Here is a 144179-nt window from a genome sequence, read left to right on the forward strand (position 1 = left end):
ATCAGATCAATTCAAATGTTACAGTCAAGTGGTTTATTGCTTCTGAAACTTCTGTCACACCAGGACCAACAAATTAGAAGCTGATAACGCCGCTTCGTTCTTCTTCCTTCCTTTTGCCTTCTCTGCTGGGGTTAGTTCTTCCAATACATTAATCTCTCCAACCAGCTAAAGTCAGATCTTTTGTTAAATAAAAGTGGCCTGAACCATGTACAGAGCCTTTTCAGGTTTACATCCATACCAGGTTCTATTAATATTGAAGAGAGAGTTTCCATACGAAATTCCATAAGAATTTTTCTTAAGGAGAATGATCTTTAAAATCTTCCCAGTTTCTTTGGGAGTGATGAGATGTTGGGTTTAATAGTGCAAATTCCTTCTTGGCAGTGTATTGGTGGTTGTTTTTGTTTTTTCAGTCATGTCCAACTCTTCATAGCCCTGTGGATTATAGGTCAATGCGGTCCATAGGGTTTTCTTGGCAAAGAAACTGGAGCAGTTTATCATTTTCTTCTCTGGTGGATTAAGGCAAACAGAGGTTAAATAACTTGCCCAGAGTCACACAAGTAGTAAGTGTCTGAACTCAGGTCTTCCTAACTCCAGATACAGCACTCTATTCATTGAGCCACCTAGCTGTCTCCCAAGGTAATGGGAGAACTGGCTAATGATAGTGGCTAGCATTTATATAGCATTTAAAAGTTTGCAAAGTACCTTCCAAATATTATCTCATTTTTAATCCTCAAAATAACCCTGGGAAATAGGCACTATTATCACTCCTATTTTATAGACAAGGAAACTGAAGCAGATAGAAGATTAATTAACTTACTCAGGATCACACAGTTAGCCTCTGAGATTAGACTTGAAATCATATTTTTTTAACTGGAAATCCTGTGCTCTATTCATTGCACCACCTAGCTACCATGTAAAATACGATCTATCTAATACCAGCCCATGTGGAGGCTTGATGAACCTGCTTCTGGAAACACATAATGGAAGTGATGGGGTGCTTGGGTATATGTGCTTAGACCCCAATTCTAAAATCACATTTCTCCCTAAAAATCACATTTCTCCCCAGCCTCAAAATGCTATCCCAGACAGTTTCTCCTCAGCCCAAGGATATAGTCTGCCCAGCAAAACTTTTATCTCTTTTCCTGATACAGTAGCCAGCTGCATCTACAGAATTTTTAGTCTGAACCAGCTGTATACTGGCTGAACAGGCTGCGTACTAGGTCATAATGACATTTACTACTCATTGACCAATCATATGTATCCTAGACTTAGATATACATATCCTCCCTTATGTTAATCTTGTCTAACAAGACATTGATGAGAGCAGCCTGGTATTAGTCAGTCCTGACTGTTAGTTGACTTAGTGATGTTTCAGGTCTAAAACCACACATCCATGTAGTCCCCTCTTGGGCTATTTTCCAATGAACTCTGGGTAAAATACCTGTATAGTAAATACTAAAAGTGCATGTTCCTTTAAGAACTAGCCACTCCCTAATCCTGTCCTGAATCACTTAGCATATTTGGCACATATTTTACTATAGAATATCCTATATAAACTTTACCTGTACCCCTCTAAGGTTGCAAGTTCCCTAAGAACTCTTACCTGCCGAAAACTGTAAAAATCTTAACCACCGTGACCTCAAGAATGAAGTCCTCAAATTCATTTCAAGAGACCTGCCCTTGTACTCCAAGCTTTGAGGGATTTCAGAATTTCATCCATCCCATCCCCCTTTCCTGGCCTTATCATATTTCATGTGCCCAATGTGGGGCATAGTCTGAAGTCTGAGGTCTCAGGCATTCTTCAAGTCAAGGTAAGCTTCCTTGACTTCAACCACCTTGACTTCAACAAAACTTGAGTCCAAGAATTCATTCCAGGATACCTGCCCCTGGTACTCCAGTCTTTGCAGACATCTCATCCCCCTCTTCCAACTCTCATCCCTTTCTGATTCAGAGCATGAGCAAGTACCTTGTATCTGTTTTCTGTCCCTTTACAGCATAGTGATGAAAAGCCTTTTGATGGCCATCTGAACCAGAATGCATAGTGCACACAAAAGGACTTGAATAAAGGAGCTCTCTTTCTCTCTCTCTCGTTCCCCCACCCCATCCCTCTGTCTTGTCTGTCTCTCTTTTTTCCTCCTTTTCTCCCGCTCTTTTCTTCTCTGCTCTCTCTGTCTCTGTCTGGAAGCAATGTTGTAAGGGGAGGAAGAAATAACAACCTCCTAAGTGTCAGCAGACTGCTACAGGCTGCCTTACCTCCTCACCTGGACACCAAGTGTCTGGGAAATTAAGGTGCTTCTATTTATTTCTGCTGTGTTTCCTTCCTTGTTTTAGGTGAAGGAGTATAAGGAGATGGAATGGGCCAAGTTATGACCTTGTGAGCTTCAAGGAGCCATCAAGGGTCAGTCTCCTCTGAAACAAGAGCCAAGACTGGGTTGACCCAACTGTGAAATGAATCAACCTGGAAGTCAAGACACTAAGTCCTACAAGTGAGGGGACAAATCAACCCTCAGTTATGCTACTCCCAGAAGTGAAGGGAGTGGGATGTTTTCTAGGTTTGAGCCTACTCTCTGAAAAACCATGGTGATGGAAGAAAGTGCGCTTCTGGCTTGGGAAATTGTCATCCTTGGATGACAGTAAGCACTCCTTTGCAAAAGCTTATTCTTCCAAAATGAATATTTTTTTAATTAAAAAAAAGGAAGATGAATCTGGCTGCACCTGGAAAAATGCAGGAAGGAACTTTTCATTTTTGTCTAGCTCGAATGCTTAGCATCATGCCTGAAAAATGCTAGGCAATCAGTGAAAGTTTATTGAATCACATGTTATCGATTAGTAATAAAAAGTATTTCTTGAAGTAAAAAAAAACATTCCTATTTATTGGTTGAATGATATTGTGGCGATTTATTGCCTGTTGATTGGCATTGGGTGGGGGATACTAGATCATTAATGAGAGTTCTAATACTGACAGTCCCCTCCTCACAGGCCCTCAGACTTGCTTCTAGAACCCTGAGGGAAGCAGTAGATAACCTTGCTGTACTTGTTAGTCCAAGTGTGGGTTGGCAGAATGATCCCAGAGTACATGCTACAAAACGAGATAATAGCTATTGGTTTGGTTTTGTCTTGATCCAAAAGCCCACTTTGCTTTTCTCTTTTTTCTTTTTCTTTTTTTGGTTGTTTCCTCTATCTCCAATCTCCAGAGCGGAATGTCAAGTGGGAAACCGAGATTAAATAGTCTCTCCTATTGTTGATCATATTCTGAAGGCAGGACGCTGAATTTCCTTGGTAATAAACATGTTTCAGCTCAATTCCACACATTTTTAAAAACATCTTTTTTTTTTTTTTTTTAGGGTTGGGAAAGGTGGGAGGGAATAGCATGGTATGGTAGTGGTGTAGTGGATGGATAGCTTGCTTCTCAACCAGAAGACCTAGGTTCATAACATAACCTTGACACATAACGGTTATGTGAGCCTGAGTAAATCATTTGACTTCTCAAAGCTCTAGGCCACAAGTGTCCAATATGGTGCTGAGGTAAATATGCATGCCCACAACACTCCCGACTGCTGCCAACCCAGATTAAAATGCAACTGGGAAATATACAAAATAAATAAAGATATAATAAAAATAAATAATATTAACATCTGACTTTGTAAATCTTCTTCCTAAGTTCAAATCCAGCCTTAGATGCTTACTAGCTGTGTGACCCCGGGCAAGTCACGTAACCCTATTTGCCTCAGTTTCCTCATCTGATAAAAAATGCTGGAGAAGGAAATGGCAAACCACTCCAGAATCTTTGCCAAGAAAACCCCAAATGGCTTCAGGAAGAGTTGGACATAAGTGAGAAACAACCAAACAGCAAGAATAACCCATAGTTAAGTATATTTCAAGAAAGTACAAGGAAAGGGATTTTCAAGAGAAAATTTGAATTTGGAGGAGAATTGAGAGCAAGATGACTTAAATGGAGGTGGAGGAAGACTTCACAGAGGAGGTGGCACCAGAATCAGACCCCCTCCTCCAGAAGCTTCCCTCCCCCCAAACCCCCAGAGCTGCACAGGGACATCTTTAGGGATCTCTTTAGGCGACCTTTGCTATTTATTCATCAAGTTGTTATCTTATATTTGTTCCTCTTAGACCGGAGACTGTTGCGTTTGACTGCTCCTTTTAATCTTATTTTGCAGAGGTGTGAGAGGTTACAGGGATGGTGAAAATGGGAGATGATGTCTAGTTCTTCACCTTGGTCACATCGGATATGTTTTGTACCCAAACAGAATGTAAATTCTTGGAAGGCAGCTGTTTCATTTCTGTCTTTGTATCCCCAATGCCCAGCACATAGTAGGTATTTAATGAGTACTTTCTGTTAATGGGGGGGAGGGTATTGGATTTGGCAAATAAGAAGGTCATTAGTGAGTTTCCCAAGGGTTAACTCTTTCATAGGAATTACTGCATTGTCCCACCCCACCACCTAATTAATTAATTACTTTTTATGAAGACAGACTTGAAAAGGGATCTGGTGAAATCTCCCTAGTTGGCCCCGTAATGGGGGCTTCTCCAGGGGCTAAAAGCTTGCTAAGTGTTGTTTCCATTTCACTGCAGCACAAAGGAAGGGTCAGTTGTCTGTACCAGCATCAGCAACTGGCCACATTACCCGGGCAACATGACACAGAGCTGGCTGGCTTGGTACTCCCTTGGGCCAGGCTGCCAGTTTCCATGGCAACATGACACTTAGCCTCCCAAGGCAGGCAGAATCTGGGCTTGCTTTCTAGATTGCCTTAATGGGAAGGAAGGTCAGGCAGCTGCAAGGGCTGAAATGCAGTAGGGGATGGGCTAAATGCAATGAAGGGATATTGGGAAGAGAGAAGTCACTGGGCACTTTTGGGGAGAGGGGAGGGAGCAGAGGTGGGAGTCCAGAGAGAAAAGGAATCCAAAAGAAGAGAAAGAATTATATGTTGAAGAGAAATTGATTTGTATGTTATCTGGAACCTGAGTTAACTGAGATTTTGTTTTATACGCTGCAGTTCCAAGGGGAATATTCTGGTAACTCTCCTGTTTAAAATCTTCAATGACTCCCTGTTTTCTCCTGGATAAGGTACCTGATAATCACTGGCCTTAATATAGTGCTTTAAAGTTTGTAAAGGGTTTTACATGCATTATTTTATTTGAGCCTGACAATAATTAACCCCTGAATATAAAGTTCATATATATATAGTTTATATAATTATATAACTATAGTATATAGTTACTGTTTCCCTTATTTAATAGATGAGGAAACTGAGGTTCAAAGAGCTTTCATAGAGACATGTCTCACCACACAACTGATAAGAATCAGAACTAAGTCTTCCCAGCTCCCAGTCTTGAATTCCTGTTATTCCAGGTTACCTTTCATCCATCTTAGCATCTTGCACTTCACTGAACTGAACTAAATAAGAAAGGAACAGAGAGAGAGAGAGAGAGAGAGAGAGAGAGAGAGAGAGAGAGAGAGAGAAAGGAAAGAAGGGAGGGGAAGGAAGAAGAAAGGAAGAAAAATAAGGTACAAATAAATAAAAAGAAGAGATAGGAAAAATGATTTAGTCAAGCATTAGATATGGATGAGAGTGTTTGCAGGAAGAAAAGTCAGCAAGAGGCAGCAATTGAGTGGAAAGAGGGCTAGGTTTGAAAAAGAGGGCTGGATTTCAAATCAGAAAACTTGGGTTCAAATCCTGACTTGCTATTTAACTACTTGTGTATTCCAGCAAGTCATCACTTAACCTCTTTGACATTTAATTTCCTCATCTGTAAAAAGCAGATAGACTTAAATTTCCTCTCCAACTCTAAATCTATAATCTTACAGCAAGTCTGAACCCCAAGACCTCACTATGGAGAAGCCAGGCAAAAACTGTAACAACTCATCCCCAGTAGATTGGAGAAAGAAGGTGGGAGTCTCAGCTGACCAGGGAACCTTGGAAAAAGGGAAGTCTTGAACAAAGCTCGGATTGTGTTTGAAACTAAACTTTGCTAACATTGTTATGTGGCCAAGGAGGATAAGGAGACTAAAAATTTATGTCAAAAGATACACTGAAAGGCAAAGCTTTTTACATAGCTTGAAATTAGAATAATGGAATCATATTTTCACCCTTTTTACCATGCATAATAACAAATTTTATTTAAAGGTACATTGGCACTAGCCAATGCAAGTTTTACTAAAAAAAGATACAAGTGAGAAAATTATGAAAAATTGTTTTACTTTCAGAAAAATATTGAGAAACAGGGGGAGATATTTGATTCTTCAGATTGTCTTGGTTTCATTAAATCTGCCCTTTGAGGCAATATTGCCTGTAATTTTTTTCAGTACTCAGCTCAGTTACCACTTCCTTCTACAGTGACCCTTTTCTGACCCTCCTTATTGTAGAACTCTCCCTTCTAAAATTATTTTATATTTACTTACCTCTTTACACATATCCCCCCAATAGGATGTAAGCATCTTGAGGGCAAGACTGTCTTTCTGCTTTTGTCCTGTATAGCCAGTGCCTTGAACATAGAAAAAAGGGTTTAATAAATGCTTATGCAATTGGACTGATTATGGACTGGAAATTCTGGTATTTTTTAGTGATCACCCATCCTTTTAGGTGATTGAAAAAGAATTCAGGAGATAATCAAGAAATCAGTAGGCCCTACAAACTTACAAATATGACTACTTAGAATATATAGGATGATGGAGAGTTGGCAGTTAGTGTGACCCATTGCATCCACACGATATCAAGAAGTGAGAGAAGTAAAGCACCCAGTACTTCTGGTAGGATCTATTGGAAAACAGGGACAAGAGTTGTCCCAGATAATAGTGCATGGACACCTTTCTCACCTGCACCACTGGGGAGAGTATATACGTGAAGGAGATCACAGATACATCCAAGTACTTAGAATACAAGTGGTGAGGTTCATCAAACAGTCATTCCAATAGAAACCTCAGCTGACCCAGAAGGTCTTCCCTCCATATCACATAGGGTCACATTGAAAGAACTCCAGAGAAAAGTAGAGTCAGCTTTGGACTAAGTGACAATTAGTATTTTACTTGAGTAGAAATGGATTTCCTTTTTTAAAAAAAGTCAGAAAATTAAGTTCATTTTTAAAATATATCTGTTTTAATACCACAGTAATTTCTTGTATACTCTTATTCTCCGTCTCCAAAACTAGAACTCCCTCTCCCTTCTTCTTATGTTGTTTGAATGAACAAAAGGCTGACCTTTCCATTAATCAGAATTCTCAAGTCACAAATAGATTTGTCTTTATGATATTGTTGTTGCTATTGTATGAATTAGAACTCTCCCTTGTACAAAAGAAAAATAGGCAGTGGAGTCAATATGGTGGAGTAGAAGGACAGACCTGTAGAAGCTTCCCCATATAGCCCATATAATACCTATAAAAATAACTCTAAACAAATTCTAGAGCAGCAGAAGCAACAAAACAACAGAGTGAAAGAGATTTCCAGCCCAAGACAACCTGGAAGGCCAACAGAAAAGCTCCATCGCACCTAGTATGGAGCAGAGCGTAGTCCAGCCACAAGGCACAGTAGGGACAGGACCTGGAACAGGTTTCAGGGAGCCAACGGCAGCAGCAGTTCCCATATTGCTCAACCCACAAATGCCACAGACAACTTCAAAGGTCAGTGAGAAAGCCTTTTCATCCAAGTGAGAAGGGAACATGGTCTGGCCCCACCAGCAGCAGCTGCTGCAGTGGCAGCATCCATTTTTGGAGCCCTCAGCCTAAAGCTTCTGGGGGAATTGAGCGGCAGATCTGATTCTCAGCCTTGAGCCCGGCCCTGGGGTGAGGAAGAGTGTTGGCAGTGGAGTTGGAGATGATTGTGGAGAGGGAATTCTACTCACAGATTCTGGGCAGAAAAGTTTTTGATTGCTCCCAGACCAGTACGCAGGCCAGGAGAGGAATAAATTCCTCTCCCTTGACTGTGCCACCTTGGAGGAACTGAGAACTTACAGGTCCCTAGAGTATACCCTCTTCTTGATAAAGGACACAAAAATCAAGTAACTGTCTGGGAAAATGCCCCCAAAAGGGAAAAATAAGACTGTAGAAGGTTACTTTCTTGGTGAACAGGTATTTCCTTCCATCCTTTTGGATGAGGAAGAACAAAGCATAATATCAGAAGAAGTCAAGGATCCTGCATCCAAAACCTCCAAAATAAATATCCAGTGGTCTCAGGCCATAGAAGAGCTCAAAAAGGATTTTGAAAATCAAATAAGAGAGGTGGAGGAAAAGTTGGAAAGAGAAATGAGAGTGATGCAAGAAAATCATGAAAAGTGAGTTAACAGCTTGCTAAAGGAGACCCATCAAAATGCTGAAGAAAATAACACCTTTAAAAATAGGCTAACTTAATTGGCTAAAGAGGTTCAAAAAGTCAATAAGGAGAAGAATGCTTTAAAAAGCAGAATTAGTCAAATGGAAAAGTAGGTTCAAAAGCTCACTGCAGAAAATAGTTCTTTAAAAATTAGAATGGAGCAGATGGCGGCTAATGACTTTATGAGAAACCAAGACATTATAAAACAGAACCAAAAGAATGAAAAAATTAAAAATAATGTGAAATATCTCATTGGAAAAACAACTGACCTGGAAAATAGATCCATGAGAGACAATTTAAAAATTATGGGACTACCTGAAAGCCATGATAAAAAAAAGAGCCTAGACATCATCTCTCATGAAATTATCAAGGAAAACTGCCCTGAGATTCTAGAACCAGGGAGCAAAATAATCCACCGATCCCCTCCTCAAAGAGGTCCTAAAAGAGAAACTTCTAGGAATATTGTAGCCAAATTCCAGAGTTCCCAGGTCAACCAGAAAATACTGCAAGCAGCTAGAAAGAAATAATTTGAGTATTATGGAAATACAATCAGGATAACACAAGATCTAGCAACTTCTAAGTTAAGGGATCAAAAGGCTTGGAATATGATATTCCAGAAGTCAAAGGAACTAGGATTAAAACCAAGAATCACTTACCCAGCAAAACTGAGTATAACACTTCAGGGGAAAAAATGGTCTTTCAATGAAAGATGACTTTCAAGCATTCTTGATGAAAAGACCAGAACTAAATAGAAAATTTGACTTTCAAACACAAGAATCAAGAGAATCATGAAAAGGTAAACAGTAAAGAGAAATCATAAGGGACTTTCTAAAGCTGAACTGTTTACATTTCTACATGGAAAGATAATATTTGTAATCCTCGAGACTTTTCTCAGTATTTGGGTAGTTGGAAGGATTATACACATACATACACACACAAAGAGAGAACACAGAGTGAGTTGAATAAGAAGGGATGATATCTAAAAAAATAGAGGTTGAGAGAGGGATATTTCGGGAGGAAAAAGGGAGAAATGGAATGGGGCAAATTATCTCTCATAAAAGAGCCAAGAAAAAGCTTTTTCAATGGAATAGAAAAGGGAGGAGGTGAGAGGGAAAAAGTGAAGCTTACTCTCTTCATATTTGGCTTAAAGAGGGAATAACATGCTCACTCAATTTGGTATGAAAATCTATCTTACACTATAGAAAAGTAGGGGAGAAGGGGACAAGTGGGGTCAGGGGGATAACAAAAGGGAGGGCAAATGGGAGAAGGGAGTAATTAGAAGTAAACACTTATGGGGAGGGATAAGGTCAAAAGAGAGAAAAGACTAAATGGGGGGCAGAATAGGATGGAGGGAAACATAGTTAGTCTTACACCATATGACTATTATGGAAGTCTTTTGCAAAACTACACATATATAGCCTATGTTGAATTGCTTGCCTTCTCAGTGGGGATGGGTAGGGAGGAGGGAAAGGAGAAAAGTTGGAACTCAAAGTTTTGGGAACGAATGCTGAGAATTGTTTTTGCATACAACTGGGAAATAAGAAATAAAGGTAATGGGGTATAGAAATCTATCTTGCCCTACAAGAAAAGAGAGAAGATGGGGATAAGGGAAGGGAGGGGTGAGATAGAAGGGAGGGTATATTAAGGGAAGGAGTAATCAGAATGCAAGGTGTTATGGGATGGGGGAGGGGAGAGAAGGGTAAATAATTTGGAACTCAAAATTTTGTGAAAATGGATGTTAAAAACTAAAAATAAATAAATAATTAAAATAATAATAATGACAACAATAAAAAGTCATGAATAAAAGTTAAAAATAGACTATAAAAAAAGAAATGGAATGTCCTTGAGAGAAAAGATGGGGGGACAGCCTGAAGGGGGGCAGTTGGTTGTTACTGTAGTCCCAAAGACTGGCAGAATGCCCTGTACACAGAGGAACTTTGCCAGGCCTAGAGGCCTGAGGGCTACCCGAGTCTTACCTTACCTGTCCCAGGTCTTCGGTTGGCCAAACCGGATAAATGTATGAGAGAAGAGACTTTCCAGAGTCGAACAAGGGTTAGGCTTTATTCAGGGTCCTGGTTACATGTGCAGGGGGAGCTCTTCCTTAGGAGGGTGAGAGAAATCTCCCAAGGTGGCAAAGATCTTACAGTAAGAGATTGGAAGCAGAAGTGTAAGTGGGGAGAGAGGGGGAGGGGAGAGCGAAGAGAGAAGGAAGAGGGGCCTTCTGTCCTGTCAGGGCCCCTCAGCGCTAAGAGCGCCTTCAGGCTTTCCTGACCCTAATTAAGCTCTCCGGCCGTGTAGTTTGCACCTGAATACCGTGCCTGTTAGATAACAATAGGTGTGCCCAGATCCGGGACAGTCTCGAGGGCGGGGATGCTCCTCCCATCACGTTTCTCACGGGAAGAAGCGGAAATACACGAGATAGCTCGGTCTCACTCCTCGATTCCCTGGTGTTTCATGGGGGGCCTCATGAGAACTCTAAGATTTAGAAGTTCCCACCTTTACCCGCCCGAGACTGTCCACATGGAATTGAGCTTCCATCCCCAACAGAACTTAATAAAGTTTTATTTTTAATCGAAAAAAAGCAAAGAAAAATAGTCAAGAATACCAATTAATATAGCAACTATCTTGCCATCTACCACATTTGCCATCTATATTCGTTTGATGTCTAGATTAAAAATGGGTCTTTACATTGATTTTGTGTTCAGTTGTATTTTTGTGTTGTTTCTATTTACATTAGTGTAGTCATCACATACATTGTTCTCCTGGTTCTGCTTACTTCAGTCTACACTGATTTATGAAATATTTTTCTGAATTCTTCATTTGTCACAGGGCAAAAAATATTCCATTATGCTCCCATGCCATGGTTTGTCAAATTATTTTCCAATCCATGGATGTAAATTCATTTTCTAATGAGCTGAATGAAAAGTAAACTCATCCTGTATATTCCTTCCAGAGCAAAATCAATAGTATTGTTTGCAAAATCATGAACCAATACAAATAAATTCTTCTAGCCAGATTGGATGTATTAGGAAAGTCATTAGCCACATGTGAACCTACTAAAGAGCTCTGTTGAATCTCATTGACCAGAATTTAAAGACATTACCTTTAAATCCCTCTAGGACTTATAGAAGTTCAGGGCTAATTAAAGGGAGATGAAGTTGGTGCCTTTCTTTAAACATACTCTATAAATGTCCTTACAAGATGCTACCAGAAATTGTGCAGTGACCATACAATGGCAGGCATTTAGGAATGTAGAGGTATCCTTGCCTCCCAGAAATCACTCTCCCAATAGTCAATATGTAATTGAATAAAAACTGTTTCTGGGGATTGGTATAAAAGACAGAAGGGAAAAAAGCACTAGTTTGGGGATCAGAAGAGCTAGGATAGGGATGGGAAACCTGGAAGACCTCAAGGCCACATGTGTCCCTCTAGGTCCTCAAGTGCAGCCATTTGACTGAATCCAAGCTCCACAGAACAAATCCCCTTAATAAAAAGATTTGTTCTGTAAAGCTTGGACTCAGTCAAAAGGCCGTACCTGAGGACCTAGAGGGACACATGTGGCCTCGAGGCCGCAGGCTCCCCATCCTTGATTTTGGCTTTAATCCTATGTGTGATAGTTACAAAGATTTAGAACTGGAAGGTATCTCACAGATCATCTAGTTCAACCCTTTATTTTAGTGATGAGGAAACTGAAGCACAGAGACATTCAGCGATTTACCCATGATCACATAGGTAGTAAGAAAATCAGAATTTGAGTTCAGTTCCTCTGACTATGAAACTATCATTCTACAAACAGGCATGAGCAATGCCAGTCTTACCTTCCTCTTAAGGCTGTTGGAAGGAAAGAGCTCTGAAATACTCTTATGTAAATGGTGGCTTTTATTACAGTACTTAAAACTGGAGCCAGATATTTTCAAGAAATAAAATCAATTATTTCCTTCTTAAGTGGTGCTTAGACATTACTAAAATGGTATAACAAAGCTGATTTGATTTTATCAAAAGCGTTCTTTCTCACATTATTATTAAAGACAGCATGGTGTCCTGGAAAGGGCACTGGTCCGGGAATAAAGAGATCTGAATCCTATGAAGCAAGCAATAAACATTCATTAAATGTGTGCCATGTGCCAGCCACTGGTGATTCAGACACCAGTTAAACAGTTTCTACTGTCAAGAATGTAACATCTATTGGGGGAGAGAATATATACGTATATTGCATATACAAAATGCAAAATACAAAATAAAAGCAAGAAACTTCTGCTATGGGGACCAGAAAAGCTTCTTATAAATGGTGGTGCCCCAGCTCTGCCAATAACTGCCTGTTGAAGTCCTTTTTTCTTTTTCTTTTACTGTCTCAAGGGTGCCACTTTGTCACTCAGCTGTCTGTGTGATCCTCATTCTCACCATTCTTTTTTAAATATGGCGGATTAGATGGTTACTGAGGTCTCTTCCTTCTCTAGAATTTTATGGTTCTGCAGCTACACAGCTGTTCTATCTCCTTTCTTATCCTCTAAAATGCTTTAATTACATCACTTTTTGTGTGTGTTAGTGATCACTGGTAAAGTGCTGTAATCAACCTACACCCTTATAATGTTTAATATAAAATTTCGGAATAATCTCTTTGTTCTCTCTGAAGCAAACCCAGAGAATGCCTCTTCCTATGTCAACAAAGCCAGCCAAGGCTGACTCTACATTTCTTAGGAGACCTTTAACCTAAGACACTATCTTGAATAATGGGACTTTCCTTTATATCTTATTATCTATAGACATATACTATGTTATGGCTTATTAATGGTAAAGAAAATATAGACATCTTAGGTTGTAATTTCTATTGAACTTTGTCTACCCTTTCCTATGTCAGTTATCTGTTTAGGGCAGGAAGCCTGCCACTCACTAGTGGTGGGATTTCTTTCCTTGTCACCAAGACATATGTTTACACAGCCTGGAATCGCAAGGCCCAACCGACATTACTTTGTTGATTGTCTTGTCTTACTGAATTTATGATTTGTTCAACTAGGAGAGTTCCTTCCTCACGGCAAAATGTATATAAGCCAGAAGATTTCTGCACTGGGTAGCCAGAACATTTCTGGCTCCATAATGCATTATGTTACCGTTTTCTTTAATAGGGAATTGATCAATTAATTAATTAAATCATAAAATGTATGCATTTAGCCTGTTGCCTTTTCTTTAACCAAGTTTTCAGGTCAACAACCCACAATGCATCTTTTCCCTGCTCTATGAGTTATTCCAAATGCCCAATCCTGTTACTGGCAGTCCTCAGGTAGAGTCCAACCTTTTGATTACATTGATGTCTAGTTGATGGTCTGTGTTTTATAAGCCCAGCTAAGTCTAGTTCTTCAGATTCACCCCCAGACTGGCTGGAGGGTGATGATTAAAAAATCATTACCAAAAGGTCACAGCAATTGTCAAAGACCCCTCATTAAAGCTTTAGAGGAGCTGCAATCTGCACCTAGCAGGGGAGTGTTCACACTGACAAAACCAGATCCCTGAAATATTGAAAGTATTTTTGAAATTTCCTGCATTCTAAAAATCTCTAAAAATACTATTCACATGGACTATGCCTTTAACCATGTATAATTTCTAGTATTAGTTGAAAGCATTTTTTATTTCAAAGATCTTAGTCTATAAAAATTTTTAAAAGTTTCTAAAATGCATACACTTTACAAACTGCAGTGAACAGTGCTGCCTAATATTTTTGTTAGTACTTTAGCAACACCTAATGGGCAATTGACATTATTACATGTGCAAATCAAAATTTTCCCATATCATTAGGACATTCCAAAATTAAAAGAGCAAAATAGATATTCTTTGACCAGATCACACTGACCTGGACCCTTCATTATTTTGAAAGTTATTTTAATTTATAAATTCATTACCTAAAAATTCATTAACTATTTAAAAATATACTTGGGTGTACTATACACTCAAGTATATTTTTAGAATTCATTCATTTTAGGATCAACTATAGAAATTGAAAATATAATCAGAATTGTGTCTATATAAGATTGTACTAATGGTTTATTGGGCTAGATAAGGTGAAAATTTTTAATAATTTAACTTTTTAAAGTACAGTAACCATTTTACTATTGTAGGTAGTGCAGATAAAGCACTGTATCAGGGCTCAGGAAGACCTGACTTCAAATCCCACCTCAGACACTTAATAGCTGTGTGACTCTGGGCAAGTCACTTAACCCTGTTTGCCTCAGTTACCTCATTTGTAAAATGAACCACAAAAGGAAATGCAAACCACTCCAGTATCTTCTCCAAGAAAACCCTAAATGGGGTCATGACTGCAATAACAATTTCTATTCCAACTATCTACTCCAGTTCTGGCTCTTAGCACCTCTCCTCTGAACTCATATGAATTTCCTAATTTCTCTTTCTTTCTCTATTTCTTGCCTCTCTGCATTTCATCCATCCTATTTTCCTATTATAATCCTCTTCAGTGGCTCCTCCTTGCAAAGGAATTAAAGTAAAAACTTATGATCTCAACATTCAAAATGATCTAACCTGGCCATCCTTTATTAAAAAAAAATGCAATGCTAACCATAAGATTAAGAAAGTCTGACATTATATGACATGTTCCACTCTCCTTATCCCCCACCTTTACCAGGAAGGTGGAAGGAGGTTCCTTCTCACCAAGCTACCTTTCAAGACCCAGCTGAAACCCTACTTCCTTTATGAAGTCTTCCCTACCTGGGGAGTGTTTTCAGTAGTGAATAAAGCATAACCTTGAGTGAGTCACTTCCTTTCTCTAGGCCTGTTTTCTCATCTGTGAAATAAGAGACGAATCACGGAAAATGCTATCCTCATTCAGAGGAAGACCCATGGAGTCTGGATGCAGATGGAAGCATACTGTTCTTTTGTTTGTTTGTTTATCATGGTTTTTCCCTTTTGCTTGATTATTCATTCACAATGTGACCAATGTGGAAATGTGTTTAATATTATCATACATGTAAAGCTTATATCATATTGCACACTGTCTTGGGGAAGAAGAGGAGGGAAGGGAGAGAAATTTTGAACTCAAAATCTTATAAAAGTGAATGCTGAAAACTAAAACTAAATAGATAAATTTTAAAAAATAGGGGACTTAACCCTGTAGACATTTTCAGCTCTAAATTTAATCTGCACTCATTTCTCCCTGAATTCCTTCCTCTTTCAGGTTTAAAATGTGAAGGGTAAACTAAATGAACTTGAGAGTCCTTTTCAGTTGGGAATCATGTAGTCCTTATTGACTATTTTATTCTACCAAATACTGCCTCACATCCTGGAAAGCTTAGAGTGAAATATTCCTTTATTAAAAAATCTCCTGGGAATGAAACTCCTTTATATGGAGCAGAACATTTTGTCATGTGCAGCCACATTAGAAAAGAAATCCCGTAGGTACCCAAAGCTCCAGATCTATCGTCTCCTTCCCCCACCCCACCCATGCAAAATAGCAAAGATATTTTACATTTTGCCTGAAATTTGTAGAATAATAATGGTTTTATAGCTATATCTATCTATCTATCTATCTATCTATCTATCTATCTATCTATCTATCTATCTATCTATTCAATCTACTTGTATATGTGTATGCATATACATTTTTATACCAGGGGTATAATCCAATAAGGTTCTGTAAAGTTTGGATTCATTTATACATAGGGCTGCACTTGAGGACCTAGAGGGCTACACTTGAGGACCTAGAGGGCTACATGCGGCCTAGAGGCTGCAGATTCCACACCCCTGCTTTATATTTTGCAAAATACTTCCCTAACAATAATCCTTTGAGATGGCTAGTGCAAACATTGTTAGTCCCAATTTACAGATGAAGAAACTGAGGTGCCAGAGGTTAAATGACTTGCCCATGACATCACCCAGGTTGTGTTTGCGGAAGGATTCAAACACTATCCATTGTGGTTTGAGGTCTTTACATCAGGCCTATACAACACGCAGCCTGTGAGTTGCTTGTGCCCGCCAAAGAATTTTGGGAGGCCCTGGAAAAATGTAGGGTCGCCACTGCACATGCTCTTGTTTGTCACGTGACCCGTAGCAACCATCCATTGTCAGTATGTTTCCAGTGATTAGAAATTTAACCTCTTTTAATTTTGGCCCTTACCTACTGCCAAGTTGTACAGATCTGCTTTACATTAAAGCAGGCTGGTATAACCTGTGGCTCCTGTGCTGCTTGTGGTACACCAAAGGATTTGTGGCTGCTGGATGGTGAAAAAAGTAGAAGAAAACATTCTTTACCTTTTTTTGCAAGACTCCTGAAATCCTTTGTAGTGCCCAAGGGCTGCAGGTCACAGGTTGTGCAGGCTTACACTAAAATTCCACCATTAGAAACTTGTAGTTTGGTTCTTTGAACTCTGTGAAATCAATACCTCCCGTTTTTCATAGATCATCAATTCAGAGATGGAAGGGACTTTAGAGATCATCATGTCCAACCTTCTCATTTTATGGATGAGGAATCTGAAACCAGACGTTAAGTGATTGCCCAGTTGAGTGTCTAAGAGGAATGGGGTGGGGTGTGATCCCAGGATCATAGAATTAGGGTTAGAAAAGTTCTTGGAGGCCCCTCATTTTAGCTCAGTGTATAGAATGCTGAGCTTGGAAACAGGAAGGCTCATCTTCCTGAGTCCAAATCTGGCCTCAGACACTTACTAGCTGTATGCCCCATGGCAAGTGATTTCACCCTGTTTGCCTCAGTTTCCTCATCTGTAAAATGACCTGGAGAAGGAAATGGCAAACCCCTTCAGTAATTTTGCCAAGAAAATTCCAAATGGGGTCATGAAGACTTAGACTCAACTGAAACAACTGAACATACACTATCAATATTATTATTAATAATAGTTGGAATGCTGGGCTAAGTTAGGCATCCTACTTGAATTGCTGTCAAACTATTGGTAAAATCCTATTGTAACGTGCTAGGTCAAAGAAGGATTTCTTAATAACAAGTGTTGACCTATTTTAAACAATGCTTTTTTGTGAATACTCCTGTAAATAATAAAGCTTTTCGATAAGTAGACACAACAAGTAGTTATTATTACAAAAATAACAGCCTATCTTAATAGAAGGAAAGAGTATGACTGCTAAACCTTATATGGTAGGAAGGGGGAACACCCTTCATATTGATCTCTAATTCTTTCATTGAACCATGAAGCAGCATTTATCCATCCATTCCTCTATTCAACCCTGCTTCACATTTACTAAAAATTACTCAAATTCCCCAAATTCCAACTGACAAAAAAAGTATACAAAAATAGCCAGATGTCCAAAGTAAGAAAAGGATTGTGAAGTGGAGGTTGTAATATTCTCCCTTCCTCAATCCGTCCAAGATTTTTTTCAAGTAATTATGGGGACTGAACATTAGCAATTTCTTCCCTAGTTCCCACAGCCCAGAATTTCACTCCACTTCATATGTGCTGCTCTGCCTGGTTTCAATAACATGGAGCAAGATCCCTTACACCATGGTGTTCCCCCCTTTCTCACCTTTTGTGTGGTCTTCCCCTTTAGATTATAAGCTCCCTGAGGACAAGGGCTATCTTTTTATTAATTGGAATCCTAGGGCTTAGCACAGTGCTTGGCACTGTTTAAACGTTTATTGGATTGGATTAGACTGAATTCATGGCAGCAAAATATAACCAAAGATCTAATGCTGGTTTCCATTTGCACTTTCTGAAATTCTGGTCTCTTCTCTTCACCCACATAATGAAGAAGTAGCTTTGTACCTGCCCTGCCCACCACATAAGGATTACTGTGTGTTTTGAATGAGATCATCAGAAAGATAATACTAAAAATAAAGTGTAAATTATAAGGTTCTACAAGGTACTTCATATATCTCATTTAATCTTCACAATGACCTGTGATGTAGACGGTATCTGCGAAAGTGCTTGAGAATTATAAATAATTATGTAAGTGCAAACTATCATTATTGTTAAAACCAAACCTCAAAAAAAAAACAACAGAAAAAAAATAAACCAACCCATCAAATCTGTAAAAAAGACATAAAGTCCTGCTCCTATCATTAACTACTTTCTTGACCATGGACATATAAGTAAAGTTCTCTGTCAGTTTCCTCACATGTAAAATTAAAGAAATTGCTGACATCTGTTCCAGCTCAATCATTCTAAAATTTTATAATTCTGCAGTGAGAATTTTTTTTAGCTTGCCATTTTTTGGAATTACCAATAAAGTCAGTACATGGACAAAAAGGAGAAATGCAGACTAAAATGATCACAAACAAAATGAATAAGACCCATGAAAAATATATGACTCCTGGATAAAAGAACAGTATTCTGATTTGTGACAAGTCAGCATCACCAAAATACTTTTTGCTCTAGACTTTACTAGTGTAGGGAATTTTGAAGCAGGAGCTCTTTTCTTTTCCTTTTTTTAATTACTGAAACTTACAAACACAGTAAGAAAAAAAAAGAAACATAAACTTAAATTTTAACTTTAAGTTAAATTAATTATAAAATGAAATATTGAAATATAAAATTATAAAATATTATAAATATAAACATAAAATTATTAACTATAAATATAAAATTAAATATTAAAACTTAAATACAAAATAAGAAAAGTATGTCATATGTACAGCAGAATCTGAGAGGATTCAAAATATATAGCAATAGAAGTTGTTTTTTACAAATGCACATCCTCAACTCTTTTCTCCCTTCCCCCATACGTTCAATCAGTTGTCAGATCTTGTCATTCCTACTGCTACATCTGTCACAACTGTCCCTTTTTCTCCACTTATCCTAATTCAGGCCCTGCTCAGCTAGACTAGTAAATTAGCCTCCTAATTAATCTCTCAGCCTCAAGTCTTGCTCCACTCCAATGCTTTCTCCAAGTTGCCAAAATAATTTTCCTAGAGTTTCAAGTCTGACCATATCCTTCCCCTAACTAACAAATTCCAATGACTATTACCTTTAGGATCAAATGTAAACTCCTTTGGCCTCAACTGACCTTTCCTGGCTTGTTATATACTACGTCCTTTCATGCTCATCAGGGTCCAGACAAACTGCTTACCTTACAGCTCCTCTGACATGTCACTATTTCCCAGCTCCAGGCCATCATTCTAACTGTCCTTCATGCCTGGAAAGCCCAGCATTCTTTCTTCTGCCTCTAAGAGTCCTTAGTTTCCTTCAAGGCTCAATTCAAGTGTCACCTTCCACATGAAATTTTTCCTGATCTTCCTAACTGTTCATGCCTTCTTTCCAAAATTACCTTCTATTTTGCAGAATTTTATATGAATAAAATGAAATAAAAGAACATTTATTAAGTGTCTGCTGTGTACCAAGCACCACACTAAGCTCTTGGATAAAAAACCACAATCACACACATATATATATAGGACCTACTACCCAGTAGCATAAAAATACTTAATTGATTGAATTTGTAACTTATAGTAAAAGAGAACTGCAGCTAAGGCACTAAGAAATTAAATGGTTAAATCAGGGACACAGCCAGAATATATAAGAAATAGGACTTGAATAGGAATTTGGCTGGACTTGAAGAAATACAGAAAAGCAAGGAGGCAGAGGTGAGGTTTATAGTGGAGTACACTGAGTAGGAAGGGGTGACATGGTCTAATTTGTGTTTTAGGAAAATCTCTTTGGCTACGAAGTGGAGAATGGGATGAGAGTGGGAACAGATTTGCGGAGAACTGACTGACCCACCCAGCGGGCTGTTGCAATAGACTAGGCACAAGGAGATGAGGGCCAGAACTAGTGTGGCAGCAGAGTTCATGGACTTCATTATTGGGTGACAGCAAAATCAAGAGTATGGACATCTTGGTGTTGGCCTGAGGTTCGGTGTGTGAAAGGAATTATGACTTTTGTAATAATTAATATGATATATATGTGTATATAAAGTTAATATACTAATAAATTAGATTTTTCAGAATTGTCTTTTCTAGCTTGTGTTAAGAAACTCACAATGCAGCTTGAAATGATCAGTCAAACCTTGACAATGCTCACAATCATTGCCTGAATACCTTAAGTGAAGCGAATCAAAAGACTACGGAACCCATTCCCATCGCAAAACTCTGGTCCTGTGACCCACTAAGTCATCATGACCCCAAAGACTGGACTCCAGAATTGTATTGTCTTCCATTTGTGGGTTTGTCCTCAAGCCCAGGGAATGATTGTAATCCACCTTTCCCCCTCCCTTTCCATTATGATTTTTGTATATAATCTCTGTCTTCATTTCAGCAAGGTGGAATTCGGATCAGAATTCCCAATCTGCATATCTGTCCCTCATGAGGAAACTAATTAATTCAACAGCTACCTGATTACTGGCACTTTGGTCTGCTGTTTTGTCATTCTCAGGCTTAGAAACAATACTGTTAACAGATATAAGTGTAGGTCATGGCAAATGTATAGGCCGAAAAACTGTGATGTTAGAATATTAGAGGATCATATATATATGCTGAAGTCCCTTAGTGTGGGGGCAAGAATTGGAGAGGAGAGAAAGATAGTGGAGTACTGAATTCATTGAGGAAAAAAGAATTGTCCTGAAAGTTTGCAGAGATAGAACAGCCAATAGGACTTTGTCTGGGTGGTAAACATGGATTGCATGAACCTCAAAGGAGAGGTTACTGAGTGATTATTGTAGGAGAATCTGGAATTAGAAATGGGTAACAAGTACTGCAATTACCCCAAATTAACTTGCGAAAGTGCAACCAGTGCTAGAAAGGGTGGCCAAGGAGGCTGGATGTTACCAGGAAGCCAGGCCTCAATGTGAAGCAGATGCTAAGAGTGGGAAAGGAATAAGATGAAAGAATTTGTTGACTATGGAAGAAGTATTCCAGAAGGGACAGTGTTGGGTAGATTTTTGTTTTGAGACTTTGAGAGAAAGAGGATTTGAAGAGGATGGGAGAAGGAATCAGCAGTGGGAAATGGGGTTTGGATGATGACCTGCAGGGATTCAGAATCACTGCAATAGGGAAGGTATGAACAGGTAAGCATTGTTAATCAGTAAGTGAAAAGTTTAGAAAGATTTTCAAAGTCAATAGTATCACAATCTCAGGTGGGCAGTTTGGGAGGAACAAGAACTTGGAGTAGGAGTGGTAATAATTCTCCTTCCTTGAGGAAGACCAGGCTAAAAATTGAATGAAATGGCCCGCTCTCCTTTCACCTCAGGGGCAGGAGGGAATCAAGCAGAAGACAGGCATGATGGGATACACCTGCCTCTTTCCTTCTGTACAAGACATTCTTACTAGGAGCTGGTATCCAAGCCTCAGCCTAGGAATCGAGTTGGTGGTTTGTTCCTTAGTGATTACGCAGGGTATTGCTGAAAGAACACTTGGTTTGTATGCAGAGGACCTGTGGTTGAATTCTACTCCTGCAAGCTGTGTAACCTTGAGCACAAGTCACTTTCCCTCTGGCCTTCACTTTCCTCATATTAAATATGAATTCCGAATATGGTAAGTTACTAGAAACCATAGATACTGTGGGAGGAACAGCAAATAGATCAATGTGCCTGCCATTTACATAAGACTTTAAGGTCCGAAAAATGTTTTGCATGTTGTCTCATTTAATCTTCACTACAACCCTGTGAGGTGGATGCCACTTCTCCCATTTTACAGATAAGGAAACTAAGGCTAGAAGGTTAAATGATTTTAACTCAGTGGCTGAGACAGGAATCAAATTTAGGTCGTCCTGAAAATAAGTCAAGCACTTCAATCGCTGTGCCATCTAGTTCAAACCCTACAGCTAGACCACAGAGTGCAGGCAGTTGAGTATTTTGTAAGAAATGTGCAAAAATAAGAGAAAACCAGGCTACGAAGAGCTTTAAATGCGACAGGAGTTTACAGTTGATCCTAGAGCTGATAGGGAAGCCCAAGATATTGAGTGGGGATGGAGGAGACGTAATCAGGTCTGCTCCTTAGTAAAGGTCACTTTGACAGCTGTGCAGAGGATGGCTCAAAATAAGGAGAGACGAGGTAGGGAGACTACTTAGGAGATGGCTGTTGCAATAACCCAGGTTAGAGGTGATGAGGGCTTGGTGTGGCTGTGAGTGAAAGGGATATAGCTATATCTCTATCTATCTGAGCAATGATGTGGAGAAGGATGTGACAAAATCTGGCAACCAACTTGCTATGTGGGGGGAATGACAGTGAAAAGTCAAAGATGACACCCCAGTGTCAATCAACAAGCATTTATTAACTCCCTATGTACAAGGCAGTGGGCTAGGTGTGCTGGGGTTACAACGACAAGTGAAAGTTCCTGCTCTCCAAGAGCTCACATTCTGCAGAGAGAGAGGGAGAGGACATGACAAGTACACATATAAGTACATACAAAAACATGCAAAATAAGTACATGATTTTTGGGGGGAGAATGCATTGGCAATGGGGTGACCAGGAAAAGTCTTAGAGAAGGTGAATTTTAAGATGAATTAAGATGAATTTTCAAGGAAATCAGGGATTGTTAGGTGCAGAGGTGAAGAGCAAAATGCGTTCCAGGGATGAGGGAGACAACCTGTGCAAAGATGTGGAGATGGGAAATGGAGCGTTGTGTGTAACAGTAGCAAGTGTGCAAAGGGGAGTGATAAGTGTAATAAAGTCTGGGAGGCGGGCTGGAACCAGAAAAGATGGTGGACCACCAGGTGATAACTTTTTCAGCCACAGAATCTCTCGAGTGGCTGGTTGTAAAATTTATTTATAGGTGAAAGGAGTACTCAATGCAATTACATATATTTTGAAGTATTAGCACATACATCTATGTCCTTCCTAGGACTAATATTTTTCTGTATAAAACATATTTAAAATACAAAATTTATTCTTCATAAAGATGTTTTCACTTAGCCATCACTATATATACACATTTTATAGTAAATACAAATAATGGCAGCAATTCCATTGTCATTCATAAATACAAAATTTTATTTGGACTTCATTAGTTTAGAAAGACCACAATGCTTTTTCAATGCCACGACATTCAAGACACTAGAAGTTATTCAAATATGTTACTACTTATTTACTTTAACTAAACAAAGTGCAGCTTAATAAAAGATATACCAAAGATAGAGTTCACAAATTCATTATCAGACTCATTCCCACCCCCATCCACCCCAACAAAAAATAGAATACAGTATATGCTGGACAGAACATAAGCTTCACTTTTTCTTTTTTTAAAAAAAAAGGTTTTTGTTTGTTTTACCATTAAAAAGGATCAAGATATCAGGCAAATACATATATGTTCCTTGATATAGGAAAGGTATCTTCAAAAAATTCCTTTAAACAGGATTTGCTTAGGACAACAGCGTTATTTTAACATCTGTAATAGTTTCAAATACATCTCTTTTACTTGATCTCTGTGGTTCTTAGAAGTATAGTGTACAGTCTGTTCATTAGGAAACTGTGACAGCAATATTGCCTTCTTAGGTCTAAGTCAAGCCCAATATCTCTAACTCTAGTGATATGCTATAATTATTAACATACTATTAATAAATATTTTTTGAAGGATGGAAATAAAATGGATTTTTGCTTTGCTGCAGAACCACTCCAATGCTACAAAGATGCTACAGCTGAAAAACTCTTTTGAATAAAGAAAAAAACAAACAAACCATGACATATGGAAGCTTTATTCAAAAAATTCTTCAGTTTTACAAATTTATCTTTAAAATAGTTAGCAAAGCACCAAATACTCTCTTCATACCAGAATAATTTCTGCCATTTTAATATAATTGACAAGAACTATTAAAACATTTATTTGAAGTATTATAGATTTCATTTCTCCCACTCCTTTGTATCAGGAGTACTGCAGTTTCCCCAGTGCCTACACAATATTTATAACACTGAGATAATGAAGGAAATATACAAATGTGTGTGTGTGGGAAATGTGTAACTTAGTTAAATCCTACATAGGATTAAATATCTGCATATTTACAGGTTAGTGTGTAGCTCTGACTTGGATAACAAAGTGCGACACGAAATTGTCAAAATGATTGTAGTGCAGAGTTGGACAGACACTCTTCCCCCTTCCCAGGAATCATTTTTACTGTGTTCCTACGGAGCAAATCAACAGCAACGGACATGTGGTCTTGGCGGAGGCAGTTCTGGTGGTATTTCTGGTTCTGGTTGTAAGGAAAGGATGCTGTTGGATAATTCATTTCTTAAAACATCCAGAGGCATCTTTAAGATGAGAAGGAGAGAATTTGTTTAAGTATTTAACAAAGTTACCTTTATACACAGTTTTTCAAACAGTAAAAATTAAACGGAAGTGAAAATCCCACTAATTCCCAAATAAACAATACCTGAATAAATAATATATATAAATATATATATGTATATAATAAATAATACCTCAAACAAGGGCTGTTACTCCCATTTTTATTGTCCTGTAGGGTTTACAAAGTCTTTTAAAAAAATGACTCTGTGAGAAATTTAGCTTCACATCAAATCAAAGCTCTTTTGGTCCATTACTTTAGTGGAAAAAAGTTCAGAGCAATGCTTCAGATACTTTTTGGATTAACTGAAATGTTTTCTAAAAAACCATAATTTGGCACATCGGTAAAGAAAGAAACTGCATCTCACTGGTAGAGCATCTCCACTGTCACCTCCCTGTGGAATGAAAGTCACTCTAGGGTCTTGTAGGCTATCCCAGTAACAGCTCCTTAGAATCACTGTTGAGTCTGAGCAACAATCCTGGTCTGTATTCTGAGTAGTTCTGAGTCTAGTGAAGCAGGGACAGCCTCATTACCAGGATGTTGCCCACAAGATGCTCAATGTTGAATGTAACACATGAAAAAATATGGCCCAGTTCAATGTTGTCCTCTTGCACGTCCACCATGATGCTGATGGAGTATTCGAAAAAAAGCAGAGGAGCTAAGAAACACAAATTATTCAGGATAAAAAGGAGTGGGATTGGCTGTAGCTTATATAAGTGGAAAGAAAAGCCACACCAATGAGGTTATATTCCACTGAAGAATATTACAATAAGTATAATTGCCTTTTGAGACCAATAAATATGTTCAAAAATTCTGAAATTATGTTTGAACCCAGAAGATTTCACATAAATTACAATACTGGTTAAACATTTAAGTTTAAAAAAAATGTTTAAATATTTTTAGTACAGGCATAATCAACATGTACAAAAATGATCTATAACTTTTTGGTTGATTGTGTCAAGTGCCTCCATGCTGCGTAATATTCTTTATTTATTTTATTTTTTTTTTTCAATAGTAATTTTATTTATTTTTAGTGTTCTACAATCACTACCATAAAACGTAGACTTTTTCCCCCTACCTATCCCCCACCTCCCCCCTCCCTCCTCGAGATGGCATACAATTCTACATAGGATCAACACATACATTCCTATTGAATACATTTTCCTTATAGTCATGCTGTGTAGAAGAACCAAAATGAATGAAAGAAATCATATAACAAATCAAAACATAATACACATACAAAAAAATGATCTGCTACATTCTGCAATTGAATTCCATAGTTCTTTCTCTGGATGTGGAAGGCATTTTGCCTTAGAAGACCATTGGGAATTTTTTTTTTAAGTCCTTGCATTGCCATGAAGTTCCAAGTCTACCAGAAAAAAGCCCTTGCACGCTGTGGTCATTGCTGTGCACAAAGTTCTCCTGGTTCTGCTCCTTTCGCTCAGCATCAGACCATATAAGTCTTTCCAGGCCTCTCTGAAGTCCTCTTGTTCATCATTTCTTATAGTGCAAAAGTATTACATTCATACACCATAGTCTATTTGCCCATTCCCCAACTGATGGGCATCCCCTTGATTTCCAGTTTTTGGCCACCACAAAGAGTTGCTGCTATAAATAATTTTGAACATATGGGACCCTTTCCCATTTTTATGATCTCTTGGGGGTACAATCCTAAAAGCGATATTGCTGGGTCAAAGGGTATGCACATTTTTGTAGCCCTTTGGGCAGTTCCAAATTGCTCTCCAGAATGGTTGGATCAGCTCACAGCTCCACCAATAATGAATTAGTGTTCCAACTCTCCCACATCCTCTCCAGCATTTATCATTTTCTTGTTCTGTCATGTTTGCCAATCTAACAGGTGTGATGTGGTACCTCAGAGTTGTTTTGATTTGCATCTCTCTAATCAAAAGTGATTTAGAGCATTTTTTCACATGATTATAGATATCTTTAATTTCTTCCTCTGAAAAACTGCCTGTTCATATCCTTTGACCATCTATTAACTGGGGAATGAGTTGTATTGTTGTACATTTGACTCAGTTCTCTATATATTCTAGAAATAATATTCTTTAAAAAGAAAATCAGAAATGATGGAAAGCTAAGTATCATTTTCAAGAGTATTCAGCACTCAAGAGGTACACAGATCATGCTTTACTGAATGGATTTACAGAATCCATTTCAAGTAAAGGAAAAAAAGACCGAATGGAATCTGGTTAACAGAGCATGTTCCTTTTATCACATCTGGTTATTCTATTAAAACCTCAACATTTAAGGACTTAAAGAAAAGTGTTTCATGTTAGCTCTGATCTGCATTGCAAATTCTTATATGGCCTAAGTGGCCCAAGACTACATCTTCAGTTATATGATGACATAATTTAATATTATATCTGGTTCTGCTCATTCAAAAGAACTAAGGAAATTTTAATTTCCATTATGAAAGTCTTTAAATGAAGTCATAGCAAAGGATAAAAGTTCAAGGTTTCACATCCTGTTATGAATAACAAAAAGAATCTTACCTTTTTTAGAATATCATCAACAAGTTTTAGAAATATTTCATCCACATTGAAATTATCCTTGGCACTTGCTTCACAGAATCTCATCCCAGTTATTTGTTGTGCAAACTAATGGAAAGAGATTTAAAAAAAAATTAAAAACCAAAACTCTTAATTGTTGGCAGCAGCATGATGTAATTATGTTTCAGCACTAGCTCAGCTACTACTTAGTTGTATAACCATGGATACATAACTCATTTACAGTTTCGGTATCTTAGTTCCTTATCTATAAAATGAGGCTAAACGTCTTCTAAAATTCTGTAAATTTCATAAAACTAACAAGAATGTATTACATGCTAAGTAAATATAAGCTCATATTCTAAGAGTACAGATTTTCCTTAAATCAAACTAGTTAAAAAATTTGGTAGGCTTGAAATGATGAAATTAGAATATGATTTTGTCTATTTATACTGAAGCTCTTAGTGAAAGCCTGCATAGCTTAGAACGTTAGAAAAGATGCCTAAGAAAGAATGACCAAAGTAAAATTGCTTTAAAATAAAATAATGACATACGAAAATATTTTAAATGAAAGGCCAAACAATGTAAAACCAGTATTACAAATATTCTGCATGCTAAAGCATCTCTTTCTTCATATTTAGATGAATTAAGTGACCAGACGTCAAGGAAAATCAATTATAAAAGCTGAATATAATACTGCTATATTAGAGCCCCTGTTCATTTTAGGCCCATTCAGTCCATGCCCCTGAGCACTCTGCCCATCCCCTCTTACCTTTTCACCCTGCTGTCTAGTGATTTCTCTGTCAGTTTCACAGTCCAACTTATTCCCAACTAACAAAAGTTCTGCGTCTTCTGAGGCATACTGTGGAATTAAAACAGGATAACTTTCTGTACTCTGGAGATAGAAGACTTTTCTTCCAACAATGGTTAGAATCTTGTAATTAAGATTCTAGAAATTTGAAAATGCACTTTTTTTTTTGTAGAGAAAAAGACTTAGGCATAAAAAGGTAAACAGGAAAGAGAAACCATAAGGGACTTATTAAGTTGAACTGTTTACATTCCTACATGGAAAGATATATTTGAAGCTTTTACAAAGGAGGGGAAGGTGAGTGTGAATAACTGAACCTTCCTTTCCTCGGATATGGCTTCAGGACGGAATAACATACACACTCAATTGGGTATGGAAGTTTATCTTACCCTGCAGGAAAGCAGGGGGAAAGGGGATAAGAGAGGGGGGATAACAGAAGAGATGGCATATTGGGGGAAGGGATAATGGGAAGCAAAACACTTTTGCAGAGGGACAAGTCAAAGGACCAAACTGAATAAGTGGAGGACAGGACAAGACAGAGGGAAATATAGTTAGTTTTACACAACATCACTGTTATGGAAGTGTTTCTCAGGATTACACATGTATAATCTATATCAAATTGCTAGCCTTCTCAATGAGGGTAGGGGGAAGGAAGAGAATGTGGAACTCAAAGCTTTAAAAATAAATGTTAGAGGTTGTTTTTACATGTAACTAGGAAAAAAGATATATAAGCAAAGGGGTGCAGAAATCTATCTTACCCTAGAGGAAAACAGAAGGGAAGGGGATAAGGGGGGTTATGATAGAAGGGAGGGCAGAATGGAGGAAAGGGCAACCAGAATATATGCTGTCCTGGGGTAGGAGTAAGGGGGAGATGGGGAGAAAATCTGAAATTCAAAATTCTGTGGAAGTGAATGTTGAAAACTGAAAAAAAATTTATATATATTACAAAAAGATAGGCTCTCAATGGAAGTCTATGGATTTAAGTCTCTTATTAAGAGATATTTTGGGTCTAAAAATTCCAAATAATACAGGGCATTTTCACATCTTGTTTTGATTATAATGATGTGTGGCTAAGGAACTCTTCCTCTGAGAGTATGCTGTGGCTCTACCACAAAACAAAAGTAGCCAGTGAAGTGGATGCACACTGGTCTCCCAATGTAATATCTTGATCCTAACTGCCAAAGTATGTCTAAAATGACATTACAGTCTTTTGCTACAGAGAAGTGGGGATAATCAGCCATTGCTGTTGGAGACAACAGGAGAATAAAATGCATGTGTGGTTTTTTTTAGAAAGCACATATAGTATGCTCACTAAAATGAGCAGGACATGTGTTTTCTGACTACATTATACATGTGTGTAAAGCATGTAGGATGAATGGCAAGGTGGCCTTAGCAGGATCAGGAAGATGTCCAAGTACTACATCAGTGACTGTGGGAAAATTTTGTAACCTCTCAGTATTCAATGCAACTCTCTAATCCTGCATAGAAGTCTGTTGATCCACAATGGTAGAGTAAGTACTCACAAAGAGAACTATCCATACTGGTGAAATCACAGGTTTGGACTCCCCAAACTCCAACTATATTTAGAACACATAATTGTAGTTCACTGTTTAAGGAACTCTAAACACATTTTTTTTTTTGGTGGGGTGGTGGTGATTAAAGGAAACAAGGTAAATAACCAAACCTTATTTTATTCTTAAACATGTTAATTTTTAGAAAACTAGAGTTTCTTTTTTGGAGGATGGGGGTTATTACAATTTAAAACCTTTTTATCTTTAAAGAACAAAGCTAAATAATTATATTATTTTATGAGAGATATGCAAAACCTACCTTATCAATCATTTTCATCCATTTTGGCAGATCATCAAATGTTTCTTTCTTTGTAATATCGTACACTAATATGATTCCCTTGGCACTTCTGTAATAAGCTGAGGTAATGCTGTTGAATCTCTCCTGACCTGCTGTGTCCCTAGGAAGGAATAACAGACATTGGCACAAGGACTCCATCAACTCATAAGGTATGAACAAAACAAGATGCTCCCTATTTTGTGTAAATTCTATATACTGAAATCTATGTAGTGGGAGGGTAATTACATGTGTAACATTTCTTTTTAATAGTCATGGTCAACAAAAAGAGCAGAAGAAACCTCAAAAATGGATATTTCCTTGATAGAGGACTATTAATGAAAAGAGAAAAGGGCACATTTAATTGTAAGAAGGATACTTAGAATGGGGATGGCTTATGAACAAGGAAGGAGCAACAATATGTTCAGAGTGAGTTTTTTCCTCTTAAAGGCATAAAAAGCAGTCACAGTGATGCTATATCACACTGAAATATGTGAACACAGGACTTCAGGGAGAAGGCAACCACTTAATATCAAAAAGAAAAAAAATTTTAAATGGAATCTTCATAAAGTACATAGAAAATAAATAATAACAAAAATCCAAACACACAGCTTAGAGGCGATGTAAAGGTAATAGTATAAATAATTGAAAACACTCTAATTTGATCACATACAAGGAAGGCAGGTATTTACAAACAAAGGTTAATTTCACTGAGGACAATGAACATTCCATTTTTGTCCTGATATCTCCAGTGTCCAACACATAACAGAAACATCATAAATGCTTGTTGACTGGTTATTAATTTTCTTTTTGTTTTCTGGGGGTCTTCAAAAATTGTTCTAAGATATTGGATGCAGCACCAAAAAGCAGAGTTCTTCAAAACAATATCATAGTTACTATAAAGACAAGTTGCAATTCCAATTTATTTGAAACTGATGTCAGAATAATGTATCTTGTCCATTTCTTTCTTGGCTTTTGTGCTAATACTTAAATGCATATCAATCATCATGGACCATAATCACAACAGCAGCCTTTCTAATTAAGTTTTCTTAAAAATACACTCCCTGCCAGTTACCTAATTGGTAATTTTACAATGTTGTTGTTTAAGGGCCCCTCAAAACAAGGACTGGTTTGTGGTTTCTATGACCTTTCTTAGGAGGTTCTTTGAGGTTACTTTTACTTTCTAAAATTTCTGTAATTTTAAGTGTCATCCATTCTTGGTTGAAGAAGTATACAAGGATGGATTGGTTTCTATAGAATATACTCATGTATTTATAACTTATCCTTAACTATTTTAATATTTGAGACCTATTTTTCCTTATCATGGCTTTTGTGTATTGGAAAGTTATTCCCCTCAGCCCTATGGAATCTCAGGACCTGGAAGTGAAATCCTAAGGGAAAAAGCTATCAGTACTTCAATCAGAGGGACTTTGAACCTCACTTGAAAGAACAGCCTAATAACCATTCTTTTGGCAATGGCCAGGTAATCTGGAGGCAGAACTCCCTGGGAATACTCATAACCCACAGTAATCAGTTACTATCCTATAAATTTATGTAGTTTTAATTGTATCTTGGTTTTTTCCAAAAACTAACTGAAGTTTCTTCTTGATCCCCCAATTACAACTTCATATGTAAGTGTTCACCTGGGCCCAAATGGCACCACAGCACCTGGGATCATAGATAAGATTCCCTCACACATCCTTTGTTAGCATACCTTAACTAGAGGGGTAAGCATTACAATTCTCTAATTTTCATCCTACTCAACCAGTTATAGTATTCTAAATGTCCCAAAGTATAGGAAAGGACTTGATTACTACCAGTCATTTCTGGCATCCCTAAGAAGGAAAGAGCATTATCCCTAATATATGACAGAAAAACAACTGAAAAGTTGGGCAGTCATCTTGGCAGCTGTCATATCCCCTTCCCAATTTGAATGCAGTTGTGGAGGAATATAGTCTGTCCAGTTCCCCTGCTTCTCACCACCTCCAGACTCAAGGCCTCAGTTGCCTATTACAGAACATCCTTTAATAAATTTCATTTGAACACCTAAGTCTTGTGCATTTTCTTCTTTTTCTCTCCTTAGTGCAGTCCTTCCCAAAGTCTCTTTGCTGCCAAAAGAAGGAATCGAAATGAATAAGAGAAACTGATCAGGTTTCCCGATTTTTAAATTCCTTAAACACAGTGAGAGCTCATTTGAAGTGCTGCAGTGAGTTATCCTAACTTAAATGTCTTTTGACTCTTGCTATGAAAATGCAAAATGATAGTGTAACATTCTACTCCTATAGCTAATGACTCAGTTCATATAAAGAGATGCCTAAATGTTTTGTCCATGGGATCATAAACTTTTCTCTAGAAGGCACAAAGTTAGTGACTCACTGCTCTGAAGCAGACATGTACAGAAGGATGATGAGGAAATAGCCAAGATGATCAAGCTGGTGAGCTTGGCATCAAATATTTTTTTCTTTAAACCTTAACATTAAGCAATCTTTTATTTATATAAATGAGAGTGCAATGATGAAGCAAATTGGCTGTGCTTCCTTGTTTTCTCAAAGGTATCTGCTCACATAAATAAAAACTGATTTGTTAATGTACCTTCTCAGAAGAGAAATGGCAGAGATCCATCTGTGCTGAACAGGTTAAAGGTTGGGTGGGCTAGACAAATTATTCTAGGGATTTCAATTATCTAGGCTAACACAGTCCTTTGTTGTCAGGGAAACTGTGCTATGGGAGATGCTAGTTATTTTTCTCTTATGCTCAAAACAGAAATGGGAAAAAAGGGAAAAAAAAAAAGAAGCACAAATTTAAGAACATAAAAAAAACCAGATACCACAGGTTGAAATTTACCAATTTCAGTATTTGCAATACTTGTGGGGGAAAAAAAAGAGCAAATTAACAAGGTAAGAAATATTATAAGGCCCTATTTTTCTTTTCCTAAGAATCCCACCTTTGACACAATGGCTATGTGACTTTGTTCAAGTCACTTAACTTCAGTACACTGGGTAACTAAGCAGACTCTAAGTTGCAGAGATATTTCTGACCTGCATTGGTAGATGGTGTTCCCTAGAACAATAGAATCAAGCCTATCCCTGTCCTAAGAAAACAGGCTACCACTAAGGACTAACAAACTGTTTCATTCAAATGAGGCTTATCCATTAATTAAGAGTAAGGACTAATACACTGAAAAGGGTTATAATTACTGTACACTTAAAAGAAGAAACAAAGCGGCCAGTCTTTTTAATATATCCTGCAATTCATACTTTTCGCTAACTCAGACAAACTGGATGAAAATGAACATTCTTTTCTTCTTGACTATGTCCTGAGCTAGTCCTTCAGGCAAGTGAAAAGCTGTTCAGTCATTTCAGTTGTGTCTGACTCTCTGTGATCCCATCTGGGATTTTCTTAGCTTTTCCTTCTCCAGCTCATTTTCCAGATGAGGAACTGAGCAAACAGGGTTAAGTGACTTGGCCAGGGTCACAAAGCTAGTAAGTGTCTGAGGCAGGATTTCAACTCCGAAAAATGAGTCTTTCTGACTCCAAGGCCGGGTACACTATCCACTGTGCCACCTGGTTGTCCCAAGTGAAAAGTAGATGCAAATTAGGTATACATTAGCTGGAGAACACCTGTACTCAGGTATTATAAAAATCACCTAGTATATGAAAGAAGACACTAGGAGTAAGTTTTAATTAAAGCTGCAATGGACTTTAATTTCTGATGAGGAACTGCCCAAATTTTGACACACACACACTGGAAAAGTCGTTGCTAGCTCGTCAGAAGTGCTCGCTGTGTTCTGGAGTTGGGAGATAATGTGTGTGTGTGTGTGTGTGTGTGTGTCTGTGTGTGTCTGTGTCTGTGTGTGTGTGTGTGTCTGTGTGTGTCTCTGTCTGTCTGTCTGTCTCTCCCAGGGAGGTAAGGACTAATATTAGGAATATTTTGATGGACTTCTAAGGGACTTAGGAAACTTAAGTGCAATAAACTAATCTTCTACTCCTTGGATTTGAAATATCCTATTAATTACTACTAACATGAAAGATGTCAATTTTTTAATAACAGTGAAATATCTGTCATTAAATTCCTATTATTTTTATTTGGTAAACTAGTGATCTGAGTTCATATACATGTTAATGAACCTAGCTTACCTTTATTACAAAGCATCTTATTCACTATTTATAGAATATAATTTATCTTATTAATAGAATATAATAACAGATTCATGAATTCTAAGCTCAAAAGGGATAGAAGAGATAATTCAGTCCAATACCCTAATTTTGCAGCTGAGACACCTGAGACCCAGAGAGATGAAGACCCAGTGACTGAAGATCATAATGTTAGCCAATGACAGAGCCAGGATTCAAACATAGAACTTCCAACCATCTCAGTGATCTTCTCACTAAAGGTAGGGTTTGTTCTTGACCTCCAAAGAATCTATGGACAGATTTTAATCCTATGAATTTCAGTGAGCAGAAAAAATTATATCTTTATTTCAATATAATTGTTTTCCTTTGCAATTCTATGCATTTTATTTTATGTATTTAAAAATGTTATTCTGAAGAGGGGGTCCACAGACTCTATCAAATTGCTAAAGAGGTCTATAACACAAAAAAGGTCAAGAAAACCTATACTATGGAATACTAAAAAAATAAAAACCAAAAAGATGAACTTTCTCATTCTTTTGGTAGCTTCTGTATATACATACCAATGGTTAAATTATATTAATCTTTTCTGTAATAAAAATCAGTCAGGAAAGAACTGGTAAAGTACTATATTCTGCCCTGAATACCTGATGAAGTACCTTCTCATGGAAGAATATATTAATAAAAATATTTGTAATAATAAAATATTTTCTTAGTATTTCAAAAGCTTCTTTTCCTGAATTTTTCCTTTATATAGAATATTCACTGCTATCATATGTAGTCTGAAAATTAGGAAATATAGCTAATGTCTATAACTTCTGTAAGTCTTTTCCAATTCCTTGTTACTAACTCATCTTTCATAATTTCTAATATATAATTTTAGACTTACACTCAAAGAAGTGACACTTGACACTGTTAGATCAAATGATTTTAACTTTTCATGTACTCTTAAGTATATATAAAAACATACAGAAAGCAATATATATTAAAGTGTATGAGATGTGGGGAAGATCTTTTTCTGATTATATATGTATGCATATTATGTACAAAACATGGAATGAAGGAATGTGAGAGTGACTAATCTTAAAATAAAAATCACTTCCACGCACACCCCTGGGCCTTTTCCCTCTCTTCTTGTAAGCATTTGGGGGAATGGAAAAGCAGTTGTGCACCAGGTTTGCTCTAACTCCAAATCTTCAGAAAACACTAGTTGTTATTTCTTTAGTAAAACAAAATATCCAGTGTTTTAACTAGATTACAGAGCAAAGCTATTCCCACTAGGGAACCAGAATACAATCAATAAACATTTATTAACTACCCACTACATATATAGTACTAAACTAAATGCTCAATATACAAAAAAAGACAAGTCCTTGTCCTCAGAGAGCTTATATTATACCAGGCATAATAGAACACACACACACACACACACACACACACACACACACACACACACACACACACACACGCAAACATCAAGTACGTTGCCGTTCGCTTGTTTCAGTCGTGTCTGACTCTTTATGACCCTATTTGGGGTTTTCTTGCCAAAGATACTGGAGAGATTTGCCATTTCCTTCTCTAGCTCATATTATAGATGAGGAAACTGAGGCAAACACGGTTAAGTGACTTGCTGAGAGTCACACAGCTAGTAAGTGTCTGAAGCCAGATATGAACTCAGGAAAACTCATCTTCTTGACTCCAGGCCCTGACACTCTATCCATTGCATCACCTAGCTGCCACTGAATATGTATTCAAAACAATTTCAAAAGGGAGCAAATAATAAAAATTGAAGGTGAAAGAGGAGGAGAAAGGGATTGAAGTCACAACAAGCTTCGTATAGGTGTGCTCTGAAGGAAGCCCAGAATTCTGGGAGGCAGAGGAGAGGAAGGAGTGCATGCCAGAAATGGGGATCAGCCTAAGCAAAGGCAGACCAGTCTCCCTGGAATGGAGAGTACCTGTTGGGGAGTGGTAAGAAATAAGACTGGAAAGGCAGTCAGTTTATTAAGTGCCTACTCTGTGCTGGGCACAGTACTAAATTATGGAACACAAAGGAAGACAAAAGACAGTCCCTCCTCTCAATGAGCTTACCATCTAATGGGGGAGACAATATGAAAACAACTATATACAAACAAGAGATATAAAGGATAAACTGGAGATAATCAATAGAGGGGAGGCACAAGCATTTGAGGGATCTTGTAGAAGATGGAATTTTCATGGGGATTGAAGGATGTCAGGGAAGCAAAGTGGCGGAGATGAGAAGGGAGAGAACTTCAGACATGGGGAACTTCCAGTGAAAATGCAAAGTACCCATTTCAGTCAAAAGGAGGAATGTTTTATTTGAGGAATAGCAAAATGGCTGTTGTCACTGAATTGCAGATTATACGGCAATGGGGGAGGGACTGAGGCAAAAAAAAGAAAGATAGGAAGCGGTCAGATTAGAAAGCACTTTGAATGCCAGAGGATTTTTTTAAAGGTGGGTGGAAGCCAGACAGTAGAGGGCTTAAGAAGAGACTAGAGGTCAAAGTGCAGATAAAGAACAGGTTCAGGAATGGGAGGCAGAAGCAGAGATAGAAGAACAGGCATTTTGGAGTTCAGGATCATGGAGATGGTGAGATAAAGCGTATTCCTATGTGTATGAGACAGATGAATAAAAAGCTCATCTGAAGCAAGGAAGACTTGAGTTCAGATAGTTATTATCAGTGTGATCCTGGGCAGCTCACTTAAGACTCTGTGTCTGCGTTAGTTTCCTCATCTATAAAATGGGGATAATAACAGCACTTACCTCCCAGGGTTGTTATGAGGATCAAATAAGACAACGTTTGCAAAATGCTTTGCACACATTGAAGTTCTAAGCTATTATCATTATTATTATTATCATCACCGTTAAGATGGAGGTCATAGGAAATGAAGAGGTCAATGAGCTGGAAGAATAAACTACACAAGGGCTCATCACCATACAGACTGAAGGCAGAAACTAGGGTGGGAGGAGTCTGGGAGTCAGGCACTGAACTCCCTGAGAAAGGGGAGACTGGGAGAGACGCCCATCTGATGTTGTACCAGCACTGTTTTCAAACTACATTTCTGTATTGATTGAGGTTCGGACTGAGGCATCACATCAACACACCCTTGAAGTCAGAGTGAAATAAAATATCCAGGGAACAATTAATTACAATAGCATGAGGGATTATATCAGTTGTTTGAAATAAAACAAATAAAAAAAAATGTGGCTTTAATTGCAAAAGAGTGAAAAATTAAGTCGTACAATTTTCCTCATGATTTTTCTACATAGTCAATACAAGAACAATAAGTAAAAATAATTTTTAAAAATATTAACTGTATTTCTCCGTGTTTGCATCAGAAGGCAGGAAAGGTACAGCATAAATATTAAGTGCCTACTGTGTGCCAGGCACTATGCCAATCACTTAACAAATATGATCTCATTTGAAATTAAGTGGCATGCTTAATGCTCATGCCCAGGAGCTGACAACTCTATGCACAAACAATATATGAAATAAATAAGAACAAATACAAATTTAAACTGAATCTCAGAACAAGTGGTATCATTAAATCATTCCATGAATGATTAGTCTGATTTTTTTTTAATTCAACACCAAGAATTTTGAAAATGTGAGCAACTTAAGGCAGGCGAGTGAAGAATTAAAGGAAATGGCAGTGAAAGACAACTGTCTCAAAAGAAATGTTTTTCAATTAAAAAGAAAGTTTCTATTTCGTGAATGAGCCTATAATAGTAGTGTCTTAAATATCAGTATACACAACAGGCCTTTATTCTAAAACTACTTATCTCCCATAAAATTAAATTCAGTATAAAGGTCATCTCAGTCTCTAGCCAGAGTTGTTTTTACTTAGTAAAATACCAAAAGATAATCCTTATAAAGCAGTTTTACAGAGTTAAGTGTGATTACAATGATGCCTTAGTATACTAATTTAAGGGATCTGAATATTATCTGCTACTAATTTTTTTCTTTACAACATCAAGCACATCGTGCAAGACAAATATCTTTTTAGATAGACTACCAGCACCAAAGTAAGGAAATGTCTACAATGATTAATCGTATCAACCTTTAAAAGATTGTTATATGAATTATAAGACTCAAAAGACTTCTTCACAAAACTCAAATTCACCCATATCATCAAGAATACCTAAGGTATCCATCTGGGCATTATATTTTTGTGGTTGCTATATAAAATAAGTTTAAAAAATGCAATTTTTACTTCGGAGGTACTTATAGAAACAATAGCTTATACAGGAAATTTTTCACTGTTTTGGGGTTCTATCATTAAAAGGCTGCCAATTTAAATCTTTCCTAGTTTTCCCTCTTAAGTTGCTTTTAAAAAATATGCTACACAATTTTCATATTTTTTTAAAGGGTCATGATTTACAAATCAAAATTTGTTGCCATTTTAGACATGACCTTATTCCATTAAGATATTTTAAATAAAAATTTGAGGTTTCATAATTAAAAAACAAAAACTAAAGTGAGCTAAAAATGACTTAAAAAAAAAAAGGTATTACCTCAGACAACTCCAGGAGGCCACTGACAAGCAATGTTGGTTCTGCAGTAGCTATGTCCCAAACAGGGACACAGATGAAGAATGAAGACATGCCACTAACATTCAAGCATTAGGTGACCGGTGATGCCAAAGATGAAGCAGCAATTAACGCAGATGGAAGCAAACAAACACATGGTGTGACAAACAGAGTTGAGGTTGACCTGCCAAGAGGAGTTAGTAAGCTGAGTATACTGCATCTAAGTCATTAAAAACAAAATGGCATAATAGAAAATCTCAATGGTGTCATTTTAAAATCACCACTAGATTTCATTTCCTTTTTTTTTCCACAGAAGAACTTTTAGCACTAGATGTAGTTTCTAATGCCATCTGTGCATTAAGCAATGTTAACAGTTAAAGAAAAGCTAGCTTGCAGCTTAAAAGGTAGCTAACAAGAGAGCTGGTTTATTTTCTCATTATAATTGTAATTTAAATTATACTAAAATACTATCAAAGAATATACTATTAAAGCTGAAGAGTAAAAAGCTTTCCTAAAACTGGATTCTAGACATCTAATCTGCATAAATGGGATTTTAAACACAATGGAGCAACATCAAAATTATGGTTAGAAGGGTTACTTACATATGACTCACTGCAAACACTCATGCTAATTTATTCAAAGGTGCCTTTACTTCCTAGGGACAATTTTCATTTTCTTTTTTTTTTTAACTGACCCAATATGGCTTTGAATATTGGGATTTTCTTTAGATACACTTACAAAATTCCATATAAACACAAATAACATTTTAAAGATTAACATTTGATCTATTTTACTGACGTCATTTTTATGATTCATGTCAAAGAAATAAAATTAGGAACTAACAAAATGCTATCTCTTTATTATAGTAATTTTCACCTTCCTGAAATGCCTTATTTGTAAGGAATGGCAAAACTGGTGAACACTGTGTTCTCTGACTAAATTATTTTTCCCCCCAAAGGTCATGTGTCATTTTACACTACTACTACTACTCCCAATACTGATAATAACTCCTTATTTTGCATGACATTTTACAGTTTAAAAGTATTTAGCAGAATTCCGTTAAAGAAACTAAATCAAACACTGCCTCAAGTCACATGATTAATAACTGAATAGAACCAGAAGTAGAAGGCTTGTCCCCAACTCCCAAGGCCAGGGCTTTCTCACTACAGTGCTGTATCCTTACTCTCTGTTTATTTTCTATATTCTCACATTTAAAATATGCTAGACAACTTCTGAAGTGCAATTACATTATTGCTTCTTATGCTTCAGAGGAAGTAAGAAGCAATCTAAGTTCAATGTTTTGGAATGAGGGAAGAGGAAGAAAATGGAAATACAGAAAATCAGCTTAGGAACAGTTGATTTTATTAGACAAGCATATGGATCCATGTTAAGAAAAAACACACAAACACACACAGACAAACACACACTGCTGGATGCAAAGGTACGTACTGTTTTACTTACCAGATCTGTAATCTAATCTTCTTTCCCCTTAACTCTACTGTTTTGATTTTAAAATCAACACCTATGGATGAAACAGAGTAAAGAGGAGAAATAAGAAGATAAAACAATGAAAATAACAAAAACATCATTTCTCTATTTTACACGTACATTCCCACTGACAGAGAAAATATACAAGTCCAACAGTCATATCACCATGAGCCATTAAAGAGAGGCAGAGGAGTACTGCTGGCCTATAAACCTAATTTGTTTTCCAACTTTTGTACAAAATTCAGTTCTGAAATTCACCATGCTTGATATTTTATGAATTATTTAGCATTTACTTTTCTAAAATACATAATTTCCTAGTAACAAAGATGTTGCTTCATTAAAAAATACATATTATATATACATATCTAAATTATACATATATATGTATATATGTATAAGTTATAGTCTTATGAAGTATACTACAGACAAATATTAACATATGAAAATATTTTCCTCAAGGAACACACTATCAGCACTTGCCCCCATCTAATGTTAACTGGCTCTTTGAAATTACATAATCATGTAAAAGTGATAGTTCCTTATAAAGGGTAGGGACCAGTCTTTATTGGTATAGAGAGTTCCTGGTAGAATAATGCGGCACAACAGATAGAGCACTGGACCTGAAGTAAGGAAAATCTGATTTCAAATCCAGAATAAGATACTTAGTAGCTGTGTGATCCTTACTTTTTTCTGCCTCAGTTTCCTCAACTATAAAATGGGGATTCATAATAGTACCTACCTCCCAGGGTTGTTGTGAGGATCAGATGAGAGATATGTAAAGCACTTAGCACAACGTCTGGCACACAGAAGGTGTTTAATAAATGTTTATTCCCTCTTCTCTCTTCTGGAGAGGTACTCCCTCTACTGAAGTAGGTAGGTCTGCATCTTCTCTGCAACTTAGTCTCAGTTGCTTAGAGTGCTGGAATGTTAAGTGACTTGACCAGAGTCACAATATATGTTAGAGGGTCTTGCACTCAGGCCTTCCTGGCTCCGAGGCCAGTTTTCTATCCACTATACTACACTGCCTTTCACACACAGGTAACTATAAAAATGTGTGATACTAAGGTAACAGTATTTGGAAATGATGGTGGTAAAGGCAAAATCATGCAGAATAAGACATTTTTAGTGATTTTTAACAGCTTTAGATTAAATATAAAAGAAATTTAAATTTAAAAAAAATTTGCACTCATTAAAAAACACAGGGAAATATCAACTTAGCCTCTTCATTGTTTCACTGAGTGTGAATAGCACTATGGGCAGAATTTAGAAAAAAATTCCTGTTTTATAAACAAGGCATTACTTCTAGTGCCTCAGTCACTGTGCATGCAGTAAACTGTACACCTGGAATAACCAAATTGCTTTTTGGCTACTAGGAAATAGTACTATCAAGTGAATTTAAAATGTCCCCTAATTTCTAAGGGTGTTTAAAAGTTACAGGAAAGTTAACCAGAAATTAGAAAGCATTTCCCCATAAAAAGCTATGTTATAGAGCTTAGCTTTCCAGGCCAGTGCAGATATGATGCTTGAAAAATAATTCTGTACAAAACAACAATGATTTAAAATGACTTTGAGCTCTAGAAGATGCCAGAGACATATGTCTCTTTTACACTGTAGCTCCAGAAGTATGAGGGTATTTCTACAGTGGCAAAGGTGAGAAGGTAGAAAGGTAAGAACAGAAAGAAGAAAGAGGGATGTGTATGAAGATGTTAGGGGGCTTGAGAAATCTAGAATGGGGAATAACAGATGAAGTGAGAACGCTGATACCAGTAGGAAGATGAGGAGGAGCTACGGACAAGATAACATTCACAGGACTGGGGTTTCCCCTTACACCAGCTTCAGGAAAGTGCTGAAATTGCAGTATGGGATTCATGGAGTTCTTATTCATACGTAACGTACGTATGAAAGTCAGATATATTTAAGTTAGGGGCTCCTTCTATAGGAGAAATGCTCATCTCCAGTATCCTGGAAGTCTACTATCACCAGTAGTGACCATGGTCACTACCGGTATGGACAAATAAGTGTCTTATTTGAGCCTCACAACAGTGCTGTGGGGTCAATACTATATGTATTACAAGCTCTGTTTTACAAATGAAGAAACTGAGGCTCAGAGAAATTAAATGGCTTTCCCATCATCACCTTGCTAGGAAGTGGCAAAAATCTAGCCATAGTGCTAAGTCCTGTCCATTGTTGCTATTAGGGAAAGGAGTTCTAAATTCCAAATAACTTGCCTTGGAAACATTAAATCTCATCAGAAGAAATTAACCAAGTAGAGAGAATACTGGGACTTGGGAGTCAGCAAGAGCCACATTTAAAATTCTAACACTTACCAGCTCTGTAACTTTGGGAAAATCATGTGATCTCTGATCCTAGACCAGTGGTATGAGATCCCTGACATACTGACATTCCTCTCATGTATGTGGTGTGTCTGTCAGGCCACTTTGGAGAGTCATTTGTCTGCTACAACATCCTGGGTTTCCTCACTTCCCTTTGTTATTTTTTTTCTAACAATGGACATCTTTTAGGGGGAAAATTAATAGCAATAAATGCAGTCACTTTACTTTAGACTGTCTTTTTTAAAGTCAACTTCCCAAATACAAAATGGAGAAGTGGCTGGGGAATTTATCTGGAAAAAAAATCTGGGTGTTTACCAGACTGTGATATGGTAATCAAGAAAGTGGATGCAACCTTGGGCTGAATTCAGAGAGAAAGAGTGTGCATGAGCAGAGAGTCAAAGTCCTGGTTCCATCACATCTGGAGTACTGTGTTGTTTCTTTTAGGAAGGACATTTATAAGCTGGAGAGAATACAGAGAAAGGATACCAGAATGGTGAAAGGCCTCCAAGGGAAAAGAGAATATTTAGCTTTAAGAAGACATGGCAACTGTCTTCAAACAAAGACTTACTCTACTTGTCCCCAGAATGCATAAAGAGGGAAGATGGGTAGATGTCAGAGAGCTAATTTAGGCTTATTATTAACCAAAGATTTCTGAAAATTAGACTGTCCAAAGTTGATACGCTCACCATTGTACCTTATCATAGATTTTTAGATAAAGCCTACATGATTATTTGTTGGGTGTGCTGTAGAATGCTGTCTTATTAAGGTATAGGGATGGACTCTGAAGTTCTATCCAATTCTGAGATTCTGATTGTGTGTGTGTGTGTGTGTGTGTGTGTGTGTCTAGACAAGTTCAAAGGAATGTGTAATCAAAAAAGGTTGGGAAATATTACTTTAGAAGCCTAGAGAAAGGACTTTACCTCTCTAACAGTACAACTCAATGTCTAACGGAATAACAGCTCGGGGATAGATTTGGCTCAATTCATATTAAGTTCACTAATTTCATCATCCTAGTTTGTTAAATGAGAAGAAAAAAAGGATTTATCAGTTCAAATTAAATGGTTTTATATGAAAAAAATCTCTTAAAAGAAAACAAGCTTAATTTTTGAGATATTTAAAAATTAACCTCTATAGTTTATAGACTCAAATATTTATAAAATAAGTATGCAATTTAAAAAATTAAACTTTTTCCAAAATTCTTCAAACGTCAGTTTTCTTTTTTTTGAAACTAGTCTTCCTCTCACTCCGACTATAAGTTCAGTGGCCACTTACAGACCTGATCCCAACACCAATAGGAAGCCTGGAAGTTATAACTGGATCATTTCCCTAACCTGAGTGGTTTTGTCCATCCCTAGCCTGGCAGTCTTTTGATCCTAGGACTCACTGCACTGAAGCTGGGCACAGTTTGGATACTCAGTAGGTTTTAGCTGCAGGTTGGAATACCCAAACTTAATCAAGCAACCAACATCTCTGGCAGCAAGGATTATATGTATGTGCCACCAAACCTAACTAAACTCCATTTTGCTAACCATCTTAATTTTTAAAACTCTGGTAGCTGTTATCTACTGACTCTCAAGACATTCTCCTTCTTTCTTTAATGCTGGGTTCAGGCTCTTTCCACCCCCAACTCGACCCTCAATACTAGGGAACTCCAATATGATACTCTTTCAAATAATCTCAATTCGCAGTTCCTCAGTCAGTACTGTTAGCCATAACCTACTCCTAAACTCTATCTTAGCTACAAAAAGAGATGGTCCTGCCCAGATCCACAATTTTTCCTTCTCCATGTTCTTGAAATTCCTTTATCTGATCATAATCACTCAATCCCGATAACCCTCATTCCTTGTCTTCATCTTCACCATTACCTCCCCTCCCCCTCTCCCCCCAATACCTTTCTTCCTCAATTCTTTCTCAGGCTATCATCCCTGTACAGCCTACACAATGCTCCCTTTCTCTATCTTGACCCCCTGGTGAATCAATTAAACTCTATACTATCCACTACACTCATATTCCTTGCTTCCTTATCTTACCATCCATCATGTCCTGCCAAACCCAAACCATGACCATAGATTATTCTTACCATCTGCTGCCTTTGTTCTCTTTCACGCTATGAATGAAGCTGGGAAAGTCTATGAAACTGGGCTAAATGGATCCCACACAATTTTGGGTTACATAATTCCAAGTAAGCCTTCAATGCAACAAAGCAGCACTTTTGTACCTCCCTGCTATTCCAACCTTTTTATCCTTCTCAAGCTTCCCATGATCAACCACCACACCCTCTACACTCTCAGGTGAGAACCTGCCTCATATTCTGATGAAAAAATTAAGGCCACTCTCCAAGAACTTCCTCCCTCCTCCACTCACATCACATAAACATCTTTTGTCACTATCTACTGCATCCCGGTCTCATATGAAGAGATGGTCTTTTTTCTTCCCAAGGTCAACCTCTCTCACATACACATGTATGCCTTCTTCAGAAGATTTTCTCCTCTATCATCTCCACTCTTTCACAAATCTTCAATCTCTCCGTCTATTGGCTGCTTCCCTATTGCCTACAAACACTCCGATGTCTCTCATCCTTTAAAAAAAAAAAATCCTTCACTTGATCTGCCCATAACCACTAGCTACATCTCTCTCCTTTTAATGGCTAAACCCCTTAAGAAAGTCACCTATAACTGATACCTCCTTTTCTCCTCTACACTCTCAGCTGTCTGGCTTCAGAACTTACTAAAAAACTGCTCAGAAACTTCTCTCTCTAAAGTCACCAATGATTTCTTAATTACCAAATCTAATAGACTTTTCTTAGTTCTCATCCTTTCTGACCTCTCTGCTACCTCTGAAACTGCTGATCATCCTCTTCTCCTTGATACTCTCTTCTCTTTGGATTTTTGTGACACTGCTCTTTCCTGGTTCTCTTCCTACCTGTCTGACCACTCCTTCCCAGGCTCTTTGCTGGATCTTCATCCAGGTCATGCCTGCTAATCATGGGTGTCCCTCAAGGCTCTGTCCTGGTTCCTCTTGTCTTCTCCCTAAACACTATCGCACTTGGTGATCTCATCGCTTCACATGGATTCAATTATTATCTCTATTCAAAGAGAGTTAGTATGTAAGTTACTTTTGGGAAATCAGGAAGCACTTTCCTCTAAAAATAATGTAAAAAGCAGTTAGGTTTGTTTGACAGTCCATTACTCTAAATGGGTCAGAAGCAAAGTAATATAGTAAACATAAGTACAGCAAATTTAAGTATAAGAGTAGAGAATCTAACCACCATGTAAAATGAAGATTCTGTAGTAAAATGCACTGTGATCCAACTTAGGATGCCAGAAAGTTATCTTTTGCCTCCTCTCTAAACCAGATGGGGTGGGGGTGGGGGACTGAGTCAATAAACATGTACTAAGTACCTATTACATGCCAGGCACTATACTAAATGTAAAGGCTAGAAAAAAAAGTAAAGGAGTTCTTGATTTTGAGCTTACCATATAATGGAGGAGACAACATGTGAACCATTATGCACAAACAAGATATATACTGAATAAACTGAAAATAATCAAGAGGGAAGGCAATAGGAATAAGGGGAATTGGGAAAGGATTACTACAAAAGGAGAGATTTTAGCTGGGCCCTGAAGGAAGCCAGGAGGCAGAAATGAAGGAGGGCATTCCAGGCATAAGGGACAGCCAATTGGAGCTGGGAGGTAGAATATCTTGTTTAAGGAAAAGCAAAGAGGCCAGCATCGCTGAACGGAAGAGTATATATGGGGTGGGTGAGTGAGTGTATGTGTATGAGTATATGCATATGTATATGGTATAAGAAAACTAAAAGGTGGGAGGGGAAGTTTATGAAGGGATTTCAATACCAAACAGATGGTTTTATATTTGATCATGGAAATAAGAGGGAGCTAGTAGAGTTTATTGAAGAGGGGAGATGCCATGATCAGTAAGATCTTTCTGCTCTTCAATTCAGTAAGATCAATTTGACAGCTAAGTGGAAGATGGACTGCAAGTGGAGAAAGGTAGACCAACCAGCAGAAGTATGTAATAATCTAGATCTAGGTGACTGGGGCCTGCACCAGGATGATGGCAATGACAAAGAACAGAAAGAGCTGTATTTGTGAGATGTTATGAATGCAGAAATGACAGGATTTGACAACATACTAGATATGGGGGATGAGAAAGATGAATAAAGCATGATACCTAGGTTGTATAAGCCTGGGTAATTAGAAGGATAGTGATACCCTTAATAATAATAGGGAAGTTAGGGAGAGGAAAGAGCTTGGTGGATAAGATAATAGGGTTCAGTTTTGCACATGTTGAGTTAAAGATGTCTGTGGAACATCTAGTTTGAGATAATCAATAGGCAGTTGGAGATTAGAGTCTAGAGGTACAGAAAGAAGTTAAACCATTAGCATAGAAATGATAATCGAATCCAAGGGTGATAATGAGATTGTTAAGTGAAATGTTACATAGCAAGAAGAGAAAAGGGCCCAGGATAGGCCCTATGGCACACTTTCACCTAGCAGATGGGACCTTGATGAACATTCAGCAAATCAGACTGAGAAGAAATGTAGGAGGAGAACCCACACGGAGAAGTTAGTAGGAGAACCAGAAGAGTGGTGCACAAAAATCTAGCGAAGAGGGTAATCTGTAATAACAAAGGCTGCAGAAAAGGTCAAGAAGGATAAGGATTAAAAAAACAGATTTGGCAATAAAGAGATCATTACTAACTTTGGAGAAAGTACTTTAGGTAAATGATAACTTTACAGTCTCCCTGTAAAGTTAAGGAGAGAATGAGAGGAAAGGAAGTAGAGGCATCTACTTAGTAGATAGCTTTATAGAAGGTATTAGAAGAGAGAAGATCTGCTCATTTCATCCCAATGAAGAAGCAACTGGATAGAAAGTGGTATTGAAATCAGAGCTGAGTTACTGCCTATTCCCCACCCACCCACACACCCTCCCCCAAGCCTTGATGGATACTAATGGATTTTTTGGGTGTGCCAAAGGCCTTCCCTTTATCTCCTTTGCAGGATCAACATATATCTCTTGCCCAGTCCCAATTTTCTCTTCATGAATTCTCTCTTAGTGATCTCATTAGCTCTCAAGGTTTCAACTAGCCCCAAATGCCCAGACCATGCTTTACCCTATGTAGACACTTTACCAGTATACCATAGCCTAGCTAGTGAGGGCTTCTTATCATTAACCCTATTGTTAACAACCAAAACTACACATCCAGTCCTTGGCTCTCTCCTTAGTTGCACTTCTACATTTCCAACTGCCTGCTGGGTATCACACGCACAATTCGTAGGCATTTCAAAATTAGTAGGTCCCAACAGAAATCCCTGAAAACCACCTTCCCTCCTAATTTCTTTTACATCTACCCCCATTCTCTCTATCCATACCACAACCATCCCAAGGTCAGGTCCTTGTTACCTTTGGCCTGGCTTTCAGCAGTAACTTCCTAACTGGTTTCTCTTCCCTCACTGACTAGCTCATCCTCAAATAGTAGCCAAATGTTTATTCTTAAAGCCTGAGTGTGACCATTTTACTCCTCTGATCAAGAAGCTTCATTGGCATGGTTTCCTAAATAAAACAGGAACCACTCCTTGGCATTGAAAACCCTCTACAATCTGTCCTCATCTCATCTTTCCAGACCAATAGATAACTAGAGGGACTGCCTTCCATGAACTCTACATTCTAGGATGCAAAATAATTGTATGGCCATTGAACCTTGACCTCCACTCTGCTTGAAAATTACAATAAATGCCATATTTATGTTACTAATCAAGATCCATTCCATGTTCTTTTGATATAATACATATTTAGCTATTTATATGATATTCATGGAACTAAATATTTCTTGTTAAAAAGATCCAGTTTGGTTTGAAAGTGATTTGTATTCAAGAATATTCTGTTTCTTCAGGTATAGTTATGTTAGAGTATCTTTTGAATCTGAAAAGCAAATCAGATTATTAAACTAAAAACGGAATAAAATATAAAACAAAAATTCTATATTTGCTACTAAGATAGTAAGGGTCATAACAATTTATAAACCCATAAATGTATGCTTTTGTTATAGAAATGATAATTCCATGTGAATTATAGAAATATAGCATGTTTTTTACATCTTAAACAAAGTGAGTATCCACTACTGAATAAACTGTGGTGCATGGATGTAATGGAATATCATTGTTCAATAAGAAATGACAAAAGATGCAGAAAAATATGAGAAGATATTTAATACACATATACATCCATATATACACAGACACATATAATGACACGATAAGGAAGCAAAATAAAACTAGGAAAACAATATATACAATTATTTTGCCAATGGTGTTAAAGAAAAAAATCATTAAAGCCAAACTCTGAATAACAGTAATAACTAATTACAATTGCTAGAGAATAGATAATGAAAAATTCATCCCACCTCTAGCAGGGAGGTGGGGATTATAGGGCAGGAATGTAGCACAAACTGTCAGATGAAATCAATTTATAAGTTATTTTGGCTGAACTATTTTTCTTTTATACAAACGTGAGTTCATTATAAAAGTGAGGTAGGGGATAGGATTCAGGTGAAAATGACTTGATGAAATAACAAAAGGCATAAATATATCTTTTTAAAAGTGAGTTAAAAATTTGTGTTTAAGTTATACCTAGTCAGCTTTAGTAACACTTGATTTGAAAACTTGAACATTTTGAAAACCTGAATTTGTTACAATGCAATCAATGCTTTAGGGAACAGTCTGAGGATAATTAGAATTTATTATTTACTTCTGTTCCATTTCATCCTCAAGAAATAGGGAGATCCCAGAAAGTTAGTACTACTTCACAATAACTCACAAGCTGCAACTATTTCCCCACCATTCTGTCCCAGTCGGAGGACGACTTCAACAGACAGACTGGGAAAGGGGGAAGAGGAGTCACCAACATACGCTGGGCCTATGGGAAAATGAGATGCCTGGCTTAAACTTCTGTGCTTGTTGGTGGTTGGGGCGTGATTTTCTTCTTCAACCTGGGATGAGGTAAGAGCTACTGGGGCAAAAGGGAGGAGGAATGAGTGGAGAGAGCTCTGCTTCAATCCCCACCACTGTAGAGCAAGTCCCAACAGGTAGAAGTATGGGGTTTCCCAACTGATCAAGTTCAGGGCCCATTTCCATATGCAGAAATCATTTCTTTTTCAGGGTGAAGTATCACATTTATTGTATATTTTCTGGTGCAGTATGAGTTGTAGGTAGAAGAGGGCTGGTTGGCACCTATTCTACAACTTTCCCATGTTGGCAGCCTTGCCCTGGGATCCAGGGTTCAGGCTGAACAGCAGCCTGAAGCCAAGAGTGTTTCTACTATTTATGTGTAATTACGTATTTCTTAACCATTTAACATGTATAAAAACTATGCTACCATTTTTTTAAGCTTTTGAAACTTGTGCCCTTAACTCTATTTTTTCTTATAAGCCCTGCGGTTTTCATTGCTTGATTTTGCATAGAGGTGATTTTTAGGAAAGTATATGTAAAGTTATAAAAGAACTGACTGCAACTTAGAACAGCATTTCTCAAACTGTTAGCTCTATTAATCAGTCCAAATGGAACTGCATACATACTTACACCCCTACCCTCCCATATGTATGTGCATGTGTATAAATGCACATGCACAAACACGCATTTTACTCTCAATGTCAGTTATACACAAGGTGTGCATTCAATCAATGCAGAGAACAATTGTGGATTGGTCAAAAACAAATCATATGAGTGAAAAAATTGGCTTCTTTTTCATCTAGAATCATTTACAGAATGGGCCGAATAAGTATATAATTAGTTGATTACTGAATATATGTCCATCTTGGCAGAATGTGGGTAAAATAATCACTGTCCATTAGTCTTATTTTCTTTACTATAAATACTTTTCCCAAAGTTTAAAGGAGACAATGAAACAAAGTACAAACTTAGTATGAAAATCAAATCCCCAAAAAGAGAACTATATATGTCAATCACTACATCCAAAATCTTGTATGTTTACTTCGAGTGATATTGATATGTTTCCCAATAGGTACAGTGTCTATCCCCACCCAACCCCCAGAAATTCATTCCACTTTGGGATTTTCCCAACACAGACCTATTAGTTGGAAAGCAAGTTAATGGTCCAACTCAGCCTCCTATCACTAACTTGCCTAAGCAGTGCTTCATTCCATATATCTATCCACAGGGACAGTTTTTCATCTCTGCCTGCTGCCATTGCAAACCATTCCCCACCCTTTGTTCTTTCCATTGTACAAGACCAATGAAGGTTTATGTAAGACCAGTTTCAGTAACCCCTCCCATATAAACTATGGATACTGTTACTGTATTTTTAAGAGAGAAAAGAATCTTTGAGAAAGTAGGAGTATAACTGTCATCATAAGATTCTATTTCCTCTTATTGGTACAATAATAATACTGCCTTTGTGGAAGGGCTAATAAAGCTGGAAATTCATTTAAAGTACATTAGATTAAAAAATATTTTGTGGTGTTTAAGTCATTACTTAACAGTAAAAAAAGAAAAAAAAAAGTACACAAGGAAAAAAAATCAAGTGAAGATCTATAAGTAACCAGAGCAGTTCCACTTCCTTTACCTTTGTCCCTTTTCCCCTTATGGCCCTCTCCTCCACGTTGGCTCATTCTACATCCTCAGATCACAGGACTGTACATGTTAGAGTTCAAAGAACCAAGGATTTAGAGCTCAAAGCATCAAATCCAACAGACTTTTTAAAAAACAGATGGAAGAATCTGAAGCCCAGGAAGTTAAATGACTTGACCAACACATGCTCAAAAGGTGGGATGGAATCTAGGCCCTCAGACTCCAGAACAGTGTGTTTCTTATTCCATGCACATACTGCTTGCCTCTCTAGGTTTCATACAATCCCTTCTTTTAGAAAGATCACTGTTTCTGTTTTCAAAACTTTGTCAGGCTCATCTGCACTGCTGCTCCACACTTGGCCTCACCTGGATCTTAAATCACTTGTGACTTAAGCCACCCCTTTACTGACTTTAGTTCTTCCCAACTTCCTGTCATATAACCCAACCTTAGTCATCCTCTCTTCTTCCCTCCAACACAGACTTGGATATTACGACTGTCTTTAGGAAGGAACAGCATTAAAAAAAGGAACATCATCTTGGAGAGTAGCACTTTAACTTTCATTCTGGGCACAGAGAGGCCACTGAAGAACTGAGAGAAAGGAGGAAGAAAACTTCTTTTCTGACAGACTTAAGAGACTGTTTGTGCTCATTTTGGCCTAACAATTAACACCAAGAAAATAAAGGTGCTCCATCAGTCACCACCACACTATCCATACATGGAACTATCGGGGACAATAAATGGAGAGGACCTGCATTTAACTATTGTTTTGTAAAGACATTATGAAGAAAATTACCATTCTAACTGAATTACTTTTCTATAACTCAAGGAGCTGGTATTGTTGAGAACACTCCACTCTTTTTCCTGCTTTTGAAGAGCACAGAAGTGACTCTGGGGGTGAATTTTCCTCATTGTCTACTATAAACATTTATGTCTTTGTATTATTTGTTACTGTAAAAATTGTATGGACAATAACACTGATGTTTATCCAAGTCTATGAGACCAGTGTTTGAAAATGAGAGACAGATGAGTAAAAGCTTATGAAAAAAAAAGATTTGTCTAGTTTATTTATAAATTAGGATGGGAGTTCAGCCCTAATTCATAGGAGGGAGATTGTACATTTCTCTCAATTTATAAGGAACAATCAAGACATTCTCTCTTTACTGCCTTAGAAGTCATAAGAATAAATAAACAAGTTAGTAGCAATAAATAAACAGATGTGAAAGTTGGTGTGATTACTACAGCACACACTTAACATCCACCTAGATTACACAAAAAGTCAATGTACCTCTAAAATCTCTTACATTAGCTTTAGTTATGTATCTTTTTAGGATGTAGGTGGCTCAACAGGCAATTAAGAGTTCTAAGTTTTCATATCTGAGTTCATCCTGGTAACACCTATCTTTCCTTTTTTATTAGATGATATAAATTTCCTAATTTCTTCTAAGACTGGCAAAATAGTACTGTATCAGTTTTTATATTTGCAGAGCCTCATTCATGGTCCATGTATTTAAATAGAAACAGAACATTCTTTTCTTACTATTATGATTTTCAATATGGAACATAAAACTTAAAACTGACTTCTTTAAACTATCAATCAACTTTTATATTGACTGAAATAATGTTACATGAAATTAAACATAGCTATAAAGCAGAAAAAAATGACCACTGCAGCAGCACGGAGTAGGCAAGTATGTGAGTCATGGGGGACCTAAGTTTGATGCTGGTTTTGGCACATTCTTTTACCTTAATAAAACAATTTATTTTAGGACATTAAATGTTTAAAGATCAGACAACCCATCTTCAATCAAAAAAACATTAATGCATCAAGAATCAATCTGTGAGTTGATCATCAACTCAACTGCTATATCTTGGACAACTGATTAACGCTTAAAGAGAATGTTGCTTACTGAGGATCAAAGTGCTATTAAACGTCAGAGGTGGAATTTGAAATAGGGTCTTCCACCTCCAAGTACAACAGCCCAGCCATAACAGCAAGATTTCTTTTCACTTGCTACATTATATTTAAAAACTGAATAACAGTAAAAACAAATCATTCATTACCTGATCCTAAAAGTGGGCTAAATTATGAAATACACAAAATGTTCTTATGTAGAATGTATTGTTTGAGAAAAAGACAGAGTAATTTTAAGGTGTTTGCCTAGTTTAGGATTTTAGACTTAAAAAAAGCATTACAAGTCAAAAAGAACATATAAGTTGTTAGGGCACTGAATGTTTTACGCAAAATGTTCCATGTAGATGACTATCAGATCTATATAGGACCATAAGACTTAGAGCTGAAAGGTAAGTCCAATCTCATCAGTCACAGACATAGAAAAGTTAAGTAATTTGTCCAAAGTCAGTGTTATCTCCAGCCCTTACCTTCTTCGGAAGTTCTGGACTCACACATCACATGCTTTTATAAGGAAATCTTCAATGAATTTTCCTAAACTAAAACTCAGCATTTTCCAAGTGAACCTCATTGTTTGCTCAAAATCTGCTCTTCTTTTTGATTTCAGTGCTTCTATCAATGGCATCATTTAGGTTCTTCTTTCTCCTTCACAACTAATCAGTTATTTCCTATTGCTTTTTACCAGGAGAAATGCCAGGGGCAGAATAGAGGTCTGTACATATTTGTAGATCTCACCAAGGCTTTTGATACTGTCAGTCATAAGGGCTTATGAAGAATGTCAAAATTTGCTTGCCCGGAGAAGTTCATTAGTATTATATGTCAATTTTGTGTACTTGCTCCCATGCTATTTTTTTTCTCCCATGCTTTTTTTTAGCACGATGTTTTCAGCTGTGTTGTCAAATGCCTTCAGTGAGGATGAACATGGCATCAAGGTCAACTACCTCGCTGGTGGTTAAAGCCTTCAACTTGAAAAGGCTATAAGCCAAAACCAAAGTGGAGGGAGTGTTGGTGCAAGATTTTCTGTTTGCAGATGATTGTGCACTCAATGCAGCCCCTGAGGCTGAGATGAGACAAAGATCTGCTGCTTGTGCTAATTCTGGTCTAATAATTAACACCAAGAAAATAAAGGTGCTCCATCAGCCACCACCACACTATCCATACATGGAACCATCGGGTACAATAAATGGAGAAGTTTTGAATGCTGTGGATAAATTCATTTACCTTGGTAGTATACTTTCCAGGGATGTACACATTGATGAGGTTGATGCACACATTGCCAGAGCCAGCTCAGTGTCAGGAAGGCTCCAAAGGAAAGTGTGGGAGAGAAGAGGTATTAGACTGACTACCAAATTGAAATATGGAGCTGTTGTGCTGACCTCATTGTTGTATGCCTATGAAACCTGGATAGGATAAAGGTGCCATGCCAGGAAACTGAATCACTTCCATTTGAAATGTCTTAGGAAGATTCTGAAGATCACCTGGCAGCATAAGATACCAGGCATTGAGGTCCTTTCTTGAACTAAACTGCCAAGCATTCAAACTCTGCTTCAAAGAGCATAACTCTGATGGGCTGGCCACACTGCTTGAAAGCAAAATATATGCTTGTCAAAAAAATTATCTTACAGAGACCTCACAAAGAGCAAATGCTCACATGGAGGTCAGAAGAAGTGATACAAGGACACTCTCCAGGTCTCTCTAAAGAACTTTGGAATTGATTGTATGATATGGAAGATGCTGGCACAGGACCACCCAGCATGGTGTACCCTTATCAGAGGTGCTGCGCTCTATGAGCAAAGGAGAATTGAAGCAATTCAAAAGAAACGTGAGATGCGCAAATATAGAGAACCTACCCACAAGGACTATTTTTACCTGATCTGTAGTAGAACATTCTGAGCTTAAATTGGTCTGATCACAGTGGCTTTATTGTAGCATAGTGATGTCACTTTCATCTTCTTCGAGAATGAAGGACAACAACCAACCAACCAACCCTACTGCTTTTACCTTTTCAATCTCCTTCCTTACTTTGTACTTCTATTGCCACTTCTCAAGTATGGGTCTTCCTTATCAACCTCCTGAACAATTTGTCCTAAGTGGCCTGCCCAATTCCATTCTCTTCATGATCCAATTTATCTTTCGCACTGCTGTCAGATTAATATTTCCCTATGGATAGATCTAGTCTTGTGACTCCTCTGCTCAAAACCACTTGATAGCCTGTTACTTACCAATTAGGGTTCAAACTCCTGAGATTACTATCTTAACTATCTTACACTATCCCATTTTTTCAGTCTCATGCTATTTTCTTCCTCATACTCTCTAGTCATCTAGACTACAAGGTGTCTCCCATAGACAACTAATACTTTTCTACGTTCATGCCTTAGCTCAAATTTTATATACCCTAGGCCCCATGCTTTACTGAACCTGCTAGATTCTTACCCATCTTTTAAATTCTCAATGCCATCTCTTCCACGGAGCCTTCCTTGACCTCCTGTTTGATATTATCCTAACTTTCTCCCACCCTTTGGACTTAACACAGTCCTGTTTATGCCTTCATGAATTTATGTATTAATCCTATGCTCCAGTTGGGCTGAGTTGTGCTGGAGGTTTTTTTTGGGGGGTGTGTGTCATATTCCGTTAAACTTGTGATAAGCTCTATGAAGGCAGGAATCTTATCTGAATTTTACATCTCCCACAGGATCCAGTAGATAAAATTAACAGAATATATTTCAAATAAGAGAGAGATTATCAAGAACACAAAGGAACTGAGGACTTGACAATTCTTCAGACATGATATTTTGAATGATTTCAGAATGGTTGAATGTTCTGATTTTAAGACTACAGTGAATCATTCATAGGAGATGTCTTTTTAATCAATTAACTGTAAGAAATGTGCTAAGAATTTCAGAAAATTATGCTAAAGTTTTTTTTCTAACTTCTATCATTTCTAAGAAGTATCACACCAAACTATACTTGTTCTCTTGGTAGACTGGAAAGGTCATAAGAGGAAGCATTAGTGTGCAGAAATATTATATATAAATGTTATTTTTTGTATGGAACAGTAATGCTACTAATAGAATGGAAAAAATAAGTAGAGTAGGAATCAGGCAACTACAATTCTTGTCCTTATTTTACTACTTACTGGCTATATATCTGAGGCGCGGGTTTTTATTCTGTAAAATGCAGATGACACATCTCCCTTTTAACCTTACAGAATATTTGCTACAAATTTTTTTTCCTGGGGGCGGAGGTAGGTCTGACTCAGGCCAGCCTCCTGTTAGTTTTGATTCTATGCTAAAACAAAATTAAACACTCATAAGTCATCCAACAGTTAACAAAAGATTTGCTAAGTCATCACAGAACAACATTCAATAAGGATGGGTACTGAGTTGCTATTCCAAAAAGATATAAATCCTCCATTTCATATATCAGAATAAAACTCCCTTGCTTAGAATTCTTCATGGCTATTTTATTCTTGGGCAACTGGGAAGTGATGTTAACACCTTGGGCCTTCCATTGATCTGAGCCAACAAAGTCTTTAGGACGGTATCAATGATACTATTCTAACTTGCATAGGTGCAGGAACAAAGACTTTGCTCCTAGCACATGGAGTGTATGATATGATATTGGGTTGTTAAGATGCTGGCAAAAGGCAAGTTCTGTCACAGTGTACCATATTGGAAAGCTTTCAAGCACAAATCTCACCATCAGACTACTTTCCAAGGACTATCCTACCTAAATATGAAGAGTCCCATCACTAGCAGAAGGGTCACTTGGTGACAAAGCAACACACAAAACAAAGACAAAGTAAACAAAGAAAATGGCCCTCAGTGATGTATACCTCAGCTTTCACCCCTGAGGCGGTGACAGAGTGGCAGGAAAAAGGTACACAAAATAGAGAAACAAATAAACAAACCTCCAAACAAAACCTGATAGAGTCCTCATATTGGCTATGAACGTTAACTTGGCTATCAGCATTTTAAATGTGAATGGAAGAAGTAGGTCATATTCTTTATACTAGCATTTAAAAAGGAAAAATGCAGCTAAATGACAGGTTGGCCTGGAGGAGCTCCTTGGAAAACCAATAATGGGTAAGGAAGATATTGGTTTTATTGCATATCCAGAGGTCATAAGAAATGATGCTTCACTGGACACTTGGTTATCTTAGAGTACTTATGATAAGTATTTGTCAAGTGAGCACCATGAACACCAAACATTTTAAGGACTTTTAAGTCTATGCCAGAGCATAAGGAGAAATTCGAGGAAGAAATTAGGATCAGAGATGTAGACCTGTCAATTGCCAAAGCCATCTACTCCAATCTCTTCATTTTACAGAAGAGAAAACTTAGTGACTTTCCCTAGCTCACACAGGCATAAATAGCATTAGAGGCAGGGTCTGAACCCTGGTTCTCTGACTTTTAAGTCAGTACTTTTTCCTGCTATTACACTGTTTCTTCCAAATTAAATCAATGTGTATTTTAATAATAATTAACTTCAATGTAAGTCTATAAGATATCATCAAAGAGATATGTGACTAGAATTGGAAGCTTGTTAGTCCTTCCAGGAGAGCTGCAGATTAGCCATAGGTAGAATACATACTCCATTGCAATGTAAAAAGTAAAAAAGGCCTGATGGCACTGGAAGTATGCCTGTAGAGACTTGACAAGAGAACATGGAAAAGAACGGCACAAGATGAAAAGGCAGTGGTAAGAGTATGTACATGGATGAGATCACAGAGCCATTAAAATGTCAAATAAAATATTTCTGTGAAGGAACAGGAATATCTTTCTCAAAATTACATATGGATAGAAGACCAGAAATTAAGGCATTTCTCAAGGCTATACAGAATCAAGCAAATTTTTAAAAAATCAAACAAAACAAAGTAACAGAATCAAGAAAAGATTATAAATTAAGTCATCCAAATGTTGGTCCAGCATGATGTCTTTGACTAAATTCCAATTAGTAACAAGGTCCCATACTACTCTAGAAAGAACATACTATCTAAAAGGAAAGAATCCCAGATTACAAACTAATAAATTTTTCTTCCTTCCTTCCCTCCCTCCCTCCTTTCTTCCTTCCTTCCTTCCTTCATTTCACTGTGTACCTAGGGACAGCCCTCATAAAATAGTTATAATAACAAAACACTGCATTTTTGGCTTGTAATGTCTAGTTTGATAAATGTTTTCAAAAAGTCAAAGATGTCTAATAAAGATAAATACAAAAATGTTTTCCTTACAAAAGTAAACAAATGTTTAATCAAATCTAAGATTCTGCAAAGGGTGTATGGGAAATGGAATCTCTAAAAAGTCTGGTCAATTCAAAGTTTTATAATTGTAAAGAGACATTAAATATTTGTGCGGTTGGCCAGGTTTTAAATAGATTTTAATTCTACCTAAAAAACCTGAACAATCTGTAACATGAAAAATATTATTCTTTGAAAGATGATTTTATCTTGTTTTATTAAAATTAGTTTGCACATTAGTTTGTGTAATCCATTAAAGTCAACTACACATTTCATAACATATGCCTACATGAAAACTCAAATGTTAGCCAAGCAACAGAAGTTTCTAATTCACATTTGCCTGAGTCATCATATTACATCATCTTGGCAATATAATCTTTATACACACTCCTAGATGGAAGAACGTGGAACTGCAAGGTTCTGGGCTTTCTGAGTAAAAATTATGGACAGCTTTCATTCATTCTTTAAGCACACAAAACAAGAGCTGAGAGACTGCATATAAACACATAAAGATCAAGAAAAAATAAACAATTGGATTTACCTCCCAATATCAAATGCTTATTTATCTTGGTTTTGGAGGGAGGGGAGGGAAAGCTAAAACTTACTCTCAGAACAAAGAAATTAGATTTTCCCTTTTTTTTCTGCTACCTATTAGGGCTAAATATCTGTCACTTACATTGCTTCTAGATCATCTTTTGAGAATGATAGGTGTGGGCCCCATGGCCACCATGAAGTCTTGTCAACACATATTCATTCTTTCTACCCCTACCCCCAGTTCCTTTAAGCATTACCTATCCTAATTATTTCCTATACAGAAATTTGTTCAGAGACTATGACAAAGAGCCTAAAGCCAAAGTTGCAATAAACCTACTATTAGTGAACAGTATGACCTAATGTGATTTATAACTATACTCAACTCTTATTTTATATTTAATGTCTACTTCATAGAATCCATGGCAAATGTAAGTAATATATGCCACAAATGACCACCCAGCTTCAACCTAAATACTTCAAATATTAGGCATTCTGAGAGCTGTTTTAATTATATGAAGTCCACTTAAACTTCCTTGTAAATTCCAGCTAAAACTAATTCTACACTAGAAGGCAAGGCAAAAAATGTCTAATTCCCCTTCCACATGACAACCCTTCAAGTACCTGACAACACCTTTTCTCTAAATCCAATTCAACAAGCATTTATTATGTATATATGATATATAAGGTCATTTTAAGGAACTGATACAAAGACAAAACCCCAAGTAGTTCTTGCTCTTAAAATCAGATACAACATTTACACCGATTTACAATATAATTAGCTAGGAGGAACACAAAGCATTAATTTCCCTATGAGTAGGCACCTGAAACAGCTCAGGATCCTCAAAGGCAGAGATGAAGAGGGAATAAATTCCAGGCAAAGGGGATAAGCTATAAAAAATCAGGGAGATGAGATATGAAATGGGATGCTGAATATAGGAAATTGCAAGCAAGCCAGTTTGGCTAGAACATAGAATCTGTGAAGGAGAGTAATGTGAAATAAATTTGGAAAGGCAAGCTAGAGTTATGCTATGAAAGATTTGATTCCAAGCAAAACAGTTGTACTTGAACCTAGACTCAAGAGGGTACCACAGAAGCAAAATGAGAAGACATTCAAACCTGTGTTTTAGGAATATCAATTTGGCAGCTATGTCAAAGGACAGATCCTATAGGATAAAAGACAGGAAGCAAAAATAATAGAAAAGTTATTGAAATTGTCCAAGTAAGAGGTGATAAGGGCCTACACTAGGGACTGTGGAGGTAAGGGGAGAAAGGGGAAGGAAAGAAAACTGAAGGATAACTCAAAGGCTGTAAATCTGGGCAACTAAAAAGATGATGTTGCTCTGAGGGAAATAGGGAAGCTTAGAGGAAGGTCAATACAGGGCTGGGGAGGGGAAATAATGAGTTCTATTTTTGACATATTGATTTATCTGGCACTTATCACATCTGGCACAGAGCAGGCACTTGATAAATATTTATTGATTTTGAAGTGCCCACTGGATAGTCACATGGACACGTCCAGAAGATAGTGACACAGGACAGGAGCTCTGGAGAGAGATTTGGGCTGGGTATATATACACAGAGTTCAGCTGCATCTTTACAGAGATAATAATGGAAACTATGATAGCTGAAATCACTAAGGGATGGTATAAAAAGAAAAGATGACCCAGGCCAGAGTCTTGAGAGACAGTCACATTTTAATGGGCAAGAGATCTGAAACTGAGAATGGGTCAGGCAAATAAACAGGAGAAGGAATGGTGGTGTCATGAAAGAAGAAAGAAGTATGCAGAAGAGAGGGTGATCAACAGTATCAAAAGCTCTAGTCCTTTTGATCAATTCTCACATGATAAGTTTGGCAAAACCATTCTGGTCACTTTTTGTCCAATATCGATTAATGAATATTGGCCTAAAATTAAAAGGTTTATAGAAGTCTTTTCCATACATCCATTTAATTAAGTCACAGAACAAATTATGCTACAAAGAGTAAAGGAAGGTTGATTTAATTGGTTTGTAACCTAGTTGCTTTAAAACAAAGTTTGAACTAATCAATTTGTCTGAAAGCTAGCAGGTGAAGCTTATTTTAAATGATTCTTCCCCCAAGAAATAACACACAAGTGATTCATATTTCAAAATTCATATTTAAAAGGTCATTCTAAGACTACCCTATTTGCTGATGACACAATGGCTTCCTTAGAATATCCTAGGGAATCAGAAAAGAAACTGAAACAATAGATTCAGGAAAGCTGGAGGAAACTAAAATGAAACAAAAAAAAAAATCAACATTTCTATATAGCAAAAAGAAAATCCACAAGGAAAATTCAGAACGGAAATATCCCATTCAAAATAATCACACAACTTACAAGGAACTGAAAACTAAGACAGCACCCATTGATGGGAAATGACTAACCAAATTCTGGTATATGAGAAATATTATTATGCTATAAGAAATGAAGAAGGGGATAGTTTCAGAGAAATCTGGGAAGGCCAATATGTTCAAACTAATGAGTGAGGTGAGCAAAACCAGGAGAACAATGATACTGTAAAAACACTGTAAAATGAATAACTTCGAAAGATTTATGAATTCTGATCAACATAATGATCAAATAGGACTCCAGAATACCAATGATAATGAATGCCACCCACTTCCTGACAGAGAGGTGATGAACTAAAAATTCAGAATAACACCTACTTTTTTTTTTTAACATGGCCAATAGGGCAATCTGTTTTGCTTATGTATTATTTGCTACAAGGGTTTTCTTTCTTTTTTGTCCTAGAGGGGGAAAGTGGGAGAAAATACTTAAATGAAAAAATTTAATTTAATTTTAAGACCCCCAAATAACCTCAAAATACATAAAATATCTAGGACTCAATCTACCAAAGCATACTCAATAGTTAGGTGGCACTGTGTATAGACTGCCAGACCTGGAGTCAGGAATATTCATTTTCATGAGTCCAAAACTGACCTCAGACACTTAATAGCTGCATGACCCTGGTTGCCTCAGTTTCCTCATCTGTAAAATGAGCTGGAGAAGACAATGGGAAATCACTTTAGTATCCTTGACAAGAAAACCGAAAATGGGTCACAAAGAGTCACATGTGACTGAAAAACAAATCCTCACAAAAATCCTGTGAAAGATTATCATTTTACAGACACAAAAATTGTGATCCACAGAAATGAACAGGGTTGCTGAAGTAAACACATCTAATAAATAGCACAGCCAGGCTTCAAATCCAGGTCTGACTGGTGTTCTTTCCAATACATGATTCAAGCAATTAAGAAAATCAGTAAGTCCACATAGTAATTCTTATACACAATTTGCTTCAATGGGCATGCAACAGACTGGTCCTTTTTAGTTTTAAAGGCAAAAAAAATTAGCGTGAATATAAAATGCACATTAGGTCAATCCTTCACATGCTTATTTCATCTAAAGTTCATTCACCTGCTTCTTCTCTTGAGAACTTTTCTAAGCCAACAGAACAAAGGGAAGCTAAAAAACACCAAGAGTCCAAAAATGCGTAGGAATTGACAAGGCAGAATGGGGTTTCCGTAGCATCCTTTCCACTCATTAAATGAGGCAAAGGCCTAAGCAGGCTACCCAAAGTCACAGGAAAGTTCACCATACAGGTTAAAGGACAGTAGAGGCATATAAGAAAAGCAGTGGTCAAAGCATGTTCCTTTGCAAGGCAGACTGTCTTTTCCACATCCAATTTCAAACTTGAAAAGCTGCCACTGTACTTTCTACATAACATTTTTTAAACTGTCAAAAACACTATAGTGAAATTTTACTAAGTAATCAACATTATGATTATTTTAAAAATTCTATCCTTAAACATCTTACACAAAGGCAGTTTCCATTACATTTAAGCTTTTATTTTTAACTCATATTTAGCCCCTGTACTGAATAGTGGAATCAGGCAATGTTTTGTTTACTTAAAAATACTACAAAAAGGTTTCTTACCTCATCCCAAATAAAAAAAAAAGGATTTCTATAATCTTATAAAGAAAGTTCAAATTATTCTAGAGACAGTTTAATATCAAAATATTTTAATATTTTCCTTTTGATATTTTTAATGTTTCTTTTTAATTACAAAGCACCCAATACTGACCCACCAGTAGTAGGGCATATACTATGAGTTATTCTTCCTAGAATGAATCCATACTCTTGAACAGTTGCATTTGTTACCAAAAGCAAACATTTATAAGAATGGTGGTAAAACTGGGGGTTAAAATCTTGTCATCCATGGAATAATCTGTCCTCTGTGTGAAGCCAGACGGAGCAGAAATGGATCAAATTTCCAACACTAGCTTTAACTGAGATAAATACCTTAAACTGTATGTATACACATCAGGTAACTATAAAATATTGTGGTACCCAAGGAATTCCAGGAATAATTTGATCTTTACAACATTCTCAGGAAGATAAATGCAGCAACTACTATCACTTCTATTACACAGTGTGTATCTTAGTCTTAGTGTAGTTTCAATAGTATAATATTAATCTTTAATAGCTTAAAACTTCCAAGACCTTGGGTATATCCTTTATAGAAACAGAAATGGAAATAAAGAAACTTAAAAAGAATTCGTTTAGTCCCTTAACTCTTAGGTTTTTATTATTTCCTCTTAATCCCTATCTATCATTACCCTGTCATTATTTATTCCCATTTATAATCATACTGGCACAATGGCCCTTTAATCCTCAGCTTAAAACAATATTCCATAAAAACTTCCCAGACCACTCCAACTGGAATCGATCTCGGCAGACACAAACTTTTATGACTATGCTCCGTACATCTGCATCATTCAACTGCAACTTTACTTACCTTATGTTCATGGAGTTTCCCCACCAACGCCTGCCACATAGCAGACACTTAGTGTTTACTGACTGTCAATAGCAGGCAAACTCCTTTAGGGTAAGGGCTATTTCTTTTTTGTCTTAGTATTCCCAGTGCCTGGAATGTATTAGACACTTAATAAATATTTGTTAAATGATCATTTCATGTATTGTCTTCCTACCAATAGTTAGGAAGGCAATGTGGTACAGCTGATAGAGGGGGCTGTCCTTGGAGTCAGAAAGACCTTGATTCAAGTGTCTGATACAAATGAAGGGTATGATCAAGGGCAAGTCAGGGCTCCAATTCTCTAAGGCTATTACATGTTACAGATGAGTTGCTAATCTGTCTTGGTAGATTTTCCACATTTAAGTTCCGCACACAAATGAAAGGGATGGATCATTATTTATCTTACCATTTACATATGGCTAATTCAGTTCAAAATATCTGAAACTGAACTCATCTTTCCCCTTAAATCCACTAACTTCTGCATCCCCTTATTTATTTCTACCTAACTCAGAGTTGTTATGAAGTGTTTTACAAAACTTAAAACTTGATAAAATTAGTTATTATTCTGTCAATCATTCTTCCAGGTATCCTGTCATAAAACATTAAAGTCAATCTTGGAGCCTGTCTGGTTCAACTTAAATCCTGGCATGTTACCCCTGGATTCAATAAACTCCTTATCACCTCCAAGATTCATATAAAATCTTGGTGTTCAAAGCCTTCATAACTTGCCCCCTCCATTTTCAATCTTGTTACACTTTATACTCTCTCCCCTTTTACTTTGCCATCAAATGACATTGGCTCCCTTGCTGATCCTTGAACAACACACTACAAAACTCTTAACTTCTTTACTTTAATGAGGTTGTCCCTCATGCCTGGAATGCCCTCCGTCCTCACCTCAGACTCTTGGCTTCCCTGTTTTCCTTCAAGTCAGCTAAAATACTACCTTCTTCAGCAGAGGTGTCAAACTCACAGCCACAACTGGTAGAGAAACTGCCAAGTGAAGCCAGAACCAAATTAAAAACAAATAGAAAATGTTTAATAAAATAAAATTACAGTATGATGTTTATTTGTGGTTTTCTAAATCAACATGCAGACTGCAGGCATCCTTTTCTAGCTGAATTTAACATTATTGTTCTACTGGGAGCCTTTTCTAACCCCCCTTAATTATAGTGCTTACATTTTGTTGAATATTTCCAATTTATCTAGTATATAGCTTGTATATAACCTGTATATAGTTGTTTTCATGTTGTCCCTGCCATTCAACTGTGAGCTCCTTGAGAGCAGAAACTGTCATTTATCTTTCTTTGTATCCTCATCCTTTAGCACTATACCTGTCCCATAGTAGGTATTTAATAAATTTTTTTTGACTAGCAATTCTTTTGTAATTTCTCTCATGTATCTTCTTTTCAATTTCCACTACTTTGCCCCTAATAGAATTAAGGTAAATTTCCTAATTGGTCTTCCAAATGCTATTAACTTTCCTAACATACCATTTTGAAGATCCATTGCTCAAAAACTTTTAACGACTCCTTAATGCCCACATGATAAACTCCCAATGCCTTACTCTAACATACAAAACACTACAATCTGACCTAACAACTCCTTTATGGGAGCCCAACAATGTAGCCAAAGTGATCTACTTGTAGTGACTCCTGCTTTACTATGCTTTCTCTACACCAAAATCTATCCTTATCTTGCTTTGTCTAAGTCAAACTCTTCCAACAAAGCCCAGTTCAAATCCTGACTCTTCCACAAGTGGTCCCACCCATCTTTCCCTCTGACCTCTAACCGGTCTGGTTTGTTGGATACCATTATGGTATATTAGCTTTCCTTCTTGTAAGCCCTTTGAGGTCAAAGTGTCCTAAGATGTTTCTGTATACTTAGCAAAGGAACTAGATCAAGGTAGGCCTGAATTAATCACACAATGTCATACTTTTGGGTAACCCTAACTCAGGCCTTTGTAGTAAAGCAGTAGCATCAGGGTTCATTGATCTAAATGTGGAATTCAATGACTTACTAATATTGTTCTGTCTTTATCCCAGTGCACACAAATGTAAATTTAAGGACACAATTATAGGTACTATACCCTCTTATGTATTTAAAGATGACTCTTAAAATTAAGAAAGATAAATCTGCAAACTTGTCATTGTTTACCTAGCCTAAAAATAAAAGAATAAACCTCATTAATTTTTTTTTTATCATATTCACCATAAAATCTGCAATTTATTTGCAGGTAAATCAGACTTTTAAGCAAATAAGTGCCAAAAGAGCAGTTCTTAGAAAGGAAACAAAGGAAATGGGAGGGGAAGATCAAATACTTCCACAATTAACTGCTTCAAAACAGCAGTAAGGAAAACAAGATCTGTGTGTGTGTGTATGTGTGTGTGTGTGTGTGTGTATTTTTTAACCAGAAATGTAGATTTGTCAAATACGAGGGGTTTTTTTTGGATTACGATTTAAAATGTTAAAAATTATACTCATTTTAAAAATCTGCGTAAATATGGCCTTAGAAGAACTGGCACTAAAAATGTTCAGGACTGAACAACAGCTTTATAATGATAAATTATTTACAGGTTCTGTCCCTCAGCATTAGGTACTGAATTAAAAAAAATTCATCAACATCCAAAATAAAGTCACAAAAAAGGAATAAGGAAAGTTTCCAAATTAATTAGGACTTTTAGAATCTTACAAAATTCGATTTGCAAAGATTATGTACTAACAGTAAAGTTAAAATCTAAAAATGAATTTTCACTGTTTCTTGGACATTCCCTGAGGAAATCCCTAACTGCCTAAGATTCAAGGTGATTTCCTTTTGTGCTAAAGAGCCTCTAGTCTAGCACCAAGTAATAAAGTTCTCTCCTGTTCCTGTTTTCTTTTATTTAGGTTTTATATGTGTGTGTGTGCGTTCCTCCCTTGCTGAAGAAGATCATGCCATCAGAGAAATAATGACATGACTTGCACTTGACTTTGTTTTGAGCCCAGAAACTATGAGATCCAGGTTAGCTTCATGGGATATTTTGCAAAAACAATTATGGATAACAAAGTAGTTTCTTCTCCTACAAAATGACAGGTTGGCCTAAACCTCCAAGGTTCTTTTCAGAATAAAGCTACAAATAAATGCTATGAACTCCAGTGTATTCTTACCAGAAATAAATACACCTTCCTTTACAAAATTTCCCTACAGTTTCAGTTTTATGAGGCAAGGCAATTTTATTTTCTGATCTGGTACATTATTGCACAGTTGTACTAAGTCTACCTGGGTGGTCATTTAAATGTTAAAGGGCTATCAGAATTCACTGTTAGTGAAACAGGATTCAAACTTTAATCTTTGACTACTGTATCATGTATACTGTAACACACTCGATCATTAACAAACTTGCACTATCCTAATATTTTCATCCATTTCCTTGGAGTTTTAAATAACAATGTAAATTTCAGTCCATCCTATCCGCAGCGTATTTTGAGCAGACACCCAGTTTTATCATAACATCATTCCTTTCATAGGAATATTTTGCTTCTTTGAAAATCAGAATCTGAAGGGGAAACTGCGCTGGAGATCAGCTTGATAGACCTTCGCCACTCGCGCAGTCCAGGCCACACCAGCCTCCGCCTGCGCCCCAGCAGGTGAATGTCACTTTCATCTTCAATTTCACAACAGGCCTGCCCAGTCCCACCCCGAAGTATCCAGTGACTCCCCTCCCCCAACACTCCCCCCGCCTCCCAAGTGACACAAGACTGGCAGGAGTTTCCATTGAGAACGACGCAGGCTGCTGGCTAGGGCTCAGGACAGCTGAACCCAGGCGCATGCACCACTCGGTTATCTGACCTTCCAAGAGGCAAATAAAGGGGGTCTGGGGGAGCAGGCCATCCTGCGAGGTGTCTAAGGGATAAACCAATCCTAGGTGGGGCGCAGAGGAAGGGAAAGGAGGTATTTTTGTAGAACGGTGAACAAACACAAATACGGAAAAGAACCAAGAGGCAGGTGCATGGGGAAGCTGATCAGAAAAAATAGCCCTAAGCAAAAATAAACACTAATAAATACAACGAGGGCCTCGGAGTGGGAGGGAAGCAGCCTTAAGTTTCCAGAAGCTCCGAGGCGCAGCGCGCCAGGGGGATTCTCCCCGGAGTTGTCGGAGAGTGCCGGGGAGGAGACAGGCTCAAGGACGCCTGGACAAATGAGGTCAACACAGGGGTGTGGGGAAGGGGCGAGGAGAGGCTGGGGGGCTATGGGGAAAGGGGAGCCCCCAGGGCTGGGGGCGGGACGAGAGGAGGGAGGGCACTTGGGGCTGACTCCGGGAGCCGGGGTCCGGGGAAGGGGTCCCGGGCCTCTGACGGACCGGGGGTGGGGGGTGCCTCGTCCTCTCCCCGGTCCCGTTTCCCAGGGCCTCCCCCGACCCGCCCGTGTCTCCCGATGGCCCCCGGTCCAAGTGTCCCCCGCGCCCCCCGCTGTCGGGGGCGGGCCAGGCGCTTACCCACGGTGGACTTGCAGGCCTCGCAGAAGGTGTCGTCGGTGAAGCGCTCCATGAGGCTAGTCTTGCCCACGCCCCGGGAGCCGATGATGATGACCTGCAGCTTGAAGTCGGCCGGCCGGGGCGGCTGCTTCCTCCGGCGGGCCTGGCCGCCCGACAGCGCCGGGGAGCCGGCGGCCGAGACGCCCCCGCTCAGGCCTCCGCCTCGCCTCTGCAGCGCGGCCCCCCGATCCATGGACACATACGGCTCCCGCTCCGCCCGCGGCCCGCTCCCCGGAGGAGGCGCCCCTCGGGCCCGGCCCCCGGCCTCCGGCCCCGCCGCCTCCTCCTCCCGCCGCCGCCGCTGGGGCTCGGCCCCCGGCACGTAGTTCCCCGGCTCGTTCGGCCCCGCCGCCCCGCGGGCTCCGTGCAGCAGCTGCCCCACCGGCCGGCTCCCTGAGCCCGCGTCGCCGCCGCCGCCACCGCCGCCGGGAGAGGAAGAAGGGAAGCAGCTATTCCGCAGCAGCGGCAGCAACATCCCGGACGAGGAGGGGCAGGAAGGGGGACGGGCCCGCGGGAGGGGCGCGGGGGGCGGGCCGCTGAGCCGCCGGAGCCGGCGGGAGGGGCCCGACCAGGATGGGAGGCGGCGAGAGCGAGCAGCCCGCGCCCCCTGGCGGCGGGGAGGATCGGGCCTAGGCCGGGCTGAGGCCGGGTCGGGAGGAGGACCAACCTTGTCGCAGTGGCCTACTTGGTGGCGTCCTGTACTCCTCCCTCCCTTCCTCCCTCCCTTCCTCCCTCCCTTCCTCCCTTGTCTATCTTATTTCCTCCATCCCTCCCTCCTTTCCTTCCTTCCTTTATCCCTCCCTCCCTTCCTCTCTCTCTTCCTTCCTCCCTTCCTCTCCCCTTTCCTTCCTTCCTTTCTCTCTCCCTTCCTTTCCTCTGCCCCTTCCTTCCTTCCTTCCTTCCTTCCTTCCTTCCTTCCTTCCTTCTTTCTTTCCTTCCTTCCTTTCCCCCTTCCTCCCTTCCCCCCTTCCTTCCTTCCTTCCTTCCTTCCTTCCTTCCTTCCTTCCTTCCTTTCCCCCTTCTTTCTTTCTTTCCTTCCTTCCTCCCTTCTTTCTTTCCTTCCTTCCTTCCTTCCCTCCCTTCTTTCCTTCCTTCCTTCCTTCCTTCCCTCCCTTCTTTCCTTCCTTCCTTCCTTCCTTCCTTCCTTCCTTCCTTCCTTCCTTCCTTCCTTCCTTCCTTCTTTCCTTCCTTCCTTCCTCCCTCCCTTCCTTTCCTCCCTTCTTTCTTCCCTTCCTTCCTTCCTTCCTTCCTGTACCAAAAGGGAAAGCTTGGCTTAATGGCTAAGGAATGTGTCTTAGACTCAGGCGGGCCTAGTTTTTAAGATCTCTGATGAATCCAGCACTTTGACTCTGCAAACTGTAATGAATACCGGCTTGTTGAGCTTGGAAACCTTTGAGGGATGGCAGGCAACCCTGTAAGACCATGATTTGCAAAGATGTTGTTCCTTTGCATTAGTAGAGAAGTCTCCTCATCCAGAAGTTCTCTTTTTCAAGCCCATCTCAGATCCTTTCCTAGTCCCTAAAAGCTGAGGCTACAAAGACAAAAAGAAGCAGCTCCTGCCCTTAATGAACTTTAATCATGACTCTCAGTGGAGACATTCTATTGTGGTCTCTCATACTGACTTTTGGAACACTGTATACATATATGTGTATGTGTACATGTACATATATACTTACATATACATATATATGTATACACACACACACACTTTCTGGAGGGAAAGGGCACCAGTTTAATATGAAAGGTAATTTGTAAACATTAAAATCAGATCTCTGAAAAGCATAATCCTAACTTTCACACTATTGACTTGGACAAGTCACTTAACCTCTCTGGGCCTCCATTTCCTCATCTGTAGAATGAAAATAATATTTACATTACCTACCTTATGGCACTGTATTGAGAATCAAAAGAGATAATGCATGTTTGTCTCCCTATAAATGCCAGCCATTATTATCTGGGTGGTATTATTATTTTAGATATTACAAAATCAATGAGTTGTTGAGACACCACAAAACTTTAAAAATCTTGGATTAGAATCATATATATAATTCCTATTTGAAGATCCTAGGATATAGAAAATGGGTCTTTGTTAATTTGTTGCCCCTGTATCAGTTTCTCTCCATGAACAGAACACGAGAACATAGAGTTCTAAATATGATATCACCTGGCACATTTGCAAAGAATGATTAAGTTACCAGCTGAATTTAAACTCTTTGGGCTATATTTAGACTCTGTGTTTAGCAAACATATGACATGTGTACTTTAAGCAATCCTAATGTATGAAAATCTTCAATCGTACAAAAGATAAATCAGAGAATTGATAATTTCTCTTATAAAAAAGATCCTTTAAATAAGAAGCCCTCTTGGTGTTTTAAAAATATCATTTTGTCTCTCTTTTTTAAAATGTAATTTATTTTCAGTTTTCAACATTCACTTCTACAAGATTTTGAATTCCAATTTTTTTCTCCATCTTTCCCCTCTTCTCTCCCCAGGACAGCATGTATCTCAACCACCCCTTCCCCAAATCTGCTCTCGCTATTATCATGCCCCCCTCCTATCATTCTCCTCCCCTCTATTTTCCTGTAGGGCGAGAAAGATTTCTAAACCCCATTGCCTATACATCTTATTCCCAAGTTGCATGCAAAAACAGTTTTTAACATTCATTTTTAAAGCTTTGAGTTCCACTTTCTCTGTCTTCCTCCCTCCCCAACCACCCTCATTGAGAAAGCAAGCAGTTTGATATAGGTCATACATGTGTAGCCATGCAAAACACTTCCATAACAGTCATGTTGCAAAAGACTAACCACATTTCCCTCATCCTGTCCTCCCCTCCTTTTATTCCATTCTCTCCTTTGACCTGTCCCTCCACAGTAGTGTTTGCTAATGATTATCCCTTTCCCCAGTCTGCCATCCCTTCTATTACCCCCTCCTCTCCTATCCTCTTCTTCCCAGCCTTCCTTAAGAGTAAGATAGATTTCCATACCCAACTGAATGTGTGTTATTCCCTCCTCAAGCCAAATCTGATGAGAGTAGGGCTCACTTATTCCGTCTCACCCCGCCCCCCCCGCCGCTCTTCCCCAGCATTGTAAAAGCTCTTTCTTGTCTCTTTTATGTGAGATGACTTACTACATTCTACCTCTCCCTTTCTCTTTCTGCCATTGCATTCCTCTCAACACTTAATTTTATTTTTTAGGTATCCTTCCTTTATATTCAACTCATCCTGTGCCCCCCCATATATATATATATGTACACACACATGTCTATATATACACATATTTATACATATACATACACATATATAATACACACACTATATACATATATAATGTTTATATTCCCTCTGACTACTTAATACTGAGAAAGGTCTCATGAATAACAAAAATCATCTTTTCATGTAGGAATATAAACTGTTCAACTTTAATGAGTCTCTTATGACTGCTCTTTCCTGTTTACCTTTTCATGTTTCTCTTGATTCTTGTATTTGAAAGTCAAGTTTTCTATTCTGCTCTGGTCTTTTCAACAAGAATAATTGGAAGTCCTCTATTTCATTGCAATTCAATTTTTTTTTCCCTGAAGTATTATACTCAGTTTTGCTGGGTAAGTGATTCTTGGTTTTAATCCTAGCTTCTTTGACCTCTGGAATATGATATTCCAAGCCTTCTGATTCCTCAGTGTAGAAACTGTTAAACCTTGTGTTATCCTCATTGTATTTCCACAATATTTGAAGTGTTTCTTTCTGATTGCTTATAATATTTTCTTCTTGACTTGGAACGCTGGAATTTGGCTACAATATTCCTAGGAGGTTTACTTTGGGGATCTCTTTTAGGAGGTAATTGGTGGATTCTTTCCATTTCTATTTTACTCTCTGGTTCTAGAATATCAGGGCAGTTTTTCTTGATAATTTCTTGAAAGATGATATCTAGACTCTTTTTTTGATCATGGTTTTCAGGTAGACCAATAATTTTTAAATTATCTCTCGTGGACCTATTTTCCAGGTCAGTTGTTTTCCCAATGAGATATTTCACATTGTCTTTTATTTTTTCATTCTTTTGGTTTTGTTTTATAATTTCTTGATTTCTCATAAAGTTGTTTGCTCCATTCTAATTTTCTTCAGTGAGCTTTTGGACCTCTTTTTCCATTTGACCCCATTCTGCTTTTTAAGGCATTCTTCTCCTCTGGCTCTCTGGACCTCTTTTGCCAGGTGGCTGAGTCTCTTTTCATAGGTGTTATATTCTTCAGCATTTTTGGGGGTCTCCTTTAGTAAGCTATTGACTCATTTTTCATTATTTTCTTGCATCACTCTTGTTTCTCTTCCCAATTTTTCCTCTGCTTCTCTTAGTTGATTTTCAAAATTCTTTTTTGAGATCTTCCATGGCCTGAGACCAATTCATATTTTTCTTAGACGCTTTTGGATGTAGGAGCTTTGACCTTGCTGTCTTCCTCCAGTTGTATGCTTTGATCTTCTCGTCCCTAAGGACATAAGAAAATACCTTTACACCAAAAACTAAACTTCTATAGTTTTATTCCCCATCCCTCCCAATTTGGTAATTTTCTCAGTCAATTACTTGACTTTTAAGCTCTTTGTTAAGTGGAGGTTGTGCTGGCCCAAGTTTCAGTGGTTTTGTGCAGCTATTTTCAGAGATATCTCTGGGGACTTCTAATTTTTCAGTTGCTCCAAAGTGATATGATCAAAGGAGAGGTGTTTATTCTGGATTCTGGTTTGTGAGCAACCACAAGTACTGTTTTATGGAACTGCAAGTAGGATTCCCTCTCCACAGCTGCCACCAGCTCCTCCATGCCAGTGCTCCTCTTCACCTCAGGACTGCCACTCAGGACTGGGACCCAGATCAACCACTTACTTCTCCCACCATCTGTAGGCCAAGAGCTCTAGATGCAGCTGCTACTGCAGCAGTGGCTGTCGCTGGGTCTGGGGCCAGGGCCAGGTCATGTTCCTCTCTCACCCAGGTGAGAGAGCTTTCCCATGTGACCTTTGAAGCTGTCTTTGGCATTTGTAGGTTGAGAAGTCTGGAAACCACCACAGCTGCTAGTGATTCAGTGCCCTGAGACTTGCTCAGTCTTGTCTGCACTGGTGTGGTCCATGCTGGACTGTGCTATGCTCTCAGCCTAGTTCAATAGATCCTTCCTTCCAGATTGTCTTGGGCTGGAAATCTGTTTCATGCTGTCATTTTGTGGTTTCTGCTGCTCTAGAATTTGTTTTGAGTCATTTTTTACAGGTATTTTGAGGGGTTTGGGATGAGAGCTCAAGCAGGTTCCTGGTTCTATTCCACTGTCTTGGCTCTACCCCCATTTTGTCTCCTAAAGGCTCTTCTAGCTCTTAAGAAGTATAATTTTATGATTTGTCCTCATCCCCCAAAAATAATTGCAGAAATTTTTAGGATTTTTGCTTGACCAAAAAAGCAAGATACTAGTAGATTGTATCCATTTTGGTGTACAACTATGGCTGCTATAAGTACACGGCTGTTAATGGCAGGTTCCAGGGACTCTAAGTTTACTAGCCTAAAATATAACACCTTCCTTATGAGGTTGTGGTGGAGCAGTGGACAGGGTCCTGGAGCTGGGGTCAGGGAGACCTAAGTTTGAATATAGCCTCAGACATTTCCAAGTGGTGTAATCCTTTACCTCAACTGTAAAATGGAGATAATATAATATACACTTAAATGCTTGTCTCCTACCTTTTCTATAGTTCTGTTGAGTCTGCCTCTTCATGATCCCATTTGGAGTTTTCTTGGCAAAGATAAGTGGTTTGCCATTCCCTTCTCCAGCTCATTTTATAGATGAGGAAACTGAGGCAAATAGGGTGAAGTGACTTGTCCAAGATTACACAGCTAGGAAGCATTTGAAGCTGTATTCGAACTCAGATCCTTCTGACTCCAGGGCCAGCAGTCTATTCATTGAGGTACCTTGTGCCCCATAGATCTATAACTTCTGCTGTTTGAGTCACAGAATGATAGAACTGAAAGAGCCCCAGGTATTATAAAATCCAGCTTCTCATTTTACGGTTAAAGAAACACAAAGAAGTGGACTTCACTAAGGTGGAATAATTAATAAATGGAAAAGCCAGATCTCAGACTAAGGTTTTCTGATGCTAAATCCACTGTTCTTGACATTATAGCATTTCCACTAATGTGCGTATAATTCTTTCTTTGTTTTTACCCAGAATTCCCCCAAAAGCCCATGACATTGACCTTAATATTGGAAGAAGATGTGGTTGAAAGGCAGAACAGAATTCAGTATCCATCGTACCTAAGAACAGCTGAACTGATAGGGGAAGAGACTTGGGAGGGTTCAAGGGCAGTGTGACTTTCATCTATGAACTCTTTGTTGACATGGGCAGACTTTGGGAGCCATTAGGAGTGGCCAGAGATTGCTGAAAGTTGATGGGAATGTTTGGGTGAGACTTGATGGCTAGAATAACAGAAACTTCTTCATCTCTTTTCTTTTTCATGGGTGTTTAGCCTGAAGTCACCTGTTCTACATTTAAGTGCTGGACAGTTTATTTCCTGATTCCCTTCTGTTCAGTGAGTGAAGGGGTAAAAGACACCTAGTTGCTTGTCAAAGATAGCAAGCGTCTAAGCTTCTATTTCCTTGTTGACTCTTCATTTCTATGCTATTTCAATTTTTTGATAAAACTGATGACCACCAATCCTGACTAGTGTAGCTAATTAAACCAGTGGAGTGTGAGTGGGATAGACTTAGTGAAGACTCCTCAGATTGTAATTTTTCTCCCAGGGGTGAGGTAAGGCCTAAAGGCTCAAGGTTACAATATTTTTCGAATAGAATAGTTCCATATAAGGATATAAAACTGTGTAGTGTATTAGGGTCTCAATGATTGGACAAAACTTACATAATTCCTCGATGTCTTCATTTCAAAAGGGATTGGTTAGATTTCGTGTCTAGAATGTAAGACCATATTCTCAGCTAATGAGGATAATGGTCAGTGGGGGGAGGAGGGACTTGCGTTAGGGTCTATATAAATCACTGTCCTGTTCTTTGTCTTCGGCTTTCCTACTCCTACAGGTGAGCCCCGCTTCTCGAGAATCGAATAAATCACTTTTCTGTCATCACTTTGAGAGGCCTCTGAGTAATTGATTTATGTAGGGACCTGAGCCATCCCACACAGTTTGGGGGCTCGTCCGGGATCTGTGACCTTTCTGAGAGATGGCTGACAGCTCAGTTCAAAGACTGGGCGCCTGTGGGGAGATATCCCTATCGTCCTTGAAAAGGGCTGCTGGGCCTCCCTCTCTGCGAGGTAACGACCCGAAGCAGAGGAACTCAGTGAAGACAGAAAAGAATAGAGATAGGGACTCCAAAGACTCCGAACTGTGAAGTGTGTAAAAATGCCAACCGGTTGGTGTTGAAGTTTGCAGTCAGGCAACTTGTACGTGTATACGACCCAGTGGTAAGCGCGGGGGGGGGGGGTCTGGGGGTCAATTCGTTGAGTCTTAGATAGACTCGGGGAGAAGGTGACGACTCCCAACCAAATTAGTGGACTGCGGGACCCCAGGGTGAAGGGCCCCCCCCCGAAATATTTGCTGGGTGACTGCTGGTGACAGGCGACCCTCACCTGAGAGCTGGCAAGAGAAGCTAGCAAGGGAGCTAGCATAATTCGTTGAGTCTCAGACTCGGAGGTGTTGGCGACAACCCTCGACCAAAGGAGCCAGCAGGAGAGCTAGCAAGGGAGCTAGCACAATTCGTTGAGTCTCAGACTCGGAGGTGTTGGTGACAACCCTCAACCAAAATGAGACAAAAGCAGTCCAAGAATAGAGCTTCGGAGTGGAGTCAGGAAGAAATACCGGTAAATAGTCCCTTGGGAAACCGATTACAAAATTGGCATGAATTACCAAAATTATAGAGAAAAGAATGTAGAAGGAGATGATTAAGTACTGTTGTTTCATATGGGGTGAAAAGACATCGGAGGAGGAGGCACAATCTGGCCCAAATATGGTTCCTCCGAGGATTAGGTTTGCCAAAAATTTAAACCTATATGTACTATTCTATTCTGTTAAATGTTTTGTCTGTATATGTTGTGTTCGTATTTCTGTGTGAATGAAAGTCTGTGTGTCTCTGTTTTTATCTGATAAGGTTGTAAATTTAGCCAGCCAGCCAGCAGGAGCAGAAAGGCTGAGCTGAACGGTCCTTGAAATTCCTGTTACTCCCTTTCTTCAACCCCTCCAGACTAGTTTCAGAGGGGCGGAGGGACAAGGAGGGAGAGAAAGGAAAAAAAAAAATTCTTTTTCCCTCAGACCTAAGAGGCATGCTAGCAACCAATTAACCATTTCCTGCCTCACCCAAAAGAAGAAATTTTAGTGTAATGGGAAATAACAGAAAGTTAAATGAATTCATTCTGGTTGTATTTGGAATTGTGAATAGGTGAAATGTGTCATTCTTAATTTAATGTTTCAGATAGGTTAGAATTTATTAAAGTTTGGTGGAAGTAAGCAGAAGATTAGAAAGTAAAAAATCTCAAGTAAGCAACTTAGAGCTGAGAGTTTTGGATTTAGGTTTAATTAGATCAATATATTTGATGCCAGACAATGTATTTAAAGTAAAAAGATAATAGGTTTAGGTTTTTCTTTTTCTTTACAGAGTGGGAGGGCCAGAAAGGGGTGGCCTTGGGAATCCTGGTACAAATAAGAGGAGGGCAGAGACACCCAGGAACATTTCTGCCAAAAATGTTAGATCCATTAACAAAAGGATAGGTATTTGTTAGATGCAACATTAATCTAATGTAACTGTTACATGATTTTAAATTTTGTAATTTATTACATATAGATTGGGGTTTTAAAAAGATGTGATAGAAATTTGACAATTTGAAACTTACATTTGGATAAAATAAAAGAGCTGAATAGGTTAATGGCTTCTTTTAAGTTTTAAGTAAACTTAAATAAGTTTAAATTTTTAGGTAATCTATCTAAATATTGTATTAGAAATCGCATTGTAAAGTTAATTAATGAATTGGTTAAAAAAGCTGTTATGAATTTTTTTTATAAGAGTTTCCTTGTTGTAGCATTCTTATTAAGAAAATGAGAACGCTTTAAAAATGTACATGTATATATATATATATATATATATGTATATATATATATATATATATACATATATATATATATATATATATGTGTGTGTGTGTGTGATTTTCAAGCCTGTTTCATCTGAGCATGTATTATGTTAAAAGTTTATTTCTGTTGTTGAAAAGGAAATTTTAGCTAAAATTGTTTTTGCCATGAATCAAGCATTTACTCTAAAGTTATTTTTGTAAAAGAAAGTTTATGGGCAAATGTGAAAAGGCTTTGGGTTTAGGTCTTTTCTTGTGATTTCTGTCAATTAGTTTCAAGGGGATTGTGATAAATTGCAAACTGTACATAAGAGAGGAAATATTTGTTGTATTAAGAAATACTTTGTAAAATCTTTCGTATGGGTTTTTGGAAGGCCTACCTGTCCAATTTGTATTTGTAAGTTACAAAAGTGGGAAGAATTTAGTTTCTCTAATAGGATATGAAAATGCAATTGGTGTCATCTGAAATTTATTGTTCAGGTTCATAGCTAAAACAATTTGTTATCACTTATAAAAATTATGTTTGCCATTTGTAATTCTAATGCTAAAACCTAAAGCTGGTACACTGTGTGTATATGTGGGAAAAGAAGCAGTCCTCAGGCTAGTAACAAGTACAGCCCCAGCAGCTGAGGAGATTGTGTATAGAACTTGCTTTGGTGAGAATTTGAAAATGTACAAGAAATGATCTTCAGTGATTGGCTCTTTAGGGCAAATTTAAGATCTAAGAAGTAAATAAAATCCCTGGGAACATTCTTTCTAAATCTAATGGGAATAAATAAATATTGTATCATTGTTACACAGAACAAAATTGGGATTTAAAGTTAACTGTAATTGTATTTTATTTACAGGGGGATTCAAGGAAAGGAATCCCTTACAAAAAAAAAAAGGTGGGGGGGGGGGCCCAGGTGGTCTGGGAGCTCCAGGAATGGTCTTGATGGGAGTGGCCAGTAAACTGGAGATTTGGACTGATAGAATTAAGAGTGGGAAGTAGAATAGACTTGGGCATAGTGATAGAGCGGACCTTAGGAGAGCCGGTTCACTTGGAAAAAAAAAAAAAACCAAGGAGTTTTCAAGGTGAGGTTTTCCAGGGCCTTTAGACAAATGAGACTAAAACTCTTTTGGGGTAATAGACAAAGGTCCCAACTTGGAATGAGATCTTTACATGTTACAAAATGATGTAAAAGCAATTAGTATTAAAACAATTAACTGAATTAATTACTGAGACTAAATCAGAGACATCTTCAATTTGGGAAAAAGAATTTCAGTCTAATTTTCTTAGAGGTAGGTAGCCTCTGGTAATATTTGGCATTGAAAGTTAAATGATTGTTTTGATTTGAATTCATTACATGAACATAAAAATTCAAGTTAGTGTTTGAACTTATCACATGTGTAGCTCATTCTTTTAGATTGAGCAGGGTTAGAAAGGGATAAAGTAGTTTGGGAAACAGATATAAATCTACTAGAGCAATGACTTATGATTGTTATTCAATCAATCAGGAACTAGAACATGTATAGAAAGGCATGTAGGCTACTTAGACCTGCTTCAAAGATGTTTCTTGGCTAATGTGAAATTAGTTATGTCTGAAACTGATTATTGGAGCTTGCTATTTTAAGATTTTTGTGGGACTATTAACTGACTGTTCTTCTGAGTCTAACTCCAGGTGTGGATAGCAAGAGAGGTGGTCTAAGCCACTGATCCATGATGCCAATAAGCCTGTGAGATGCTGGTATGAACTGCAAAAAGGTGATCTCATGGGAAGGTCGGGAGAGCGACTGTTCAGTCTGGGCTGAGGTAGGATTCTCCTGACTCAATTTCCCCACTGACACCTGGCAGACTTGAAGCCTGGCTGAACGCCAGTTGACAATCTACTCCTGCCTGGAACTGACATGAAGTAAGGGAGATGTTGTTTCCCTGCAATGTCCCTACTCTTAGTGGCAAATTCCTAAAATCAGAAGTTTTGTAAGTAATAATACCAGATCTGTTGAATAATAGATTGTTGGTAGGGGAACATCTGAGGTTAAGTCTAAAATTGAGCTAACAGGTTTAGGACTTTAGAACAACAACAATAAGTTAGGGTCCTCTAATTCTTAGTAATAGTGTGAAGACAATCAGGTCAAGGGCTTGTGAGACTAGCGTGCACAGTTATTATTTTGTCTTAGTTGGTTAATGTTAAATGAAAAATGGTTTGTGGACTATATTGTAAATGCTTTAAAAGAAGCATCACATGATCATAAGTTGGAATTGTTTTATGATGTGATATGCACTGTGTTAAAAATGATTATTTATTGTATTTATATAAGTACTGGAGCCTGGTATTGACTCCTTAGTGAAATCTCATCTTCCTAATGAGGGAATGAATAATGACTTACTGTGAAATGTAGAAGCTGCATTTTAATGTGAATTTTCTTTTCTTTTAAAAAAAATGACAATTTGTCAAAGTTACAATTGTGATTTTTGTAAGAGTGATAGGAATGGTAATCTAAGATGGTATTAAGTTCAGTTTTGTAGGAGAGTGGACATCTGGATTTCTACAAGAAGATGAAGAGAAGAAGATGCTGAGATGCTATGCTGAAGACTGTTTGAAGGAGCATCCAGATCAGAAAACTGCATAAGATGATATTTTTCCCCAGACTGCTGTATGAGATGGAACCTCTAAATGGACAGTTCATTAATTTAAATCTCTGTATCTGTACTTATGACAATGGGACTGCCCCCTGTAATTTGCTAATGTGTCAGTCAACTTTGCTTCCTTCCCATATTCGTATAAAAAAAAAGGAAGATAGATGAAGGGAAGGATTCATAAGGGAAAGAATGTGAAGAGGTATTTATTGATTGGATTTAGGTATGGAAAAAGGAATAAATAAGAGGAGGGGAGGAATATGGGTAAGTTGAACCCTGAACTATCTATTCCCCCATCCCAATTCAGAAAATGTTTAGCATGATTGGGAAGCCAGTAGACAAAGTTATGGAAGGTTATTGCATTTAAAAATTTTAAAGTTGTTTACTTTCATTTATAATTATTGCTATTAGTTATTAAACTCTCAAGCTTCATGCTTGGAGACACACTTTGTCAGTATTTAAAAGCTCCATTTGAAGCATGTGTGAGAACACACAGAATTTGGAAAGGGATAGCCAATGAGGTATATATATATATATTCATTATAAGTTTTGTTATTTGGGGAACTATACTAGGATTTTATTATTGTTTGTTCTTAACAGGATTCTCTGTTCAGCAATTGTCCTAAGCCATTAATCACAATATCTAAACAGGACTCTTCTATTAAGACTGTGTGGACTTGACAAACCGTGGGAACAATGCAACCAAAATGAAATACCCTGGGAATGTCCCTTTTAGGCATGATCCTGTTCCCACTGCTGGGACACCAGGCCCCAGTTATCAACCCCACTCTTGAAAATAGTTTCCCAGCCCTAATTCAGACCATTGCAGACACCTTTGAGGTATCCGACTGTTGGATTTGTGGGGGGACCTCAGCAGTTAAGCCAATGGCCATGGGTAGCAGTACCGCTGAGTCCAGTTTGGATTTTAAGTAATAGATCTGTAGTACATGACAGAACAAGATTCTGGACAAGCCAAGAGAAACACCAATGGTCTTTGTCCAAATCAGTTCCAGGTGAACATTGTTTAAACCAAACAGGACCTGAATTGCAGGAGACATGGCTGAGAGAAAGTAATTGTAAATGGACATTCACACAAAGGCCAGAAACCCTGGCTCGTATTGATTGTGCCCAGTATGCAAACAGATGGGATCAGAACGGTATTACCTGTTCAGATGGTAGGGTGATTCCCTGTACCCATTCATATTTCCCACCCTCTTCATATGAAGAGAGAGAACAAAAGGGGAATATCACAGAGGTTGTAGGTATAAGTTTTACAACCCCTCTGATCCTAGAAAACCATGTGAAGGGTGTCACGACCATGACTATTTGTGGAGATATATATATATATGAATAGTATTAAGAATAACACAGAATATAAAGAATGGGTATGGAAGTGGGAGAATGGAACACATAGGATGATGTTTGATACTTTCTGGAGTGTAATCAATAGAACTGGAGAGAATTATCAACATTGTATATGGAAGAGGAAGCAACAACTATGGAAGGGTAAGTCAGAGATCATGAAAGGGGGACCATTAGGCCCGGATGATGTGAAGTACTTTCCGGCTGTGGATTATAGAGTAAGACTGTTTCTAGAGGAAAATCCTGCTTTGAGAGGGCACTATTGGATATGTGGACAGACAGCCTATACTCACCTTTCGCTAAACTGGAGAGGTGTTTGTTACATTGGATTGGTGAGACCTAAATTCTTTTTCTTGCCTGAATCAGGGAAACAGCATCTAGGGGTCCCTCTATATGATGATCTAGCAAAAAGAAAGAGGAACATCGACACCTCCCTCACTCAGACTGGAAATGCAAATGGGTGGGGCGATACTTGGCCTCCTGAGAGGATAATCAGAGAGTATGGGCCTGCAACTTGGGCTCAAGATGGGAGCTGGGGTTATAGAACCCCTATATATATATCTATTAAACAGACTAATCAGATTCCAAGCAGTAGTTGAAATTATAACCAATCAAACAGCAAAGGCTTTGGACTTCTTGGCTGATCAAGCCACACAGACTAGGGAAGCAGTACTACAACATAGATTAATCTTAGATTATTTACTTGCAGAAGAAGGGGGAGTTTCTGGGAAACTCAATTTATCTACATGTTGCTTAAAAATTGATGATAATGGAAGGATAGTGAAAGAGATCACCAAGAATATCAGGAAAGTTGCTCATGTTCCCATACAAACTTGGGGCTTCACTTTCAATACATCCTGGTGGTCCTGGTTTGAGGGGAGCTGGTGGAAGAGGTTACTGTGGTTTGGCCTTATAGCAATTAGTGGTATTGTATTATTTCCTATCTGTTTATCTTCTTTGATTTCACTAATTACTAAAATAGTTAGAAATTCTTTACTAAAACTTGCTAGAGTAGAAGAGAGGACCGAAGGAGCCATTCAACTGATGATATTAAAGAAGGAAGGTTGGGCACCTGTGGAGACAAGAAACATGAATGATCCTGATTGGGATGAGCAGATTAATAGACAGTGTGAGATTATGTTACAGAACTTTGGTTGAAACATCCGTGAGAAGTCTTCAGGCTGATAAAATAAGAGGAGGGATTGAGTGGGATAGACTTAGTGAAGACTCCTCAGATTGTAATTTTTCTCCCAGGGGTGAGGTAAGGCCTAAAGGCTCAAGGTTACAATATTTTTCGAATAGAATAGTTCCATATAAGGATATAAAACTGTGTAGTGTATTAGGGTCTCAATGATTGGACAAAACTTACATAATTCCTCGATGTCTTCATTTCAAAAGGGATTGGTTAGATTTCGTGTCTAGAATGTAAGACCATATTCTCAGCTAATGAGGATAATGGTCAGTGGGGGGAGGAGGGACTTGTGTTAGGGTCTATATAAATCACTGTCCTGTTCTTTGTCTTCGGCTTTCCTACTCCTACAGGTGAGCCCCGCTTCTCGAGAATCGAATAAATCACTTTTCTGTCATCACTTTGAGAGGCCTCTGAGTAATTGATTTATGTAGGGACCTGAGCCATCCCACACAAGTGTGATTGAAAGCAAACGATAATTTGTTTTCTCTTAAGGATATAGATATTTTTTCCCTCAAGTGAAAGATGGATCAGAGGAGAAGACTCTAAAACCAATGGGAGAAAGAGGATGTGAATACAGATTATCCCTTAGACCAGGGATTCTTAATGTGGGATCCGTGGACAGATTTAGGGGAGTGAAGTGGTCTTATGAACTTGGGTGGGAAAAACTAAATCTTTTCCACTAACCTATGACTTCCTTTATAAGCCTATATATTTTATTTTATTTATTTGTAACTCAAGTATGGGATTCTCTCCTCATTGATGGACATCAGCCCCTAGGGTGGGGCATTGAGGGGTGGGGTGGTGCTATAAAGTGAGAGAGAGGAAAAACTCTTCAGTCTCTCCAGCTGCTATGAACACTTCTGACTTCCAGAAAGAGGGGGGAAAGGGAGAAAGGGAGGGGGGGGGAGAGAGGGAGGGAAGGAGAGAGAAAGAGAGAGAGAGAGAGAGAGAGAGAGAGAGAGGATGGATAGTGTCAAACTCACTTTAGACTACTGAAGAAAGAAAAAGAGTCTGGGGAGAAGCTGACATAAGAGAAACTAACAGTCTCCATCATGTCCCTATCCCCAGCCTACTACTTTAGAGACTTTGTGGAATTTGCCTTTAGGATGAGATCTAGAACTTATTTGTTGAGCTGAATTACCTCATTCCTAATGGGAGAACTACTTCACTATTTTCTGGTATAGTCTCATATACATATGTGTGTGTGTGTGTGTGTGTGCTTTTTCTGATTTCTGTTTTGCTATTGACTTGGAAGACAGGTTTCTTTGTTATTTGTTGTTTATATGTTCATTGTAAAACTAGTATTTGGTGGGAAAGGAGTCAAACCTTATATAAATCTTGGGGTCTTCATTTCCCTGTTAATGAAAAGTAATCAGAGGTTTAGCTTGAAAACTTTATTCACTGGACTAATAGTACATAAGAGAGCAGATAGATACAATTCTAGCCTGATATCTCATCTTTCTGAGTAGAGTAAAGTGGCTAAGCTTCTGACCTCAACCTCTTGCTTCCTCTTCTGGCAGGAATGAAGGTCTCCTTTTGAGACACATGGCTAAGATGTTAGATATGTATGTTCTGACTTCCCGTTGAGCCACACACCAATATCCCATGCTACATACAGAGGAGGACATTACTACACATTTGAAAACATTATTCTGAGAAGGGGTCCATAGTCTTCCTCAGACTGCCATTAGGGTCTATAGTCTTTCTCAGACTGCCATTAGGGTCTATAGTCTTTCTCAGACTGCCATTAGGGTCCATAGTCTTCCTCAGACTGCCATAGAGGTGGTTGTTGTTGTAATTCATTCTTTGTTCTCAAAGAGGATCAGTGACATCATGGGTTGATATCTTGACTTGCACATGAATTGGATTTAAGTGAGGCAGAACTGCACAAAGTTATCAGCCTCATTCTCTACTCTAGTCATCAAAGTCCAGCGGCCAGACAAAAGTCAAGATGACTGGAGACTACCCAGGATGCAGTGGATAGTTTTGACCTTTCCCAGGTCTCAGTTTGTCTGAGGCAAAGCCCATTCAATGATTAAGGGCTAGGTAAGAATTGAGACAAAAGATGATATAGTTTACTATCACAAAATTCCTGCTTCTATTTTTAACAAAGTTACTGAGAATTTAAGTAAGTATGGCTATCTCCAATCATCAGTCTACAGCCAAACTCCCTTTTTCTGGATGGCCTGGTGTTGCTGGCATTCCTATTGGAGGGAGCAGTGTGAAAAACAAAAGCTGTCACTTGTTCATACTTCTCTCATCATTATCTTATTTATAATTTTTTTCAGGTTTGACTGGCACAGAGAAAATAAAGCAAAAATATCAGAAAGCAAATCCCAGATCTAAGAAAAGGATAGACTCTGAGAGGTTTAGACATATTCTAGAGTAGATTTAAAAAATTATGATAATCAATACATCTGCTAAATCCTCAGAGCTGGAGCAGATGGAGACCTTGGTATTTGCTTTATGATCTAATTTGTTCCCCCTGAGGTTGAGGAATGTAACTGGAAGCCAGACACCAAGCTCTGTTTCTATCCTACCTACACCCCTTCCCCATAGTGACAGAAATGCACATCTCTGCAACCACAAAGTGCTCGCAGCTCCCACCCACTGATTTGTCATTATAGATAGTCACCAAGACCATTTTGTTAAATTCCAGAATAATAGCACCAGTCTGAGTAGAGCAGAACTTTCTGCTAGTAATACAACGGGAGATAAGCTTGGAAAGTCACAAACAGTTATTAAAATATTGTCCATAGAGCCATTGAAATTATATTTGACCATTGATTTTATTAGCATCATTCTCATCTCATGGTTATTTGATCTAAAATATGCTATGCTATATGTGTTTCCTTCAAAATCGGAGAACCTACTTATATGCTGTCAGTATTATTGTCTCAAATGAGTAATGGTTAATACAAGGCACTTTATCACCAGATCTGCATACCCTGGATCTAAATGCAAACTATATCCTAGAGGTTGCTTTTTATTTTTCATATTTCTGCTCTGGATATTTAACATTTTGTTTGTTCTAATTGATTTTAAAATGTAATTTCCTTAAGTTTTATATACTGTATTATGCATTTTTCTTATTTGAAATAAAAGATTAGCAATATGCCTGTTCAAATGTCATATGATAATTTTTTTTCTTAGGTTGTTTTTGGAATTTTAATATTTCATCTTTTATTTTGGCCATGTTCCTAATGTATGTTCGGTTAGCTTAACCAAACATTCATTCCTTTTCATGCCATTATTTTGATACTATGGCACTGAAAGAGATGCTGTTTAACGCACCGGATGGAAGAGCATCTGTCCACATATGACAAAAATTAGAATGCCAGATTTCAGGGGGGCAGCCCCTGTGGTATCAGAGACTTTAACAGTGTACAAGTTAAAGCAAAAAAAAAATCTGTCTTTACAAGTATACATATAGCACAATAAACTTTTATTAACTGCCTCTGTGCCAGACACTGTGATAAGCACCAGGGATACAGATAAGAAAAAGTCCTTGCCCTCAAAGAGCAACGTCTAATATGTCTATCTGATGTAATCCTAATGAAGCTGTCCCCAGGTCCAATATTCTAACTCCTTATGGGCCTCACTGAACAGCAGACATGTCCTGATTTAATCACACAATCTGACTTTTACCACACCTCAGGCCCCCAGACTCAGTATAGCCACTGCCCTAGCTAGCCACTGTCCCCAGATCCAATTCACATATTTGAGCAGGTGTGTCCTTGTATGCAACCACAATCACACCATCCATTTACCCGAGACAAGACAACAATACCTAATTATCCATCTCAACCAGACAGGACCTCAATAGCTAGCCAATCAGAGGACAACATGACCAGGATGTTTGACTACCAACCCATAGAAGGGAACCCTCCCCTAGTACCTAATTCCTTGACAAACCCCTCCTGCCTTTTTAATATTCACAATTTCTGTTATGTAATTGCATCTTTCCCCTATAAAAATCCATCTTGTGTTCTGTGAAGTTGCTGGTTTCTCTTGGAACCTAGCCTGCTTCTGAGGGGCATCAATCTTCAATAAATGCCTATACTTGGGTTAGAAGTAGTCTGACTCTGAATTCTTTGAGACAGCCCCACAACATACCATGAAACTGAAACATATCTACAATACAAAAAGGACACTGAAAAGGTAGAGGGGAGGACACAGAAGCTTGATGATGATAGAATCAGAACCAAGCAGGATGGCTGTTGGCAAATGAAGAACTGGCTGAGATTTTGAGCTTCTAGAAAGGGATGACAGGGGAGGACATTTTGCTTCAATCAGAGGAGCAAAAGCAAAACAGGCTAAGGTAACAGTACCAAAGCTGAAGCAATCTTCATGATGATGCATTTCCTGGTGATAAATTCATAGGAGGGGACAAGTAATGATGGTGGTGGTAGTGGTAAAACCAATCAGAGCAACTGTTGGCAAATGAAGAAAGTATCCTAATAGTGCCTTGGCTGAACTTATTCAAGTATGGTAGTCTAGCAAAAAGAATACTGGATGGAGAGAAGAGACTCAGATTTGAATCTTATCTCTGAAATCAGCAGTAAGACAAGCTAGCCATGGGCTTGTCATGTAAGCACAGACAAATTACTTAACATCTCTGACTCTCCTTATCTTTTTCTGTGAAATAAAGATTAAAAACCTCTTATACCTACCTTACAGAATTGTGGAAAGATCAAATGAGATGATGTAGACAAGTGCTATATGCATGTCACCTATTTTTATACTTAGGGGATTGCTGTGTTCTGTTAAAGGTATTTAAAGTTTGCCTCCTAATGTCCTATTCTAATGTCTTCCTGTGGCACAGAGATACCCCTTGAGTTCACGAGGCCTATGACAATGGAGTGTAAACTCAGGTTCAGTGGACTAAAATTTATAAAGATTATACCACAGACTCAGGGAATCAATGTGGTCTTGGGGCAGAGGGAGGATCACTTCCATAAATATCCTGGAAGGAACTTCTTTCTTTTTTCTTTTTTGACCTTTTTTAAAAAGATTTTTTCCCCCTACTTCCCCTATCCTTCCCCAAGATAGCATTCAGTCATATATGGGTTCTACACATACATTCTTATTAAAAACATTTTCATGTTAGTCATGTTGCATAGAAGAATTAAAATAAATGGGAGAAACCATGAGAAAAAAAACAAAACATAACAAAAGAAAAAATAATTTGCTTCATTCTGTGTTCCCACTCTATAGTTCTTTCTCTGGATGTGGATGGCATTTTGCATCAAGAGTCCTTTGGAAATGTTTTAGGTCCTTGTGTTTGTCCTTTTTTCTTGAAGAGGACCATGACATCAAGATGATGACATCACTTGCAGCTGACTTTGATTTGAGTGAGGGAGGGCTGGACAAGGTCACCAGTCTCACTTTCTCTTCCAGAGCCATCTGGGTCCAGTGCCCAGATATTTATCAGGATGACTGGAGATGGCCCAGGATGCAATGTGAGGCCCTGGCCATTTTAGGCTGAGATCTTATCAGATTCTCACTTGGAGTGAGATATACCTATTGAATAAATAGGCTTCTTTAAATAGTTAGGTCCTTGCATTGCTGTGAAGGGCTAAATCTATTAGAAAGAGTTCTTGCACACTGTGGCTGTTACTGTGTATAATGGTCTCCTGGTTCTGTTCATTTCATGCATCTCAGTTCATATGTCTTTCCAGGTTTTTCTGAAGTCTGCTTGTTCATCATTTCTTACAGCATAATAGTATTCTATTGCATTCATATACCATAGCTTGTTCAGCCATTCCCCAATTGATAGATATTCCCTCAATTTCCAGTTCTTGGCTAAATATTTTTGTACATGTGGGTCCTTTTCCCATTTTTATGATCTCTTTGGGATACAGCCCTAGAAGTGGTATTGCTGGGGTAAGAGGTATACACATATTTATAGCTATTTGAGTATAATCTGGAAGGAATCTCTTCTTTTCTATGGCAATCACTCTGTGGGGCTGCTGATGAGAACAGTATGCGCCCCTTTATTTGCATCTTATCCATCCATCCATCCATCCATCCATCCATCCATCCATCCATCCATCCATCCATCCATGGATCTACCAAATCCCAAGCCAGGCCTTTCACTGTCCTATTATCATTATATGTCTCTCCCTGGGCCAGCCTTATCCTACGGAAGTATATTGCTACCTATCTGCCTACTGCCTGACCTGGAGACCTGCAACAAGTATGACAATCAGAATCATTAATAATGGCAAAGTACAGTAGTTACTTCAGGTTCCTCTGGGGCATATATCCTTCTCCCATCCTAAATTTGTTCCAAGTGCCAACATTCCCAGTTATTGCCCCCTTTTTTTGAAACTAATTAATTTCGCAAGACTTGCCTACCTTTTCTTTTCATTGTCTTCCTCCATTGCCCTAATATAAGACTATGACTTGAGAGATCAGAAAATGTAGCAAATGCTAGATCCAAAGTGACATCAGTGGCAATGCTTTGGTAACTATGACATTTCATATTTCAATGTCTTCTGTGAAAATGAGAAAGAATTCAGTGAGAAGAAAGAATTTGGAGACAGTTGTGGGCTCATGGGTTTAACTTTTAACATAGAATTTGAGCTTTATACAAAGCATTGAGATATCTACTTCATACATTCCAGAAGATCCCAGAACCTGAAAGTTGAAACTGACCTTAGGAATGATCTAGTCCAATTCCTTTGTTTTATATACTAGGAAACCAAGCCTCAGGTTAAGTGAAAGGAGTGGCTCAAGGTTGTATAGGGAGCCAGTAGAAGGAACAAGATTTCCTCAGGTTTCCTAACTCCTGGTATAGCGTTCTTTTTACTATACCACTTTGTCTCCTACCCCTCTGTCCAACCTAAATTGATGTTAATATACCCTCCCAGGTGGCACTCCAAGCTTAAACTGCTCCAGTTTTCTTTTCCTGGGTTACCAGGATCCAGCATTCTGGATTTCTCTAAACAGTACCCCAGCTAGCACTCCAATCCCAGATCTGTCAGCTTGAGCAACTGGGCCGAAATGGAGAGTTACTACTGACTTGGTCCCTGCCTGTCCTCAGTGTTTCCTCATTTTTTTTTTAAGAACAATGCTGTGGGGTTATCTCTAGTTGTCCTGATCTATAGCTGGTCACTGGACCCAGATGACTCTGGAGGAGAAAGTGAGGCTGGTGACTTCACACAGCCCCTCTCATTTAAATCCCTCATTTAAATCTTGCAAGTCATGGTATTACCTTCCTGATGCCATGGTCCTCTTCAAGAATAAAGGAAAAACAACAGAATACTGATCAAATCAAGGGTAAGTTAGTCAGTCCCTCTGGGGCCCTACTCACAGTTCCTTCACTTTTCTGAATCAAAGTAATCAAAGTGCTGATCACCTTGTGGGCTATCTCCCTCAGTAGACTATAATCTCCTTGAGGACAGGGACTGTCTGTTTTTGTATTTGGATCTGCACTCCTTACTACAGTACTTCATACATAATGTGCACTTAAATGCTATTTTAATTTATTCATTCTCCCTTTCAGTACTACCCAACACATTAATTTCCACTAATAATTTATTAAACATTAAATGGTTCTAGCATACATTCCCATAAGATCTTAATCTTTTTTCTAACTTTGTAGCTCCTGGTCAGGGGCTGAAATCTTAACTCCTCCTACCTAGTTTTCTGTATCTAGTTGTCACTGGGGCACCTAAAGACCATAGTGATAGGGAATCATTTTCCCACTTCTTGGCTAAACATTTTGGTTTCAAAGGCAAAAATTATGCATGGATTCTCTCTTGGATCAGCATATTCACCTCTCATAATCCGGCTATTCTTGTAATTACTGTCACTTAAACTACTACCCAACCAATTAGGCAAATCTACCTTGAGGAACTTGGTGAATATCTTTCTCCATATCTCTTCATGATGTCCCCCAGGAATTCCAGTCAGAGAATATGAATGGTTTAAGTACATCCTTTCCTCTCTGCCTTCTCGCTGCCTATTAGGCCAACTGTGTGACCCAATCTGAACACATATTGCCAGCTCAGATTCTTGGAAGCTAGAGAACATGAGTGACTCACTCAAGAGAGCACAGTCTAACAAGAAGAGAACATAATTAAGTGCTACCTTTTCCTTAACAAACAAACACTGTTCTTCCTCTTCATCATTTAAGATAAAGGAACTTTAAATGCCGTCTTAGTCCATCCCCATCATATGAGAGAGGAGAACACTAATTCACAGAGATGTTGAATGACTCACTCAAGGTCACATAGATGGTTAAAGGCAAAGTAGGGATTTGAACTCATCTCTAAACAGTGCTTTCTCCAACTGGATTATTCTTCTCCCTTTCTCATTAGTGATTTCTCTCATTCAATTTCTGATAATCCCTTAAAGTCATTCAGGTCTATACTTTCCATTTCTCTTTGGACCTTCAAGATGCAAATAGAACAGGGGAATCTTTAAGATTTGGAAAGCAGGAAGCTATCATAGGGAGAGTTCTATTCATAATCCTCAATAGATGGTGGTTGTCCAATGTCTGTTTTTGAACATTTTCACTGAAAGTAAATTCATCCTCTCACAAGATTACCCACTTTAATTTTAGACGTATTTAATATTAGCAATTCTTCCTTCACTTTGGTCCTAGCTCAGTTCTCAGGAAGTCCCTACCCACCTAGCAGAGTGAATGTAATTACTAAGTAGTAACTGTTTCTGTTTTACCCAGAAACCCGGAGGGTCTCCCCCTACCAGTTTGATTTTTTTTTTTATTAAAGAGGCCATCCCTTGAGTAATTAGTTAAAGAAGACTGTTCATTGAATGGGTGCATCTTACTCAAAGTGAGAATGCTATAGGACCTTAGCCTGAAAGGACCAGGGTCTCCCATTGCATCCTGGGCCATCTCTAGCCATCCTGATGAATATCAGGCCACTGGATCCTGATGGCTCAGGAGAAGAAGTAAGGTTGGTTACCTTGCACAGCCCTCCCTCACTCAAATCAAAGTCAGCTGCAAATCATGTATCATCTTGATGTCATGGTCTTCTTCAAGAACAAAGGATAAACACAACAACAACAAATTCAGCTCTCATTGAGACACAAAAAATATGATAAATCTCTCTTCAACCTTCTCCATGAAGCTTTCATTGACTCCTTCCAGTTAGACATGACTTATGATGCCTCATATTTTTGACCTCTTCTATGCATTTATCATATTCTTTTTAAAAATTTTGTCTTTGTATCCCAGCCCTTAAAATCAAGTAAGGGCTAGATGTTTAAAATGCTTGTTGAAGAAATGCAAGCTATAGCAAAGGCAAGAATAAGAAATTAGAGAATAAGTAAAGGTAAAGAAGAAACAGATCTATCACTTTTTTTGCAGATAATATAATGATTTACATAGAAATCCCTAGAGAGTCAACTACAAAACTAATGAAACAATAAACAACTTCAGCAAAGTTATGGGGTGTAAAACAAACTCAAATAAATCATCAACTTTTTGCATATTAACAACAAAATCTGGCTGGAAGAGATAGAGAAATTCCATTTAAAATAAACTCTCTTTTATACAGAGAGTATAAAACATCTGTGAGTCTATCTGTGAAGACACAATTAGAAGCTATTCTTCACACAAATAAAGATAGATCTAAATAATTAAAGAAATATTAATTGCTCTTGGGTAGGCCAAGCCAATATAATAAAAATGACAATACTAACTACATTTATCTTCTTATTTAGTTTCATACTAATCAAACTACCAAAGAATTACTTTATAGAGCTAGAAAAAATAATAACAAAATTCTAGAATAAAAAAAGGTTAGGATTTTCAAGGGAATCAGTGAAAAAATAAGAAACAGACCCTAGAAACAACACATTTCAGACTTTACTACAAAACTATAATTGTCAAAACAATTTAGTCCTGGTTAAGAAACAAAGAGGCTGACGAATGAAACAGATCAGATGCACAAAAGAAAGAAGCAAATAAATACAGTAAACCTAAGTCTGATATACTCAAAGATCCCAGCTATTGGGCAAGAAGTCACTGTTTGACAAAAACTTGGGAACGTTTGAAAAAAACACTCGGGAAAAATAAGAAGGTAGTTTGATAAAAACTAGACATAGAGCAACATCTTACACTGCATAAGCTCAAAATGGGCATATGATTTAGACAGAAAGGGTGATATGATAAGCAAGCTAGTGGAGCCTGGAAGAAATTACCTGTAAGATCTAAGAATAGGGAAGAGCTCATAACCAAACAAGAGATAGAGAGGTTTGTGAAAGGCACAATGGATAATTTCGATTATATAAAATTTGAAAAAAGTTTTTACCCAAATAAACAGATGCAGCTAAAAAATTAGAAGACAACCAGGAAGCTGGGGGTGGGGGGAGAAACTCTGGATCAATTTTCCATGATAAAAGTCTCATCTCTAAAATATATAGGGAATTAAGTAAAATTTACAAGAATAAGAGCCATTCCTCAATGTAAAAATTGTCAAAGGATACGAATAGACAGTTTTCAGAGAAAGAAATCAAAGTTATCAATAGCCTTATTTAAAAAAATACTCTAAATCATGAAGAATTAGAGAAATTACAATTAAAACAACTCTGAGGTACCACTTCATACTCATCATATTGGCTAAGATGACACAAAGAGAAAATGGCATTTGCTGGAGGAGATGTGAGAAAATAGGTATACTAAAGCATCGTTGGTAGAACTGTGAACTATTCCAAACAGAAAGCAACTTGGAACTATGTACCCTAACTATTAAACTGTGCATATTCTTTGTTCCAGCAACAGTATACCAGGTCTATATCCCAAAGAGATCAAAGAGAAAAAGCACCCTTATGTACAAAAATATTTGTAGTAGCTCTTTTTATGATAGTAAAGAATTGGAAATTCAGGGGATACACACTGATTGAGGAATAACTGAACAAGTCATAGTATATGAATGTGATGGAAAATATTGTACTATAAGAAATGATGAAGGGGATGATCTCAGAAAGAAAAAAAACTGGGAAGATTTATAAAAACTGATGCAGAGGGAATAGACAATATTGCAAAGATAGTAAACTTGAAAGACTTAGTAACTCTGATCAAGACAATGACTGACCATAATTCCAAAGGACTCATGATGAAACATGTTATCCACCTTTAGGTAAAGAACTTATAGACTCTGAATGCATATTGAAGTATGTATTTTTTCTTTTTCTTGCTCTTTTGTGGGGGCAGTGAAGAACAGGGCTAGTGTGGAAATTTGTTTTGTATGATTAAACATTTGCAATGAATTTTGTGTTTTCTTGCCTTTTCAATGGGCAGGGGAGGCAGAGAATTTTGAACTAAAAATAAAATGAAATTGAATTTTTTAAAGTGCTTATTGAATTAAATTGGATTATAACTATGATGCTAATGAGTATTATTTTCTTTACTACTTGAGGTCTAAGTTTCTATTTTTTGTTGAATCAAATTCCTCTCTATGTGAAAATCCTCAAGAATTCAAAAAGAAAAAAAAGTATTATAGAATAATTTTTTTCTCCAAGATATTAGTAATGAGGAAAATTCTTAAAAGGTATAGATTCTTAGAGCTAGCCTAGGGCCTCTGAGGTCAACTAATTCAATATCCTCATTTTTCCTATGAGGAAGTAGACAGAAGTCCTTGACAAAGTCATCAATTCCCAGAGCCCATGTTAGGCCACTATTACTTCTTATAACACTTCTTGATTACCTTTTCTACTATACCATGGAGTGATAGAGTTAGGTATAGGTAGAATGATGAGGCATGCCCATACTTAAGATAGGTTGAATCAAGGACAGGCTATGCTTTCATCCCCTTGGCAGCAGATAGTAGCATCTTGGTAGCATCAGTTATAGAATGGAGATGGGATGGTAACAGCCTCTCTTCATACCCTCAGATTGTTCTTTTTAGCTTATTTCTCACCTAAGGTTGTCTGTCCTTGGCATTCAGTTTAACCTTATTTCACTTTTAAAAAATTGGGGCTGGGGTGTTGGGAAAGGATGAATGTAACTTGCTCTAACCCTATATCTCTCTCCCAATGGCCCTGAAATCAAGGTACCTAAAATAGTCTGACACTGGTATTATGTCATTGCAGGAAAATTTCTCTTACCACTTTTTAAAAATAAAATAACTTGGGTGTTGGAAGATATGTTGAGTTCTTTGGAGGGTATTTGCTTTTTCTCTCAACATTATATAATAGTAATTTTTACAAACCTCTTTTTCCCTTTTCTTTTTTACTTTTTTTTAATTATAAAGAAATGAATATTATTTTTAAAACTTTAAAAAATTTTTGCCATGAGAAAATATAGCAAATATGACATTCTCAGTCCATCATATTTTAAAAATTAAAGATGAGAATTTGTCACATTCTTCTATCTAGTCCTATCTAGTTAAAACTATAAATTCTGTTCAAGTTATCAGATGTTTGCTAGTTAGTAAAGAATAGTGTGTGAATAATCAAAAGGGGAGATTCCAAGACCAGTAAGAAAAAGGTCTTTAACTTCAATGGATTATAAGATTTGTCTGCCATGCCACTGTAGGCTAGGATTAGGTAGTATAGGTAGAAAGGATCTTAGAAGTCTTTTACTCCAAGATCTCATTTTACAGATAAAGAAACTCAGATCCTCAAAGTTGAATTACATAAGGGATTTGAACCCAGAACTGCTGAAATATGTAGCATACAATTTAAAAGGAGGAATGCTACATACATACAAATAATTATGATACAAAATAAGACATGGTCAGTGAGTTAGTAAGGTACAAAATGAGTCACATGGTCCAAGGAAGGAAAGCTAATTTCTAATATGAAGATCAGGAAAGGTTTCATGGAGGAGATGGCAAAGAAAAGGTAGAAGATTCAACACCTAAATTTCAAAATTCATTTCCCCCAAGACTTCCCAAAATAATTAGAAAAATTGGGGAAATGAAGAAAATATTCTTTAGTATCTATCCCAAGAAAGCAAGTATACAAGAAAGGAAAACAATACTATAGATAATAAACTTTTAAAATAAGGCAGAAAACTTGCATTTATATCAAGCTCTATATTTTTCAAGATTTATTTCCAGTACTTCCATTTGACTTTTCATTAATGGTTGCTATATGGAAAAACTACTCCATGTTTTATCTTTATTTTTCTCAGATACTAAGCTCTCAGACTTTGATTAACCCCAGGGATTCTATATTTCAAAAGTGAACGTGCTTGCTGGTGTTAATGGTGTGAAATGACTCCTCTCCAGTGTGATACTATCTCTCAAGTAGAGTTTCACACAGGCAAACCACAAGGCTAAGTGAGATTGCTCAGAGCTGCTGTTTATGCAAAATGTTAGACCCAAGATAGTTCGTCATATAGATAGTACATATTTCTCTTACTTACTTCCTTAATTTCATTCCCACAGTGTGAAGTTATTGTTTCCTACTGTGACTAGTCACTTATTCATGAATAATATCTCATTAAAGATGAAGCTATTATTTTTCTACTACAAAAAATCCATTTTTCATATTTAACATTTTAAAGGCCTTTTTAAAACCATTTCTTTCAGGTTTGGGCTAGCCTGGCTGATATCCGGGCATTTGCTTAATGTTCTAATCTGCATTTCTTCTTCCTGAAGTAGAAACTATAATTGGAAGCCAGATATCATACTTTGCCTTCATCTCACCCACAACCCTTTCTCATTGTGACACAATGGAACAGATAACACAAAGTCCCTGGAATCTCCACCACCCACTGCTTTGTCATTGTAGGGATTTATCAAGCTCTTTGAGGAAATGAAACAATCCAATCCCCATACTTCATTACTTCCTCAATTTCTATGTTGTTGTGTTGGTTTTGGGGTTGTTTTATTTTTGCCAATTTAAAAAGAATATAATGGGAAGAAAAACATTTCTGTCTCTTTTATATAGTATCTGTCCATGAACTCTTGATTCCAGGGGTCTCAAGGAAGGTGGTGGCTGGGTGACTGTTTTTGAACACATGGCAATACTATATTCTTGGGTCCTTGTTCCCCCCAAAACAACTTAGACCAGCAATTCCTAGTTCCAAAGACAATACGGTTTCTGACAAAATTGTCTGTTGCTATATCTTCCATCGAGGTATTGATCACTAAAAACATTGTTTATTCATTCAAAAATAATTTTTTTCATCCATCACAGACAAGGCACTGTGCTATGTACTGCAAATCATACAAAGATGCAAACAGTTCCATTTTCAAGAAACTTGCAGTTTAGTTGGGGACAGTAGGATAACAAAATCTTGGTAGAAATGAAGAGCTACATGTGTAACTTAGATTGCTTACCAACTTGGGATGGGGGGAAAGGTGGAAAAGAGGAAGAGAATCTGGAACTTTAAACTTAAAAAAATGTCAAAAAATTGTTTTCACACGTAATTAGGGAAAAACAAAATATTATTTAAAAAATAATAAAGTGCTAGAGGAATTTAAAAGAAGATGATTTCTGCCTAGGCTGATGAGAAAAGATTTTATGGGAGAGGTGGCATTTGAGCTGGGTCTTGAAAATTGGGAAGAAATTAATCAACACAAATTGAATAAGAGCATTTCAGGGAATGAATAGTATGGATAATTGGTGTGACATCTGGAAAACATAAAATATATTTGGGGAAGACTGAGAAGACCAGGTTCTACAGAAAAGTAGAAGATAAGATTAGAATGGTAGTTTTGGGTTAGATTGTAGAAGACCTCCAAATTCAAGGAATTTGAATTTTAACCATAGGAAATAGATATCCAGTGAAGACTTCTCAGCAAGAAAGTGCCATAATCGAATCAATGCTTTAGAAAAATAAATCTGCCAGTAATATACAGAAGAGATTACAGAAGGAGGGATGTGAACATAGAGGGGTCACTTAGCCTAATGCAATAGTACCAGCAAGAGATGAGGGCTGGAACTCTGATGCTCGTGATGTGAATTGAAAGGTGGGAAAGAATGTGAGAGATACCTAAAGGTAGCAATTTTACATACTTTTTCTCATTGACCTCCTGATTTAAGCAAATATTAATACTTATATTATCAAGTTAGACTAATGGTGATATAGTCTGAGAGAAATGATTATTTCTTTATTGTGCTAAATAACTAATTACTGAATTAGGATCAAGGTTTTCTCCCTTTTCTTCCTTCTTATCTAGAAACCAACCAGTGTGAGAAATCTTGGGCAAAGTCTTACCCAGACTAAGATCTGAGCAAAGACAATAAAGAAATTCTAAGTTCAGATGAATGGGTGGATTCCTGCTCATTGCATTTAGTTTTGTCAAACAAGGGATGTGGAAATTGATAAATCTCTTTGACCAAGATTTGGGTACTCAGTGTCATATACCTCAAGACCTTCATTGAAATATAGCCCACCTCTCATTATAATATTCATTTTCTCATTGCTTGTTAACCAATCAGACTTGATCGCCATCTTCAGGAACACCCACTCTTCCAAGGGCATATAAACTGTGAGCCCACCACCAAGAAGAGTCTTTGGAATTTGAAAGTGTCACTGACCCTTCTATTAATAAAATGCTAGCATTATTAATAAAATGATTACTTATCTGGAAATATGCCTCTTGAACTTTTTAAATGTCTTAAGTCTGTATATAAAAAATAGTAGAAAAGACCCTTTCATAACCCATAAATCTTTCCAACTGGAGAAGATTGATAGTATTTCTTCCGTTCATCAGTTGTTTGTTTCTTTTAGCATCTGCCACTGAGGGTAACTCTGCTTCTCGACTGACTGGAGGTACAAAATTTTTACCTAAGCAGGAGTCCTCAATTTTATCCTCTTTGTTCCTAATCCACTTGAGTAGGCAATGTAATTACTCTGCCTGTTTCCTAATCATTGATAACCTTGGGAGAGTAAAGCCTCAGTTATTGAGAGCCCCTGGGAGGGGAGGATAGGGATTATCATCACCTCAGAATTACAGATTCTTAGATCTGGAAAAGGCCTTGGAGATTTTGTAGCTTAGTATTTCTTGAATTATTTTCCACAGAACCTTGTTCAATTAGTCAACCGGAAAGCACTTGTTCAGCATCTGCTATTGTGTTAAACATTGGGGATACATGGACAAAAAGTCTAAGTGATCTCTGCTCTCAGGGAGTCTGTGGTAGCTGGAGGAAATAACATACACATAGTTTGTATAAATAAAATCAATACTACCCTTGAGGGAGAAAACATTAGCTGGTAGGAGGAATCTGGAAAGGGTTCAAGTAGAAGGTAGCATGTGAACTGAGGGCATTCTAAGCCATGAGAGCTAGCTAGTACAAAATCTTAAAGGGAGTCAATAGTCTATAAATTATTAATAAGTATCTACTACGTGCACTGTGCTAAATGTTACAGATACAAATATGAAAAAGAAAGGTGGTCCCTGCCCTCAAGGAGCTTATAGTTTAATAGAGGAAGACAAGACACAAAGAAAAGGTTTGGGAGCCTAGTGGAGGAGCCAGAGAAACCCAAAATGATCATGCCAGGTGGGAAATAGAGTATCATAAACGAAGAGGAAAAGAAAAGTCAGCTTTTCTGGATCATGGCTGTACGTGAAGGGGAATAATGAGTTTAGAAAGGTAGGTTGGGGCCAAAGAGAGAGTTTATTTTAGATCCTAGAAATAATAGGAAGTCACAGGAATTCATTGAACAGAGTTATGAAGTGAGTTTCCTCACTTCAGGAAAATCAGTTCTGATGACTGAAATATAACGAATGGGGAGAGACTTGAGGCAAAGAGGCCAGTTAGGAGAATCCTGCAATAGTTCAGATGAGAGATGATTTTGTCTTAGACATCTGGGTGATATCATAGAGAAGAGTGCCGTACCTGGAGTCAGGAAGACTGAAGTTCAAATCCGGCCTCAAAAGCTTATCTAGGAAAGTAATTTAACTTCTGTCTAATTTTCCTCATCAGTAAGAATAGGAATAATAATAGTATCTACTTCCTAGAGTAGTTGCAAGGATCAAATGAGATATTTATAAAGTTATTTGCAGCTTTTTTTCTAGACCAATTAACTTTATTTTTTAAAACTTGTCAAATTATCTATTTATACGCTCATTTTTCCATTTAATTTTGATTTTCTTAATTGCATGCAAACAAAAATTAGCATTCATTTTTAAAATTTTTGAGTTGCAAATTCTCTTCTCTCTACCCTGTTTCCACTCATTTGGAAGGGAAGAAATGATGTCAATAATACATGCAAAGTCATATAAAACATATTTCCATATTAGCCGTATATTTTTGAACCAAGAAAAATAAAGAAAGTGAAAAAGCATGCTTCAATCTACACTTAGAGTTCATTAGTTCTTTGGATGTGAATAGCATCTTTTATCATGAGTCCTTTGGAACTGTTATGGATCAATATGTTAATCAGAGTAGCTAAGTCTATCACATTCATTGATTAAGATCATAATATTGCTGTTACTGTACAATGTTCCCTTGGTTCTGCTTCACTTTGCATCAGTTCATATAAGTGTTTCCAGGTTTTTCTGAAACCATCTCTGTTGTCATTTCTTATAGCACAATAGTATCCCATTACAATCACATGCCACAACTTGTTCATCCATGCCTCATTTGATGGGCATCTCTCAACGTCCAAATCTTTGCCACCACAAAAAGAGAGATGATATAAATGTTTTTGTACACTTGGATCCTTTACCTTTGTTGTCTTTAGGATACAGACCTATTTCTGTGTCAAAGGGTATGTACAGTTTTATAGCCTTTTGGTCATAGTTCCAAATTGTTTTCTAGAAGTGTAGGACTAGTTCCCAACACTATCTGTATTAGTGTACCTCTTTTTCACATCCCCTCAAGCATTTGCTACTTTCCTTTTCTGTCATGTTAGCCAATTTGATACATTTGGAGTAAAGCCTTAGAGTTATTTTATTTTGCACTTCTTTAATCAATATTAATTTAGAGCATCTCTTCATATGTCTACATATGCTTTTGATTTCTTCTTCTGAAACCTGCCTATCCTCTGACTATCAATTGCTGAATGGCTCTTATTTTTGTAAATTTGATTCCTTATATATTTGAGAAATGAGTACTTGATCAGAGAAACTTGCTGTAAAAATCCCCTTCACAGATTTCCTGTTTTCCTCCTAGTTTTGGCTATGTTTTTCTATGTATATGCAAAACCTTTTAATCTTATGTAATCAAAATTATCTATCATACTTCCCACAATCCTCTCTATCTTTTCTTTGGTCATCAGTTTTTCCATTGTTCGTAGATCTCACAAGTAATGCTCTCCTAATTTGTTTATTATGTCATCCTTTATGTCTAATTCATGTATCTATTTAAACCTTATCTTAGTATATAGTATGAGGGGGGCGGAGCCAAGATGGCAAAGTAGAAAGACGCACATACACATAGCTCCGAACCCACAAACCACAGAACGGCTAGAGGGGACTAACCCAGGGCAAATTCTACACCCAGAGACCACGGAATATTGGAGCGAGGGAGATTTCTGTTCTGGAGAGACCTGCAAACCTCTCCCGGGGGGTCCTTCGCGCCATGGACTGGGTGCCTGGACGGGGAGCAGAGGGCAGCCCTGCTGCGGCCACGACATCGTGAGGAAAAGATCCGAGAGGGCTACAGGGACGGGATCTCCAGCGGCCACACGGGTCCCCCCACCCACAGAAGGACCTGCTAACCTCTCGCAAAAGGTCCATCGCGCTGCAGACGCGGAGCCCAGCCCGGACCTGTGGCGGTGGCGGCCACGGCTCCGAGAGGTACAGATCCGAGAAGGCTCCAGAGACGGGATCTCCAGCGGCGGCACAAGCCCCCCCACCAACAGGTGACTGACGGGGGTAGGTGAGAGAGTGTCTTTGGCAGGTCGAGAGGGGAGTGGGGTGCCCCCATGGCTTGGGCCCCCCCAGGAGATAGAAGCTGAGAGGCGGCTACAGACAGGGGCTCCCCAAACGGGCAGGAGCCTGGATCCATTGTGGATGGTCTGTGCATAAACCCCCTGAGGGAACTGAGCCAGAGAGGCGTCCCTGCCCCTGACCACCTGGACTTAATTCTCGCACTGAATAGCAGCCCTGCCCCCACCAAAAACCCTAAGGCGGGAAGCAGCATTTGAATCTCAGTCCCCAAACACTGGCTGGGAGGACCAGGAGGCGAGGTGGGTGTGAGGAGAACATTCAGAGGTCAGGTCACTGGTTGAGGAGAATGCCAAGAAAAGGGAAAAGAAATAAAAGCATTGAAGGGTATTTTCTTGGAGAACAGGCATTTCCTCCCTTCCTTTCTGATGGGGAGGAACAATGCTTGCCATCAGGCAAAGACACAGAAATCGAGGACTCTGTGTCCCAGCCCACCCAATGGGCTCGGGCCATGGAAGAGCTCAAGAGGAATTTTGAAAATCAAGTTAGAGAGGTGGAGGAAAGACTGGGAAGGGAAATGAGAGGGATGAGGGAGAAGCATGAAAAGCAGATCAGCTCCCTGCTAAAGGACAACCAAAAAAATCTTGAAGAAATTGGCACCCTGAGAACTAGCCTAACTCAGTTGGCAAGGGAGGTGCAAGGGGCCAATGAGGAGAAGAATGCTTTCAAAAGCAGAATTAACCAAATGGAAAAGGAGATTCAAAAGCTCACTAAAGAAAATAGATCTTTCAAAACTGGAATGGTACAGATGGACGCTAAGGACTTTATGAGAAAGACAGATATCTCAGAACATACCGCGCAGATTCGAAAAATGGAAGATAATGTGAAATATCTTATTGGAAAAACAACTGACCTGGAAAATAGAATCAGGAGAGACAATGTAAAAATTCTGGGACTACCTGAAAACCATGATCAAAAGAAGAGCCTAGACATCATCTTCCATGAAATTATCAAGGAAAACTGCCCTGAAATTCTAGAACCAGAAGGCAAAATAAATATTCAAGGAATCCGCAGAACACCGCATGAAAGAGATCCAAAAAGAGAAACTCCTAGGAGCATTGTGGCCAAATTCCAGAATTCCCAGGTGAAAGAGAAAATATTGCAAGCAGCTAGAAAGAAACAATTCAAGTATTGTGGAAATACAATCAGGATAGCACAAGATCTGGCACCCTCTACATTGAGGGATAGAAGGGAATGGAATAGGATATTCCAGAAGTCAAAGGAACTAGGACTGAAGCCAAGAATCACCTACCCAGCAAAACTGACTATAATACTTCAGGAGAAAAAATGGTCTTTCAATGAAATAGAGGACTTTCAAATTTTCCTGATGAAAAGACCAGAGCTGGAAAGAAAATTTGACTTTCTAACACAAGAATGAAGAGAACCATGAAAAGGTGAACAGCAAAGAGAAGTCATAAGGGACTTACTAAAGTTGAACTGTTTACATTCCTACATGGAAAGACAATATTTGTAACTCTTGAAACATTTCAGTATCTGGGTACTGGGTGGGAGCACACACACACACACACATGCACACATGCACACATACATAGAGACAGAGTGCACAGAGTGAATTGAAGAGGATGGGATCATATCTTTAAAAAAAAATGAAATCAAGCAGTGAGAGAGAAATATTGGGAGGAGAAAGGCAGAAGTTATGTGGGGCAAATTATCTCTCATAAAAGAGGCAAGCAAAAGACTTATTAGTGGTTGGATAAAGAGGGGAGGCAAGAGAAAAACATGAGGTCTACTCTCATCACAATCCACTAAAGGAAAGAATATAATGCACACTCATTTTGATAGGAAAACCTATCTCATAATACAGGAGAGTGGGGGACAGGGGCACAAGCAGGGTGGGGGGGAGGATGGAGGGGAGGGCATGGGGAGGAGAATGCAATACGAGGTCGACACTCATGGGGAGGGAAAGGACCATAAGAAAATAGAAGTAATGGGGGACAGGATAGGATGGAGGGAAATATAGTTAGTCCTATACAACACAACTAGTATGGAAATCATTTGCAAAACTAAACAGATATGGCCTATATTGAATTGCCTGTCTTCCAAGGGGAAGGGGTGGAGAGGGAGGGAGCTAAAGAAGTTGGAACTCAAAGTGTTAGGACCAAAAGTAATGTTCTTACCACTGGGTAACAAGAAATACAGGTTAAGAGGTCAAGAAAGCTATCTGGCCCTACAGGACAAAAGAGAAGATGGAGACAAGGGCAGGGAGGGAGGATAGAGGAGAGAGCAGATAGGTCACAGGGGCAATTAGAAAGCTTGGGTCTGGGGGGGAGAGGGGATAAAAGGGGAGAAAATTTGTAACCCATAATTGTGTGAAAATAAATGTTAAAAGTTAAATTAAAAAAAAAAGAATCTTTAAAAAAAAATAAAAAAATAAAAAAATAAAAATAAAAAAAAGAAAAAAAAAGTATATAGTATGAGATGTTGGTATATGCCCAATTTCTGCCAAACTGCTTTCCAGGTTTCTCAGAATTTTTTTTTTGTCAAATAGTGAGTTCTTGCAACCAGTCTGGATTTTTGGGTTTATCAAATCCATTACTATGATTACCATAATCATTTATTATTACATATTGGGTACCTATTATTCTACTACACTGATCTAGCACTCAGTTGTTTAGCTAGCACCAGGTGGTTTTGATGATTACCACTTTGTTATAGAGTTTGAAATCTGATACTGCTAAGCTGCCACAATTTTTTCATCAATTTCTTTGATATGCTTGACCTTTTCCTTTTCTAGGATGAATTGTAAAACTTTTTCTAGTTCTACAAAATAATTCTTTGGTAGTTTGTGTGTGACACTAAATAAGTAAATTAATTCATGTAGAATTGTCACTTTTATTATATTGGTTTGGCCTATCCATGAGCAATTAATATTTCTCTATTTGCTTAGGTTTATCTTTATGTGTGCTTAGGGTTATCTTTATTTGTGTAAAAAGTGTTTCGTAATTGTGTTCATATAATTCCCAGATTTGTAGACTCCGTAGTATTTTATATTGCCTGTAGTTATGTTAAATGAAAATTCTTTTTCTATCTCTTCCTGCCATGTTTTTTTTTCATAATATATAGAAATGCTGATGATTTATATGGGTTATTTGTAAACTTTAAAGGAATATATAGATGTTAACTATTAGGATGTTGATGAACTAGGGTGGTTTCTGTATGAATGGAGAGAAGACGACAGATTGAGAGATGTTTTAGAGATAGAATAGATGAGATTAACAAAGTAAGTGATTATGTATGGTGAGTGAGAAGGAGGAATTGAGGCTGATATCAAGATGGAGGAAATGGGTGACTACAATGATGAGGATACCCTCATCAGACATACTTAAGTTCAAAATAGAGGTGGTGTTCTGCCTTTAGCAATACTTCTGAGTATAAAGCCATCAAAATAGCATTAATTGAATCTAAGGGAATGTTAGAGTATGTTAGAATGTATAGGAATATGCAGTGTGAAGTGAGAAGATCCAAGAAAACAATTTATACAAGAGCAACAACATTATAAAGACTAACAACTTTGAAAGACTTAAGAACTCTGATCAACACAATGAACCAATCATGATTCCAGGCACCGAGGAGGTATGTTACCTACCCCTTTGCTGACAGAGAGATGGGATTGAAAATGTAGTTAAAACGTTTTTAGACATAGCCAAAGTGGGAATTTCTTCTGCTTAATCATGCAAATTTTTACATTTTCTTTTTCTTTCCTTTCTTAAAAATGGTGGATAGATAGGAATGAGAGAATATGTTTTTGTTAATTAAAAACACCAATTTTGGAAAAACAAACAAAAAAAATTCACAACTTTAGCTTTTACTCTGGAACAGTAATCCTAAAGAAGTGATTCATATAATGAAGATGATATTAGACTGCCTTACCAGAATCTCAATTCCAGACATAGAAATTGAATCATTTGAGAATAAAAGGGGATAGGAGTAAAGTTGTGTGGAAAGGAAAGCAGACATGCTGGAAAGGAGAACCATGAAGCCAAAGCTCTGCAGAGCTCCTGCCCAAGTGAGAAAGAGGCCTATCTTCTTTTCCCTGAGAAGCTGTATACATCTTACTAGAGCTCTGTTTGCCACCACTAAATCTCAGAGAAAGAAGAAATAACTGAGAAATATGTCCAGACTAGATTGACAGGTGGAGAGACAATATGCAGCAGGCACCAGGCAGGAAAGGAAACACATGAGTTGGCCCTGCATTCTTGCTACTTCCTATGTTGCTAAAGGTTTCATGTCAGGGTCAAATAAAAATGCTACCCCTCCTACTAGTTTCTCTAAAGCATATTTCTCAGTTCCTCCTAGGGCTTGGAACCAAAAGCACACTTCCTACATTCTAATCTAAAATAGACCCAGTCAGAATGTGAGACACAGGAGGTATACAGATTTATAAACCCTGGAGGAGTAAGGAATAACCAGCTCTATCTTGGAACATGTAGTTCTCTCTCCCAATTAATTAATCTGCTTGCAAAATCTCCTACCCCCTACTTAGACCCATCTTCTGTGGAGGTAGGAGTTTTAAAAATGGGTGTGGGGGTAAAGTAAAGCTCAGATATGACCATGCACCAGGGACTTTACTTAAACTTCCTAAAGGAAAAGAGTGAATATTTCCACTAGTTTTGTGCAATATTTAGTAAAAAAAAACCCAGTCAGATCTGTCCAACTTTGGGAGAGAATCAGTGCTACATGTAGGAGACTGGGCAAATGTATCCCCCCCCCCCCCAATTTGTAGTAACTCAGTTACAGTAGGCCTGGTTTTACCTTCTCCTCTCCCTCATTATTATTATGTACTCTTACAGAAGAAAATCAGCACCTGTGGCATATCTATTTGTTGTTGATCAGTTGTTTCCAACTCTCTGTGACCCCATTTGAGATTTTCTTGGCAAAGTAACTGGAGTGGTTTTCTATTTCTTTTTCTAGATCATTTTACAGATGATAAACTGAGGTAAAAAAAAAAAGGTTAAGTGACTTGCCCAGGGTCACAAAGCTAGCAAATGTCTAAAGCTGGATTTGAACTCAGAAAGATGAATCTTCTTGGTCCCCAGTCTAGTGTTCTATTCACTGTACCACCAAACTGCTGTGACACATGTATGTTGTCCCACAAGTCTTCCACAGTCCATAGTCAGGTCTTGAGTACTGTTCTAGTGCCAAGATGTTGAGTATATCTAAGAGGGGATCTGAGCTGTGTATCCTGCAGATATAGTCAGAAAGTCACGTATCTGATTCTTGAAGATTAAGATGAATTGCTGATCAATGGGGAAGATTGTTATATTGTTATTCATATCCTCCACCTGTCATTGCAAACTAGTTTTTAAGAGATATCTAATGAAGAGAAAGATGTTATAGCTCCCCCTGACCTCCTTCCTGAAGATTACTTTCACAAATACCTAACTTCTGCCCCAACTCTAGTCCTGGATAATTCTCCCATCTTCATCTTCCCCCTTAAGTGATCATGGAATTATTCATTTATCAATACCATTAATAAATTTCAGGTCCAAAATGTTCTGTTATTTCTCTATAATAATAAAACTGTAAGCCCCACAGTGAGTAACGGCAGTAAAGTTAAGAACAACTAGTTCAGCACTAAAGTGAAAGACAGCACCAAACCCTTCCCAGGTGAATAGCATAGGCAACTTGTTTAGGGGTGGAAGTTGCTGCTATTGATAATATTTAAGAATGAGAAAGACTGATTGCTGGGCCTATATATTTAATCAGGCTATCCTGTTTCTGTGCCCTTTGATGGTCTGTATGTTCACACAGCAAGACTATGAGTTACAGGGGATGTAGTCTGTGGATTTTGTCACATCTACCTTGTTTTCCTCAAAGGACTGTTTTGCTTATTGCCTAATATTCAACTATATTCTAGATAGGTGAGATTGCCAGTTAGGTTCAAGATAATGAAGCTATTAATATATATAAGAACTTCAGGTTACATTTCAGTGAGTTTTATTTTTTCTGATACCTACCTCAGAAAGCCATACAAAACCACTGTCTTACTGCTTATCTTTTATCCTATCCTCACATTAGACCTGTGAAAGTTATGGGGAGTATATCTTTGATATGAATGGACAGTCTGCTCCATGGCCTTGTCAACTATAACTGTTTCATCCTTGATGCTGAATATAGTCTATAAGTGAAGTTTTCTCCAAAAGGGAAGTTGATTAGTGTAAAAAATTTAAATACCTGAATCAGTAAAATTGATCAAAGTTCTCTACCCATTCTACCTCCACCTTCCCTCTAGACTCCTAAGCCTTACCTTACTCCCAGACAATTGCCCCATGCCTTACTCTGTAAATCTTGTTTCTTTCGCTTGTAATAAAATGTTGTAGACATTGTTTGGGCTATGGCTACAGACATCTATGATGAAACAGTCATAATTATAGTAAGTTCAGGCCTGGTGAATTGAAGCACTTTTATATTGTGTATCTTTAGATTGTATGGTTTAAATGACAGTCTTTTATAGTTCAAAACAAGTTAGTGATAGTTCAACAGAGTTTTTGAATGGAAAACTAACAAACTAAAGTTATCTGAAAACTTACACATATGTGTGTGTGCACATGTGTGAGTGTGTGAGTGTGTGTGTGTGTGACCTGTGTAAATTGGTCCTGTGTAAATTGGTCCTGTGTAAATCTTCCACTGCTTTAGGCCAGTGATGTCAAACTCATATAGAAACAGGGGCTGTATCTATATAATATACAATAAATCTGTATAATGTTCCTGTTGTTACTTAAATTTGTGTAATAACTATTTTTCCTCTCTTGCATACTATCAGGGAAACAATGAACATGAACTTGGATAGACTTTGAGAGATAGTGGAGGATGGAAGGGCCTGGTGTACTATATGGTTCATGGGGTCACAAAGAGTCAGACAACACCAAACATACTTTTGCTGCAATGAGATACAGTGCCACTAGGTGGCAGTGGTGCTTCGTTCAAGTGGTCCATGGTTCAAACTACATGGTATGTATTTTATCTAAAATCCATATTTGAATCACAGATTTTTCAATCATTATCTATAAAAGTATAAATCCAATTTTTTAAAAAAAATCTCAATTTACAAAATGCTATACTGAAAGCACATCTTTAGATTAATATAGAGCAAGATTTAAAGAAAAAACAAAGTTAAGGTCTAATTCAACATTCATCTCATTAATCTTTGACTGTTATGATTCTTAGTTCTACCTCTCTTTTGCCTTTTTGGCTTCAAAAAAAGAACCTGTTAACTTCTTCTACTCCCTACTTACTTTGGTAATTCCCTCAAACTTGTCTAGAGTTCCAGAACTCAAGCTTCACCAGTGTTCTTACTTCTCTGCAGTTTTTTTTTTGCTTTAAGTGAAAAAAACAAAACAAAACTACCCAAGCACTTCTATGACTAATCCCAAAAGAATCCAATAAAACTTTGCCTCTTTAGCTTTTCCTGTTCCCACCTCCTGCTTTCATCTTAATAATCTAGATAGAAACTGAGAGAAAGACTAAATTAAGGTAAAGAATTTGAGACTGAAAAGTTCTAATGACTTTTTACCCCCTTCCTCCACCCCATGGAAAGGTTTCTTTGGCATCATGCTTCTGTGATTTTGTGAGTTATTAATTTCCTCCAAATATCTTTAGTTTAGTCACCTACCTACATTTAGTTGTATTTTAGACTTCTAGGGGTATCTCATGGTAGCCCACACTAACAGCAAAGTTCACAAATCTTTTACCCACTGTCCCTGACACAGCTTCAACTTGGAACTATTTTCTAAAATGACTAGAATCTTTTTTCCAGAGTGTTTTAAACATATTTAAAAAAGGTTTTTGAACATATATTTAAATCAATATAATCACAAATCTAGAATTATATAATTCAAAATACACCTGTGAATACTAGTAGTTTCAGAGGAAAGAAACCCTTAATTATGATTCTCTATCTCATTTTTCCAGCTTTGTTCAGAATCAGATTCTTTTTCATATTTCACTTTCTTGGTCATTACACTAAGTAAAAGACACATGAGAATTGAAATGACAGGAAGCAAAAGAGAGAAGTAAAGCAGAAATAATAAAGAATGCTAACATTTTCTCCCCCGCTCCCCATAGAATTATACAATTTTAGAGTTAGAAGGGACCTAAGTGGCCAGCTATTATGACTCACACTGGAAAGGAGTCCCCCATTATAACACATCATCCTCAACATGTGGTCGTCCAGCCTCTATGTGAAGACCTCCAATGAAGGGGAACTCACTATCTCTGAAGAAAGCCAATTCCGCTTTGGGACACTTCTATTATAATTATTAGAAAGTTTTTCATGACTAACGTCTAAATTTGTCTCTTTATCACTTCTACCAATTGCTCCTGGTTCTACCCTCTGGGTCAGATAGAATGTCTTGAACACAGCTATCATTTCCCCCTTTGAGTTTTCTCTTCTCCAAGCTAAATACCTCTAGTTCTTTCAATTGTCCTATGAAATGAATTCAAATTCTGTTACTATCCTCCAGATACTCTCCAGCATATGTATGTCCTTCTTACACTATTGTACCAAGGAGTAGACACAATAACCCAGATCTGGTCCAACCAGGCTACAGTACATTGAAACTATATCATCTCCTCATGCCTGGAAACTATGCCTCCATGATATAGCCTAATATTATATTCAGTTTTGGCCACCATATCACAATACTGACTCATAAGGACCTTTCAGTCCACTCTGATTTCTAGATCTTTTTCAGATAAATTTCAGTCCAACAATGTTTGTCCTACCTTGGACTTGTGGAACTGATTTTTTGGACCCAAGTGCAAGACTTTATCCTTATTGAGTTTCATTTTGTTATATTCAACTTAATACTCTAGTCTGTATCTAATTATAATCTATGTATGTTTGTATGTATATATTATATATAATATAGTTATGTTAGATTCTGCTTACTGCTCGTGTGTGTGTGTGTGTGTGTGTGTGTGTGTGTGTGTGTGTGTAGTTAGGTTGATTAGTAGATAAAGTTCCAGACCTAAAGTCAAGAAAATGTGATTTCAAATCCAGCCTTAGTGATCCTGGGCAAGTCACTTAACCTCTGTTTGTTTCAGTTTCCTCATCTGTAAAATGGGGATAATACTGGCATCTATTTTGTACAGTTGTTGTGAGGATTAAATGAGAAAATATTTGTTAAGTGTTTAGCACAGAGGCACGCACATAGTGCTATATAAATATTATTTTATTATCTTTTTCTTTTTTACATCTTCATCTGTATTCCAGTGTATTAGTCATTATTCTTAAGTTTGTGTGAACTACAAATTTGGTATATGTGCCATCTATGCCTTTACCCATGAACTTAATAAAAATATGAAACAGCACAGATCCTTAGCGACACTACACTGGAGACCGCTTGCTAAGCTGACATTGAACAGTCAATACCTATTCTTTGAGTGTTCAGATCCTTCCATTCAGTCAGCTCTGGATACATATAATTGTATTATCATGGAGTCCACACATTTCCATCATTTTCACAAGAATTATGCTTTATCAACTGCATTGCTAAAATTTAGGATAAACTATAGCTAAAATATTATCTGTACTAGTTTAGGACCATGTTGCAAAAGTAAATAAAATAACCCGGCCTTGATCTGGTCTGGCTCTTCATAATCATGTTTTCCTTTTCTAGAGGTTCATCACCATCTCTTTAACACTCTGTTCTAGGATTTTCTTAGGAATCAAAGTCAAACTCATTTATCTCTGGTTCTGTTCCTCTTTTAAAAAATCTGAATGTACCTACTCTTTTCCAGTTCTGCAGCATCTTTTGTTTTCCCTGACATATGTATCAAAAGTACACTTGAATCCAGGTCTTCCTGACACCAAGGACAGCTCCCTGTCCACAATGTCATGCTGCCTTCCTGTGTGTGTGTGTGTGTGTGTGTGTGTGTGTGTGTGTGTGTGTGTGTGACATATTGACTGTGTAAATCTTTCCCTGCTCTGGCCCAGTGGTGTCAAACACCAACAGAAATAGGGGCCATCAATTTCCATAGAAGTTTCCCTGTAGTTGCATATTAACTTAGTTTTAAAATGTAATGTTATCTGTTTTATTGTATTTTTATTTATTTTGTTAAATTTTTAATAATTACATTTTAGCATAGTTCTAGCATACTAAGGATTGTATGTGACCCATGAACAGGACAGCATGTTCTATACCTCTGCTCCAGGCAATTCTATACCAATGAAATCACTATACATATGCTATACATAAGGCATTATAGTAAGTGTTGGGGTAGAGAAAATGGTAAACAAGAGAGTCTGCTGTGTCTTAGCTGGTGTCAACTTCTGGGTCTTGGGCTGGTTAAGGTACATAAAGTAGCAGGCAATCAGTCATCCTCAATGTAGCAACAATGGGGGAGGGGCAACTAAGTAAGGAGTTCATATATTATCAAGCAGAGTCATCAATGCCAAAGTTTTCACAACTATACTACTTTACATCTGTAAAAGGAGACAAAATCAAAGGCAAAACAAAGTAATCATCAGTGGGAAGGAAAAAGACCAAAGATAATGCCGAGATGCACTCTTGGAAGCAAAATTTGAAGTAAAGCCAAGGTCACTTACTAAGTTTGTCACATATGGAGTTGAATCGGTCTGAAGCAATATCAATGTCCAAAGAAGAAGCTGGGTTGAAATCAGGACATTAACTAAGCCCATCAGATGAGCTTGAGGAAAGTTTCAGGGTTCAAGAATTGAGTTCAGTACAAAGTAAGCAACAAGGCATTGATTTAGACAGAAAAGAAAAGTCAAATTTACATCCTGGATGCATATGAACTTGCTCTAACAGACCGTTGCCTCTGGCTTCCTTTGGATTCCATTCACCTGGAGAGCTCATGCTGTTACTGCTTCTGTCATTATCTTTCTTAGTGGTGGTTGATAGAAGGGAGCTGGGCTCAATGATTGCTTTGTTCTGGTTGAGAAAATCGCTGACAGAAAACTATTAGTCAGTCAGCAGGAGTCCACTCAAAAAACTCAAAACAAAATTCATAAAAAAAAGAAATATAACCAGCTGTTAAGGAAATATAATTTTCTTCATCAAGAAAATTTCTTCATCAAGAAAAATACCTCAAGACAAAAACAAAACAAAATAAACAAAAAAACCCTTAAGGCATTAGGATATGAATGTCAGAAAAATATTAGCAATAACTCCACTCTATTATCTTCGAAGGAAATATTTTTTTAAGGGAGAAACAGTTGAGAAATAATGACCATAGGGGGAGTCTGAAGACTTGTAATTATTTTGTATAGCTGTAACTATTAGTGGAGGTGGAGAATAGGTAGAGGGCTGGCCTTGGAACAAGAAGACCTGACTTTATGCCCCTGCCTCTGAGACATACTGGTGGTGTGACCTCTGGGCTAGTCATTTAACTTTTCAGTGCTTAAGAGCAGTGATGTCAAACTCAAATAGAAGCAGAACCAATACACTGCTCAAGTATCCCTGAGGTCTCCTATTAACTTAGAAAACCACATATTAACATTACTTTTTCCATTGCATTTTTATTTATTTGATTAAATATTTCTTAATTACATTTAACCTGGTTCTGGCCACAGTAGGGCATATTGCAGCCTGCCACATACTGCAAATTAGGCCAACTAGAAACAACTATTTAAATCACATCTCCCCTTACTACCTCCCAAAAAATGCCCTTAACTTCAGAGGATTCTAAAGGGTCAGCTCAGGTATGGGCAGGTGAATATTAGACAACTGAAAATTTTCTATGTATGTTGGAAAGATCACATTTCACTGAAGAGGCAAGTTCCCTCACTATAAATCTTTGTGCCCAAGATTGTTTAGTCAGACCTACTTGAAGTGGAAGCTGTGTTTTGCACATGCTAAGTTAAGAAATGTTTATGGAACATCTAAAGTAGAGATGTCTAGCAAGGAGTCTAGCAGTGATGTGTGATTAGAACTCAGGAGAGAGACCAGTAGTAGAAATGGAGATTGGTGATTTATGTTCATAAAGATGATAGTTCAATCCATTAGAGTCAATGAGACTACGAAGGGTTCTCAAATAGTGTATTTGATCATCAAAAAAGGTCCTTCCTATTTCTAACAGATAATCAAATGACCAGTTACTACCTCAATAAGCAACTGAGATTTTATTACACTGAGTCTCTAGATAGTTGGAAAGCAGATTTCCTGAGTCATCTTGCTTTGGATCCATATAGGTAGTTTCTATAAGCAGGGATTATCAAAGATTCACATTTCTGCTTCCAAGGCAATTGCAATCTGCCTTCACCTTACTTGTGAAAAGCAATTACCTAGGACATCCTGCCCCATGTTACTCAGCCTGAAGACATAGTCTGTTTAAAAAAAAAAGCCTCAAATAGGAAGCAGAGCCAAGATAGCAAAGTAAAAGCATGGAATTCCCTGAGCTTTCCCTCAAAGCCCTCCAAATACCTGTAAAAATGACTCTAAACAAATTCTAGAGCTATAGAACCTACAAAATGATGGAATGAAACAAATCTCTAGCCCAAGACAAACTAGAAAGTTGACAGGAAGGGTCTATTGCACTGGGCAGGGAGCAGAGCACAGTATAGTGTGGGTCACATTGGTACAGACTGGCCAGAGCAGGCCTCAGGGGACTGAAACAATGGCAATTGTGGCAGTTTTCAGACTTCCCAACCCACAAACTCCAAAAAGGTCAGTGGGAAAACTCTGTAGTACCTGTGTAAAAGAGGAGAGCACGATCTGGTCAGGTCCAGCCCCAGCCCCAGGGCAGTGGGGGTGGTGGTGGCCAGTAGTGGTAGTAGCAGCAGCAGCAGAAGCAGTGGCAGAGGCTGCTTCCAGAGCTCTGGACCCACAGACAGTGGGGGATTGAGCAGCTGGTACAAAGTCCCTGAAGTCTGGTATAGTACACCCATCCCATCCCATCCCCACTGGAAGCAGAGTCTTACCTTGACAAAGAGTTAGAAAGTCAAGTATTTGACTAGGAAGGGGAGTAAACATTGTAAAAAAAAAAAAAAAAGCTCAGACTATAGAATCTTACTTTGGTGAAAGAGAAGATCTGGCACACAACCAGAGGAGGACAGCGGGGTCAAATCTTCTACACCAAAAGCCTCTAAGAGGAATATGAATTGGTCACAGGCCATGGAAGAGCTCAAAAAGGATTTTGGAATTCAGGTAAGAGAAGTAGAGGACAAAATGGGAAGAGAAATGAGAATGTTGCAAGAAAATCATGAGAAATGAGTCAACACCTTGCTAAAGGAGACCCCCCCCCCCCAAATACTGAAGAAAATAACACTTTAAAAAATAGACTAACTCAAATGGAAAAAGAAGTCGAAAGAGCCAGTGAGGAAAAGAATGCCTTAAAAAGCAAAATGGGTAAAGTGGAAAAGGAGGTCAAAAAACTCACTAAAGAAAATAATTCTTTCAAAATTAGAATGGAGCAAATGGAAATTAATGACTTTATGAGAAATCAAGAAATTATAAAACAGAACCAAAAGAATGAAAAAGTAGAAGACAATGTAAAATATTTCATTGAAAAAACAACTGACCTGGAAAATAGATCTAGGAGAGACAATTTAAAAATTTTTGGACTACCTGAAAACCATGATAAAGAAAAGACCCTAGGCATCATCTTTCAAGAAATTATCAAGGAAAACTGCCTTGATATTCTAGAACCAGAGAGTAAAAATAAATATTGAAAGAATCCACTGATCACCTCCTGAAAGAGATCCAAAAAGAAAAACTCCTAGGAATATTGTAGCCAAATTCCAGAATTCTCAGGTTAAGGAGAAAATGTTACAAACAACCAGAAAAAAAAAAACAATTCAAGCACTGTGGAAATACAATCAGGATAACACAAGATCTAGCAGCTTCTACATTAATGGATTGGAGGGCTTGCAATATGATAAACCAGAGGTCAGAGGAGGTAGGATTAAAGCAAATAATTATCTACCCAGCAAAACTGAGTATAAGCCTTCAGGGGGAAAAATGGAAATTCAATGAAATAGAAGACTTTCAAGCATTCTTGATGAAAAGACCAGAGGTAAATGGAAAATTTGACTTTCAAACACAAGAATCAAGAGAAGCATGAAAAGGTAAATGGGAAAAGGAAATAATAAGATACTTATTAAAGTTGAACTGTTTATATTCCTCCGTGGAAAGGTGATATTTATAATTCATGAAACCTTTCTCAGTATTTGGGTAGTTGGAGGAAATAGATAGATAGACAGACAGACAGATGGAGATAGATAAATAGATAGATAAATAGATAGATAGACAGACAGACAGATAGACAGATAGACAGATAGACAGACAGACAGATAGATAGATAGATAGATAGATAGATAGATAGATAGATAGATAGATAGATAGATAGATAGATAGATAGATAGATAGATGATAGATGGCACAGGGTGAGTTGAATATGAAAGGGTGGTATCTAAAAAATAAAATTAAGGGATTAGAGGAATATGTTAGGAGAAGGAGAAAGGGAGAGATAGAATGGGATAAATTATCTCACATATAAGAGGCAAGATGGAGGTGAAGAGGGTGGAGGTGAGAAGGAATGAGTGATCCTTATTCTCATCAGATTTGGCTTAAGGAGGGAATAACATACATCCACAATTGGATATTTTACCCTACAGGAAAGTAGAGGGGAAGGGGATAAAAAAGGGGGGATAAGAAGAAAGAAAGGAGGGCAGATTGGGGGAGGGGATAGTCAGAAGCAAACACTTTTGAAAAGCGACAGGATCGGAGGAGAAAATAGAATAATTGGGGCTAGGGGTAAGATAGAGTTAGTCTTTCACAACATGACTATTATGAAAGTGTTTTGCATAATTACACATGTATAACCCATATTGAATTGCTTGCCTTCTCAGTGAGGGTGGGTGGGAGGGAAGAAGGGAGAGAATTTGGAACTCAAAGTTTTAAAAACAAAAGTTTAAAAATTGTTTTTACATGCAACTGGGAAATAAGATATACAGGCAATGGGGTATAAGAAATCTGTCTTACCTTTTAAGAAAGTAAAAGGGAAAGGTATAAGGGGGGATGATAAAAGGGAGGGCAGACTGGGGGAAGGGTAATCAGAATGCCTGCCATCTTGGGGTAGGGGGGAAGGGAGAGATGGAGAAAAAATTTGGAACTCAAAGTCTTGTGGAAATGAATGTTGAAATCTATAAATAAATAAATTTAAAAATAAATTATCCCCCCATTCACAATATATGTGTATATATGCATATATATACACATGCTTATATACACATGTATATGTATGTGTACACACAAATATTTGTGTATATCTAAGTATGTGTGTGTGTGTGTGTGTGTGTATGTATGATTCCTAATCCAGATGGATCAGATCCTATGGTTCAAACTTTTTGTGTGCTATAATAGATTAGATTAGGGCTGGTGCAGACAGGAAAGATTTCAGGAGCGTAGAATGACATTTTAAGACCTAAGAATGGGTAGGTAGAGGGAAGAAGGCAGGAGAGGCTGTACAGGAAGAGAACAGTGAACAAAAGCTCATAGTTAAAGAGGAATGAATAGAGTGAATGGGTTAGTCTTCCATTCATATTACAGTGGCCATAGGAGACACTGTATCAATAAGAATTGGAATGGAGAAAAGTCAACAGAAAATGGAAAGAGATCTGAATTAATGAAAGAATACAAGGAAATTAGAAGAACTTGAACTACAACTGAGAAAAAAATGGAATAAAAGAATAAGTCCTGAATACAGGACCACTAGGAAGAACAACTACAAAATCCTTTTGCATAACATAGGTCATTTTACCTTTATTTAAAAAAGAACTGTGATTATGTAAAAATATCATGATACTGATTTAAATATCAAAGATAAAAAATAAGATACATTAACATAATAATAGACTAGTTCCTGCAGGTGCTCCTGCAAAAAAGGAGAGAAATTGATCTTTAATTTTAAATACACCTGATTTCAATACAGCTGCTTAGTAGCCACCATCAATCTGATGACAGAGAAAAAGGACTCAGCTAAGTTGATCCCTGTTCACTGTGTTGGTATTCAACTATAGTCATATACTGGTTTGGGTCAATTTCTTGTTCTCCATCAGTCTGAACCTGTGATATTGTTTTGCATCATCATTGGCATAATGGCTCAAATTTCTATAGTACATTATAGTTGATAAATTGCTTTCCTTACAACATCTTGGTGAGGCAAATAATACAAGAGTTATTATTGCCGTTTTACAGATGAGGACCTTGAGGACTGTAGAGGTTAAGTGATTTGATCACAGTCAGTCCATAATTAGTAAGTGGCAGATGTTCTATGAGAAATAAAAGCAAACTGAAGCACAAAGTTCCAAGCACAATCAATTTATTAGCAAAGCTAGAAATTGCCAATAAATTGGATACAAATCTCCTCGTTGGCCAAGGACAAACTGAGGGATTTATAGAGAGCATTTTTATAGTCAACAAAGAGGGACTAATCATGAAATTGATATCTATTCAGAGGATTTACAGGAATAGGGAAAAGCAGTTTGATTTATAATATTAGGACTTGTAAGCATGTGACTTTAATTAAATCAAAGTTCAGTTTTCTTATTGGCTTTGGGTTTTTATGATTAATGAAGCAATACATTCATATACTATGAGAACATCATGGAGTGTTTTATGAGTTTTCATGAGTCTAAATGAGGAATGAACTAACGTACAAAAAAGGGAACTTAAACTCACACAGAAAAGGAGATGTGTCATAAAACAAGGAACATAGGCTCAAAAGGATGGGGAAGTTAAACTGCAACAATTTACTAATAAAGTCTAGCTTAACTCAAATTTAATAATTCATAGCAGGTTTTAGCAAAAAAATCAAGTGAGATTACATTAATCTATCACAATTCACAATTTGAATTTCTTAATTCTCCCTTTGAATTCTTAGGAGACACATCTCCCATGAATCATCTATTTTTCTAAACTTTAACAGTTATCCCTTCCACAGTGAGGCTTTTCCTAACATGGTTTCAATATATAGTGGGTTGGCAGAAGAAGTTAAATAGGAATTTTTTTTGGAGTTTTTGGAAGCTACAGACAATACACTAATGCCAGCAGATGACACAGAAAAAGTTTAGAAACTCAGAAATGCCTAAAATCCATGTATAATATTGTATAACATCAACTCAAATTTTACAGTAAGATTCTATAAATGTCTCATTAAAAAAATTTAGACTTCTTCTCTGATATGAAAGGAGGGCCAAAAGATTTTATGTGGATTTTTCGGAGCACAGGTGTGCCATATCCTTAACCCCACTGATGTGGAAGGGATAACTGTACTGGCAGAAAGAATGATTGCAGAGGCAAGTAAGCTGGGTTAAAATATGATTGATGTGGAAATATGTTTAACATGATTGCACTTGTATAACCAATATCAGATTGCTTGCTATCTTGGGGAGAGGGGAGGGACATGAGGGAGAAAAATTTGGAACTCAAAATCTTACAAAGATGAATGTTGGAAACTATCTTTACATATAAATGGGAAAAAATAAAGTACTATGAAGTGCAAAAACTGGGTTAAGATACCAAAGGGAGTTCATTAAAAACAACCTTAAATAATGGATTCATCCTCCTTATTATGTTTTGTCTAAAGCTTTATGTAATTCATTTAAGGAGGAATAAGGTCAGATTAATGGCAAACATTTCTCATTGTTTCATAACTTACATTAGAATACAAGTACACTTTGTCCATGAATGTCACAAATCATCAGTATCATAGAATAATAAGAGCTTATCTGATTATGGTCTTCATAAACTTAGCAAACATAAATAGCATGAAACAGAAAAGCCAAAGCAATACAATAACAATGTGTATTTAATAAAGACATAAGTTCTAGATATTTCTGGTGGTCATCTGGTCTCTGGAAACATCATCCCTCATTTGTACAGCTTTCCTGAAGATTGTCCTCCTTCCAGATCTATTTGTCAGGTTCTAAAAGCATGTAGGAAGACTTATCACAAACTCAACACAATTTAATAGAACGTCCTAGTTCAAGCCTTATGGATCAGATTTTATTAATAGAGCTATAATAAAAATATAAAATTAAGAACACATGACTTAACTGCAACTTCATAGAATTTCAATTGGTACATCATGGGGGTCTGAACTGGAAAAAATCTTTCCCTTAAAATTATCAGATACAGTCTTCAAATAGGAAAATAATTTCACTGTCTTCACAATTATCAATGCAATTTTACCTATAAAATCAGTCCAATTTTGAAAAGTGTATCACGTCTTCCCCTAATCCCCTTCTTATGAGAATATTATTTCTCTATCATAAAAACAAACAAAACTGCAAATCATAGAAGATATTTCATATTTACATCCTCTTAAGTTAACTCAGATGTTTCAGGACCAAAAACTGATTGCATGCCCTAAATGTCTAAAATGTGGTTCCATTTTATAATGTAGTGCTTTAATTCATACACATACTTCCACTTTTCCAAGCCTTAAGTATTTACTATGAAAGGAAAAAGAAGGACATGGTTATGACAATATGAAGAAGTCATAGCAAGGGAAAAACTTTCTTATTTTGTTATTATTAAAACATTATTATGCTTTGATTCAGGACAGAAAGGATTGTTTGTTTTTGTTGCTCAGTTATTTCAGTAGTGTCTGACTCTTTGTGACCCCGTTTGGGGTTTTCTTGGCAAAGATATTAGAGTGGTTTGCCATTTCCTTCTCCAGCTCATTTGACAGATGAGGAACTGAGGCAGACAGTGACTTGGTCAAGGACACACAGATAGAAAGTTTCTGAGGCCAGATTTGAACTCAGGAAGTGAAATCTTCTTGACTTCAGGCCTGGTACTCTATCCACTGTGCCACCTAGCTGCTCTAAATAAATAAAAAAGAGAAACTACCTTAAGGCTCTTACAAATCAAGTCATGAAGCATTTATTAAACACTTGTTATTTCATCATTGTGATCCCATGGACCATAGCAAGTGGCAAATATACTAGAATAATTTACCGTTTTCTTCTCCAGTGGATTAAAGCAAACAGGGTTATGTGACTTGCCCACAGTCATATAGCTAGTATGTGTCTAAGGTCGAATTTAAAGTCAGGTCTTCCTGACTGTAGGTCTAGTATTCTATTTACTGAGCCACCTAGTTAACAGCCAATTAAAGTGCCACGTTATTCATAGGGTATCAAAATCCAGGCACAAAATTATTTAAGTGGGAAAATTTCCTACTGAAAAATGAAGTAGCTTGATGGGAAATTGAGTGAAGATTATCTTACCTTCACCAAAAAATTTACCCTCTCAGATTTCTTCCAAGGGCAAACATGTGCAGTCTTTGGACCACAGGACATGGCAGCTCCTGGAATGGTGGATTATTGACTTTGTCATTTTATGAGTTCCTGAAATAAATTCAAAATTACATCAAATTAAAATCTCAAAAGATTCTACCTTCAATCACAAGACTTCATTTATCATATATTAGGGCAGGATATCATTATTGTGTTAGTTTGACAATAATCATTAACAGTACTATGTCAAATTCATATAATATTCATTAGCAGATAAACTTTCTTATTCTCAATTTGGTTGTTGGAGGCAAAAAAAAATTCATCACGTGTACATATATTCTAAAATGTATCTAAGTAATTAAGTGAAAATTTAATATTTAAATGTACAGCTCCCACCTTGGTCTACCTTGCAGATAGAATAAAGAAAGTGAACATCATTTAGGTGAGCTTCAGGTACAGTTTGCCATTAGGAGTTTTAAGTTTTAGAAAAAGCTTTAACCGTCCAGTAAGTTGAAGGGAGACTTTATAAGTGATTAGACTTCGGCATAAATATGACATCAATGTGCAGATGTTCACATGGGGTATAAGGTAAAGGATCACTACCACAGAAAATGGTAGAGAACCAATTTGCTTGAATATTTGATAAATTGGACAAATAGCATATTCTAGAGTTTTTGTACATATAATGAATTCCTGATAGAGTACTCAAAACCCCCAGAAAATGGTTGGCTGGTAGTATTGCCTAGTAACTTACTAATCCTTACCTTTAATAAATCCATTTTAGGAGCCAATATAATTCTATAATTTTTAGAAGTGACAGCTAAGTAATCTTGGATGCATTTATCAGTATGTATGAATTTGCAATTTTTCCACACATTCATTGGGTGGGAGAGGTCATATTTCCTCAACCTGCAATACATTAGAATTTCACAGTATGCTATCAGTGGGTCTTTTAAAATCTTATGACTTAAGTCAAGCAGAAAATCTTAAGGAAATTTATAGACAAAAATCTCTTTTGAGGATTTTGTTATGCTGTTTTCCCAACAGTAAGTCATTTATCATTATTGTTTTCTTAATTTAAAACAAAACAAACCCCATTAAATATTGACTAAAGGTCTTCAAAGACTTTTGTCATATTCTATGACAGATACAATTCTGATATAACAGTATTCACATCAAAAGGGTAAGTAACTTGTCTTAACAGCTTTTCTTAGATTTTATAATGAAAGAGAAAATTTTCACATACCTAATAGTATGTATTTAAAACGTGAAACTTATTAGTATTCAGAAGACAATAATTTAATAGAATGAATTTTAATGTTACAGGGAAAATCATCTATCTTATCTCCTTTGAATTTTATTAATCACATTTAATGACATCTAAAATCTAGTAGAGAGTTATCCAGTATAGCGTAATTATAATCAATTGAAGAAGTAATAATAGTTCATTTATATAGTGCTTACCCCTTGCCAGGCTTTTTCTAGTTCTTAAAGATTACTTTAAAGAATTTCAGAAGTTCACTTTCTGTAGTACTCTAGAATGTTTACTTTTTGATTTCTGTTACTACTTGAGCCATTTGCAAACTTGTAAGGCAGTTTTCAGTATTATTGCCTTTATCAGTTGCAAATGAATTTAAATTCTCTGATGTACTACAATTATAATTTAGTTTTCATAACAGAATTTTGACAAGATCAAATCTAGGTTTATAATCTGTAATGATAATATTCAAATCTCAATTTTTCCAAGAGCCTGCTGTTTTCAGCTAATTTATACTGTAAGTTTTCAAAATTCACTGGTTTAAGTATATATATTACAAAATTTCTTAGTCCCACAAATTGAAAAGTGATGCTGAGTTTATAATTGCTAAAATGTAATGATAGTAAATATCACATTGATTTTAATTAAAACAATTAAATGTAAATTAAACAACAATATCTGACATATACAAGTATACTTAAACAATTTTTTATGTTTAAAAAGAAAAAATATTTGACTATGAAGTATCTGACTTCATTAAAAACACAATTTTGGCTTCAAAAATTAATTAACATGAACAGGAGCTGAAAAATAGTGTCTGATGGAGATAAAATGTAAGATGTAAGATCTTCCAAGTGATGAAAATTTGCTTTAAATTCTAAGCTTACTAATTTCATTCTATAAAAGGTTTATTTGTCTCAGTTCCCAATTCAATGAGGCAACGAACATTCAGAAATAATTTGTGAGGTTTATTTTACTCTCTCAAAACTTGTGTATTTTAAACTAATATTTATAAATGATTTACTCCTTTTAATTTGATCTTTTGTAATCTAAAGACCCTCCATATTAGGTGAGCACATACTTAATTTTCTCTTATTTACTGGAGAAGGAAATGGCAAACCTCTCTAGTATCTTTGCCAAGAAGACTCCATGGAACATGTTGCAATGCTAAAAGATAGGACATTGGGATTGCATGCTATTGTCCACAGGGTCACAAAGAGTTGGACACAACTGAACTGAACAACACTTTTCTTTTTTTAAAGTTATTTATTTATTTTTAGTTTTCAACATTCATTTCCACAAGATTTTGAGTTCCAAATTTTCTCCCCATCTCTCCTCTCCCCCCATCCTAAGACACTGTGTATTCTGATTACCCCTTCCCTCAATATGTCCTCCCTTCTATCATACCCCACCTTTACCTTATCCCCATCTTCTCTCTTGTAGGACCAGATAGATTTCTATATTCCATTACCTGTATTTCTTATTTCCCAATTGCATGCAAAAACATTTCTCAACATTCATTCTTAAAACTTTGAGTTCCAACTTCTCTCCCTTCCTTCCTCCCCACCCCATCCCCACTGAGAAGGCAGGCAATTCAATAAGGGCTATACATGTGTAGTTATGCAAGAGATTTCCATAAGAGTCATATTGTGAAAGACTAGCTCTATTTCCCTCTATCCTATCCTGCCCCCCATTTATTCTATTCTCTCTTTTAAACTTGTCCCTCCCCAAAGGTGTTTAGTTCTCATTATTTCCTCCTCCTATTTGCCCTCCCTTCTATCATCCCCCAACACCTCACTTATCTCCTTCTCCCCTATTTTCCTGTAGTGTAAGATAGATTTTCATGCCAAATTGAGTATGCATGTTATTCCCTCCTTAAGCCAAATGTGGTGAGAGTAAGCTTCACTTTTCCTCTCTCGTCTCCCTTCTTTTTCTCTCCATTGAAAAAGCTTTTTCCTGCCTCTTATAAGAAATAACTTGCATTCCATTTTTCCCTTTTCCCTTCCAATATATTCCTCTCTCACCCCTTAAATTTATCTTTTTAGATATCATCCCTTCCTATTCAACTCACCCTGTGCCCTCTGTCTATATGTATATAATCTCTCCAACTACCCAACTACTGAGAAAAGTCTCTAGAGTTAGAAATATTATATTTCCCATGTAGGAATGTAAACAGTTCAACTTTAGTAAAACTTTCAACTTTAGAAAGATTTCTCTTTCTCGTTTGCCTTTTCATGCTTCTCTTGATTCTTTTGTTTGAAAGTCAAACTTTCTATTCAGTTCTGGTCTTTTCATCAAGAATGCCTGAAAGTCTTCCCTTTCTTTGAATGACCACTTTTCACCCTCAAGTATTATACCCAGTTTTCCTGGGTAGGTGATTTTGGTTTTAGTCCTAGTTCCTTTGACTTTTGGAATATCATATTCCAAGCCCTTTGATCCCTTAATGAAGAAGCTGCTAGATCTTGTGTTATCCTGATTGTATTTCCACAATACTTAAATTGCTTCTTTCTAGCTGCTTGCAATAATTTTCCCTTGACCTGGGAACTCTAGAATTTGGCTATGATATTCCTAGGAGGTTTTCTTTTGGGATCTCTTTCAGGAAGTGATCAGTGGATTCTTTCAATATTTATTTTGCCCTCTGGTTCTAGTATATCAAGGCAGTTTTCCTTGATACTTTCTTGAAAGATGATGTCTAGGCCCTTTTTTGATCATAGCTTTCAGGTAATCCCATAATTTTTAAATTGTCTCTCCTGGATCTATTTTCCATGTCAATTGTTTTTCCAATGAGGTATTTTACTTTGCCTTCTATTTTCTCATTCTTTTGGTTTTGTTTTGTAATTTCTTGGTTTCTCCTAAAGTCATTAGCTTCCAACTGCTTCATTCTAATTTTTGAAAACTACTTTCTTCAGTGAACTTTTGAACCTACTTCTCCATTTGACTAATTCTGCTTTTTACAACACTCTTCTCCTCACTGACTTTTTGGACCTCTTTTGCCATTTAGGTAAGTCTCTTTTTAAAGATGTTATTTTCTTCGGCACTTTTTGGGTCTCCTTTAGCAAGTTGTTGACTCACTTTTCATGATTTTCTTGCATCTCTCTCATTTCTCTTCTCAATTTTTCCTCCACCTCTCTTACTTGAATTTCAAAATTCTTTTTGAGCTGTTCCATGACCTGAGACCATTGCATAATTTTTTTGGAGGTTTTGGATTCAGAAGCCTTGACTTTTATATCTTCCTCTGATGGTATGCTTTGTTCTTCCTTATTAGAAAGGATAGAAGAAAATACCTGTTCAACAAGAAAGTAACCTTCTATAGTCTTATTTCCCCCACTTTGTGGGGCATTTTTCCCAGCCTGTTACTTGACTTTTGAGTCCTTTGTCAAGTGGAGGGTATACTTTAGGGACCTACAAGTTCTGAGGTCCTCCAAAGTGGCCCAATCAAGGGAGAGGAGTTTACTCCTCTCCTGGCCTGTGCTCTGATATGGAAGCAACTCTAAGCTTTTCTGCTCAGAATCTGCAAGTAGAATTCCGTATCCAAAGCCTCCACCAGCTCCATCACACCAGCTCTCTTCCTCACCCCAGGGCTGCCACTCAGGGCTAATACGTGAGTAATCAACCACTTGATTACCCCAGGGTCTTTAGGCTGAGGGTTCAAAAAAAGAACACTGTGCCACCCTGGGCCTGGGGCTAGGGATGGACCCTGCTCCCTTCTCACCCAGGTGAAAAAGCTTTCTTACTGACCTTTGAAGCTGTCTTTGGCATTTGTGGGTTGAGACATCTGGGAACCACAGTTGTTACCCAGGATTCCATGCCCTGAAGTCTGCTCCAGTCCTGTACCTGCCACACCAAGCAGTCAAGGCTGGGTTGAGATCCACTCCAAGCCTGGTGCAATGGACTTTTCCTGTTGGCCTTCAAGCCTGTCTTGGGTTGGAAAGCTCTTTCACTCTGTCACTTTGTGACTTCTGCTGCTCTAGAATTTGTTTAGAGCCATTTTTTTACAGGTGTTTTATAGACTGTGGTGAGAGAACTAGACCTGGTCTCTCCTTCTACTCTACCCTCTTGACTCTGCCCCAACACTTTTCTCTAATGCAATGTTCTTGTTTAATTCTATCCTCAGTAATCATGACTTTAGCTTAGAACCTTACTCATTATGGTTCACTAAAATGTATTTTTGAACTTGATTTCAGCACCAGTTTTACTCTGTTTCTAATTTACCTAAACAATTGACTTAAACCATAGTGATATCATTAAATTTCACTTACTTTCAATCTTTTAAAAAAAACAACCACAAACTTTTCTCTCTCCATGGTCAAACTGAGAGTACGTTGAAATCTACTACTTCCAGTTTCCTTTTCTCTGATCTATAAAGTCCCCTCCCCTTTGTAGTTTGAATGTTTCTGTAAAATTTCCTTCATTACTTTTTGCAGAAGTATTCAAACTGCAATTTGCAGATTTATAGTACAGGAAAGAACATTTGGTCTCTAATGAGTTTATTACACAATTAAATTTCTGTAGATTGGAAACCAAATTTTTGTGTTTTTATCTATTTTTTGTCTGCTACTCCAGCTTGGCCAGAACCAGAAAGGCAGAGAGAAGACTTTTACTTTATAAAGGCCTTTTAAAGTTCTGTACAAAGTTTACTCTCTCTTTCATTTTCCTTTTGGTTTATTGGATCACAGGAAAAGGGTTGGTTTAAATATCAAGACTGAAAAAATAAACAGAAGCATCTACCCTATTGATAGATTCTTCCTCCCTAACTCTCACTAAAATTGAAAGTTAAGTCTCTGCCAGCTGAGAAAGTGATGTACATATACAAAGTGCACACAGAAAAATCTGCAGTAATTGAGAACCCTTTTGACACCTGACTAGAGGATAGCAAATTCAACCAAACGGAGATAATTTGAAAATGTATGCATAATTTAAAGCTCTGTTTATAGGTATCTCATTCCAGAAAAAGACTTCTACTAGTATCTGGCCAGTCCCTAAGCTGGTGAGTCCACTTCTCCCTGGAGAAGAAGCTTCATTTGATATCAGGCCAAAGCAAAAGTAAAGCATTTCTGAGGGATGCAAAGGATCTTCCTGAATATTGCTGCCTTTCTAAAGAGCTCATTGGACCCACCTGTTTCCCTAGAGTTTGCTGGGTCTTAGGTCTGAATCCACTATCTCTCCCTATAGAAGGGAAGCCTTGGAGCCAATAAGTCCTGGGTCTGCCTAATCGCAGATTTTAATTTGATTCAAAAGGCTTCAAGTTTGATTTGAAGAGGTGTCCAGCTTCTGTGGTGGCTTCCTGTTGTTAAATCAACTGAAGTGCCCATTAGAAGTTTTTCTCTAAAGAGCATCCTGGGAGCTAGAATCCCTGACTCAGTTCCTGCCATGGTTGCCAACAGTTCCATGAAAAATAAAGGTAAACCGAGGGACAAATTTCCAAGCACAATCAATTTATTAGCAAAGTTAGCAATTGTCAATTAATTGGATCCAAGTCTCCTTAGTAGCCAAGGACAAGCTGAGGGATTTACAGAGAGAATTTTTATAGTCAATAAGGAGAAACTAATCAGAATACGTATTTATGAATTAACACATACTCAGTTCATTATTGTATATTTATGTGATTTATGGGAATAGGGAAGTATCACAAGTACAGGGAAGTAGGTCGATTTTAACATTAGGACTGTAGGCATTCTCAACTCCACATGACTTTAATTAAATCAAAATTCAGCTTTCTCATTGACTCTATGATTAATGAAACAACTCATTGATAGACTATGAGAGCATCATGGGATGTTTTGTAAGTTTTCGTGAGTCTAAGTGAGGGATGAACTTACGTACAAAAAGGGGAACTTTAACTTACACAGAAAAGGAGAAATGTTACAAAACAAGGGACTTAGGCTCACAAGACTGGGGAAGTTAAACTCTAACAACTTACTAATTAAAGCTATGTATTGTGATTTTTAGGGGTTCGGATTCGTTCCTGTAAATAACACTCTCACACTGCTTTAAAAATGAAGGTAGTTTAATTATAGACTGTCTATAATTACGTCCAATACAACAGATAATACACAATAAGCACAGAGTAATAAGTATAATAATCATCAGTATAGCAGAAAAAGAAAAAGACAACATCACCAATTTGAGGAGCACCAACACCTGAATTCCATCAGCTGGGGAATCCCGGGATGCAGCGTTCAGGGTCCGAATTGGGAGCACAAGGGTCCCAGGCAGAGCGTCCTCTCCATGGCTGAGATTCCAAAGAGAAGAAGAAGCACTGGGATTTTTATGGGGGGAGAACAAAGAAGGCTCGCTACCAACTAGATTGGACAGGCTCCCGATTGTTTTGGCAAAAGCGAGTTAAAACTATCAGGTTATATAATTTAATTTATGCTTTTTAGGATGGAGGAGATACCAGGATGGGGCTGCAAGGTTTAAGTTGAACAAGTACAACCTTGGGAGAAGGGCCAGTTCCCCCACAGTTGTGTCTCTGTTCCTGGGAATGGCCGGTCCCAGGAACTCAGCTATCACAGCCCACCCATACACGGTATGTCCTTCAGCACATATGCTGCAAGAGTTCATGAATCAGTCACGTTCTCATGCAGGCTCGAATGAGTTTACCTAGGTATAAGAATCCTAATTTCTTATTCAAGCTAGATTAATTTAAATTTGATGATTCATAGCAGGCCTTAGCTAAAAATAAGTCAGATTATATTGATTTATCACAGTTCACAGTTTGCATTCCTCACAGAACCAGTATATAAATCTAGGTGTTGTGTCTTTATGTCTCTGTTACTCTTTCCATGATACTTGCCCAGTTACAGAGTTTAAAGTCCAAGTTATATTCCTTATTCAGAAAGCAAGGAAAGGCTAGAGTTAGCATTTCCCTCTTTTTTGCATCATTTTAGGTTTTGGAGAGCAGGATGGTGGACTAGGTGTAATTTCATAGTTACTAAAAGTCAGGCATTCCATTCCTGATACCTCTTCTGTGCCATACACAGGCAAGATAGTTTCATATTCATTGTTTCCTGTTCCTATCTTCCCTTCCACTAGGAATATCTCCAAGCTTGTTTGCTCAGTAGGAATCTCAACAATGTCTTCTGAAGACCCTAGATGCCTAGCTAACAGTTGCTGTTCATGGGTAATATTTTCAATTCTTAGCAACTCTATTCCACACAAAGGGTCTCTTGCTAGGGAAGGATCTGGCCTGACCATTTGTATGTGGAAAGGTAGGTTTTTTTCTTATTTCATAGAACTTATCTATTCTCTCTGGTATTCATCAACAACAAGTTCCTAAAAATTCCCTTCAGCAAATAGGAGCAAATTGATCCTGGCTTTGGTGTAAATATTCTCAGCCTGTTAGAACTTCTAGCTCATCTTCAATATGGGCTGACACCACATTCTTCTGAGTGGTCCAGAAACACTCATTGGCTTTGTATGATGCCAGTAGTGGAGCTTGTGAAACTGAGTCTTTTTAAGCCACGAAGGAAACCCTCCCATCTCTCATAGCTGCAGTAACATCATAGACGAACTGGAAAAACCTGCCTCATCAAATGATAAGAATGACACTGACAAGAATAAGGAGTAAGAAAATGCAGCTTTTTCTTCCCTTGAGAAACTTCAGAAGCAATTAATTTATTTAGTTCTTTCCTGAGGATTTCAAAACACTGCCCACTTTTAAAATAGCAATCTTTCTTGACTCTTATTTTGACTTCCATAGTGTCAACACCAGAAGCTTTATCTATCAAACATTTTTTCAGTTGTCATGGATTCACACAATGTCATCCTTAAGCGTAATGTGTCAACTACAAGTATGTCCAATTTGAGGGCAGGGAAACTTAAATTTTACCTATGAAAACAATAAGAAAAAAATCATTCCTTCATTAATGAGTCAACTGAAATAGGAGGTTTTGGTGTGATAGAGGAGAAGTAACATAATAAATGTTTTAAGTCAAACAATCAACAAGCATTTATTAAGTACTTATTATGTGCCAGACAAGAGTTATCTACTCAAAAAGACTGAAGAATCTAGATCAGTCTATGTTTGGAAGATTCAAGCCTAGGTGATGGAGCAAATAGTGTCTCCAGTGATCATAATACAATTCAAATAATTAGAATCTCATCTCTTATTTCACATTATTCAGATTTCTTAAGGGGTAGTACAAAGACTAACAAGCTAGTTTGTTAGCTGTGCTACTGTTAGTGCTAGGCAGGAGTGCTAAGTCTGAGGGAGACAAGCACAAAAAGTAAAGTAATTCCTACTCTTGAAAGTCTTCTATTCTAATGAAATAAATAAACACTTCAGGACTTTATGAATGTTTATCCCTCTGATGAATACGGAATCTCCCTTTATGTCTTAGCAGAGGGTCTTTGCAGTGGCTGGAAAAAAAAATCAAGGAGCTAGCAGCCAATCTCCTGGTGATTTTCATTTCTGAACATAGCTAGAATGGTCTCTAGATAAATGACACAGTTTTTCACCAGGACTCCCAAGAACACTTCTATTACCTTTCAAAAGTTGTTTGATAGACATTCCCACCCCAACACCTTCCTCAGGCAGATAATGAGGCTATGATGAAAGGAGATTGGAAGGGAAACTGGGGCTGAAATATACAGATGGCCCAGTAGGCCAGAACCCAGGAATTCCTTCAAGGTTGACCTCCTGGCTAGCAAGATGAACCCAAACTACAAAATCCAGCATGCTCTGTGAAGGATTAAACTCCCTTCCCCCATGAAGCATCCCTCTGTTTATCTCTTTTTGCTTATAGGATGCATCAAACAACTGTAATGTCATAGGCATCAGAATAGGATTTTATTGGAGGAACATCTTTAAATTGCACAACTTATAATTAATGCAATAGTTATAATGTATAAAATAATAAGCACAAGAAATGTTAAAATCACTCAGGAGACCCCCAAACTAAATAGCTTAGCAAACAGGTAGCTTGTTCCCTGCTTTTCTGCCCTGCTAGTGGTTAGTGGTTTAGTGGTTTCAGCTTCTCCCATTCTTTATCAAGGAGCTGCTTGTACTGCTTTTTCAGCTTATTTTGTGTGCCAAAGTAAAATTGCTTTTTCCTGATACCACTTAGTGTGACTTGGGAAGGGCCAATATTGCTCGCTGTATTTCTTTAACTCTTACTCTTCTTTTTTCATGAAAAAAGTTCTTTAGGGGTCAGTCCAGTAGAGATGCCATAGCCAGCAAGAACATCATGCAGCAAGAACATCTTAAGGAGACATGAGCTGTGCTCTAACTAGCCCCTTTCCAGAAATTTCCCATATCCAGTGAATTCATGATTTCTGTCCTTGTTTATGCTCCCCTTTAATGGGTGTATTTGTGGGAGAATATATCCCAGGTTTATGGGAGAGGAGTTTGTTGCTATTTTGAAATGCTATAGCATTTCAAAAAATGCCCTTTCCTCCTTAATCGTGTCCTCTGGCTGATTATTGAAAGATAAATATATTGATGGGAGCTCATAAGGTATAGTTATAGGAATATAAACCCATAAAATACCTTAAACTTGAGGTACTCATCTTCTGGGAGTACACTAGGGTGCTGCATACATTTATATGATTTCCTTTCTTATTTTGATACTTTAATTTAGGACATGAATTCTGTTGAGTTAGCCCATGAATATGTATGTCTTAGATAAGCACTTCAGGGGGACATTTCTTTCAAATGGCTGCATTTTGTATTTCTAATGCCTAGGATAGCACTTGGCATCTTTTAGGCATTTAATAAATGTTTCCTTCTTGCCTATCTGATTGATTGACACTGAGCTGGACTCAGAGTTGAGTCAGAGGTGGTGATTGGGATGGACAGAATGTGAGAAATTATGTAGTATCCTCAACCTCTTCCTAATGCAAAAGTCCATCTCTACCAAGTATTCTCCTTTTAATCTTACATGACCACAAATCCTATCTTACCCTGAGATGACTTCAAGTGTGGTCCAAATATAAGAACATGTTCAATATGTTATCTTAAATCCCTATTCTTATTTTTCATTAACAATAAGAAAGAGTAATCTGACCTTGAGGTTAGACCACTCTTACTTCTTAGTACATTTCTTGATAGTTCACACATTGAATGCAAACTGAAACTTAATAATAAATAAGAAAAGAAAGAGAAATTCTTCAAAGGATTAGAAAAGTGAAAGAGGACTATCAATACTTACTTCTCTGTGTCAAAGGTTTAAGTAAGACTCAGTAGAGATGCTTCAGGATCCAGTGATCCATGCTGGTTAGACATACACCAAAAAAAAAAAAAAAAATCAGGGATCACTTTTATGGTGAGGGATCTTTTTGTGACTGTGATGATAACTGACAAATTGCTATTACAGTCATAATAGTTTAAAATACAGAATACAATTAAAATGAAAAAATAGGTAAATCCTATTGGAAAATGTTAGAGAGAGTAAAACAAAGATCTGATATTCCTAAAAGCACAAATCTGATGATTTCATTACCCTACTAAAGTTTTTTCAGTGGCTCCCTTTTACCTCTAGAATAAAATTCTAAATTCTCAAACTGACATTTGAGGTTTCTACAGTCTGGCTCCCATTCACTTTCCAAAAATTCATTTCATATTATTTTCAATTACTTCTCTATTCCAGTCAAACTGGTCAGCTATTTTCTATAGCCAACTCAAATCTCCCACCACTATGTATTTGCACAGGAGGCCCCTTCTTTCTGTAATGCATTTTCTCTTCACTTCCATTTTGTAGAACCACTAGGTTCCTTCTCAGCAAAACTCCAGTGTCACCTCCTACACAAGGTGTTTCTCAATTCCTTTAATTTTTAGCACATTTTTCTTCTGGAAATTACTCTGAGTTACTTTGTGCTTAATTATCTGCTTATCCTTCCAGTAGAATGTAAACTCCTTGTAAGTAGGGGATGTTTTATTTTTGTCTTTGTATCTCCTGCAGGCACTTAATACATACTTGTTAAACTGAATCGTTAATTCATAGAATCATAGAATTTTGGAGCAGAAAGAGTCTGAGAGATCATCTTATCTACTCTTACCCCCTCATTTTCCAAATAAAAAAAACTGATGCTCAAGTATAGCTCTCAGAAAGAGTTAATTAATTAATTAGTTAATTAATGACAGAATCAGGTCTAGAATCCAGTTCTCTTGTTTCAGGCCAGTATTCTTTCCCCTGTAGCACATTTCATATTATATATAATACTGGTGATTGGCATCCATAATAGCGGAAGAGTAGGTAATTATTGCTATGATTTTGAATAATTACTATTAATAGTTACCTGTGTCCTTATAAGTACCTTTTGATGATGATAATACTGGTAGTTATTTTTTATATCTTGTTTTATAATTTATAAAGCTTTCTATACATATATTATTTTATTTGATCATCAGGACAGCCCCATGAGATAAATAAGTGCAAGTATTATTATCCCCAGTTTATAGATGATAATTGATAAGAGCCCTAAGCAAGTTACTTAACTCTGCCTCAGGTTTCTCATCTGCAATAGGAGATGGAGAAGGAAATGGCAGTATCTTTATGATACTTTAGCTTTACAGTATCTTTACAAAGATACTGTATCTTCATGAAAGATATAGTATCTTTATGAAGACAACCTCAGTGCTCTACAATGATTATCATTTTCCCTATGGGCACAGGGACACCCCAAAGGGTGCTGGGCCTGAAGACAGGATGACTCATCTTCCTGAGTTCAAATCTGGCCTCTGATACTTACTAGCTATGTGTCCCTGAACAAGTCACTTAACACCGTTTGTCTCAGTTTCCTCATCTGTCAAAGGATCTGAAGAAGGAAGTGGCAGTATCCAGTATCTCTGTGAAGAAGACTCCCAATTAGGTCACAGAGTTGAATGCAACTGAAATGACCCAACAACCCAGGTGATAAATCTGAGTCTCAGATAATTGAGGTAACTCAATTCAAAGTCACACAGTTGGTAAGAGGCAGAGCTGGAATTTTGAAGTCCTGACTTATTCTGATTCTAACACAGCAGTGCCTGGATGCAATTTAATATACGAATTATAGACTTCTGACCCTTTCTTTTTCCTTGCTACAAAGATAATTTACTTCTACATAAACAGAGTTTCTTGAAATATATCTTCTTTTTTCCCCAATTTTTAAATATTTTAATTTAAAGTTTAGAGTTCCAAATTCTATCCTCCCTTCCTGAGACAGTTACATGTGTGCAACTGTGTAAGAGATTTCCATATTAGTCATTTTGTAGAAGAAGACTCAAATAAAAGATAAAAAAAAGAAAGTGAAAAATAGCCTTCTTCAGTCTGTTTTCAATCAATATCTGTTCTTTCTCTGGAGGCAGATTGTATGATTCTTCATTAGTCCTTCGGGATTTTCTTGGATCATTGCATTGCTGAGAATAGCTAAGCCATTCATAGTTCTTCATCAAACAATATTGCTGTTACTGTGTAATATGTCTTCTTCTTAGCTAAATTCTAATATGGCTATAGTTCATGTCTATGCAAAAGAATCTAACATTTCTTTCTACCTGGAAAGTAGAATTATTTCCTCCATGAACAGATTCTAAATCTACCATTGTCTAGCAAGGAAAAGTGAATCGGTGCTTGGCTTTCATGGGGAAAATGCAAACAGCCATAAAATTAATGGGTAGAGAGAAGTTGTACTTTATGAAAATATGTAAGAAAATGGACCTAAAATAAATTTGGGGTTGAATTCTTATCCAACTTTTAATCCCGATTCAAATGTCACACTCTCCATGAAGACTTCACTAATTCCCCAGGTCCTAAATATCCTTTTCAGACTTCTTATGGCCCTTTTGGGCATTTTTGTTGCATTTCTCATACAGTATTCCACATTATAGTTATCTATATTTGTATTTTATCTCACTATTAGACTGTAAGGTCAAAGACTGCAGACAGTTGTCTTAGTTTTATAATTGTCCCCAAAAGTAGTGCCATGCTCCAAGCACAATCAACAATTGTTGCTTGTCCTTCATTCTCAAAGAGAATGATATTACTAAGTTAGAGTCAAGTTATAGTGTGTCTATCTGTGGTTGGAAGACCAGTATGAACTCAGAATGCTCCCAAAGGTTGGACCCCAATACTCTATGAGAACATTTGGGATGGATTTGCTAAATTTGTGCATCTCATGTTTCTTTTGAGTTACTTCAATTCTGTTTTGCTTATAAAGCACAGCACCCTCTCTGATGAGGACTCACCATTCTGGGTGGTCCTGTGCCAGTGTCTCCCATATGACTAATCAATTCCAAAATTCTTAAGAGAGACCTTGAGAGTGTCCTTGCATCACATTTTCTGATCACCATGTGGGGACTTGTCCTGTGTGAGTTCTCCATAAAATAGTCTTTTTGGCAAGTGTACTTTTGACACTCAAACAACGTGACCAGACTATCAGATTTGTGCAAAAAAAAAAATCAAAATGTACAGTTATGTTGAATGAATGACAAACTTGTTTTTCCTAAGTCATGATTATTTAGCCCTTTGTTGCCTTAATACGAACATTTGTTAAAGAGATAAAAGAAAGCTTAAAACCTAATGAATGGAATGTTTTTAGAATATATAAACATACTATATAATATAATAAACAATGACATTAATAATTTCTATTTATTAATATAATCTATTAATTATACCAATAAATCCAAAACTGTTTTGAAAAGAACAGAATCTGGAACCAACTGGAATTTCCTTGCAGAGAAAACAGTAGAGATGTTAATCCTATAGTCTCAGGGGGGTAAAGTAATTATACATCAAAAGAACCACCGTAAAATGTATTTTAAAACTTCATTTCTTTTATCAGCTTATCATTTTTAAAAAAGTTAATATGGAAAAGCTGAATCAGTACTGAGTACCTACTCTGTTAAAGTCACCATGATGTTTAAAAAAAAGGGACATAAAGATGAATAAATCCATATCCATGCCTTTGAGGAACTCCTCAAGGAGATAAGGCATGGGTACAGATAAAAATAATACACAATATACACTCCATAGAGTTCAGGAAGCCCTTTTCACTCCTAATGGGAGAGAAGTAAATCCAAAGGTGCATCAACAAAGAGAAAGCGGAAATAGGGGCTTCTGGAGGGCATCTGCCACTTAGGAAGGCATATCTGGTTTAGGGATATCATATCATGGCTCTGTAGGATGCAGTCTGGAAAATAAGTGGGCAAAGTAGGTGCAGGGAAGGTCAGAAGGTTAAAAAATAAAACAAAACTGTTAACCTTCCCCACTCCCAATCCATATATCATTTAAAAAGTGTAGTAAGTCAGGGGCGGGGGAACCTACTATGTTTCATGGCCATTCATTCTGGTTTTGAATAGATCTAAAGGGTTGTCTAGACCCAGTGTATGTAGCACAGACTTTTCATTTTATTGTAAGTTAAATATTTATTCAGCTGTTTTGTTTGGTTTGCACTCCACTAAATATTATGCCCCATCCAAAATAAGCTGATCACCTGAAATCTCATCTCCTTGCTGATGGACTAAGCCAAGAACTAAGCCTTAAGGCCACATGTGATCCTTAAGTGTGAGCTTTTGACTGAATCCAAATTTTACAGAACAAATCCTTTTATTTTTGTTAATACATTTTTGTCCATTTTTATTTTTTGTTATTTTTAACATGAAAGTATTTAAAATACCAAAGAATAAAATAAGTTTCAGTGAAATAATCCTTGCAGATTGACTGCACAATTAAAACATTAGTAAGCCATAAGGGCTAAATTGATGGATGCTATATTAATTATTTAGTTCTAATTTTCCCCACCTGACTGGTGCCAGTACTGCACGAGGCTGGTTGGCAAGAGTCTGTTGGGGTCTAGCACAACAGTCTGTTATCAATTTTTGACAACTGCGTACTGTTTCTGTTTGAAGTGGAATTTATGACTAGTTGCACAGTTTGACAGTATTTTTTAATTCTGTCTGGTTAACAGCCCATCATATCAAAGAAAACCAAGAAAATGCTGAAGGAAGAAAACAGATTTTTTTAAAATGAGGATTGGGAATTGCAATATTATCTTCTTTCTGCTACAGATAAGATGATGTGCTTGCTTTGTGATACTGCAATATCAACATCAAAGAAATTCAGTGTTCATCAGCATTTTAACCTTCATAAGGACCCCAAATATTTTACATTGGAGAGGTGTGAAAGGTTGTATTGCTGAAATTAAAAGATGAAAAGCAAAAGGTAAGACAATTCTTTCAAGCAGCAATAAGACTTGGAAATAAAGCCACTGAAGCAACTTATAAAGTAGCTAATATACATGGGGGAAAGGGAATCTACCCAGTTATGTAGAAACTGTGAAAGAATGCATTGCTGAAGTTGTAGGATGCTTAGACCCCAATAACAGTACAAGCAACTCAAGGTACAAACAACTGCTTCTTTCAAAGAGAATCATAACTGGTCAGCAGCATGAATTAGACTTCAACTTACCAGAATAACTTCATGCAATACTTAAAAAGGAAAATATGTATTATTCAATTGCTTTGGATGAATCAACTGATGCCACTGACCCAGTGCAGGTTTTATATTTCATTTTGTCGTAACAAAAGATTTTCTTTTCTTTGGTCACTTTTGTGAACAGAATACAGGGAATAGATACCTTCAACAACTTTTGAGATAAATGTTGTGCAGTTAGACTGAATTTGGTAAACTTTGGGACTGTATGTGCAGAAGGTACACCTTCTATGGCCAGAAAACATGAAGGGTTTGTTGTACAGATTAAAAAAATAGTATTAACAGATCTAGATGCTTTAATTTCTTTTCATTGTATCTTGCATCAACAAAATCTCTGTGCTAAATCTACTATCTTAAGTGACACTTTGCAACAAGTTATAAGTATCATTAACTATATTCATGCAAATGCAACATGGCCACATTGGTTTCATAACATATTAAAGTTGAACGATAAGGTATTCAGTGTTGATTTGCCATATCATTCTAAAGTGTGTTGGCTATGGCAGGGACAGGTGTTAGTCAAAATATTATCTCTGTGAGAACAGATAATTAAATTTTATTAAGAACAGAATCAGAAATGTGAATTATTGAAAGAATATTTCTATAGGAATGTTGCATTTCTGTGTGATATCATGTCAAATCAAAACAACCTGAATATTTCTTTGCAAGAGTAAGTATGCATACAATATGGGACAAAAAAAAAAAATCCAAGCATTTCAAAAAAAGCTATCTTTTTTCAAAACACGTCTTCAAAAGGAAATTTCAGATGAACATTGTTCCCGGTTAGCAAAGGTCATTGATAAGTAGGATGATATACATGAATCATTTAAAGAATATGCAACTGTCATAGGCCTGTTACTTGGAGAATACAAGGAAAAGTTCAGCGACTTTGAGAATCATGACATCACACCCAAATTAGAATTTCAGCCTCACCTAGTTGATATCACCAAGGCACCTAACCAACTGCAGATGAAACTGATTGAGCTCTCAGTAGATGATATTTTAAAGTCACAAGAAAGATACAGTTGAAATATGGAGAAAGTGTAGAAGAATACCCATGACTTCAGCAACATGCCCCCAAAATGATTTCTTGCTTTTCAATCACTTATTGCTGCAAATCTGCATTCTCCTACCTAACCCAAATCAAGACATCCTTCAGGTCACAAAGACTGATACTTAGAGAATAAACTGAAATTGCAGACTTCCATGCTGCAGCCAAATATTCAAATGCTTTCCAATAAAAGCAGAAACAACAGTCACCAAAAGGTTAGTTAATTTTAAAATGAACAAAGTTCTTAGTTTTTGAAATTATTAAGTACATAGTAGTTACGATTTTACAAAGTAATGTACATTTTAAGTATATTTAATTGAAACTTCTTGAATGTGGTCTTATATGATTATAGCTAAATATTAATGCAGGTTTCCAAAACAGAAAGGTTCCCCACCCATAGACTAAGCCCAACGCTAAGCTCCAAAATGCTCAACACCTTCTCAATTCCTCAGTGACTTCTTCTCTATGATAGGAGAGCTAGAGGGTGGAGCATGAACTTTCTCTGAAAGCCTTCCTTTACAGAGAGCTCTGAACTTTCAGAATTTTCCATTTAACTGTGCACTTTTCATCATCTCTCTCTGGTTTATATTCCATGAAACATCATGGCCCTGTATAGGGTACTTTCTGGTGTGACCCTATCTTTCATCTTCCTTCTTATGTGTTGTCTTCCCCTATTAAATTATAAACTCCTTGAGGGCAGGGACTGTCTTTCTTTTTTCATATTTGTAGCCTTTTTGTCATTGTTTAGTTGTTTCAGTCATGTCCAACTCTTCATGACCCCATTTAGAATTTCTTTGCAAATATACTGACTTGGTTTGTCATTTCCTTCTGTAAGTCATTTTACAGATGAGGAACTGAAGCAAACAGGGCTAAGTGATTTGCCCAGGGTCACATGACTAGTAAGTGTGAGAAGTTAAACTCAAATCTCTCTGACTCCAGGTCTGGTGTTCTATACACTGCACCACCTACTTATGCCTATTTGTATCCTTAGCACTTAGCAAAGTGCCTGTCCCACAGTAAGCATTTAATGAATGTTTGTTAACAGGTTAAGAAAGAGAAAAGACTGATTCAAAAATTGAAAATAAATGTCATTCCCTAGTTGATAAACAGTAAACAGATGTGAACAGACAGCTTTCTAAAAAAGAAATTCAAACTATCAAAAGTCTTATGAAAAAAATTCTCTAAATCACTAAAAATTGAAGAAATGCAAACTAAACTATCTCTGAGGTATATCACATCACACCATAAAATTTGCAAAGTTGACCAAAAAATAAATGTGTAACAGATGCTGAAAGGAATGGTAATGATATGTATATTAACATGTGATTGGTGGAGCTGTGAATTGCTCCAGCCATTCTGCAAAACAATTTGAAACTATGCCCAAAACATTATTAAACTGTGCATGTCCTTTGTCTCAGTGATACCCCTACTAGGTGTATACCCCAAAGAAATCAAAGAGAGGGGAAAAGGACTTCCATATGCAACTATATTTATAGTAACTCTTTTTGCAATGGCAAAGAATGGAATTCCAATCAATTAGGGAATGGCTAAACAGGTTATGGTAGATGAATGTGATGTAGTATTATTTTGCTGTAAGAAATGATGAAGGGTATGGTTTCAGAGAAACCTGGGAAGACTTGTATGAACTAATGCAATAAATGAACAGAACAAGGAAAACATTTTATACTATAATAACAACACTGTAAAAATAAAAAAAATTGAAAGATTTCTCAACTCTGATTAAGCAATATACATATATGTGTATATGCATATACATATATATGTATTGTGTGTGTGTGTGTGTGTGTGTGCTTATAGAACATGGCCAATGGGGGAATTTGTTTTGATTATACATGTTTGTAATAGGACTTTTGCTTCTTTTTTCTCACTGTGATGGGAGAAGTGGAAAGGAGAGAGAGCAGATTTTCATTGATTGAAATTTTTTTTTAAAAGATACCAAGGTTTGAATTAAACATTGTTTAACTCAAGGAGGAATGGGTTACTAACTTGGTTACTCAATTCTGGAATGTTAATCTAGACAATATTTTAAGTATTTTCCTTATTCAAGATACCTATAAACGTTACCTGAAATTGTCTTGGAGAAGAGAATCATATTGGAGGGCATGGGGGCTATGTCTGTTTGAATGCCACTTCATCCAAGTGCTGAGAATACAAATGTAAGCTAGAAATGACTTGAATGTACATTAATGATAACTTAAATAAAAGAGTTTCTGGCAGAACCTAAATCACAGAGTACAGGACTAGTTAGTTTGTTTTTCTTCAGCACCCATGTATCCTTCCTGCGTGTTCTCAATGTTAAACATGGAGATACAGTACAGTCCCTTTGGGTAGTAAAGTAGATGATGCAGTGGTTAGAATGCTGGGCTTGGAGTCAGGAAGACTCAAGTTCAAATCTGGTCTCAGACACTCATTGCCTATGTGACTCTTTGCAAGTCACTTAACCTCTGTCTCCCTCAGTTTCCTGATCTGTAAAATGGGGATAATAATAGCACTTACCTCCTAGGGTTGTTGTGAGGAACAAATAAGATAATTTTAAAAGCACTTAGCAAAGTGGCTGGCACATAGTATACTCTATATAAATATTATTATTATTATTATTATACTGATGATGATGGTGATGATTATGATGATGATGGAGGAACCTCCTAGGTTCCCTTCCTTTTAGTGTAGCTGCACTACATCTCCTGATTAATTGAATAAATGCCCTACATCTGATGGCTCCAGTTCAGCTCTCCGCTGGTAGTTGTTTAGAAAAACCCAAGGAATCTCCCTTTACATGCCTACCTCTCCTATTTTACTTTAATCTACTTTCCAAGCACATTCCCCTCTTTTTCCTTCTTCTTTTCTCCAGTCGATGTCACTTAGACACAAACATTTATTTTGGCAAAATGTATCTCAGAATTTTGGGGACATCAAAGAACTTTATCCAATAAATAGCAGCAGTTTCCTTCCTGACACCATGCTGGACAGTTCCCATTAAGGTAAAGGCACTTCTTTGGCCCTTTTATTATTATAAACCAATTTAAATGAAGCTTGGGTATTTATAAGCTGTTCATTAATAATTGTGAAAAAAGCCCAGATAATGCTACTAAGGGCATCAAACCAATCTAGACATTCCTGTTGGAGTAGGTGTTGAACATTTTTAAGAAACTTGGCTTAGATTTGGATTTCCACTCCACCTCTGCCTCAGCCCCTCAAGCTTTTCCACAAATTTCCAGTTGTTTTATCTTAGTTACTTTGTAACTATTTTCAAAAATATAGTTCAAGATGAAATTGTCTGATGCCAGACCAGGTAGCCATAAATGTCTGTAGCTTCTGGAAGGCCTTAAGAAGTTAATCAGGAAGCAAAAATTTATTGCAAAAGGTAGTCATTCAGAATCACTGATAATTACAAAAATACAGATTAAAACAGTTTTGAGGTACCACTTCCTACCTATCAGATAGGTTAACATGACAGAAGAGGAAACGAAAAATGCTGCAGAGGATGTGGAAAAATGGGTTTCACTAATGCATGTGGGAGGCATCTAGGAGGCACAGTGGGTAGAGTGCTGGGCCTGGAGTCATGAAGAGTCATCTACTTAAGTTGAAATCTAGCCTACAACACTTCCTAGTTATGGGACTCTGGGCAAGTCATTTAACCCTATTTGCCTCTGTTTCCTCTGTAAAAAGCACTACAAAAGGAAATGGCAAAACACGCCAGTATCTGTCAAGAAAACCCCCGTTGGGGTGATGAAGAGTTGGACAAAACTGAAAACTAAACAACAACAATGCATGTGGGGTTGTGAACTGGTCTACTCATTCTGGAGAATAACTTGGAAGAACGGCCAAAGGATTACAAAACTGTGTATATCCTTGAACCCAGCAATACTTCCACTAGTTCTATATCTCAAAGAGATCCAAGGAAAGGAAAAGGACACATGAACAAAAATATTTACAGCAATTCTTTTTGTGATGGCAAGTTGTGATATGTGATTGTGATGGAAGACTTTTGTGCTAGAAGAAATGATGAAGGGGATAGCTTCAGAAAAACCTGGGAAGACTTATGTGAGCTGATGCAAAGTGAAATGAGCAGAGTAAGGTGAGCATTGTATGCAGTAACAACAATATTGTAACAATAATCAACTCTGAAAGACTTAGCTACTCTGATCAATACAATGATATAAGACAATTTCAAAGGACTCATGATGAAAAATGCTATCCCCCTCCAGAGAGAACTGATGAACTCTGAGTGCAGACTGAAACCTACTTTTTAACTTTATTTTTCTTGACTTTGTTTTGCAAGATGGTTATTGTGAAAATATGTTTTGTGTGACTTCATATGTATACAATAGGTATATTTCTTGCCTTCTCAATGGGTAGGCAAAGGGTGAGGGAGGGAAAGAATTTGGAAATGAAAATAAAAATTTTAAAAAGAGCTAGTCTGCAGTAAGCATACATTTATTAAACCTTCACTTAAATGGAGGTTTAATCTAGTCATAGGGAGAGGATGCAGGAGCAGAGGTAGTAGAAATGTTTGTATAAATAAGTACAAGAGCAGAAGTTATAAAAAGCTCAATTGCATAATAAGTAGCATACCACTGAATGTTAAATAAGGATTGAGTGTAAAAGGAAGGTCCAATGGGTGTAATATCCTTCAGAGCTCATTTGCAACACATTGATACAAAGATTCTCCTCTTGGGATACGGTGAAAATAAATCCCTTTAAAGCTGTGTGGCCTCCAGCACAAAATTATTTTCATTTGGACTTCAACAAGCATCATGCAAGATGAGAAGGTGCAGATGAGTGGCTGATCTGTACCCAGGGATCCATCTAAGTGCCCAAGGAAGAAAAATCATTGAATTTGTACAGGGCTTTTCCCTGGAAAACCCTACAAACATTTCATGCTTTTATTATCATTATCATTATTATCAGAGGATTCAGGCCTAGAGTGGAGCTTAAAGATCATCAAATCAAATCTGGCCCTTTCATTTTATAGATGAGAAAACTGAGGCCAAATGAATCAATAAATGAATAAAAAAGGGAATGTTAAGCACTTATGTGCAAAGTATTGTGCTGAATGTTGGGAATTTAAATAGAAAAACAAGTCTCTGCCCTCAAGTTCACATTAAAATAGGAGGAGAAATATGCATGTGTATGTATGCATATTATATGCATGTGTACACATACATATAATATGCACACATGTACACACAAAATAGAGTGAGATACCAGCTCTGATTGGATTTAACCTCTATTTATGTAAAGGCTTAATAGAGGTGTTTTTTATTATTGACTGATCTATCTTAATTTAAACATTTTTATTTTCAGTTCCTAATTCTTTTCCCTCCCCCATACATAAGAAGGTAGAAAGACAATACCCATTATATATATATGAAGTTATGCAAAACACATTTTCACAAAAGCCATGAGACATTTATAGTATATGTAATATGTGTGTGTATATATATATATTGGGGAACCTATATGGCACAGTGGATAGAACAGCAGGCCCAGCATCAGGAAGATCTGAGTTCAAATTTGCCCTCAGACACTTACTAGCTGTGTGACCCTGGGCAAGTCACTTAACCCTGTTTGCCTCAGTTTCCTCATCTGTAAAATGAGCTGGAGAAGCAAATGGCAAACCACTCTAGTATCTTTGCCAAGAAAACCCCTTTGTGTCACAAAGAATTGGACACAACTGAACAACAATATATATGAGGTTTCAACTGAAAGTCAAATAGAAGGCTCCCCTGGTGAAGTGACTTTACCAGTGACACAGCTAATTAGTAGCAGAAGCGTGATTTGAACAAAGGATTCTGAGTGCAAATCCACTGTCCTTTCCACTAGATCAAGCTGCCTCCATGATGGACAGCCATTGTGCCCCTGAAAACAATCTAGGTTAAATTTGAAATCTACAGCTTTTTTGGCTGCACCTTGAGTGACTTTCTCAAAGTAGTGCCATGAATTAAGATTCCACTTGGGAATCATAATATTTTTATCTTTTCTCACCATTTCCTCTTTGAATAAAGCACACTTGCTAGTGTAACATGCTAGTAATGAGGATAAGCTGAAGAACTGATATTCCCAGAAATTCCCACCACAGATAATCTACTTGTGAATGAAGACAGGAGGTTAGCACCCAGAGCTAACTGAGATCCCAAAGGTCCCTTTGCTAAATAGGTCCATGGCTGGGACATGGAAACCTCATATATGTGTTTCTGTGTGTATATACACACATATGCATATGTATGTTTTAAATAGACATATATCTGCAAAATATAATGTGTATTAGTACATCTCTCATCTTGGGCAAGTCTCTTTTAAAGAAATAAAGAAGACATTATGTACTGCCTAGCTCGCAGGGGCCTAGAGG

The 144179-nt window shown here is 37.5% G+C and overlaps 1 protein-coding gene and 1 long non-coding RNA gene across 2 annotated transcripts; one reads left to right on the forward strand and one right to left on the reverse strand.

Annotated features, from left to right (window-relative positions):
- Positions 1-23183: 23183 nt before the first annotated feature.
- RAB12 (RAB12, member RAS oncogene family) lies at positions 23184-68275 on the reverse strand. The gene is made up of 6 exons (XM_072604252.1): positions 67747-68275; positions 39794-39854; positions 29639-29777; positions 27773-27862; positions 27007-27111; positions 23184-24458 (listed from the first exon to the last, which is right to left on the reverse strand). The coding sequence occupies exons 1-6, from the start codon at positions 68258-68260 to the stop codon at positions 24345-24347; spliced, it is 1023 nt and encodes a 340-aa protein (XP_072460353.1). The 5' UTR covers positions 68261-68275; the 3' UTR covers positions 23184-24344.
- LOC140501057 (uncharacterized) lies at positions 39454-51876 on the forward strand. Its single transcript, XR_011966042.1, has 3 exons — positions 39454-39773; positions 48945-49172; positions 51238-51876. It is a non-coding gene; the product is annotated as an uncharacterized lncRNA (long non-coding RNA).
- Positions 68276-144179: the final 75904 nt, after the last annotated feature.

Source organism: Notamacropus eugenii, chromosome 4 (assembly GCF_028372415.1).
Source record: "Notamacropus eugenii isolate mMacEug1 chromosome 4, mMacEug1.pri_v2, whole genome shotgun sequence".
Taxonomy (NCBI): domain Eukaryota; kingdom Metazoa; phylum Chordata; class Mammalia; order Diprotodontia; family Macropodidae; genus Notamacropus; species Notamacropus eugenii.

Bases quoted from the DNA above. Each gene is read 5' to 3' on its own strand.
- RAB12 (XM_072604252.1), bottom strand. From the start codon at position 68,260: ATGTTGCTGCCGCTGCTGCGGAATAGCTGCTTCCCTTCTTCCTCTCCC. The intron at 39,855-67,746 runs GTAAGCGCCTGG...TTTCATCCATAG, and splicing joins GGCCTGCAAGTCCACCGTGG to GTGTTGATTTTAAAATCAAA. The intron at 24,459-27,006 runs GTAAGATTCTTT...CTCATCTTAAAG, and splicing joins TTGATGATATTCTAAAAAAG to ATGCCTCTGGATGTTTTAAG.